We start from the raw sequence: 101,422 nt of genomic DNA on the forward strand, positions 1-101,422 counted from the left end.
GGACTACTTTCTGATTACTTTTAGTTACTTTTACTCTAAATCGACCAGGATTGGAGCTGAACTTTGCAGGCAGGTAGATCTCCAGAAATGGTAGCCCTGATATAGGCTATTTATTTCATGATTCGATTGAATGAATAGTTCAGTGACTCAAGCATAACACACAAAAAGACCAACAGGACGATTTTTTATTTTTTTTAGTGGGCAGATTTAAAAGATTCGAGTCACAGGGATGAATCAAAATCCCCAAGCACTATTGTGAAAAGCCCATACGCGTGTGAACTAGTGCACAGAGTCGCCAATCAGAATCGCTGTGGAGGGACGTAATGTCCCTTTAAGTGCAGACGGCAAGTGGAACATCTGCGTCTCCTCCTCCTCTGTGACATCGCGCAGAGGAGCGTCCTATAGACGGGCTGACTCCGCCCACCAGTCAGGAAGATACAGAGCTCTCTGATCGTAAGTGGCCGTGTAGAGCGAGAGCTGATACAGACGTTTGTGTTATTAGTCCCTGTTCAAGAGAATCAACATGACTGGCGCTTGAACGGAATGTCAGATTAGCTTTCGTTTGGACACAATCCTCATTCCTTGTTGCTTATCGCGCACACAACTGGGCGATAGCACAGTTTCCAGACTTATATTAACCATATTTTAGTAGACTCCCAAATCAGGCTTTTCTTTGTAAGACAGTTTACACATACTGAAACAAAGTGGATTTAACAGTGGCTACGTGGTTTACCCGCACTCCAAGATGCTTCTGGTCTCCCAGCGGCTAGACTCACCTCGCATGGACCCATTAGTGAGTTTATGTGTTTCATATTATTGGATTGCTTTGAATGGTGGTTCGCAATAATGTTACGATCATTTTGGTGTTTACTACTAAACCCCGCTTATGTGTGTCACTTTGTCAGTACGCGCACCTCGTACACATCCACACTGGCTTTTTACGCAGTAGTGCTTTTTAAACTGTAACACTCCTATTGTCATGCTTGAGGTCCACAGTGAAGTTTGACACCTTGAGTGGAGAAATCCCATGGTTTTGTGTGATCGCGATAAGGCAGACAGAGATTAGATGACAAGCTTGAAGACTGCATCAAAGATTAACTGACGCTGTCTCAAACATTTACGCACACACTCCGAACAAGTTCCATTTAGCTATATTGATTTTACGAGTATTTGTTGTTGAAATATAAAGTAGCCATTCTGACTAGTCATGAGAAGTAACATGAAAGCTATTTTAACAAAATATATGGTTACTGGTAGCAATTGAGCTAGATAGGAGACTGTCTTTTAAATGAGTAGGCTAGTAAATATGCAATATACTAATAATAACTACTAGTTTTTAGACGTTGCAGTTTGCCACTGTTAGCAATGGAATGGTTATTTGTCACGACTGGGATAGGCTAGTGACTAGCAGGCAGAGGAAGTAGCTACTGGTGACTAATTGAATAGATTCTAGTCACTATAGGAATAAGAGGGCTACTTAGCTAATTAATAGATCAATTTGATTACTTAAAAAAAAATGCACCCGTAACATAATAGATACAAGTTAGTTGAAATGCTTTCCATAACTGCAACGGAAAAACTGATTCAGAAAATTAGCAGGTTAAGAAATCCTATCAGCGCAGTCATTTAAACGGGTAGCACCATGCTTTATCGATGCATGCAAGGCAATTTGACGATTGATAAAACCTTTGTTTTCACACATACGGCTGAAGGCAATGTAGAGTCAGAGAGGTAAAAGCCCCTCACTGTTTAAGCAGCATGTGGTCTGCTTGTTGGAATGAAATGGCATTTATCAGACACTCAGCGGGGCTGCGCTCGCTAACAAAAGACTGAGAACTGGGGACTTGGACGAGAGCGCGGCTCCGGGGCTGCAGAGTAGACGCTTTGTAAATCATCTCAAAATGAGCGATAATGTGAGTTTTCACTGTCGGAATTGCGGCTGCGTTTAAGCCTAGTGTTTAACAGTTAATGTGGATTCCTGAGAGATAAGAGAGACAGACGGTGGATGAAATGCGGGACAGGACTGCCAGTGTGTCCAGGATTAAGCCGAGCTATAGCAGAATACGTAATGGGATTATAAAGGTGGCGGAGGGCTCGTATAAGAAATAAGAAAGACTATAAGGCAGGCAGAATATAGCCTATCATCGTTTATCATATAAATAACCGCGAAGTGTCTATATGTCTGTCTGTTTTAGAACACGCTTGAGATCCCTCGTAATTCCGTTTCTTGTCGATCAATAAACTATAAAGGAGAACGTTCAATGACGAGTCTGATTTACGCGCTGCTCCCCCTTCGCCCTCGCTTTGTCATGGATTTGCCCAAACACATTTCCGAAAGCTATTATTGTATTTCCACAGATACAGCATGTTTACCCCCGCTGGACAGTCCCAGGTTCTCAGTATCATAAGTTTCCCTTTAGTTCAACGGGGAGTTTCCTCGGTAGTAGGATCGTTTTCTCTAACATTTAACAAGCAGATGTGCCTCAATTGTCATAAAGAATAAAATTGCAAAAGGTTAGGCTATTAATAAAATAATCCAATGCAGTTGGGGGTTAGGATTGGTATAGATCAATCATTTTCGGAGAATGTTTCTTGACATGAGAGTCATTTATAGTCGACATTTTCAGGTCCCGCCCACGTAACCCCGTTGTCCTCTTTATCCCAGGTTATGGATTTCAATCTTTTGAAGTGGGTCATTGATAGTCGCCTGCTCATTAATTATTTGCCTATATAATATTATTAAAAATAAATTATTAAAATAATATAGCCTATAATACTTTAAAATAAATGTATTTTATACAATAGCCTAAATATATTTATATCATATTAAACGTGTGAGTAGGCTATGTATGCATGCTAAAATTCTGCGCTCTCCTGAGTTAAGCTTATTTGTGTCTCTGGAAACAAATATCATAGTTGTAGATTTCCCGCACCGGATCTTTCTGCTCCACTCGATTTGAACTGATCTGTGGCCAAATGAGTCAGTGCGCTTTGAAGCTGCTGTTGACGGATGAATAAAAGAGTCGGAGTGGAATGCGCGCGCTAGTCTTCAGATCTCGTGCACGCACAGAGCGGTTCACTGTAATGCGAGCACCGCTCGTGAATACACTTGGATCTCACCTCAAAGTTAGGCGAAAGTTTAAAACAACACATCCAACTTTTATCTTACCGACGTTCCTAGGATGAGATCACTGAGTCAGGGCTTGTGCGAAGGAATTTAACTCTGAGGTTTTTTTTTTTCTTTGTAGAGAGCTGGTGTTTGTGAGTTCAAAAGCAGATTTCAAAGAGCAAGACTCAGCACACCCTCATACCACAAACAATCGCTCTGTCATTTTCCTGCGCTAACTAAGAATCGTTCTCAGTGCATCACCTTGAGTGACTCGAGTCGTTTTTCCTTCGTGAGGAGACAAGGATGAAATTGTGCTGATTTGCAGAGGGAGCCATATGGTGGCTCGAGGAGACAGATAAGGATGGGAGGGAGAGATTGAGATAGCAGGGTGTTGAAGTGATTCTGATCTAGACAAAGAAGAAGAGAGAAAGGTTGGACTGTCCTATGCCAGGTGTTTTGTAGTGGTTGATGGACATTTCTTCCTCATTGTCATGTTTATGCTCAGGATGGGCATGGGTAGCTACCTGAGTCATTGGAAGTTAAATCAATAATTAATCATAAAAATACTTAAATTGTGTGTGCCCAACTCAATCTCATGAGAAAACAACTATTTTAAGAGGTGGCGATGAATTTGTATGATGTGAATTGTACGAAAACGTGCACCTTTTTAGAAAAAAAAAGTAAGCATGAAGACCGACCCATAAACCTAACTGTCAGTGGTATGTATATGAAAACGTACAACTGAAATTGAATTCTTACAAATTATCCAACAAATTGCCATAAGAGTTCTTTTCTCAGTTTCAAAGCATCTGATTAAAGTCTGGGAGCATCTTCTTCCAGGATGCATTTAGCCACTATAGATGCACACCTAGTTTGTGGTCTATAAACATACACCTTTTCATAAGTAGATGCATATCTAATCAAACAAAGTGTCCACAGACCATGAATAAAAGACAAACATCCTGGATTCATTCATAGTTTCTTTTTCCAGCATCTTTAGTCCTGTTTACCCTTGTATGTACATTCTATGCTTTTCTTAGACATATTTAGAGAAACGCAGTCAGTTCCAGAGCAGTTCGTTGGTATTGACTCCTTGTAAAGAAAAGGAACCGAGAAAACGAGAACTCATGGGCCGTTAGCCTGTGAAGGGAAACCCTCATGTGTCACTGCTATCTCTCTGCCTTCCTGGTTTAATGTCAGTTTGTGAGAAGGATAGAGAGAGAGAGCAAGTTAAAGTGAGGAGAGGAGAGGAAAACTGCGTCACTGTGATCAGGCAAGACCTCACCAGGAAATAACAGTGTTGCCTAGGGATGGAAAACAAACAGGAGCACTTACAGAATATTTGGTTGAGTAATTCCTTTTCCTCTCTACAACACTTTGCACAAAAACAAAAAGCTGTTTTTGCCAGCTTTAAGTGACTCTCTCCGGAAACCCCTGCGTCTCTCTGACACATGGAAGAAAGCTGGCAAGGACCTGATTCTTGTAAGATATGAATGCGAAATCAGTGGCACAGCTGTGAATGAGAAGATGAAGTCTATAATGTGTAAGCCCAAATTATTGAATGAATCAGAGAAGCAGAGCTTAGCAACAAAGAAACATATGCTGCCTCTGGAGAAAATGTCAGAGGACGTGAGGGCTATAAAGATAGAGACTGCTTACTTTATCTCTGACAATCAACTACTGTAAAGCCCCCTGTGAACCCGGCATCTGTTATGGCTCGAGAGCCCAAAGGAACATCATTCATTTGGAGCTTCATTTTAGCTGCATCAGCAGCTAATTTGCTTTAAAAAGTTGCTTACTTTCCACACACTGATTTGGGAATAACCGCCGCCAAGTTTCTGTTTCTGTGCATACTATATGTGGGAAATTTATGACTGATTCCAGACCTCTAAGTAGAGTTGTTCTCCATCTCAAGTTATTGCTTATTCATTGAGCATTGAATTAGGCTAAAGTGTTTTAAATATAAAAAATTAAAAGTTCCCAAATTCAGTTCTTAATGTTGGTTTTACTTGGCACCAGGAAAAGGGGTTATTTGAGCGTGTGCCATCTTTAGAGCAAATCAGTAACTTCTTTTCATGTGTAAGATTGAAGTTAAAGGGTTAGTTCGCCCATTTAAGACATGAAGTTGTATGCAATCCTTACCAGCACTATAGTGCATTCACACTGACCCACTCTGTTGTCATCTCCCTGGTCAGAGTTCTGGCCGCTGGAAGTTTTTCAATAAAGTACTCCCGGTTATTTTCCGGTGCCACAAAACTGTGCGTTTTTACGTGAAAAAATTATTTGCGTTTCAAAGCTTGATTAATTTACCACACAAAAAACACGCCGGTCAAAATTCATACCTCAGTTTTATTCGGCACTATTTTCTATCCATTTCTATCAATCCGCGCTGCTGTCAACGTCAACAGTGCGCACGTTCCGATCAGCTGTTGATAGCGCGACTCGCTGACCATGTCTGACTGCGAAACTTCTGATGATGAAACCAATAGCACAATGCCAGACGGATCAGATGATGAAAGTAATTTTAGCACAACGACAATGTTATTGATTGCAACACAACACCTCAATTGTGTGTGTGTTCAATCAAATAGTTTTCCCAGCAAATTGTACCAATATCCCTATAGCTGTTTTTATATTAGACATCTTTTCACGTGTTTTATAATGGAGTCTAAACGTCAGCTTGTTTACCGTACAGTTTAGACATGGGATCATAAAGTTAGTAAATAGAGCTTACCCGTGGTACTGGTACAGCAAAACTCTTTAATTTTCCTTTTCCTCCTTGATTGGGGATGTAATCGTCTTCGCTGAAGTGAGCACTACACACACGAAAATCCTTTATTTTGGATATTTTAGCTCCCGCAGAGTAGCCGATGGCAACCAGCCAAATCAACAACACGTGCTTGCACCCCCTGCTGGTGAGGTCAACTAACAGCAGACGGAGATTATATTCGAAACAGGAAAACGATGGAATCTGAACTTTGATCCCGGCACATCCTTGTGGTCACAGCCTGGGAATTTACAAGTTCGCACTATTGTTAATTTAATACTTTTTACGTCGTTGTCAATCGATTGTGTAAACACTATGGAACAGCTGATCGGAACGTGCGCACTGTTGACGTTGACAGCAGCGCGGATTGATAGAAATGGATAGAAAATAGTGCCGATTAAAACTAAAGTATGAATTTTGACCGGCGTGTTTTTTGTGTGGTAAATTAATCAAGCTTTGAAACGCAAATAATTTTTTCACGTAAAAACGCACAGTTTTGTGGCACCGGAAAATAACCGGGAGTAGGCTACTTTATTGAAAAACTTCCAGCGGCCAGAACTCTGACCAGGGAGGTGACAACAGAGTGGGTCAGTGTGTATGCACTATAGTGCTGGTAAGGATTGCATACAACTTCATGTCTTAAATGGGCGAACTAACCCTTTAAACTAGCATACCCTTAAAAAAAAAACATCTGAAATCAACCTAAGCTGGTTTGCTGGTGTTGAATCTTAAGTTGGTATAAGTGTTTTGATCTTTTTTCTAAGTGAATGTAATTGAGCTAAAATAATGCTTCACGGAAAATAAAGTGAAGATGAAGAAGAACAAATTAACATACAGTACGCAAGAGTATACAAGCAAGAGTTCGCTGTTAGTCGCCAGCAGCACACCAACATTACAGAAACAGCAAAAAAAAAAATATTTTACTTGATCATACCTGATCATAAACCTTCTTTTTCCATAACCCTTTCTTTTTTGTAATGTCTCTCAGCCATCTCTCTTTCTGCTAGTCTTCAAATTTCCATCTTGCTCACTCTCTCTCTCCTGGATTGGCTACAAGTGTGTTGTGGCCAATCCTACTGCTGATTGGCTACAAGTGTGTTGTGGTGCTTTGTCTGATCCACTTTCAACAGCAGTTTTCAGAAATCGACTACTGCACTTTTAAGTTCAGTAGTGTTTTGTTTGTAGATCATGCAATGCATTCTCCAGAGTGAAAAAGGGAAGGTCACGTGAAAAAGATTGGGGAAAAAGCAAAACAAAACCCACATACCCATTAAATTGCATCATGCCTACAAATTTGCTTGGATACTGTTTGTTCTGATTATTTGTATTGCTCTAGGGGAAAAAGACAGTTGCCGTGGTTAAGCTGTGTTGGTGTGGGTGTTTAGCATTCTGTTTTGTCTCTCTCCCTTTCTTTGTGCGTATCTCTTAGTTTCATAGACCTTACCACATCTGATTTGCATGGCTAATTTAATAGTTAACATAGAAGATCATTCAAGACCACCTGATTCCCTCTTCTCTCCTCTCATAATTAGACTATGTTGCAACACTGTCTATCTATAGTCTCACCACATGGAATACAGGTCTTTGTTCGGCACCAGCAGTGGCCTCCCGCTTGCATCATCATTACACACTCAGACTGTAATGAACCTGTGGCTCCTTTTGGAGAATGTAGGCATGTGCTCGGGGTAGATGAGATACAGTTTGCTTTACCTTCCACTATAAGCCCTATAAGTTGCTAACAGTGATGAAATAAACTGCAACCGTTCTTTGATCAGATAGACAAGCGAGAATATTGAACATTCCAGAAAGCATTCTCAGAATATCATCGCAGAAAGTGTGTGTACTGTTGAAGGGCAATGAGACAGTGATTGAATGATTGACATAAAGAGCAGATCCAAATGTCTGTAATGTGTTTGAGTATGATCACTGCTCAGCACTTGGTTGATTAGCCACGTTTTCAACTGTTTCCATTTCGTGCTGGCCAGATTTTCTAATCTATGTAATCCGACTGTCTATTCTTTATAGGGATTGGTAACACAAAAATGTCCCTTCAAAGCCCGCTATAGTTTTTTTCTTTTTTTTTAATTCTTTGAGATAATCCAATGTCAAGATTGTTCAATGTGATCTCAAAGGGTTAGGCAATGTTTACAGTGCTTCATGCCTGTATGATAAATTGTAGCCAAGACATGCATGATTCAGCATTGACAAAGCCGGTCGAGTAACACTGCGATGCAAGACAGCTCATCGCATCACACACCGGGCGAGTCATTCTCTACTTGCGTTCTCAGGTTCGAGATGGCAGTCCAAACACTACAGTGAATATAATCACCAAACAGGCAAAAGCATAGACATTATTCAAGCACCAAGAAGATAGTAAATGCACAACATGCAATCTTCCAGCCTAGGGTGAATTCATTATGTATATTAACAATAATTTGGGACAAATATTTAGTTGAAAACTCTTAGCAGGACTTTGAACAGCCGGTGTGCATGCGAACACTAATAGAAAACTGTGCAAAATATTAATCAGCCCTATTGGTTCTTCATTGCACATGCGCTGAATGAGGGGAGCTGTAGGAGTGCAACCCAAATTTGTCAGAACTTGTCAGAAAAGACCATTAATTGGCCATTGATGAACATGTCACTCTAGGCGATCAAAGGCTACGTTCAGACTGCAGGTAAATGTGACCCAAATCCGATTTTTTTGCTCATATGTGACTCTGTTTTTGTTATGACAGTGTGAACCCCTCAAACCACATGAAAAATTATCATTTCAATTCCGATTTGGGCCACTTCTATATGTGGTCCTAAATCAGAAACAGGTCAGATGTTTTGCAATGCCACCTCAGTCTGAACAGTCATATCGGAATTCATGCGACTTTTACATCACTCTAGACTAGAGCATCATTCGCCACAATTCTGCGCTCATGGGAGTCTCTTCAAAGATTTTACATACCCAAAGTTATCAAGACCGTTTCGAAAGGTAGTCAGTGGAAGGACAGTGATGTGCCAGAACTTATAGGTATTTTAGTGACAGCTCTAGCAAATCATGAGGGCTCGTATCTTACGTTTTTTTTATTATTATTTTTTTTATTACAGGGACAGTGCATATTAATAAACATTTCTGTAAATATGCCAGAATTAGCCAAAAGGCTATTTTTCATCTGTAGTCCCTAGACAGATGGTAAAAAGTCACCCTAAAATAGAGTAACGCTCTACGTTTTTAAAAACTCTTTTATATTATATTAAAAACTTTTTATATTGCCTGCGCACAAATTTGCTGGCCTCCCCGGCAGATCATGCTATAAATAAGCGCATTATCGATTACTTTAATGTCCTTTGTGTTTACTTCCGTATGACTTTGCTACGTGTCATCTTTTTATCATTCTTTTGTGCATGCGGGTCAGTTCAGGAAGATGATCTGTTCACACTGGAATCTGATAGTGGCCACATTTAAAACAACAATGTGAACAGCTATAATCGGAATTGAGCACTAAGACTCGCAGTGTGGATATAGCCAAGGATACATTTTTGCCCTACGACATTAGAAATTCTTTTCTCCCCTACGTCAAAATCACTGCCGATGTCATACTACAGTGTACATCGGGCCCAAGTCAACATGACGCTACAAATGCAATCCATGTTACTTCACATAATGTGAAATATTTCTGAGTGAAACAGGATATTCAATGAGCTAAAAATGTAAGGTTGGATTTGTGCTTGATGTGATGGATTTAGAATATTTTTTTTTTCTGGAAATGCAGCATATACACTGAGCCCAAGACAAATTTCCCTAAGGGGACAATAAAGTGTAAACTAAACTAAACTAAGAAGAGGGGTATAAAAATATGAGAGTCATCTGAAAAGGAAAGACCAGTAAAAAAAGTTTAAAAAAAATGTACAGTCAATTTTGATTTCATGCTGACTTTTAGAGACATTTTAAACTTTGAAAAACTGATGGTTGTTAAAAGTTTTTCCAAGAGTGCAGCTGAACACAGATTAATCAGTACTGCAACTCACACAAGACTTCAAAGAAACCATGTTGCAACAAAAGGACAAGTAAATGTTTCTCGTTTGAACGTGTCACTACGATACACCGTGATGAATGGTCCTGAAAAACAGTGCTCATGCCCACTAGAACGCATGCGAACGGCTGCGCTTTCATCTGCAGTCCAAAGTAAAAATACCCAGAATTCCTGGCACTTCATAATGGCACTTCACTCATTCCCAGAAGCAGTTGTCGTAGTAACCTTGGCAGTTTTACACAAGTCCGATCTTTTTCCTACGTCTTTCTAAGGGATACAAATGGAATAGGGTGTAAATTATTAATTACTGGAGATGGTAGGGGAAGGATTTTATTTATTCATACACAAAGACATTTTTATCTATGTGTGTTCTCGATGAAAGAAACAAAGTAATATATGTGGAATTAAAATGATCTATGACTGTGCGATTGTGGTAATGATCTATCAGGTAACGACATTCATTTAGTGAGTATTATGGGCTGTCTTCTGCATTGTTTCGTTGTTGTCTTGTCTGCAAGTGGTATTCTAGGTCACTCCCCCCTCCTCCCTCCTCCCTTGTGTCATCCATTAACAGAGCGTGTGTGTGTGTGTGTGCATGTCTACGTTTGATCACAAGTGTGTGCTTGCCACTTTCATGTACTTGCTTTCTGTGAAGATGGATAGACACCTACTTTTTCTAGGTTTTTTTCATTGTTCCTCTAGCCTTCATCAAATACACCCACATATATTTTCTCTTTTTTATTTCCTTCCTTCCTTTTATTATTTCATCCATCATTTTTTGTCTGTATGTGCGTGTAAGTTGTGAGGTCAGTGAGAGTGCCACTATGGCAGTAATGGGCCCATTCTGGAACACAGGTGTCCATTTGCAAGCCCATAGTAACAGATTGTGGTGAAGGGTTCATTGAGTAACTTGATCCGGACATAATGTTTTACCACGGTAGGCTGTGGTTTGCCCAGTGACTCGGGTTACATACACATACAGGTGTCTCCAGCCATTTCATCCACAGAGCATGATCTTCTTGACCCTGGTGACCCCAGCCAGTAGAAGGGTGAAGTCTCCATAATTGATATAAGTGATTAATAATAGCTCTTCATACACTCTGATCAATTTAAACTTAATTGCCTTTTCATTTTAGTTTCAGCTTGAAACCTCTCAGAAGGCTAAACTTATTGATAAAGGCCTGTCCTTTCTGTGTCACACCTTTCCATCGCATCTCAGTGTAATTAAGTAAAGAGGTGTGATGAGAATGCAAATGTTATGGTTTTTGTGCATGTGTTTTGTTTTCTGCCTGTCCATAAGAAGCATATGAGACCATGAGATGAAGGAATTCCAAGGTCACTCCAGATGGAATCTGCTAAAAAAAATTGCCTCTGAATTACCATATACCGTTCAAAAGTTTGGGGTCAGTAAGATTTTTGTTTTGTTTTAAAGAGATGGATACTTTCATTTAGCAAGCATGCATAAAATGTCGGGTTTTGGTAAGGGGAGAGGGTTGAGGACTCAGTGATGCAGAATAGATGGGCTTTTATTTAAATGTAAAAATAAAACAAAAACTACCCCGAGGGGAAAATCAGTGGCTTGGCTTGACTTGACTTGACTTGACTTGACTTTGAAACAAGCAGGGAAGCAAAACATAAGGAAACGACTATCTGGCACAGGACTGCAAACACAAGGAGAATAAGGGGCTGTTTACACGACATTGTTTTCAACTAAAAACCTAAAACTTTTTATGCATTTTGGTGGTTCATTGACACGACGACGGCATTTTGGGTGCCTGAAAACGTAAACTTTTGAAAACGGGTTTCAAAGTGCAAGTTTTTGAAAACGGTCTCTGTGTAAACAACAAAAACGTGAATCTCTGAAAACGATGACGTCATGCACATGCATATTACGCGTTCAATCTATAGTGTTTCATCGCCATCTAATGGCTTGGCAGCAGAATACAGTGTTTTTAGTCGTTTTCGCGGATCCAAGGGAATGGGGATCGTTTTGACAATGGCATCGTCTGTATCGGAAAACTCAAAGGAAAGACTTCTCTGTTTTAAGCATATCGTTGTTGTGTAAACGTACCCTAAATAGGGAGCAAACAAGGCAGGTAACGAGGAAGGACAGGTGGGGCAACTGAGCCAATAATCAGATAACAAGATGGGAGGGGTTAGACAATCAACAGGAGAGCACATGGCACAAGGAAACATACATGACAAGAATGAGCACATGGCCAGCGACCAATCACGAGACATGTGCCCAAACAAAACAAGACACGAAAACGCAGCTAATGAGAACACTTAAGCCGCGTGTTCACACAAAACATGACAACATGAAACCACGCAGCAAGTGAAAAACACCAGCCGTGCTACACAGAACACAACAACACACGTGGACAGAAGAGCGTAGAGCCCGAGCAAACTCGAAACCGCATGCTCACACAAGACAGAACACACGAGAATGAGTGAATACTCATTCCGTGCGTTCACAACAGACGACAAACACATGGAGCATGAATGTCTGAATCCCGACACAGAACAAAAACCAAACTTGGCCGAAGTGCCGGGACCCGAACACCACGCTCCGCACACAACACAAGACAAGAAGATAGCAGTGTCAGAGCTCTGTCCCAAACCCTAGAATAAACAGACCACCAAAAACAAGAAGAGGAAATGACAACACAAGACCGACACAACAATAGAACAACACAAGATGGGAGGAACAAAACAGAGACGAAGAGTCAAGGGAGGGGAGTCAAGCCAGTGCTGACGGAACGGCCCCAGAAATCATTACAAGGGACCAGGGAGGGAGGCTCAAGCGGGTCTGGATTCCTGCCAGAAGGCCAGGGCGGAGCCGGGGCACGGACCAGGAGGGCTCCGGCCAATCAAGAACCCTGGCGGACAACCAGGGCGGAACCGGAGGGACAGACCAGGCGGTCTCCGGTGGATCAGGAGTCTTGGCAGAGGGCAAGGGTAGAGACGGCTTGGCAGGCAGCAAGGGCGGAGTCGTCAGGGCAAAGTGCTTGGGCGGAGCCGGCAGGGCAAGGAGCTTGGGCGGAGCCGACAGGGCCCCCGGGCCGGCAGCGGGTTCTGGGCCGGCCTCCGGGCCTTGTGAGGCGGAGGAAGCCTTTTTCTTCCTCCTCCATTTGTGAGGGTGAGGCGGTGGCATGAAGCTTACTGCCTCTGGGGGCGCTGCAGTGTCGAGAGGTGGCAGATGAGGCGGACCCATTCTTCCTTCTCCTCCGTTTACGGGTCATCGGAGGGCTGGGCAGACTGATCTCATGAAATGGCGTATGTATGACACGCCGATTCGTATTTCCATTTTTGGCGTGCTATCAACACGCATAATCGCTTTTCAGCGTGTTTATCAACGCCTTTGACTTAACGTTACATTACTGTATTATGTATATATAGATATATGACCTAGCCCAACCCCGTCCCTAAACCTACCCGTCACTGGGGTTAATACCATTTATGAGTGTTCTCCTACCATCCTAGGAAAAGAAATATCGCTCCACAGATGTAGATATAGATTTTGCTTCGTTTCGCTCGGACATTTAACGGCGTACACATACACGCGGAATCACTCGAGATTTAATGGCGTAGACATACACGCAAAAGATTTCGGCGTGGACATACACGCGGACAGCTCAAAATGCGTATAGATAACACGCCAATTGACTTGAAAGTGGCGTGTATGTTTACGCAAAGTCATGATGTCATGTTGGGCTGGGGCTTCCACTGACTGGATAGATTTAAACATTACAAACCTGTTATCAGGAATTAGAGAAAAAACATTGGCATAGCCTCAGGAAGTGTGAAAAAAACCAAGTGCGCCATAATTATTATTCACAATAAACGGTCCACATTAATCACAGAAAATAACAAAAAAATGTCAACTCTAATATAGGCCTAAATTATTGAAAAGAACATAAAATGGTTTGGGAGTATGTAGGACGTTGTGAATAATGGCATTCCAGTTCTGTGGAAATCTGCGCTTTCTGCAGAGTTGTGCAGTTTAAAAAAAAATTTGTGCCCGTGTCAAGAAAGACCATTAGTGTTTTGGCCACATTATACTTTGAATTTGCTTAAATTGCTACAAATGTGTCTACACAACAAATGTGCCTATGCAAAGCCACTGGAAATCCTAGATATAGACAATTAATGCAATGGTAGAGAAACTGTTTATTGTTGGAATCATTTATGTTTGAGAAACTCAACACACATCACTATGTCTCTGTGGCTCTTGTGTTTTTTGTTTCCTCCACTGTTTAGTTATTTTTAGAGAACATGGGAATTGAAAGCGTGAGATGCTCATTTTGGTGGAGGGGCAAGCTCATGTTGCACTGTGATTGCATGACAGTCTCTTTATGACAGGAAAGATGGAGTGAGGGAGAGAAAGAAAGAACATGTGTGTGTGTGAGAGAGAGAGAGAGAGAGAGAGAGAGAGGGAGAGAGAGAGAGGGATAATGAATCATTCACTACAAAAACCATTTAAAAATCAGTCATACTTGTCTGACTCTCTTCCCTCTCCTGCATTCTTCAGCCATTACCAGAATATTAAAACATTTGTTTCCAGAAGCAAACTGAGAATTCCTACATACATAGGCTTATAAAAGGACTGTAAATCTGATTGCGTTTGTAGACGTCTGTATAGGCTACTGCAGGTAGTGGTTAGAAGGGTTTTATAAGTATCTTAACCTCTTGTCCCATGAGCCCTACAAACAGATGATGATGTAATTGAGAGCCGGGTCATTAGGTAAAGCTGGGTTTGCCAATGCTCTGAATTTTATGTGCATAACACATGTTTTCTAGTACATGCTTTATTGAATAAGCTAGGAGTTCATCAATGTAGACAATCCAAATAAACGTCTAACAAATCACCTTTTGGTTAAAGGGGTCAGACTGTTGTGAGTAGAGGACAGTAAGTCATTCATGCTCTTTGTCCCTTATTTTCCCTTCCTTTACTTCATCTCATGTAATCATGCACACCCTGAAGTATTTTTGAAGGGGTTGCTCTAATGGCTTCAATCACTGTTTGGCCCAGATTTCCTAAACCCCGGAGAGCTCTGAGATGAATTAAATCGCTAAAGACCCTGCCGAAACCACAAAATAGGGCGAGACATCAAAGTGGATGATTTCTTGTGCGTTTGTTATCGTGCTCACTTCAGAAATGAGTGTAGCCAAAAGTCAGTTGTGGTGTTTTGCACGTTTTTTTTAGGAATGAGGCAGCACTTGGTTTTATCTGCTATCAATTTGACGGGTTGCTCATAAAGAGTTTATCATTTGCGTTACGGTAAACATTACCATAATTTGTGTCAAACCCGAATGCACAAAGAAAAAACGCCCAGGAAGACGACCGCAGGCGACTTTCACTTCAGCTACTTGGCTGTCAAATCAAATGTAAGATCAATATCTGTCTTGATGCAGGTGAAATTTCCTCGTTGGAAACAATAAGCTTATCTCGCTCACGGAGACTTTATTCTCCGTGAGTAATTGGCTTTAAGTCGAGCTGTATCCGTGTTAACAGAAAACACGACGCTCTCTGAAGTGGCATGGCGGCTGTCTCGCGGTGCGTTTCAATGTGCCGCGCGGGGTTGTTTGCTGTTGCGACAGAGCTGTGTGTGGAAAGGACTGGAGGAACATATTTCTACCTCACTCATACGTCCAAAACAAACAGCGCTATGAAAGCTGGAGCTACTCTCCGTTAGGACCAAAATTCCACAGCTACCCCGCAGCCAGGGAATCTTATTGCTCTCTTTCTCTCTCCCACTCTCATTGAGATTTAAATACTTTTTTTCCAATGGGTTTTGAAAGGATTCTGCAGCCAACATTGTTCTGCTGCACTAATAGATCTAGCTTTATCTGTTCAATAGGACAACCACTAACAATCATCGGTCAGTGAAAGGACAGCATAGGGAAAACATTATGGGGAAAGGGGGTAAATGATATTAGCTCTGTAAAGCTCCCACTACATCTGCTTGACAGGGCATCACTAATCCTAACTAAACAGCTGTCTGGACATAGGGATGGGGGGGCTTTATTGACAGCTTTTTTCCAGAGGTTTAGTCAAGTTAGGGAAATATTATGAAAGAAATGGAGGGATAAAAAGTTTTAGGTGAGTTCATGAGGAGAAAGTAAGGCCTGTCTTGTCTACCACAACCTCTCTGAGGATTCCAATTTAAATTGCCATGATAAACAAAAACGTGTGTGTGTGTGTGTGTGTGTATATATATATATATATATATATATATATATATATATATATATATATAAAAGTTAGGGATTTTTTGATTCTTATATGCTCACCAAGGCTGTAAAAAACAGTTTAAAAAAAAGTAATATTGTGAAATTAAATATGTCATCCTGTGATGGCAAAGCTGAAATTTTAGCAGTTATTACTCCAGTCTTCAGTGTCTTGTAATCCTTCAGAAATCATTCTAATCTGCTGATTTGGTGCTGAAGAAATATTTCTTCTTCTTATCTATGTTGAAAACTGTGCTGCTTAATATTTTCATGGATGATCATTCAGTATTCCCATACTAATAGAAAGTTTAAAAAAAACAGCATTTATTTTTTTCTAACAATTTAAAGGTCTTTACTTTCACTTTTGACCCATTTAATGCATCTTCGCTGAATAAAATAAAGTATTAATTCAATGACTGCAAATGAGATGTATATAAACTTGCTGAAATAAAAAGAAATTTCACTCAAATTCACAAAACAAATAAACAGAAAAACCCTTGCTTTCTAGATACTGGCAACTGCACTTATAAACCAAATCAGTTGACCTATTCAAGGTATAGGCTGTATAAGCCTGTATCAGGATTGTTTTACAAGGTAGTTACTCTGCCATTAGCTGGACAAGTCCCCTAATTTACCCCATTTGGTAATTTATGCTGAACGCATTAAGTATTTTCTTCTAATAGTATGTGTTCTAATAGTTTCATTGAGTTTCAATTTGATGTGGGAACACAACTCTAGGACTAGCTGGCTGAGGTTATGTCTCTTCTCCATGTCTCTATAGGTTAGATCTTTCTGGATTTTTCTCACTCACACTGCTTTCTATTATAACAGCTGGGCTGGGCTTCTCTATGCCACATCAGGACCTAATAAATGTGCCATACGCTCATTGATTTCCCTGTGCATGTTTGTGCAGCTGCTGGTAATGACATCACTTTCTGAGTACATGTGGTTGTGTAGGAGTCAATGAGTAAGACAGCTACACGTGTTGCTCTTCAGTAGGAACAAAACGACGCAGGGTAGATGCCATCGTTGCCTCTTCAAGCACCCAGCAAGCAGTAACAGTAGCATCGTCTCTGTTATACAACAAAACTAAATGCCACTCAAGCAATAGAGGCACTTTCTCCCATAATGCTCCCTGTTCTCTGACCTACTGACACAACAAAATATTGGCAGCAGCGCAGTGGTGCAGTCGTTGTGTGTGCGTTTGTGCTGATACAAAGCATTTTTGTTTTTCGCCACCCCCCCTTTAAAGAGTTGCTGGCTGCAGGAATACATTCTTCCTCTTTTTATCTGTCAGAACTCCCCTCCTCCCTCTCTTCTCCTCCTCCTTTTTCCCACTATGGTAAATTGTTGTGACACTGTAGCACTTGAGCGTCTGGTGTTAAAATATTCCTTCTTAATGACAAATGAACATGTGGATAGATTCCTCTCCCTGGCAGGTCATTAACATTTGACACATTGGAAGCGGCACTGATGCCGTGGCGCGGGCACAGTTCTCTCTGCATCGCAATAGGGTGATTGCAACGCTAAGCGCCTGGAGTATTAATGCATTTATTCATTCCATCAAATCCCTCTTCATACAGATTATCAGACCTCTCTTTAACCAAGAAGATGATTTTATTTTATCCCACAAGTTAACAACTGTGTGTGGCTGTCTCTAGTATGTGTGCTCATACTCAAGTGGTTCTTATTTCTCTTGTATTGCCTTATTGCTGTGATTTCGGTGATGGTTCCAGGCTTTCAAACACAAATGTTAAACTATCATTACTGTCAGATAAGTGCATAGCTATCCATAAATATTCCAACATATGGAAATAAGGTCATTATAGTAATGAGCTTTGATAGACAGATATATCAGCTTACGCCGATTAAGGCCAGTATTTTGGCATTTTGAGGGCATTGACTGATAATAGTGTCCACTATACAAATTTGAGCATTTTAATCAGCCTTTCTGCTGTCTAAATACCAATGATTGACTAAAATTTTGGCATGCTTGTATTTTAAAGATCATTGGTATTGGCATTGGCTTTTTAAAGGGATAGAAGCTATTTTGAAGATTATGGGTAACCAAACATTGACTCCCCCCCCCACAAACAGAATAACCATATTTTTTACACGAGTATTTATTTTAACTATGAACAGACTTTTCACTATCTGTAATACTTGATTCTGATTGGTCAGTTGTATTAGGCGGTCAATTTTATTTATAATGTCTGCTAAACTGTATACCCTTTCATTCAAAAGTTTGGGATCACTACTATTTAAAACTATAGTAGTAGTATAGTTTTAAATAACCCCCCCCCCCCCCCCCCCCTAATCTTAAAAATATCTTCTATATTAACTGTTTGATGACATTCAAAATATCTTCTTTTGTAGAATATTTTCTTTTGTTTTCTTCAGAAGAAAGAAATTCATACAGGTTTGGAACAACTTGAGGGTGAGTAAATAATGACAGCATTTTCATTTTTGATTGAACTATCCCTTTAATTGCTATTTTTTGTATTCAGATTTTTCATTTTTGTTAATTGATTTAATATTTTAGCATATGTGTACTGTACATCTAATTATATTAGCCTTTACCAGATAAATTGAGATTATATCCACCATGGGCCACCTGGTTATTGCTATCAGCATTGGCCTTTGAAAAAAATCTATATTCATCATCCCATAATAGGAACCATCTTGATACCTGTTTGTCACTAGAAAATTCAGAATACTGCATGATGAAAGTTCTTCTTTATTGCTGTTTTAATAAGCGTTGGCCCCACACTACATCTGGTGTGAGACATATGTACATCCTGGCTGGCTGCTGTAAAGGAAAAAAGTCTTTGGCAGCTTTTATTAACAAATGTTACTTACTTCCAGTTGACATATGCGGTGCACAGTTCTTTAAGCAATTTTACTTAACCTCCATTATGTTACTTTACATTTGCATTGTATAACAAAATATCAAGTGCAATTTATTTGACGTCAACATGAAATGATTTTGAAAATGCATGTTATAAATTATTTTGAATGGTTCATTCATGCATTTCTTTAGATTTTTGTAAAAGTACTGCAAAAAGTATAACAGTGCTAACATGGTGGATGTAGTATTGGTAAACGTTGCTACGGAAATGGCTATTTGCTTTTATCTTTGTATCTAATGCAGTAATATTTTGAGACATTTTTAAGTGTCAAAATACCAAAAGCAGGTGTGGTGTGCCTTCATGCTATTGTGAAAGTATTGACTCTAAATTACACTCAGAACTTACATAGCTGGTGCTTGTTTTGTGGCATATTAAAGTGCTTTTTTTCATGCAATCTAATGTGACTGTAGAAACAGTCAAGAGTGTGTCATTCATTGTGATGGTGTAGGTGAGCACTAGTCAATAGTCCACTCTATTTGACTTTGTAGAATACTCTTTTGAGGACAAGGCAGAAGCAGTGCTCTACAAGAGAAATCAAAAGCCTATGTGTCGTACAGGGACCTCCAATCAATAACCAGCTCTTCTCTTGCCCCCTCAAGGACGTTATCTCACACACACACACACTCACACACAGGGTCTAGGTCTATATGGCGCCGTTTTATGAGTGCTGTAATTGCTATGACGCGTTTAAGGGAGAGCTACTGAGAGAGAACCATTCATGAGATTTATTAGAAAGGGGGGCCACCAAAAGAGAGAGAGAGATGGAAAGGTGGAGGACAGGAGGCAGAAAGAACAGATGAACACATTCAGTCCAAAAGGAAGAGATAAAGAAAGGAGGAATGGAGCATCAGAGAATGAAATTGATCAGTGGGCTCTGTCTGTTTGGCAGACATTGATCAGAGTGATCTCTGCTCTAGAGCAGACCGACCCAACTAATGCAAGTCCATTATTTAGCCTGCAGAGATAAAGAGACTGGAGGCTTCTTCTGAGATGGGAAGTGAGGAATAGGGATGCACCTTAACCGCAGAGGACAAGTGTATCATGCTCAAGTGCGTGTGTATGGGTTGATTGAGAAAAAAAAAAAAACTAGCTTTGTGCAACTGTCACTCTCTGTCTGGACTGTTATCCATTTAGAGACTGTTTCTGCTTTGGCTCAAAGTCTCTCTCACACACTCACACAAACACAGTGACCCAAGCCTGACCTGAACACACACACACACACACACCAGTGTAGCCTGTTTGGAGTCGGTAAGATTTTTTAATACTTTGATTCAGCAAAGACACGTTCAATTTATCAAAAGAGACATTACATACATTTATAATGTTGCAAAACATTCCTATTTTAAACGAATGCTTTTCTTTTCATCAAAGAATCCTGAAAAGGGTATTATCACAAATTATCACAAAAATATTAAGCAGCACAACTGTTTTGTTTTTTAAGATTAATAATAATAAGAAATATTTCTTGAGCACCAAATCGGCATATTAGAATTATATTGTTAAATATTATTACAGTTTATTTGATCAATGTAATTCCTGCATTGGTGGGAATAAGAGACTTGTGTTTACTACGTCCACCATGTTGTCTCGCCTATGACATCAACCTTGATGACGTCACTCTCTGTAGCCATTTACAAATAAATGCAGCCTTGATGTGAATAAGAGACTTCTTTCAAAAACGTTTAAACATCTTACTGACCCCCAACTTCGCTACATCACTACTTGCTAGAAAAATTTGCTCACTTACTAGATGAATCAAATTGACTTAAACCTTTCTTTTTCTTTAGCCCTGAAACATCCAGAATTCAGAATAGCGTACCTCTCTTAATGTTTGCTCCATATAAAGATATGCTATGCTATTCTGAATCTAGCAAACATGTGTGAATACAGATTCCTCCAGCTATGGAAGATTGATTTCATGTGTTGTTGCTTTCCATGCCAGTGGAACAAGTATGTTTTGCATTCTCAGCGCCTCCCGCATTAGTGTAACTGTCTGCATCTGCGGTCAAGTTTCTCGACTGTCATTGCAAAGAGAATCTGGTTAGGTAAATTAGATCTTATAAAACATATTTAGATCAAGCCACCCCAGATAATAACATAATGGGACCACGTCCCGTGTTTGTTTTTGTTTGTCGCTTTTCACATACAGGTTGTTTCGAATCGCTTAACTACAGAGAAGTGGGTTTTTTTGTTATTTTTTTCTCAATATCAAGTTTAAAAATGTATCACACCCACCTCATCAACCAAAACTGAGAAGGAGAAAGAAACTGAGTGAGAGAGAGAGAGAGAGAGATCAAGGTAATCTGAACAGCCATCTTTATCAAGGCAGATCCATTCTTGTCTGTGAGCGAATCAAACAAGAGATTGGAGACACGCACACACACCAGCTCCAAGTCTGCATAATCAGGAAAGAAGGGGTGAAAGGGGGAGAGGTTAGGAGACGGAAAAAATTTAGGAAAAGTGTGCATTAAGAGAGAGAAAAAGAACGAGAGAGAGAGAGGGGGAGGCCTTGAAGTCATTCTTGTATTGGATAAGGAGAGACCCCATGGATTGGATCAAGGTCGGAGTCTTCATTTAAAACTGCCTCACTGACAGCAGCAGCCCTCGACATGAATATTAATACTGCTTTAACAACTAGCACAGGATGGCTGAGACCAGCAAGACAGCCAGTGTGTGTGTGTGTGTGTGTTCCAGCACTAACTCTGGCAATTTGCACTGCTTTTATTCCCTCCGCTCTCTCGTTGGCTGGACTTGGAATTAGTGAACCTTGGGTGCAAAATTCCTGCTAGTTCTCTTTCTTCTCACTCACACACACACATTCACTTTTCTTTGGTCAATTCATTTGTTTGTTTATATGTGGGCGAGTTTTTTTTCTTTCTACTAAAGTCTTTAGAAAAACCTCTTCCTGGTCTAAAAATGAAACCGATTTGTCTAATAAGATTGTTTGACTGGAGCAGTTTAACAGAATATGTTTTTCTTCTGATCACAATAGAGGGACCCATGACCTGATGATTTTCTTTCTTTCACATGAACACAAGTTAGGATATTTTGCAGAAAGCTCAATTACTATTCCACAGTTAAAGTAAATGGGGACAGAATCACCTACATTGACAGAGGCACTTTTTTTTTTTTTTTTTTGAGGGGTTAGAGTGTGTACTCCCTCCTTAACTTTTATTAAAACACTTTTAAAAATGCACCAAATAAAAAAAATGTACATCATAAGATGATCTGTGTTATTTAAATGTTCTGCTTATGTTTCAGCGTGTTCCTCATACAAAGGAATCACATCATTCAGAAGAATTGGAATATAGTGAACAGGTTTTTTTCAGGTTGCTTTTATGTCATTTTTGGAACTTGACAGCATCTGTATCCATTCACTTATATTGTATGGAAGAGAGCAGAGTGAACATTCTTCAAAACATCTCCTTTTGTGTTCCACTAAAGACAGAAAAGCATACAGGTTTTTGACGAACATGTGGTTTAGTAAATGATAACATTTTGAATTTTAATTATTAGGTGAACTATCTCTTTAAGTGGTTTTGTTTGCTTGGACAAAAAGGGTTTCTTCAAGAAAGGGTTAAATTTGTGTAATGTACTTTGGTTACCAAACCTCACACCCACCTTCTCTTTCTCTCTCTCTTTCTCTCCTTTGTTTGACTCTGAGTGTGTTTGAGTCGTTCCGTTGGGAGTTCCCTTTAGTAATGGTCTAAGGGCAGCCGGTACAACAGACACAAGCACTTCCTCTTTTTCTCTCTATCCTTGACTACTTCCCTTCATTTATCATCTCTCTATATCTGTTCATCTGCTCATCTTTACATTCTGTCCTCACAGTCTAAAGCTCTCTCAGACACTTTTAAAAGACTCTCGCACGCAGAGTGTTTTCATCTTTGGATTATATGTGGTTACTTAGGTTAATGTTTGTAGGAATAAAGATTTATGATGTTTAGCGTGCGTGTGTGTGCTCGCTAATGTGTTTTATGATTGTCTGTATAACCATCCTGTTGATTTATAGGTGTGTGTTTGAGTTATGGGCATAAGCGTGTGTGTGATGGCAGACAGCAGGTTGTGTTGATGTCACAGTGAGGTGAAGCTCATTAGTGTTACTTTCCTCACAATCTGAAGACTAGCCATGCACTGGTAATTAGAGAGCTTGTGTGTTTGTGTACATTTGAATTTTGTGTTTAAACCGTCACAGTGTAACTGAGATCAGAGCTGCTTCTGCGTTCAATAATATAGAACAAAATTATTATAATTAAACAGCCTCAGTATTCATTGTACATTTTTTTTCTCTTTTAATGAAAATATCTTTTAAATTGTCAATATTTTGTCATCATAATTTTGGCGTCATTTGGTCGACAAATGCAATGTCATCTAATTATAGTCAATAAAATGATCATGACAAAATTACACCAAATTTTTATATTTTATATATTCATTTCATTACCCAACTTTATTGGCTATATTATTATTTAAAAAGAAATCTGTGAAAACATTGTAAGTGCTTTGTTGATACCTTTCAGTTAATTTTTTGACAAAAAAAATGGTTTAATATCATCATGATGCACATTTTTGTCTCGTTTTATTGATTAACTAAAAAAAAAGTTTTTGTCAGTAACTTTAATTGGCGAGATTAACACTGAACAGCCTTAATCATGTAAAATCCATTATTTCTTTGTGTGTATATGTTGGATCTGCATTTTCTTTTGAATTATTTTGTGTAGATAGTGGAATATGCCTGTACGTCTTTGTCTTTGCTAGCAGGGAGGTGTGTGTGTGTGTGTGTGTGTGTGTGCGTGCGTGCGTGTGTATGTACATGTACACATGCATCTGTGTGTGTGTTTGAGCCCCAGGGCTCTTCTCTGCTTGAGCTGGGCCTAGTGCCACTAAACCCAGCCTAAGCTGACCTATTTCCAAAGCACCACACACACACACACACACACACACACACACACACACTCGCATACATATGTGCACATGGTTGCTACTTCTCGTCTCTCCTGCCTGTCGGAAACAATCAGACATGCACACACATGCGTTCACACACACACACACACTCACAGTGCTACTGCATGTCGTTGATCAGGACACATGTGCGTTTGTTGTGTTCTCTTTGAATGTGCTCATGTATCTGTTAATGTGTATCCAGGTTCCTGTAAGAGGCATTGAGCGGGCGCTCGTGTGTGTGTGTTTGTGTGTGTGTGTGTTTGATCTGTCTCCCAGTGAAAGTGCCCCCTGAGCTGTGCTTTAACCTTGTGCACCTGCATTCCAACTGTAGGGTGTGTGTGAATGTGTATCTGTGATGAATATACTTGGCAGAATTGATCAGTATCTGCCAATATTGGATATTTATTGGCCCGGTATTGAATTGTTTCTACCTAATTACATTTTTAGACTCCTTTTGCAATCATCTAGCATTAATGTAAAAGAATAGCGATAGACTATGGTAAAGATTTTACCCTTTAAGAACTTGTAGTATACTAACTTTTCCTTTTTTTTATGCGTTTTAATAGTTTTTCTCATTATACAAACATGTATAGCTTTTTAATATTGATTATTGTAGTGATTATACTTAATAACTACAATAATAATGTGATTATAATATTAAAATAATTTTACTATCGATGCATCCCTAATACAGTTATTACAAGAAAGCAAAGTCGCAATTACAAGAAATAAATTGCATTAAATGATCATAATTAGAAGAAGCAAAGTCGCAATTACAAGAAATAAAGGCACACTTGCATGAAATAGTCACAAATACAATAAGCAAAGTCGCAATTATGATATCATAAAGGCACAATTGCATGAATAAAGTCATAATTACAAGAAGCAAAGTCGCAATTACGAGAAATAGTCACAATTGTGACAGTTACAAGTACAGGAAAATTTCATTTGCAATAAAGTAATGTTGTTTCATAGCATTGCAAATTTATTTCTCATAATTACTAGAAATCTTTGATATTGGATATTTATTGGCCGATATTTAATTGTTTCTGCTTAATTTAGAATATTTTTGCCATTAGCATTAATTTAAAGGGAGTGTGATTATGGCAAAGATTTAACCCCTTTAGAGCTCTTTCCCTTTAAGAGTGCTTGTTTCACTTGTAGCATTCGAACGTTTAAAAGTAACGATTCATCCCTACTGCAGTTATACTCATGTAGGTTTATTAGAGTAACTCAGTCCAAACGATTTGAATATAGACATGTCAGTATTTGTCAGTTTTAATACATCAATACTCTCACAAATATAAACTAAGGCTGACTAAGAAGGCTTACGTTGGAGGCTATGAGCTCTGACATCATGAATGACGAGAATCCAGTGAAGGTCGGAACAGACGGGAACATGGTGTGTGTGCGTGTCCATGTGCACTTTTGACAGTCTCTTTAAGTGAGGTCAGGACAGTGTGCCTGCTAGTACTGCAATGTTCATATTCCGCCACGGCCACTTTCTCTCTTTCTCTCTATCTCTCGTTCTCTTTATATACACACAGACATTTGCGGAGAACAGCATAATCCATTGAAAACAGACTCCAGGTCCTTGCACTGAAGTAAAGGAGTCTGCTGATAGTCCTGGCAAACTTGACGTACAAAAGGTCAGCTTGCGTCCGGACCGCAAGTCCTCAGTGTGGTCCTCGGAGACAGTAAACGGATCCAAACTTGTCAAAAAGTAACCACAGGTTACTTCTGTTAAACATTACAAATTCTAATGTAGATGAAAAAAAATAAAACATTGTGTATCGATTTCTTATTCTCTTCAGTTGCTTTTTGGAGAAGTGAATTCAGAAAAATATTCAAGTTACTGGCTTCATTGTGATCTGGGGGGTGTGGCCTAATTCGAGGCTTCTCAAAACTGGCTTTTTGTCCAAAAATATCCTCAACTGTGTGATGTCATTGCGATTATTTTACGGTTCCCGATCTCGTCGGAGCCTGCAAGATCCCAAATCGCAAATATCCAACATGTTTGATATTTACGACTCTTGATCGGGCTGCCTCTGACGTGATACCCACGATAGCCAATTAGAGATGAGCAAGCCTCACCAACCGGATGTTGCGTGTTTCTATACCTGAAACTGTGCAGCCACAAACATTGGAGTATTTAGAAAGAAGATCACCCATATTTTTTTTTTCTCCTTTGTTTTTCTCCCTGTAAAACAAAACTCGCGCCAGGAGAACCAGCTGACGACGTTGATCGTCCTCCATTTTTTTTTCTTCTCAAGTCACGTTTGATCTCACGAGTCTCTGTGAGATCTAGTCTCACTGTGAAAATGTTTCTACAATCGACAAGTGTCTGGTCTTGCGGTCCGGACGAATCTTCTTATGTGTGCATTCGGAGGATTATAATGCTAAAAATCGGTTGATATACTGCCCTTGTGTCTGTGGTCTCCCACTGTTTAAAAATCGGTTAAGGTTTGAAAATCGTCTATTGTGTCCCAGGCCTTGGGTAACAGAAAAGTATGGAAAGTTAAAATTTACAAAAAAATCACAATTGCTGGAAATAAAACCACTAAAAATGCTGTATTATGCTGCCAGGCCAGTAGCTGGCGATGTCACTTTGTAAAAAAAACCCGCATACAAACGTTTTTTTTTTAGTTAAATACGGTGTTGTTTAAACAGCCCCTTAGTTGCAATTAAGAGAAAGAAATGCGAAACTACTTCACATGAGGTTGCGTTTCCACTGTCCCGCATTCGCATGCGTACGAATGGAAGTCAATAGAACGAAAAGTGTAGTGTGACTGCCCCTTTAGGGCTACAATCCCAAAAACTGAAAATAATTAGAATTGGGAATGCAGAGGGGATCAATAAGCAGAGGAAGAGCCTGGGATGATGGACAGAAACAAAGAGAGGAAGAGGGAGAGGAGAGCAGCTGCATCTCTGTGGCCATAGTGCTGCAGGTGGGACCTCATCAGACAAAAGACACTCAGTCTGAGCGTCTCTGTCTTTCTTGCTCACCCCTGCCTTTTCACTTCTTGCCAATATCGCCGTCCGTTTTCCAGCCATGCAACAAATGAGTTTGTGCTCAAGCTTGTCTGAGCGAGAGAAAGAAAATGCTTCTTTTTTTTTTACCCTTATTTCAATGCTGTCTTTTGATCATGGTGTGACACTGACTTCAACTGCACAGGAGATTAAGCCACACGTACACCTGTTCTGGACACACGCACACACTGACACATACAGGCTACTGTAATTGGCTCAGTGCAGGTTAGTTCAGTTTAGTGTGTTTATGCAACAGTATAGAGGAGTGGCTGCATTGTTCCACCTAGATGCTGTTAGCCACTAAACACGGGACACTTTCATAACACCTCTGATACGTCTCTTCGTGTCCCAGATGATTAGCAGCTTGACACCTGAGCACAATATGATCTAAAAGACAGGTGTTTAAAATGAACGATTGAGGTTTTAGCAAAAAATATATATAATAGGTAGGTCACCTGTCTCACTCTTCTTTTATTTGAACTTCTCATTTATCCCCCACCCCCACCCCACATACACACACACCAACCCCCCCTCCCCCCACCCTTAAAAGTCCCTCAAGTGTGAATATGCTGCATCTGTTTTCAGTGTCTGTATGTGTTTACTGTTTGTGCATGTGTTGGTGTGTGCACTTTTGTTGGCTGTGAAGGATATAACACACATGCAACCACCGTGCGCTATAGTGTTTCATGGGCATGAATGAGGTCTTTATGAAAGGGAGTTTCCTCCGGTCAAGCCGATCCGCCCTGCTAATATCCTGACATCTGGAACAAACATATGAGTTTTCTAAACGGACTCTCACTTTTCCCCATTCTTCCCATAAGTGAGTAAATAATGGGAGTTAATAAGAGTGTCTAAGATAAATATAAGGAAAATTGTTTTTTTTAAAAATTAAATATTTAAACAACTGCTTCAACACATATTACTGCTTGCTTAATATTTTCTTTTCAAACTTCCTTTTATAATGAGGCTTTTTTTCTTCAATATGATTTTTTTTTTTACTATGCCCCCAAAATATCAAAATACATTTCAATTAGAAATGAAAATTATGTTAAACACACAAGAGGTGTATTTAAGTTGTTGTACATATGAATTGCGTGTGCGTGTGAATAAATGATTAGATCTGGACCAAAAAATGTGGCTGACCCCATAAGACATTATCTATGTTCCAACGTGTTGACCACTATAGAACAATGGTTTGTTCTATGAGTTTAGAACTGAGTTTACTCAGTCAGTTCAGTTAGCGATTGTGACTTTTATGTTTAGAGATGATAAAGATCCACCAGGTGTTGAAGCAACTGAACTAAATATTTATGAAGCAAATCCCTGTTAGCCTATTGCAAGAATTTGAGCGTCTTCAATCAACAAGCATATCATATTGGGGTTTTTTTTACTTACAGAATGGTAAAGCCACCATGCTTTGTGTATGTATATATACTGTATATATATATCATTCCTGAATAAATACCATATTCATATTCCATGTTGTTTTTAATGGCTCTTCAACTAGCACCAAAACATAGCATTACCTAGCATACATTTTTGATACATTTTAGTGCATTTCTGGTAGCATGCAGGCTGAAAATAATTGAATTTCTAAGGCTGAGAGCTTGTGGACAGTTGGCGGATTATGAAAATGGATCCGGAAGTGCAATATGAACTGATAAATGAGACATAAAAGATATTAACAGGCCTATCCATTTGAATGAGTTTAAAAGAAAAAAAAAAGGCATATGTGTTTGTGTGCTTGTCTGCAGAGGTTTGTAGATATTGGGCAGTCCTGCAGGGATCCTCGAGACTGTCGAGTTCAGCGATGGTCTACTCTCTGTGGGGGAAGGGCCCTTACAAAGCCATTTATTTTATTACTCTTCCATTCAGCCCTCAGAGGCTCTGTAATCTGCCATTAAACCATTACTGCAGGAAGAGAGAGAGCGGGATAGAGATAGAGATTGAGGTAGGAGTGGGTAGTCACACTCAAGGGGCCTTCCCAGAGGGCCGGGCTTACAGTAAAGCAGCTGGGCATAGACACACACTCGCTCGCTAAAATCTCTATGTTGTGCCTGAATACACTGACTACCATTTGTGAATGAGAGCATTTGGTGTAGTAGCTCATTATGGAGTTTAAAAGGTCATGACCTTTGACCTTTTATGTTTGGTTTTGCATGCGGTTCTGTCTTCACATATTTGGTGAATAAGGATAGCAGTATAGCTGAGGGAAAATGTTCATAATGTACAGTGATGGGAATAACGGCGTTATAAATAACGCCGTTACTAACGGCATTACTTTTTCCAGTAACGAGTAATCTAATTGATTACTCTTCTCATCTTAATAACGCCGTTCCCGTTACTGCCAAAAAATGCGGCGCGTTACTATAACTGATGAAGCTGGGTTTTTTTTTCATCAGACCAACTAGATCTCTGAGCGAGAGGCAAATACTTTTTTTACTGTTCTTCCTTGGTTAGTGGGCAGAGCACGAGACAAGCGCATAAATGCTGACGACTGAGGTAGAGTAAAATGTCATTGTAAGCCAATCAGAGGTAGAGTTGGGCGGGTGTTCGAAAGCACGCATAGTAGTGCTTTTCGCATTCGCATTCGGCACTTTTGACTCAGCTCACTGAAAAGAGCCGGCTCTTTTGGCTCACAAACGGCTCTTTAAATGACTTTGACTATAATATTTAAATTTTTATTACATAATTATTTAATTTCTATAGGCTAAATTTGTAAAAATAGAGTCGGCTCTTCAGATATGCGAGCCAGCTCCCGACGTTCACCTAAAAGAGCCGGCTCTTAGAGTCGGCTCATTCGCGAATCGCAAACGACCCAAAAGCTCATTCGCGAACGAGTCGATCCATCATCACTAACGGCTAACGCTCATGAATTGCGAACGACCCATCATAACGCATAGTCGGACAGGACACACAATGAACAACACAAGCAAGCCAGTCAGTCAACGAGAGACAGGTATGGCGACGAGCTTAACAAGCTTAATTTAATTTTGCCCAGTTGTGGCCTGTTGAGGGGCAATAAATATCAAAAGTTCCAAAACATCTATTGTGTTATTTGCATTGATCCACTATATAAACATAATATCTACATGGCATTTGATTGGAGGCTAGTCCCACAGCAACATTTTTTTTTTTTAGATGTGTGTACAATGTTTCATGTTTCTGTTAATAATGTATTGTATTAAGTGTCCATTTCATTATAATATTCAGATTTATCATAAATAATTGAACATGCACATGTATTGTAAGTTCCGTTAAAGAGGGGTAGAGGTGGGGTCACATTTGAGCATTTAAAATTTTATTTTACTTGAAAGTAACGCAATAGTTACTTTCTTAAGTAACTAGTTACTTTTAAAATTTGTAACTGAGTAACTAATTTAGTTACTTTTTGGAAGTAGTAACTAGTAACTGTAACTAATTACTTTTTAAAAGTAACTTGCCCAACACTGATAATGTATTTATTTGCAATGTGATGTGCCATTTATTCAATCCCATTTACACATACATTGTAAAGTTTGTGGTCATTTTGAACACTTTTATTCAGCAAGGAATGGATTAACTAAATTGATCAAAAGTGAAAGACGTTTATGTTACAAAAAGATCTCTATCTAAAATAAATCATGTTCTCTTGAGAACATGTCAGTTTTCAACACAGATAATAATAATAATAAATGTTTCAGAACTGAAGACACTGAAGACTGGTGTAATGGCTGCTGAAATTTCAGCTTTGCCATATCAGATTTTTTTTTTTTTTTTTTTTTATACAGTAAAATTGTGAAATTTAAAATATTTGTATCAAATAAATGCAGCCTTGCTGAGCATTTTAAAGTGATTTCTTCCACAAACATTAAAAACATCTTAATGACTCAACTTTTGAATGGTAGTCTACGGCATTTTACAGTATAATTACTGTGACGAGTGTTCATGTTCATTATGTGACAGCATGTCATCCAAAATTCATACTCTGTGGCAGAAAACATAGTGTATAGTGTAAATGCACAGTTTATAGGATGCAACTTTAGTTATTTTATTGAAACTTCTGCAACTTTCTAATGTCAAACCGATGCATCAGCACGTGACCGCCGACATTTAGACGTCAACAATGTTCATTCTTTTTCAGAAACTTTGCCCACCCAGTCACTGTGAAGTAAAAAGGAAATAAGAAAGGACTAATGTTAAGAGTAATATGTGAGAAAGTGCCCTGATCATTTCAGACATTTCACACAAGCTATAAAGGCGTTTATAAAGTCTTAAAGTCGGCATGAAACAGAAGTTGCGATAGTCTTTTCTTCCCTACTGTGACATTTATCTGAGTGAAACGCTTCTCGAACAAGACGACATGTAGGGCAGGACTTGATTTTGTTCATTGGGAATTGCTTGGATTGTTGGATGGTTGTGGTTTGCTGTTGCTGTGATGTCATGTGAGTGACAGGTTGTCCCGCCCTCGTGCCAGTAAACGCATCATCAGAGAAGAGGAGAGATGATGATGAGAAGAGGGAAGGGAAGTCATTTTGATTAAAGATTATGAGGACAGATGAATTTAAAAATAATAATGATGTGCACAGATAGATCATTTAAATATTGCGATATTCCATTTAAAAAAAAAATGATTTCATCAAACATTAAAGGCACAGCAGCAAAAAACTACAAAAAAAAGGGTCAAAAATGGCCCATTTAATTCTCAGGGTCAAAAAATGTTGCTTTAAAAAACATTGACAAACATTCTGTGGACCTAAAGGGAAAAAATATAATGACAAAAAAGGGAAAATATTAAACTATGGCTTTTGTTACCTGCTGAATATGATTGGTAGGTTGCTTATTATTTTGGAAGAGCGTGTTCTTTTTTTCTCCAGCAGGATCAGCGGTTTCCCCCTCCCTTGCCATCCTCTGTCTCTGTCTCTGTCTCTGTCTCTCTCTCTCTCTCTCTCTCTCTCTCTCTCTCTCTCTCTCTCTCTCTCTCTCTCTCTCTCTCTCTCTCTCTCTCTCCTCTCTCTCTCTCTATCCTCTCTCTCTCTCTCCTCTCTCTCTCTCCTCTCTCTCTCTCTCTCTCTCCTCTCTCTCTCTCTCCTCTCTCTCTCTCTCTCTCTCTCTCTCTTACTCTCTCTCTCTCTCTCTCTCTCTCTCTCTCTTACTGCTTTCAGATTGTCTGTCATTCTTCATTCAGTCTTGTATTCATTTTGATTCTGCTCCCGCAGCTGACAAGTGTGAAATGAATACAGTATCTGTTCACTCCCTCTGTTCCTCCCTCTCTCTTGCTCTCTCCGTCTCTCTCTCTCTCTCTCCTTTGTGTGTTTTGGAGACTAGATTCTGAAGATTTAGTGAGTTGATTCTCTTTAAGCCTTTTCTTATCTGAAGAAGACATACAAAACTGAGTGTCTTCCTTTAAGTCTATTTGCTCTTTCTCTCCTGCTCAGGAGGGGGATAAACTGTGTGTGTGTGTGTGTGTGTGTGTGTGTGTCGTTGCTTTGACGCAGCTGGAGTGTCCAGTGAGACTAGCAGAGCTGCTAAATTAGCCCTACCCTGCAGCTGCTCTTATATATAGCCACACACACACTTTCTCACGCGCACTCTATCTCTCTCCTGTTTTATTAATAAAAGTGCTCGGATGGACGTTAAAACGGGCTGAGGAAGACAACGGGGATCGCTGTACGTTTGGTCAAGATGACTAACAAATGCAGCTCACACAAAAAACACACACACTGAATGAACACTTCCTATCTGCATGAACACAGATGTGCCTACATGCACACATATCCAAACAAAGACGGGCTGTCTTGCATTTCTTTTCTCTCCTGTTTCCTTTTGTCTTTGTCCTACGTTTATCTTTCACTATGAAAAGGCTGTGCATCTGTCTCTCTCCTCTCACTCGCTCGTTCCTCGCAAGTTCATTGACATTCATTGAACACAGCAACGAGCGCTCAGACCTTCCGGCACTCAGAGACTGTTTGTGTGTGTGTGTGTGTGTGTGTTCATCGTTCTAGCTCTGTGATTAGGATTGTTATTCTGTATCAATAAGTAAATTAAATAACAGTCATGCTTTTATTAGAGAAAAATAACAGATGGAACGGCTTGGTTTGGTGTCAATGTGTTTAAACTGCGAAATGTTCATTTTAATGAGTATGTTTGTCTTGTTTTTCAGTGAATAACACAATTTCAGTTTTACACAATAAACAAGATAAATTCACCTAATAAACAAAACTGTGCAAGATATTAAGACTTTTTAGAGACTTTTTAAAAATTTAAACGAGCCTTAATATTTTATGCTGTGTTGCTTATCAGGTAAATTTAACTTTATCTTCTAAAAAAGATGATTAGAAAGAGAAATGCCAGAGAAATTCAAATTTTTTTTTTTTTTTGCTGGAAAACGCCACTGATATTCTTTATTATTAATATATTACAAGGTGTTCTTTATCGGGTGTTTCTTTATCTTGTTTTACGATTTCGATATTTTTACTGGAAAGCAGGACAAAGATTCTCATTACAACAGTGTAGAGAAAGTGAGCGGAAAGAGCGTTTAGGGTATTCCCTCAGTCTGATCTCTCTGTCACTTGTTGCTCGTCATTTACTGAAATCAAAACCGGAAAAACATCCTAAAGGCGCACAAACAAACATTCACACGTACGAGAGTGGTATGAGAGTGATTATCGAGAAAGGAAAGAAAAACAAGCGGTGACTCAGAGTAAAAGTGCCCCAGTTATCTAAATCTCACTCTCTCTCCCTCCTGATGAGAATTCAAGGACTTCCTCTCACACATGAGCTTGAATGTGTCGCCCAACTGCTGCGTGCTCATTTCAAGCCTGTAATATATAGACATCGACTTTTTTCTGAATGGTGGGAGTGAACGAGAAATGAACCCAATGAGCAGAGTGTGATTTGGTCATATGGTCAATATGACCTGTAGGCCGACTAATGTCTTGACTAATCAATATCAAGGAGGTGGGATTGTATTATTTTAAGGTGATATACAAGTGTGAGAGGGGTGAACATGTCTTTCTTTATGCCGATTAGTTCACTTGTTGGACATTTTTTTAGTGTGAATCTGCATGGTCGACAGAACAAAAAATAATTACGTTTGTCTTTCTTTGTTTTAATGGTGATTTCCTCTCTTTCTCGCTCTCTGGGGTGTTGGGGAAGGGCTCACTCCCCGCTCTCCTAATCCCCTTTATCCTGTCTGAAACCTACCCCACCTGTCATTACACATCTGGACACACACACACATTATCTATGACTGTGTTAACATACATTTCGGCTACAGACGTACATACTACACTTGTAGACGATGTATGTACAAACCTTTTTATACAAAACATGGTTTGTTAGGAGTCCAGGCTGTCATATTTATATATATATAGATTCTACACTGTCATATATAGGTACGATTTAGAGATATAATATACATAGTTGTCAAATGGTAGTAGGAATAAATAAAAGCTGATTACAAATAGGCTACAAATACGAAATGCTTGAGACAGTTATGCTAATATGGTGTAATATTCAATCATATGGTAAGACAGTTGCTAAATCAGTCACACTAGTGTTTAGATTAGATTCAAGGTAAATGATTGCACAGAAATCGTAATCAGTTTATCTCCTTATTTAATTATCCACACAATTATCGCTTTCTAATTAAGATTTGAACAGCATTGCAGGTTTCTGTGTGTTATGGGGGTGGTGGTAGCTTAGAGATTGAAGATCAGGGCTAGTAATCCGTCGGTTAGTGGTTCATGAACTGCAGAATTACTGGGATCCCCCATCACCAGTGTGCCCTTGAGCGAGGGCACTTAACCCTGGGCTGCTCTGGAGGGAAGAATCCCTGCAATAAATGTGCTGATAGTCACTTTGGGTAAGAAAATGTCTGCTAAAATGACAGTATTAATAAGAGATTGTTTGGTATTTCTCTTTAGGGATGCAAGATATACCGGCCACCATATTGGTATTGGCCGATATTTGATCATTTTTTTATGTTATCGTTATCGGCCCGATAAGAAAATTTGGCATATATATATTAAAGCCTATGAATAATGGATTATATCCTTCAGCTGAGACACTTCAGATCTGCACTGTAGTTCTCCATGATGTGTTTGAATTGCTTGAAATATGATTCCCTTCAAAAAGAAAATACAGTTAAGGGCAACATGTTCAGCGCAAGTCTGTCATTTAGGCTACATAAAATTATGATGAATACATTATAATTGTGCGCTCGGGACAGGGATTTTAATGGTGAGAGTTTTGTTTTTGTAATCAGGCTCTTAAACATTATATAAAAATTTGGATTTGGATTTAGATTTATCGGCCAATATATCGGTTATCGGCTTTCAAATATATAAAGAGTTATCGGTTATTGGTATCGGCCAAAATGTTCATATCGGTGCATCCTTATCCCTTTAGAAACGTACTTTGGCAATACAGAGTTTATATACATAATTTTTTTAATGTTACACCACAGGTCAATAGCTTAGGGTCAGTAAGATTTTTGGGGGGGAAGAAATTAAATACTTTTATAGACCAATTAAATTAATCAAAAGGTCAGTAAAAACCTTTGTAACGTTACAAATTTATTATTTTTTTCAGCTAAATTCCGTTCTTTTAAACGTTCTATTCATCAAAGAATCCTGCAAATAAAAGTGTCACGGTTCCATTATGATTTTCATATTATGTTTGCTGAGATTTATTATCCACAACGTAGAACAAAATGACATTTTACTCATTTTGCCTCCTTTTTAAAAAGCTTCAACGAAATCAGTGTGATCCTTTTTATGTGAAACCTCTGTTTATTTGCAGAGAGTTGAATGAATTACTAATCAAGCTGCATTATATTTCCAGCTTCATGTGTCAAATATAATAGAGAAACTCTACTTTTCATTACGTCTATTGTAGCTGACTAGTTTTATTGATTGGATAATAGCATTTCAAGTTTATGTAGACTACTTTAACTCAGGCAGTGGCGCTAGCAATGCTAATATCACAAGTTCAGTTTTGATCAAATGTACATCTTGATTGTCGCGTTGGACAATAGCATCTGCTGAATGCATAAATGTAAACGAATGTAACGTTTAACACTTTATTTGGCAAACTATCATTAATATAGTAACAAAAATAGTTAGTTCTTAGTTAACATTTATCTAACTAGACATGTCACATTCTGAACAAATGCTTATTTGCAAGGTCATCTTGTTTGTGCGTGTACAAGATGAGTGTTTATGTTTGTGCTGCAAAAGACAGAGTTAGAGGCTGAAACCATCACCAGAGCCGAGCAGAAGACACTAACACACACATACACACGGCGCACGCTCACACTAGCGCAGTGGCGCATGGCTGGCGGGCTATTCTTTGTTTATTAGCATATCTAGATGACAGTGGCATCGCAGAGGCAGCGGTAATTAAGGGCACAACAATGGAAACAGTAATGATGATTGGCATACCATTACATGCCACAGGGAAGGAGGGAGGGAGAAAGAGAAAAAGAGTGCAGTGGGAAAAGAGATAAATGAAGAAAGCTTGCTCTTTTAATCTCAGCAGGGCTACTACCTCTGTGTGCATGCGGGTCTGTGCGTAGGTGTGCACGTGTAAGTTTGCTCTCTTGTTCGCCTGTGTGTAAATATGCACAAATTCGTTTACTTGCGCTGGGAAGTCGCTTGTTTTCCTTTCCCCTCCCTGTCACACAAGCACACTGATTTCTTTGAGATGGCTTATTCAGAAAGGAAGGGTTTTCTTTCACCCTGTTTCACCTCTCTTCCAATTAAAACGCTTATTAAATTGCATGCTAAAAGTCTGCTTTTGCTCCCTGAGTATTTGTGACTTTTCCTTTAAGCGCAAAACAGTGCAAGCATTAAATGTCAAAGTTCCAAATGAAAATCCTCTCATTTGTTACTGAAATGTTATTGACATAGAGGTGCAGTAAGCGATTTCTGAGAAACACTGTTGATATTTGAAGTCAGCCCAAACAAACACACCCCTCCCTTCGTTGCTCCGCCCCTTAAAATGCACAAACACTGAACGCAAGAGTGGATGTCTCTTTATCATAGCCGAAGCAAAGCAAAAGAATGCTTCGCTGAAAAAAGCGAAGATGACAAACGAATCAAAATGAACATACAGTACACAAGAGTATACAAGCAAGAGTTGGTTGTTATGGTGCGTTCACGTGCTATGGTAATTATGGTAAATACCAAAAGCCGACGTGGAAAATGCACATGAACACCCCCTCATGTGGTATTCTCCACTGGGCAGCTCGTAGAATATTTTGATGCACGAGTTGCCGAGATGAGATAACCTTTGACCTTTTCAAAATGGCGGAGAGCAACGCGAGAGTCGTGAATGGTAAAAATATGTACTATTCATGATCTAGAAAATATACAGCATATTATTTTCCGTTTGAGTTTTGATAAATCATTTTCTTGCTGTAGCAGATCATGACTTAAGCAAATTAAAATAGTTTTAGCTAAATAACAGCTGGATCTCCATCTTTGTACCACATTACGACAACAAAAGCACGTGAACGCAACACATGGTAAATGTTCACAAGTGGAAAATATCATATTTTCCATAGCACGTGAACGCACCATTAGTCTCCAGCAGCAACTTTTATTCAAGGACATATTAAAAACATAAAGATTGTTACAAAATATAAATAAATGCTGTTCTTTATTACTTTCTATTCTTTATGCTACATAAAATAATGAAAAAGAAATGTATTTCGGCGTATAATACGTTTTTCAACATTGATAATATTAAGAAATATTTCTTGAGCACCAAATCAACATATTAAAATGATTTCTGAAGGATCATGCGACACTGAAGACTGGAGTAATGATGTTGAAAATTCAGCTTTGCCATCACAGGAATCAATTTTACATTTATTTTAAATGTTTTAAAATGTATTATTTAATAAATGTATTTATTAAATAAAACATTTTTAAATATATTAACTATATTTTACATTGTAATAATATTTCACAATGTTACTGTTTTTACTGTGTTTTTGATCAAATAAATGGAACCCTTGTGAGCATAATAAACTTCTTTTTTTTTTACCAACCGCAAATTTTTGAACGATAATGTAAATAACAGAAATGAATGAGAACTGGGGCTTTTAAGCTACAAAATGACCCAAAAACAAAAAAAAGAACATCAACGTTTGCTTTGATCCATATTGTACATGGCCTATATTTCAAGTCATGTGATATGAGTTTGGTGAGGAACATACTGAGATTTAAGTCGTTTTTTAGGATATTCACAGATAATCGTCCTCTCCATTGAGCTGTTAACCACTATGGCCGTGAATGTGATGTGATGTGAACTGTATCTAACGATTCATTGAAAATATCGGACTCAGAAGAACAATTTGGTCACAAATCTGATATCACTGCTTCTCTCATGAAATCTCAATGAAGTGCCAAGATAACAAACAAGTGAAGATAACACGATTTTCAGTGAAAAACAACTTTTATGGGGCTTGTTTTTTTTTAATCATTTTTGAGCCTTCAGCCCCAATCCACGTACACTTTTGTTATATTGAAATGAATGGTCAGAATATTCATCAAAAAGTCATCTTTTGTGTTCCACAGAAGAAATAAAGTTGACTAAACAATGACATTTGTGGGTTTAATTTCCCCACAGGGATCTGTACCTCTGCCTATCTCAGCACCTCTTCAAGGGTGTTTGTCTTGGTGAGCGTATGAGAGGTTGACTAAGTTTTCCGGCGCACACACACATACACACACATTAGGCGTGTTTATGTTGGTCTATGAGACGAAACTCTGTTCATGTGCAAAAAGTGTCTCCAGACCCCTCCCATTTTGTTTCTCTTGGCACAAACCCTCTCCCTTCCCTACTCTGTATCTCTATCTTTCTCTCTCACACACACACTCATCCTGTTTCTGTGTTCTCTAACAAGAGGGACTGTCCTTAATTACCCTTGTTGTACAGTGAAACGTACACTGTAAAAAAAATCTGTAGAAATTACAGTATTACTGGCAGCTGCTTGCCAGTAACTTACTGTAGTTTTAAATTGATGTTATTTACTGGCAACAGTTTGTTCAAAGTTAAATGAACATTAAACATTAACCAGTCTTAATCTTTACAGAATAAAACTAAAATAACAGCCTCATGCAAAGCATTCTGGGAACCAAAATCTGAAGGAAAAAAAAACAGAAAATTGTGTTTTCTGGTTGATGAAGATTTCTGGTTCCCAGAATGGTTTGCATTAGATTGTTATTTTATAATTTTATTCTGTAAAGACAAAGACTTGTTAATGTTTAATGTTCATTTAACTTTGAACAAACTGTTGCCAGTAAATATACATCAATATAAATCTACAGTAAGTTACTGGCAAACAGCTGCATAACTACAGCAATTTTTTTACAATGTACGGATAGCAGTAGCTTTTCTCAAAATCTTCCTCTTAATCATTGCTCAGATAACCTTCTGCTCCCTCAAACTAAAAGTGGATATTTTTGGAGCCAGCAATGTTCAATGAGTCGAATTTATTTTTTCTAATTAGTCACTGCATGTTCAGTAATGATGAATGTTATAAAATAACATAAAATAAATTTAGAATTTCGGTCTGTGAAATCTGGTTAGTTGATTAATGGTCGTGGTTGAAGCTGTTGGTTAAACTAACTTTTTATAAATCAATCATTTTGTCTCTATGAATTACTGAGTGAATCATTTAAAATAATAACGTGTCAAAGATTCCATAACTTTGTCTTGGCATCTGTGAAGAGGCCAAAAGCTTCTGAATCATTGATTCGTTTCAGATGACTGCACAGACAGGGACACCATGGTTGAATAATCAGCAGTTGCAGAGGTTGATCGATAGCAGCCGTCATGGAAAGCTGTGTGTGTGTGTGTGTGTGTGTGTGTGTGTGTGTGTGTGTGTGTGTGTGTGTGTGTGTGTGTGTGTGTGTGTGTGTGTGTGTGTGTGTGTGTGTGTGTGTGTGTGTGTGTGGACATGACAGCCAGGTCTAGACACAAGAGGAATGAACGGTGAAGAGACAGATATCATAGTACAGCATCGAAGGACATGCAGAACTGGGTATACTGAGTAGTTGGAGTATAAGAAGATCATTAAGTAGTAGTGCCAATAATAATTTTACATAGACTTTTTAATTAGAAGCAGCATATACAACATATTGTGTGTATGTATGAAATTTCATTCTGTCGTTAAGTTTGTCAAGAGAATGAAAGAGCCGTTTTTGAAGTGTGTGCATGTGCGTAAGTGCTCAAGGACCCCGGGAGAATATTAGAAAGGATCTGCAATTATATAAAAATCTGATAATAAAGCAAAACAATGAAGAACAAAATAGTGATTCTATATTGTTGAATGACGGATGTGTGACAGTTACTACAGTTGTGGGAAATAGTTGTGACTAGTTAATTTTTCCAAAAATGCATCGTACTGTGGTAGTTAAGCAATGAGTTATGTTGTTTGGTTGTGCTGTATCCTGTATGTGTTGGATTTGCTAAAAAGAACCAACTGCTTAGCCATTTGTTTGGGAATCAGACTAAACTGGTTGAGCTGCGTGTTATTGATTCACTACAGAACAAATGACTCTACTGAACTGATTCTTTTTGGTGAATCAAAATGAATCAATTCTTTTAAATCGAACTAAACTGGTCTTGCTAGGTTCTGTTGCGGTGTTGCCGTGCTTCTGAATAAGTAAATCAGGGAACTCTGTTAGAATTTGTACAGTATGCATTGATGGAAGAATGCACATGCGATAATTGCTAACGGAACCAAATGTCATTCATATCTCCTGATGTCAATCATGGTTTTGACGTGGTATCATGTCCAATAAACATACCAGTGTGCGTTTTTGTATTTTTTGTTGGTGTTTATTGGTTACGTAGTAGTAGTGGTGGCCAGGTCCGTTGTGTCGTGTAATCCTAAAATGTCAATTCTCTTAGTTTTGGTGGTGGTAGCGGTAGTATTTGTTCTGGGCATTGTACTAATTGACACTTTGGTTTCAGGTACTATTTGATGACTTTTATTTTAATCTCAATACCCAACAAATCCATCATCCCAATTATTGACATCTACCATTACACACACTCTCACACTGCACTAATTTATTAATCCCCTCTCATCACTGTACCATTCTGTTTGTTTAGCGTCCTGTGTGAATGTATGTGTGATTGTGTGTTCAGTGTGTGTTGTGTATGCAGTGTAGCTTTAATGAGAATCAGAACAATGCAATCAGATGTATGCCTTACCAGCCATAATTATGAGGAATATGCACAGCAGTGTGGATGATAGGTCTGCTCCCTCTCTCTCTCTTTTGCCAGCTTTCTCTGTGCTGACAGATGGTTGTGTCAGTCATAATGGGACAAATCCGATCGCTACCGAATGAAAGGCGTCCCTCCAGCAGAGAGAGAGAGGGAGAGAGACAGTCGATGTGTCTGTATTGATGTGTTTACTCAGGATGAAATTGGCATCCATTAGAGAGAGGATTGTGTGTGCGTGTGTGTCAGTGAGAATACAGGCTCTAAAATGAAGGCTGCATTAATTCATATTCTGTTACACATGCACAGACACTCTTCCTTTACGTCACGTGTTCACACTGTCTCTTTTTCAAACACAGACACACATACGCACGGCAGGGTGGACTGCGCAGACAGCTTGGCGATGCCGGGGAAGGTGTGTCTCCAGAGTTCCATTGTTCTAGACGGAGAGGAATCTATGTGGGAAAACCTCCTAGATAAAAAGGGGGTGGGGAATGGGGGGATGAAGGAAGAGAAAGGAGGAAAGAGTGCTTTTGTAGGAAGTGGACTAGCAGTGTCCACAAGCCAGCTTCTTGGGAAGGGCGTGAGGTGTAGTGTATATTTATTCCTGTATCGTATCGAAGCGGATACAATGTAGGGAGCTGTCAAGAATGCTATTTCTATATGATATGTACAAGGCAATATTCTGTAATGGTTTCCCAATGGCTTTTACAAGTCTTAGAAAGAGCTTTAAAACGGATAATGGTGTCAAAATCCACATAAAATAGAGAGAATGCAGAAGAAGAAACAAAAATGGAAAAAATACTGCACGTTCTTCTGCAGCTGGAATGTTACAGTTAATTATTCATCCCATCAAGAATCTGTTTCTTAGGAGATCTCTCTTCATTCGTCTCTCTCTCTCTTTCTCAATCTTCTATAAGGTTAAAAGTGGCATGGAACACACAGGATTTCTAGCTGCACTGGGACTAAAATCCACTACACTCATTCCAGCAACCTCCCCCCCAAGAGTCTACTAGTCTCTTTAACAATAAAGTGGTTTTCATAAAAAAAATTTAAAAAATGTGTTGCTCTCCTGAACTGAAACAGCTATTACCTGCGTTTTCTGGTTTATTTTGTAAGACCAGAATGAACTCTCTTTGTTTGAGCTTACCAGCATTCTATTTTTAATTTTATTCAATGCTTTGATACTAGGAATTCCTTGGAGGCCACACACCTAAAAAAATATTCTGACTCTGACTTTCATATTATGTGATTTGCGAGTTTGCAAACATCTTCATTCTGAATGTGACTGAGGTGCTTTTGATTGGCGGCTCTTTAGTCTTAATCTGCTAAGAGGGCTCTCCAGAGGGCATTGGAATTGGGAGGATGGGGTAAGAGAGATGGCGTTCAGGGTTTTGACCCACACACTAATGGAAACGGTCTGCTGAATGATCCCACTTCTGGCACCATTGGACAACAGCTGGGCCCTTGGAAGGCTCAGACCCAAAAAGCCAATTTTGGAAACAGGCATTCATACTGGTTATGTTTGAAAGATAGAGCCCTGAGATCCCCACAGACCATTTGTGGGCAGTAACAGACCAGTTGGCTCATAGTAACACAATTAAGTTGTTGCCATAAACCTAAATATATACTTGAGAAATGTGAGCGAATGTCCAGATTTAGACTGTTAGTAAATGTTGTCACATACCATCAGCTGATGTTACACAATTCTGGTTGATTGGCAATCCTTTGTTGAGGTTTTTTATTGTGACGTTCATAATTCTGTTCTCCTTGAAGCAACTTCCAGTGATAACAAGCCTGTGTCTTTCTGTTTCTCCACAGCTGCCTGGATCCCTGAAGAGGAAATTGACTGGGGCCGTCGAGAATTCTGCAACGCTAAACGGGGTCTCTGACACGTCTATGACCCAGGGAGGTGGCAAACGACTATGTCTGGAGGATGTCACCCTGGCAATGGGCCCCAGCTACCCTCAGCCCCCGTTCCCCTCTGGGATGGGCAACCAGGGGGGTGTTCTGGAAGCTAACCGACTGAACAGTAACAACAACAATTTGGGCTCTCCGTATTCTGTACCCCCGAACACTAGTCCTGGATCAACTCCAGGGACTGGGGGAGCCTCAGGGGGCTTCAACCCAAATGGGAGTTCTGCCACACCTTCAGTGGAACAGGAACTGCAGGAGATTTTAGATGAACTTACAAAGAATCCTGATCCCACTTTACCAGAGCTTGACATTGACAAGATCTTAGGAAAAGAAAGTGATGACCAGGCAAGTAGTGCTGGAGGTTTTGTCCACCCTGAAGGTAATGGCACCCCTAAACGATCCCCACAGAGACAGTCGCACCTAGAGGCCCACCTCACTCAATCCCCTGGTTTCTCTCAAGCTGGTTCCCCTCAAGTGGGTCCAAGTCCTGCTGGGGCACCATATACACTACCACACCCTTCCAAACCAGTTCCGTCTCCACTCTCAGCATCACCCCTATCGTCGTCCTCCTCACAAGGGCAAAATCAAGCACGATCACCCATGCTTTCTGCCGCCCTATCAAGCCGTGCTGGGTCCAACTGGCATGAGGTGTCTCGGGCCCAACAGCTTCAGCAAATGGCTTCGAATAGTAAGCACCATTCTAACAACAGTGCTGGTCCCCCACCTACACAGTCGGGGTTGTCTGGATTGGGCCAGCAGAGTACTTCCTGGGCTGGTCCCTCTCCACCCTACCGACCAGGGGATAAACTGCCTAACTCATCACCTCATCAGCAGCCCTTCAGCCCAGCAGGTAATATTCAGAGCCCCCAGAGCTCTCTAATCTCTAGCATGGCTCCAGCCCCATCCACCGGACCTTCACCACCCTACAGGCCAGAAAAGCTTGCCAGCCCAGCAATTGCTCAGCCCCCTTTTAGCCCCCAGAACAGCCTTCTGTCTGGAAATGCCCCACCAGGAGTTTCAGGCACTGCAATCCAAGGTTCTCAGGCAAGTTATCTTCCTGGCGTGGCCCCAACATCAAACAACACTCGACCATCACCTCCTTACAGACCAGATAAACATCCGAGCCCAGCTGGGCAATGTCAACCAGGAACACAACCTCCCACACAAGGACATCTTTTCAACTCACAAAATAATCAAGCACCTGCAATGTCTAGTCAGCTGTTCAAGGCCATCACATCCAACCAGCCACCACCCAGTAGCCTCAAGCTCCTCATGCAGGCGCAGGGAAAACCCTCACAGCTGCAACTAAACAAGACCTCCACAGCTGGTATGGGTACAGAACCGTACTCCTTCAATAACACCAAGCCATTACGACATTTTGACCCCGATCCCTCTGTGGCCAAACTGGGTCCTCTAGCTGTGGGAGGATACCGCAATGCTAGCATGCAGCCCACAACACCCACATCGGCCACAGGACATGGACATCTTCTGCCACAGCGCATGCAAAGGGGGATGCCGACTGGTGGTATCGTGCCTCACTGCAGAGATGTGAGTACCATCACTTCCTTGTTAAACTGTTGTGTGGAATGTCATATATTTCAAAACATATTTCACAAATAATATCAGACAGGTTGTATTAAAGTCAACTTTTAGTATGAGCTTTAGGGATTTTGTAACCTTGAGGATTAGTGGTTTCCCAATGTGTGACTTGAGGTGTTTTTAAAAAATTGGGGGAAAAACATTGAATAAAGATTTAACAGATAACATTTTTCACTGTTAAAATATTTTCTCTTTCTATCCCAGGTTAATGTACAGAAACAAATGAAATTAAGCTGTTCTTGAGTTGACTTTCCAAACTGTAAACTTTGTAGCTCTTAGATGATTTCAAAACATTACTCTTTTTGTACGAGTTATCCACCATGTCATTGTATGGCTGTTGTGTGAGTTTAGGGCAAAACTACAGGAGCAGGGTGGAAGGAGACTATTTTTGTGCCTTCTTACAGTGTAGAACTGACACACTTTACCTTTAAGTGCAGGCAATAGATGACTTCTGTAGTTGTTATTTTCACAGACTGCAATGTGTCTAAAATTTTCGACAGATGATTTAGTGCATTGGAAAAGAGACAAAAGATGTTTTAGTCAGGGCTTCTAGAATTACATTATTAAAAATCCCAAGATATAACATGGGGGAAGTACAGTCCTGTGTTTTTCCATTAGCTTGTGGAGCTTTGGGTATGCTCACTTTATAGACTGTTTCTAAAAGGTGGAGTGGGCACCCTGTGGTGTGTGCCATGGGAAGAGAGGGGAGTGGGTGTTCCAACTCTGATGTGTGTATAAGGGGGGCAGTTAGGAAGCTCCAAAGGTTAATTGAATGGACAGCTGAACATAGAGTGAAGGAATGTGAGTCTTTGTATACGAGTAGCAGCCCAGCATGCTCAGCCCATCTCTGTTAATTAGGATAGGGCTGAAATTACTGTTTTTATACTTGTCTTGTTAGTGTTTGATGTCTGATGATTTAATTTTTTGTATTTTGATGGAAAGAAAGAGAAGAAAAAGAGGCACAATTTAAGTTTTGTTTTGTGCTAACTGAGAGAAAACTATTTGTTTGCTCTGAAGTGAGAGAGTTTGTGTGAGTTTGTTTACGCAGTGAAGAGAAAAGAGTGTGTGTGTGTGTGTGTGTGTGTGTGTGTGTGTGTGTGTGTGTGTGTGTGTGTGTGTGTGTGTGTGTGTGTGTGTGTGTGTGTGTGTGTGTGTGTGTGTGTGTGTCCACGCTAAAGAGAGAAAGACAGTGTGTGTAAATGTGTGTGCCTATAGAGTTTCAAAGTACCGCTGTGCATTCTGTCTCCCTGCGTGGCGGTCTGTTTGAAGACAGAGTCCCCCTCTTTGAGCCTAGTAGTCCTCTTTCATCACACCAATAAAAGATAATGAATTTTAGAGGAGAGGGAGATTTGAGGAAGAAAGAGAAAAGGGGGCCAGTTTCTTTAGTGTCTTGGCATGCATGGTTGCAAACTAAAGAGGGACTCAAACCTTGTATCCCCTAAACTGACTGGCTCTTTCTCTTTCTCTCTCTCTCTCTCTCTCTCTCTCTCTCTCTCTCTCTCTCTCTCTCTCTCTCTCTCTCTCTCTCTCACACACACATACACACACACAGGTTGGGTTTTTATGTTTTATGGGGACATTCTATAGAAATTATGATTTTTAAACTGTTCAAACTACATTATATCCCCTAAACCTTCCTTTCACAGAAAACTTTCAGCAAAAAACATCACTTTGTATAATTTATAAGCTGTTTTCCTCTTGGGGACATTTTGTCCCCATAGCGTAGGGTTTACCAGGACCACACACACACACACTCTCACACAGTTTTATTCAATTTAACTACTCAGCTCGCAGTAATTTTTGTTTAATAGATCAGATGTGTGTACATATCTTAGTCATTTTTAATAGTGGGAATTCTGAATAAAATGTTATTGGTTGATTCAAGTTAAATAGTTTGCTTTTAAAATTAATTTAATGTCATTTATTTATATAACAAGTATTCAATTATTTGTGTATTTAGCTTATTTTGTGTGGATGTATATATTGCTATAATGTAATAAAACAAATATATATATATATATATATATATATATATATATATATATATATATATATATATAAACAAGAAATGCTTAATAGGAAAGTGTTTGGTATTGGTTCGGTTTGGTAAAACTTTGTGACGCTTCTTATTATGAACTGAACACGTACCTCTATTTCCTTTAGGAGCACAAACAAGTAGAAAACAAAAGTTTGATTATTATCAAGACTCATGATTCACAAGAACCCAACAGCAACACAGGTATTTTCCCAGCAGGAGTAGCTTTCTCATATAGTCGTTGACTCAAGTGGGGATTCCCTCCTCCTACGGAACATATCTCTCTCTCTCTTCTCTCTCTGTCATGCTTACAGTTTGTGGAGGAAGTCTGTTTGCCTGTGTGTTCAAAAGCAGAAGTGAGATTGTCTTTTTTATCTTTGTAACCTCGCTGACACTCCTCAATTAGAGAAAGTAAGAAAGAAACTTCAGAGCGATTAGTTTATTGTAAAAAGCCCAGAAATAATAATTGTAAACCAGGAAGAAGCCATAGAGAGAGTGGAGAGTGGCAGGGGCGGTTAAATATTGAGAAATAAGAAATTAATCACATATCTGTGAGAAATTACATATCTGTGTGAGATTATAGAACAAACACATTTTCTCCTCATCTTAATGTCTGTTTGTGGTCAGTTCCAGTTATCTAGATGTGGAAAAAACCTTTTATCCCTTTCTCTACTTGCCTTTTTGACATCAGTGACAAATTCTTTGTTTCAGTCTATCTCTTTGTGCTTCTTTTCTCCCCCCTTTTTGCTCTCCTCTGTGACTTGGTGTGACAGATTGGATAACCCTAGAGGTGTGTGTGCGTGTGCGCGTGTGTGTGTGTGTTCGTGTGCGCATGCATATGATTTATGAGGACACAAATTTGTATAATGACATGGGTATTACTCTGGTGTTACAACATAAACATGGTTTATGAGGACATTTCCTGAGTCCTTGTAATGAAAAAGGCTTTAAAGCATGCTAAACATTAAAAAAAAAGTTTTCTGTGATTAGCCTAGGGTTAGTGTAGGGGGATAGAATATACAGTTTTTTGTACAGTATAAAAACCATTATGCCTAGAATCCTCTTAATGATAGGTGTGTGTGTGTGCGCCCGCGTTTAAGTGCTTTCTGGAGAAGCCCAGGTGTAGCTTTGAGCTGAATGGTTCATATGACTAGAGACGTTTTGATCCCGTTTCCCTAGTGCCAGATTGATGTTGAAGTGACTCAGTAAATCTGAGGTCAGAAGGAGGCGCAGTGGAGACGTGGTTTTCTGAACAGTTGAATTGATAAGGGTTCAGTTACAGTAGGAACTGTGTGCTGTCTACACTGTTACTGTATCAACTTTGGTGTATCCTAAAAAAAAAAAAAATAGAAACAAATGAGGTAGTTGCAGACTTTGGTATCTGACCACAAATAAGTACGTTTACATGTGCATAATGGCACTACAGCATGGGTTTTGCATACTTAAGCTAAAGCGTTTAGTGCAAGTACATAGCGCAATGCATAATTAAAGTTTATAGGAATAAATATCTTTCAGAGCAAGCACACAGCACTGAAGTCAGTTGTGGTCGGTTGACATGTAAACATGCTGCAAAGGAGTGGTACAATTGTGTTATCTAGGTCTGTTAGTTCGACTAGTCTTTTTAGTTCGTAAAAACCAGGCTGGTATGATTTTAGTCGGACTAGAGTGTTTGTGACAAATTGCTATTTAAGTCTGACCAAAACTTTTAAAGTGCGTTTAAATGCACGTATTGTTGATATGAAATGCCTTGCAAAAACAAGCATTTGCTCTCCATTTCATCTCATTGTTATGTGAGAAACAATTGAGAAGATGAGTGTATGGGGCGGTTTTTAAGGGTTATGTTAGGACTGGGTATTGATTGTACCCTCTTTATAGCATGTATTCATGAACATTGACAGCTTCTCTTCCACCATTACAACAGTCAATTATTCAATGAATGAATTTATTTTATCTCAACTTTATTTCAATTAGCGAAAATGAATTTTAATAGTTTTAGTTTCAGTAAACAATAACAACACTGATCCCCACTCAGCCCTGTTGGTATGTATGAATCGCTGTCTTCTCTCTTGTTTGTCTGTGTGTTCATGTCCTTCCTTCAAGGCTGAAGTGGCGGGGGGGGTTGGCTACGTACACGGGAGAGAATATTTCATGCCAGTACCACACACACACACACACACATCCACAGCGATCTTCCCAGCAGGGTGTGGAGAGTCTAACCTTGTTTTGCGCCTCTCTTCTGCTTGGGCACGTTCACTGATTTTAACCATTTTTAAAAGCTCTAAGTGGGTCAGCTGTACATAAATGTGTCTGAGAGAAATACGAGACAGATAGACAAAGGGAGAACAGGTCACTGCTGCCACAAGAACACATTTGTCCACATTTTAGCAATAGGAGTTTTTGCCATGCTTGTGTTTGTTCATAGGTAGTTTACATTTAAATACTTTTAGAAAGTTGATGTGTCATTCGGTGTGATGTAATAGTCCATGTAAAACTACGATTCGTGAACTAATGACTCCTCTGATCCAATTCTTTTAAATGAGTTGGTCAAAAAGATTAATGAAAATTCTCACTCTCCCTCACTAAACCTGAGTATTTTTGTTTTGTTTTTATCTCTGATTCGAAATGAACCAGGAAACATTTCTGTGACTGGTAGTTTCATACACTTTAGAGTTTGGGTGTATAAATGAATTATTGTATTTTATTATAAACAATAGTGTTGTAAAGGAAAAGTGAAATTATTTACTGAAACATTAGGCCTGTTGGTTATTGTTTAACAATAAGGTGGTAATAAGCTATAATCAACTTTTTTGAGTTATATTTAAAAAGTACAAAAACACAATCTGGATGACTGTGACAACGTCAAATTGGAGCTAATTTATACTAAATACAACTAGAAAACCACCCTATAGTTAATATAACTTAAATCATTGTAGTATATATACCAGTTTCACCTCATTGCCATAGCACTCAGCAGTGACTGTTGTTAAAAGCTAAAGTAAGAAAATGTGAGCTGACTGAAGCAAGTCATTTGGCTCTTAAAAGTTTCATTTTTGGATCCAGTGGCTCACATTTTATTTTAATTTATATTTTATTTTAGTCTAGTCTCCTGATGCATCAACTACCGTTATGCCTTACAGCCCAGCGCTTACTGAAGAGTTCATATTAAGGACACAAATGATATCTTGATTTATTGTAATGAAACTGACAAGGAGGTCTTAGACTAAATGCCTCCTTTAATTTTATTCAGTGTGTGCAAGAAAGAAGCCTTGTTGTGTCAGCTTCTGTGCTTTGTGCCCAGAGGAGACAGAAAAGAGAGACAGAGATAGAGAGGACATTGAGCAATCCAACCCCTCATCAGTATTTTATTAAGAGAACGAAAGGCTTTTGCAGCCGAGACCTGCTTTCCACACATACAAATGCATATTCCTGCTCTTCATACTCGCATTTCCAGCTGACAGAATCTACAGACGTACTCTCAGTCAATGTCAAACACATTTACCTATCCTCTCTGATTCTGTTTTGTGTGGTGTGTGTGTGTGTGTGTGTGTGTGTGTGTGTGTGTGTGTGTGTGTGTGTGTGGGTGTTCGTGTTATGTTGCTGTTTTAGCAAGAACAGCAACGATTAAATCCATCTGCACCAAATGCTCACTCTCTGTCTGTTCAAAGGCAGCTCATGTTTAATTCTCTCATTTTTTCATATTACTGTGGAGGGAGAGGGAGGGGGGGGGTGTGCTAGAGAGAGAGAGAGAGAGAGAGAGAGAGAGAGGAGATTGTCAGCATAGAGACACTGAGAGAGTCTGACTCCAGACAGGAGAATGAGGCAGACATACAGAAAAAGCATAGTGTGTGAGCGTCGCTGGGAAAGACAGAGTATGCGAGTTTAGTGGTGAGGGAAGAACAGAGAGAGAGAGAAAGAAGGAGGGAGAGAGAAAGTGGAGGCGGAAAGGGAGAGACAGACAGGAGGCAGACAGAGTGAGACAGACTTGGCGACTGAGTTCTGGGAGCTGCTCTGCACACACACACACACACACACAAACACACACACGCTCTAAAAGTATCTAAATAATATACACACTCTCTAAATAAATCCACCTACACAAGAACTCTGATTGTTTAATATCAATGGACTAGCTCAGATTTATTCAGGACTGAGGCAAAAAACAGCTTCTCGGTTCTTGTTAGTCATTTTCTTCCGTTTAGGATGTGCTCAGTTACAGTATGAAGGCTTGTCAAAGCAAATTACGTTTATCTTAAAGAAAGCCAGCATGAGCACACTTTTCAAGCATTTAGTAAATTAAGTCTTAAATGTAAAGACAATAGACACATACTGTATACTATCTAGTGGTCAGTCTGTGCTAGGATTAAAAGCCAAAATGAGTGCATAGCCTGTTTCTACCACATATGATCATCAATTATGACATAAAAAGATGAAATTATGAGATACTAAGACATAATTCTGAGATAAAACGTAATAATTATGACAAACATAATTGACATAATTGTCGAAATTGAGAAAAATCATAATTTACAAGCCGCAATTGACCGGAAAATTACTTAATTTCGAATTTTTTGTCATACTTTTAACTTTTTATTCCTTAATTGGTTGAGTATGATATAATTTCAACTTGTCATAATTATGACTTTTTTGTGTTATAGTTGACTTTTCATGTCATATGATTTACCAAAGCATTTTCATTTCTTACAGTATATGTGGTGGAAATGGGGCTTCCATAGTAATGCAATGCCATTCATCAAAAAGATTAGTTTAGGTGCCCTTTTCTTGTTGTGCCAGTAGGTGGCGACGACAAGTGTCTGTTTGAGTGCTTTTTAACCAGTGAAACATTTTCTCATTGATATACAAGTCAATCTTCATTTTACGTTGCAAACCTACTAGGAGTCATCTCCTCGTTCATGAATGAGATGCTTCATTCAGCCCTAATTCGAGTCTGTAAATTCACATTTTAAAAAATGACTCGTTCAGTGAAGGGTGTGTTCATTGAGTAGTTCCAACCAATGAAAAGCTTGTTCAAATCCCATTCTCAAATGCTATTGACTTGTTTTCTAGTCAGTCTTTGAGCACAGGAAAAGCCAAGCAGTCAAGTGCTTCAAACGGGAAAGACCGTTTCACTCTGTATCGTCATTCTGTTTAGTCTAATTCCGGGCTGAAGTTGCTACACTGCTTTCTTTGTATATTTAGCATCAGTTTATACAAACTAGGCTACACGACCAGCCGCGTGTGTGATGACTTTTGGATTTGGTTAGACACTGTGTTTGTGTTAAAGCGGGTTATATAAATGTCAGATTGAGTCTAACGCGGCCTGGTGTTGACAATGATGAAGCCATGTGTTGACAGTGATGACTGGCTGTTTGACAGCTCTAGTGGATCTGCTTGCCAGATATGGTACATTTACGTATATAGATGGTGCTTTTTGTTTGTTCACGTGTTTGTTCATATCTCCGTTATGTCAAACCTATGAAACTTTAATAGTGACCATGCTAGCTCTGTTTTCATGTCAGTGCCTCTGTATGTGAACAAGGTACAAATGGGGGTATTTGTATCTTGAAAGACAAAACAGCATTCAAAATTTAACTTAACTCAGGATAATGTGATATATCTAATTGGAACAGGATGGAACTTGATTTGACCCATTGGGATTTGCTTGGATCATTAAAAGTTAAGCTTTGGTATTGTAAACTACCAGCTGGTGGCAACGTTTGCAGAAAAGAAACATAGTTTTAGAGGCATTGAACGTACATTTTGAGTAGCAAAACCTTTAGTTTATGTCTGTTCTTTTCCATGTTCAAATATTTTTTTTTTATTATAGTTGATGTTGAAGGATCACGAGTCCATATTTAAATAGACTGACATCCTCATCCTCAGAAATCATAAACAAAACCACACACAAGCTAAACGAAAATATGACCCAGACAACGTTAAATCCTGGAGGGGTTCACTTTCAGTGAGGACGTGCTTTGTTTAGTGAATTATTGTCTGCTGAGAGCATGAAAGTCAAAAGTATAGAGTGCTATCAAAGTTCAAGAGACATTTAGAAACCAAACACTCAAAACTATAAAGACAAGCCTGTTGTGAGTCTAATCTGATAAAGTACGACAAATTATCCATTTGTAGTTGAGATTAATACCATTTAATGTTGGATTTCAGGACATTTTTGTTTACTTATGCGCAATTTTGGGTCTGTGTTGGGTCACCACTTCTGTGTTCTAATATAAAATCTGAGCCTGAAGCCAAAGCAGTTGAGAAGCAGTGATCTAGAACAGCAGCTCTTGCTGTGGTGGATGCTGATTCAGTCTTTTCTCTTCTCAGCGCCTTCCTGCTCCTGTTTGGGTGTTTCTCTCTCTCTCTCTCTCTCTCTCTCTCTCTCTCTCTCTCTCTCTCTCTCTCTCTCTCTCTCTCTCTCATCTCTCTCTTCTCTCTCTCTCTCTCTCTCTCTCTCTCTCCTCTCTCTCTCTCTCTCTCTCTCTCTCTCTCTTCTACCATTCATTCTGTCTGACATGCAGTCGTTTGTTGTTGTCTTTTCCTCGCCCTCTTCCAGACACCCTGTGGAGAGAGTGATGAAGGAGAATACAGGAGAATACAGAAGAGGGAGAAAATGACGAGGAGGGAGAGGAAAAAAAGAGAGTGATGGCGTAAAACTAGCGTTGAGCGTTTGAGCCTTTGTTCTACTTTTATGTTAAGCAGGAATGAAAAATGCTGCGGTTGCGGTTAGAGAATTACCAGATCTGAGTCTGATTTGTGCATTTAAATGTGTGCTGTAGCTTTAATAAGGACATGTTGTCTTGAGCAGGTTAAAGATATCAGTACTAGTTGAAGTGTGTCACTGTTTCCACATAATTGATTCTCTCTCTCTCTCTCTCTCTCTCTCTCTCTCTCATCTCTCTCTCTCCTTCTCATCTCCTCTCTCTCTCTCTCTCTCTCTCTCTCTCTCTCTCTCTCTTTTTTTCTCTCTCAATCTTCTTCTCTCAGCCTTCCCCATCCATCTCATCTGCCCCAGTAATGCACTCCCAGCTATAAATTATTATCACTAAGCGTGTAGAATACAATAATCACAAAGCATCTATAAAATTGTGAACATTTACTGGTGGTTAGTACGAAACAAATGTTTGAGTGGCTAATATCAGAGCATCATATATCATGGTGGAGCATTTTGTATGTCAACGTATATCCTTCTTTTAGATCGAAAAAGCAATTTCAGGCTATTTTGGAAGTAGCTGTGAATTTAAAATAGTTTTTTCAACCATGCAAAGAGTAAAAAGTAATGGAATGTCATGGAAATATCTGTAGTGAAGATGCATTTTGTTGCGCTCTGCTCTAAATATTTAATCAGCTAGATATTGCTCTTCTGTAGAGTAAAACATGTTCAGCATAGTGATGTCTGAACATTACAAACCATTGCTTAAGTAATTCTTTTGATTGAATCAGTCAAAGTGGTTCACAATTTGATTATGATGATTCATTAACAAATTGATCTAAATTAAAAAGATTTTTTTTTTTAAATTTCATATCTTCTAACCACAGATAACTAATTACTGGTCATTAACATGAGCAGACTGTCACCGTCTGAAAGATTTGCATAGCTGATTTATTGCATCTTTTCAAACAAACAAACCTATCAACACCCACATTATATACAAACATCCTCACAACTAGAATTTATTCTAACAGGCATATTGTAGAGCACAAAGATTGTGCAATGCTTAAGGTTCAGTCATAACACTGGTTTATTTTGTGAAATCTTCTCGATTCATGCCACAAGCACCCAATCCTTTACTCCCATTGGCTGAGGAGCACACTGAGGGGCGTGGCAATGGTCAACTAAGCTAACAAGTCGACCACTTGTAGACATTACGCCCACATATGTGTTTGTTCATGTGTGTGTGTGTGGTGTGTGTCTGTGTGTGTGTGAGAGAGTCGTCAGTGGTAAGACTGACGTTACTTAAAAACCTCTCTCAGCTTGACCTGTGTAAAAGAAATATTCATTATACAGTATGTGGGTAAAAAAAAAAAAAAAAGCTGTGTAATTGTAGATACTTAGACTTTCTTAAAGATACACCAACCAGCAATAGATTATTTTAAATAGTTTTTGACTCTTTAAAAAGTTTGGACTCTGTAATAATGTTTTTGAAAGAACTTTCTAGGCTCTATTTATTTGATCAAAATACAGTAATAACAGCAATATTGTGAAATACTATTACAATTTAAAATAACTTTTTCAATTTTAATTGAATGAGCCATCATCACTCCAGTCTTCAGTGTCACATGATCCTTCAGAAATCATTCTAATATGCGGATTTGCTGCTCAAAAAACATTTCTGATTGAAAACAGTTGTTCAGTTGTTTTTGTGGAAACTATGATACTTTTACTTTCAGTATTCTTTGATATATAGAAAGTTAAAACAACAGCATGTCTATGAAATAATGTTTTGTAACATTACGAAAGTCATTTTGATCTATTTAATTCATCCTTGCTAAATTAATCACTAGTTAATAAATTAATTACTGACTCCAAACTTTTGAATGGTAGTTTTTGTCTATTTTTTTTTATGATAATGGTGGATGAATAGGCCTACATCTCAAATATTGCAGTGTAACACTAACATTTTGCAATAACATACTTTACAGAATCATTTAGACTCGATTAAAACCCGGATTAAAGTTGGCAGTCCAGCAAATTTTCCGAAAGTGAATCCATCTCCTACATTCTATCCCTTTTTATTCCCTCCCCAACAGGGGATCATCACACACGTTCTTCATTCCTGCCTCCTCTGTCGCACTCTTGCAGAGGAACATATGGGCGAGAATGTGGCATGCATAATTAAACAGATCCACCAATAAAACGTTAACTGTTTAAAAAAATTCTAATTCTGACTCATTTATTTTTTCCAGCATGATTTGTTCTCATAACTTTAAGAATTGCTCATCGAGAGTTTCCCTTGAATCATTAAATTGTTGTACAAGAGTCAAGTACTCTGTATAATGCCTTTTAAATTGCACATGAGATACTTGGCTGTGTTTCGGCTCTTAATACAAGTAGCTAATGACGGAGTAAGAGGTTGAATAAAGAAGCTTCGTTCAAGTTTCCTTCTTTAAATAGCAATAAATAAACGTAATGCTATGCCACTGTGGCCCCTTAGCGTGTGATTGGTGTTTGCATGTTTGACATCTGTCAGTTTTAATAGTGGCGGCTCCTCCACTCATCCCATGGGGCTTTATCTTCCACTCAGCACACAAATCTCCCAATCAATTTACCAAATGAAACCGGGTGTGCAGTGCTTAAAAGAACAGTCCATGCTTACTGAGCATGAGAGTGAGATGGAAAGAGAGAGCGAGAGGGAATATTGTTTATGTGACCTGTTCCCCGGCATTAACCCAATTCATTCATCCAGGATTAGGATGCTTTATTAAAGAAACAACGGAGGGTAAAAGAGAGTGAAAACACAGAGAAGAGGCTCAAGAAGCTAAGACAGAATAAGAGATTGAGAATGAGTTGAAGAGAGGTGGGCTGATCGATCTTGAAATATCTGTATATCCGAGGTTGATTCTGCATTAAAAATGTGTTTTAACACTAACCTACTGTTTATTAAGTAAGAACCTTAATGTATATTATAAGCTTTAAAGTGAAAAAATTAACTTGGCAAGAAATGCTTCATTTTTATTTCATATACATCAATAAAAACCAAGCTAAATATGACATTTTTCTTAGGTTATTAGGTTTTTACAATAGCAACTCTACACTATAGAATTTGTTAAAAGATTGATATTTAATGTTAAAGTTTGTGTGTGTATTATATACAGTATATATATATATACACTCACCGGCCACTTTATTAGGTACACCTGTCCAACTGCTCGTTAACACTTAATTTCTAAGCAGCCAATCACATGGCGGCAACTCAGTGCATTTAGGCATGTAGACATGGTCAAGACAATCTCCTGCAGTTCAAACCGAGCATCAGTATGGGGAAGAAAGGTGATTTGAGTGACTTTGAACGTGGCATGATTGTTGGTGCCAGAAGGGCTGGTCTGAGTATTTCAGAAACTGCTAATCTACTGGGATTTTCACGCACAACCATCTCTAGGGTTTACAGAGAATGGTCCGAAAAAGAAAAAACATCCAGTGAGCGGCAGTTCTGTGGGCGGAAATGCCTTGTTGATGCCAGAGGTCAGAGGAGAATGGCCAGACTGGTTCGAGCTGATAGAAGGGCAACAGTGACTGAAATAACCACTCGTTACAACCGAGGTATGCAGCAAAGCATTTGTGAAGCCACAACACGCACAACCTTGAGGCGGATGGGCTACAACAGCAGAAGACTCCACCGGGTACCACTCATCTCCACTACAAATAGGAAAAAGAGGCTACAATTTGCAAGAGCTCACCAAAATTGAACAGTTGAAGACTGGAAAAATGTTGCCTGGTCTGATGAGTCTCGATTTCTGTTGAGACATTCAGATGTTAGAGTCAGAATTTGGCGTAAACAGAATGAGAACATGGAACCATCATGCCTTGTTACCACTGTGCAGGCTGGTGGTGGTGGTGTAATGGTGTGGGGGATGTTTTCCTGGCACACTTTAGGCCCCTTAGTGCCAATTGGGCATCGTTTTAAATGCCACGGCCTACCTGAGCATTGTTTCTGACCATGTCCATCCCTTTATGGCCACCATGTACCCATCCTCTGATGGCTACTTCCACCATGTCACAAAGCTCTAATCATTTCAAATTGGTTTCTTGAACATGACAATGAGTTCACTGTACTAAAATGGCCTCCACAGTCACCAGATCTCAACCCAATAGAGCATCTTTGGGATGTGGTGGAACGGGAGATTCGCATCATGGATGTGCAGCCGACAAATCTGCAGCAACTGTGTGATGCCATCATGTCAATATGGACCAAACTCCCTGAGGAATGCTTCCAGCACCTTGTTGAATCTATGCCACGAAGAATTGAGGCAGTTCTGAAGGCAAAAGGGGGTCCAACCCGTTACTAGCATGGGGTACCTAATAAAGTGGCCGGTGAGTGTATATATATATATATGTATATATATATATATATATAAGATCCTCTCACATTTCTCCATTATGACAACAGAGATGGGAGTGAAACTGAAATAATGGATAAATAGAAGGAGAAAGTGCTCAAGGGACATGTTGTGTTGTGTTGTGTTGTGTTGTGTTGTGTTGTGTGTGTGTGTGTGTGTGTGTGTGTGTGTGTGTGTGTGTGTGTGTGTGTGTGTGTGTGTGTGTGTGTGTGTGTGTGTGTGTGTGTCTTTTTTTGCACATGTTATCAGTGGATTTAAATTGCTAAGCTTGCACAAGGAAAGCCAAGAATCGGTGGATCCCAAGGTCTCTCTCCAATAAGGATGACAGAATACCTTGAACTGGCTGCAGGCGTCATGAAACACACACACCTCACATATTATTATTATGATTACACATCTCTTGAAATACTTGATTCTGATTATCAATCTTAGCATGCTGGTGTCTGTTTCCATGTATTGATAAACTGGAATTGTATATTTGACATGTTCTTCAAATCATGTGTGTATTATTGTCATACAGTACCATTCAAAAGTTTCGGGTCAGTAAGATTTTTTTTAAGGTTGTTATAAAGAAATGAATACTTTTATAGGATTCATTATGATTCATTAAATTGACATTCAAAAGTGACAGTAAAGACATATAATGTGACAAAATGTTTATTTTTATCCTGAATTCTGAATAAAAATAAAAGTATCATGATTTCCACAAACAGAACATTGCAGAACATTTTCAACATTGATAATAATAATAAATGTTATTTAAGCACCAAATCAGAATATTAGAAGGATCTGAAGGATCATGTGACGCTGAAGACTGGAGTAATGATGTTGAAAATTCAACTTTACCATTACAGGAATAAAATACACTTTCAAATATAATTCAAAGTGAAAATATACCTTTTTCTTTAAGATAAATTCAGCCTTGGTGAATTTCGTTATCTTTTTTATTCATGAAAAGATAAAGTAAACAGTCCTGACCACCCTGTCAGGGTTTGGTTTCATGAGGTTTTAGCCAATATACAGGGTTTATGGTAGCCTGGATGGCAGCCCGAACCCCGCCCACAACATTTTTTGATCGGGAAGTTCGGTCTGGACTCGATCCAATGAGGAGTAATTATGATCGGTTCAGAAATCGTCGGGCCAATCAAATTGCCAGGGCGGGCTTTATACGATGATGGACAGATGATCTGCAGGGACGTAATCCTCACGTTATCAAAGAGCGCTTGGGTTGAACTGGTTTCCCTCACAGATGACTGCAGCTGGAGAACTGAGATGTAGAGATTCCGCTATCGCGTCCGTTGTAAAAGAAATCGACAGCGCATTCATTTTAAAAGACGAACATAGAACTGCAATCAAGGCAGTTGTCGATCGGAAAGATGTGTTTGCCGTCCTTCCTACGGGATTCGGCAAAAGTTTAATTTATCAGCTGGCTCCGATGGTAACTAAGAAGATGGGACGCAATGAAAACCCTGTGGTCGTTGTGGTTTCTCCTTTGGTCGCACTCATAGAGGGCCAAGTAAAAGAAGCAACACTCGTTATTTTACTTCTTCCAGCGTGCGTGCATTTGAGTTCTGTAGTTGACAACTGTGTTATGCAAAGTAGTTGACTTACTGCGTTGCTCTCATTGGTTGTAGGTCTATCCAATTGAGTGCAGAGTTTCTTTTTCCTGGTTCGGTTAAGACACGCCTCATAATCAAAGCCCTATGAAGCAGTATCAGACTCACATTCTGACTAGAATATGAGTATGACGAAGTCAGGCTAGGTTTATGGTTCAGCTTCATGCTAAATCAACTCAAAGATTTAAATTGTTACTTTCTATTACAGAATTTCTTGCCTGTGTGTTTCACCATTCTGTTCTGAAATGGAAACCAAAACTTAAGTACATTACAAAAACATTTGTGTGCTTAGAGGAAGATAAAGCCCTACAGAATGAGTGTTATTTTAGGGCGACAACCTGTCATGGTAGCTTTGTGGAGTGTCTTAGAGGCTAATAAGCTACGATTACAGGTTTAGAAAGAGTGTCTGAGGTGTTTATAAAGTGTTTGTAAGGGATTGCCTGTTTTATGTAGCTTATACCACTCTGATTTAGACAAGGGTGAGTGGTCTAAGCAGCTGATCTATCCTGACAGCAGTAATCCCCCCACGATCCCTCTCAGACTGTGTGTGTGTGTGTGTGTGTGTGTGTGTGTGTGTGTGTCTGTCTTAGCATAACAGCGGAATGGAGCAGATTGAATAGGGATGGAGTGAGAGAGAGTTAAATTATAAAAGAGTCTCATAATGACCAGGGTATGAAGGAAGTGTGTGTGTCTGTGTCTACGTGAATAACCTCTAGGGAAGGTGTTATTCTGGTGCTCAGACAGAAGTAGCACTGCCTGATATTCATCCCTCTTTGCACACACACACACACACTTGCGGTCTACAGGAAGGAAGTTCTGGTGTGCTGTTGACTGTTCTTGCAAAGTGAAAGCCAGAGGAGAAGCAGCATGTTCGCTGAGATCTCTCAGACCACTGTGGTATTGCAAACAACTCTCTTTCTGCCTCTAAACTGGAGATGAATTATTAAAAACTCAGCTAAGTTCACTAATAACTGCACAACAAGTGCTTGTTTAAAACCATGTTTTTCAAGTGCTTTTAAAACTAAAATGTGGATATTTAGCTTTAGCATGCGTATCCCAGAGGATACGGATTGAACCTGCTGGAAGGTTGCTTAATATTGTGTATTTTTTGATGTGGGGAAGGCTCACAGGGAGATTGCATCCTCACATATCTGTTTTATAGAGCGAATTAACAACTGTTTCCAATTATTTTCTTGTATGAAAGATTTGACTTGCTTTTTGCAGACTAGCCAGCAGTTCAAATGAGTTAACAGCTAAAGAAATATACTAAATAAAGCGTTAAAGGGTTAGCTCACCCAAAAATCTGTCATCATTTATGCACCATCATATCGTTCCTGCGAAGCACAAGAGAAGATATTTTGAACAATGCTGGTAGCAGTTTTGGTTACCATTGAGTTTCATTGTAGATTCTCAGAAAAGATGGGCAAAATGTGTACCTTTAGTGGGATAAGCTGTTGTACCCCATAACATTTTTACACGCTTTTTTCCTGAGAGTGTATGGACAAAAAATATATTTCACAAAATATCTTCTTTTATGTTCCAAAGAAGAAAGAAAGGCATTCAGGTTTAGAACGACGTGAGGGTGTGTAAATGACAGAATATACATTTTTTTTTATTTTGGGTAACATTTTACAAACAAGGTTTCATTTGTCAACATTAGTTACAAACAACCTTCTAAAGCATGTATTAATCTTAGTTAATGTTAATTTCAACGTTTATTAATACATTATTAAAATCAAAAGTTGTGCCTGTCAATAGTATTTAATGGAGATAAAATGAACTAACAATGAACAACAAAATAATAATAAAGAATAACAATTACTGTAGCAAATGTATTGCTCACTGTTACTTAATAATAGTTGATGCATCAGATAATGTTCACTTATGGGACCTTATTGTAAAGCGATACTGATCATTAAAGAAAATCTAAAAATCAGAAAGGTTTTTGTGAGTTAGGGCATAGAAATATAATTAGCTCAGTATAAAACAATAGAAGTCAATGAAAATTCTAAACTATGATATAAAAACTAACGTGTGTGCGTTTTAATTGAAGAAAATGTCTTCAAATAGGTGAGGGATAATGGTACATTGTAGAAACACACACTGCTCTTGATTTCTTTGTTTCCGATAACCTCTCCCTCATTATTAGATATGAGCCGGCAGACCTGTGTGTGCTTGGTATTCTGCACCGCACTCATACATATACACCTGCAAGGTATCAGGATCTCAGGAGAACTACATGGGAATCAAACTTTCTCTCCCCCTGTAAACAAAGCCCTCCTGTCTGTGTAGTCAAACAGACACTGTGTTTGCCCAGTAGATGAGAAACGCAAAGGCAGAACATGTGAGCAGATCAAAAAAGAAGAAATGCCAAAGGTCTGTCCCCCATCAGGGACTGTAAGACATCAGGGCAGCGAGCAGACATTACAGGAGCCTGTGTTTTTCATGGAGCAGAGAAAGTGGAAGACACTTTGTAAATGCATCATGTGAACAAGTAGTCAACCACTGTTACATTTTCAACTCACTTACCGATAACTAGAGAGGTGGGTGACCTGCTTTCTGGTGTAATGCAGATATATGCTTTTTGATTTCTTTGTTTTGCTATTTATTCTCTTTATATATATATTATATATACATACATTTTTCATTCAATTGTACTAACCTCTAGTCTATTATCTTTTATATTTGTTAATTAATTTACTTATAATTCTTTTTCAATATTTTTTAAATGCAATAATTATTAAACATATATTTAAATTAAAGTAATAAATTATTAAATTTAGATATTTAAATAGAATTTCATATAAAATATATGATTGGTTATAGTATAATAATATGCAAATATATATATATATACTACACTAAGTTTGTTCATTTAATTAAATAAGTAAAATAAATTGCTTATTTAACTACTTATATATATATATATATATATATATATATATATATATATATATATATATATATAAATAAGTAGTTAAATAAGCAATTTATTTTACTTTTCTGTATTTGTGTAATGTTGAATTAAATTGTACTAACCTCTATCATCTGTCTATTATTTAAATATTTGTAATTAAATGAACGAACGTAGTGTAGTATTTAAAAATGTTTAAATTGAATCTCAAATAAATGAATTAATATAGATAAAACATTTGAAAATACGCATTTTCCATTGAGCAAATACATAAGTTGGCCAACCAATATAACAGTCTAAAAAATGTTTGATTATGATTCATCCTCCCGGTTGATATATTGGTCTATAACTCATGCATTGAGAATTTTGACTGATTACGTTTCTATAGAGCTGCAATAATTAGAATAATTGTCTATTCAGTTAAAGGGTCACTCCACCCATTTCAACATTAATCTTTATTGAAAGTGGGTTATATATGTAGTCGAAATGTAAAAGAAATTTTAAATTTGGTGCCCTCTTGACCGAGAAAAGACAGAAAATAACTTTGGGGCGCATTTGTATGTAAGACAACAACTCCCACAATGCACCATGTTGCACAGCTCCGCAAGCCACTCCCACTAATCCAGAACAGCGCAAACATCAGAGAAATCGCTCTTCCGTCTACAAGAAGGCTAGCTGCCAAATGAGTTTAAAATTCATTTCACAAAAAATGTCTAGTTAGTTGTGGCGAGCAGGACGAGGGCGAGGGACGTGAGAGGACGACGCGAGTGATAATGAATGGCACCTGTGCAGCGGTCTCATATCTCTCACGGAGGAGCGGAAGCACAAAAGGAACAGGCCTGATTTTATGTTTTGTTTCTGTTGTGTGTGGCCAGCTGGCTTATACTTTTGTTTTGTATTTGTTTATTTTACTATTAAAACGTTTAAATGTTCGCCGGTTCCAGCCTCCTTCTTCCCACAACAACGAACCCCGTTACATTGGCAAACTCATTAGTGAATTACTCGTTTGTATTTCTTTCTATATGGTGAATTATTGCATGATACCTGCATGTTCAGTCAGGCGAAACTAGGATGGTTCACATCACAACACAAACGTCCGTGTGGTCGTCTGATTCAGAGATTTCGTCCAGGAGAAACTGCCTTGTTGAAATTCTCTGCAGCAGACGGACTCTATCTGTGTCCGTAGCGCACAGCGAGAGCACAGGCACCAGCAGTCCGCCCAGCTCAAGCCAGCCCGGGCTCCTCGTCCGCGACAGGCAGCCGCCTCCTGTTCCACCATCAGCCTCAGCTGCTCTTCACTATATTGGGGCTCGTAAAGATAGCCACGAACAGCGGATTCGAGCAGCAGAATTTCAAAATCCTCTTCTTCCATATCATGTTTAGTTTCTTCCGTCATTGTCGTAACTTCCTATATCCACAGCGCTTGTTAGCTTAGCTTATAAACAAGATGGCTGATATTGCTTTCAGTATCTGCAAGTGAAGTCCCACCCACTGATCTGTGATAGCTCTGTTAGCGCATTAGGTCCAACCCCCTATGGGCGGGTTTGAAAGGGTGGGAATTTGTGCTTGTAGTCTATACAGAAATCCCCCCTTTTTACACTTCCTCCTACAATGACGTCAAATGACGATTTTTGCGTCATTGTAGGAGGAAGTGAAAAAGGTAAATAGTAGATTTCTCTCGTCTCAGGGGAAAATGAAAGAATGTTGCACGACCATTCAATAGTATGACTGGTTGTCTAACAATGGACCTCTTAATGCAAATGGGTGGAGTGACCCTTTAACATTATTATTCAGCGTTCAGTAAGAGATTTAAACAGTGTGGAGGTATTCATGCTAACAGTGTAAAACACAATAACAGTAAAATGGCTTAATAAAACAGTCAGATGCAGTTGAAGGCCGACCGTGTTGTCTTTGTGTTGTAGTGTATCGGCTAAGCAGAGCCCGTCCCGAGTGACCTTGCCCTGAGGTGGAGTGGAGGGAGGAGGGTGGACAGAAGTGGGGTTGGGTGGGGGTGTACACAGATGGTGGAGAATATGGTTCCAGGGTATTTCGGAGGGGCCTAGCTTGGACAAACGCAAATAAATAAGCCTCTTCACCCAGCACAGAGAAAGAGAGCCGCATTGTTCTAGAACTGCTGAGATGGATCTTTGAAGACAGCCAAGGTAAAGTAAAGCAATTCAAGAATTTACTAAGTAATAATTAGAAGGGTCCGCCAGGGCCGAAGGTGTGGAGAGCTGTGCAGACGATATCGGATAGGAAGGTTTTGACGTAGCCCCATGCGGTTCTGTGGTTCTGCGTTCTGCAAGGTTGAGGACACAGAGCCCAGCTGCGGCAAGAATGAATGCTGAATAAATTAAGCATTCTGCCAAGTTAACACTTGCCTGGCAGAGGCTCTTTCCCTCCAAACCCAGGTGTGTGTGAATGTGTGCACTGTACGTGTGAGAACATTTTTTATTGTGTAAATATGTTTTGTGCGAATGCAGTATGTGTGCATGCTTTATCACACAAGTGTGTGTGTGTGTGTGTGTGTGTGTGTGTGCACATCTTACTCTTTCCAGTGTCTGGCACTGGTAGGGGGATGGGTGTGTGTGTGTGTGTGCAGAAATGCGTGCCAGGAACAGTTCGGGAATTTGAGGCGGTGTTTCAAAGGGTCCCAGGATAGTTAGCAGGCTTCAAAGCAGCAAGACTGGAGCTTGTTCTCTCCTTCACATCCATCCACCCACACACCTACAATCTTTATTCGCTTTCCCCCCTCAATAACAGGATTTTTTTTTTGTTTATTTTTTTATTTTATTTTACCTAAAATCTATTTTTACATGTCTGAACAAAACATGTGGATATCCTCAGCGCCCCAAGGATTTTTTGTGATGGGGTGTATATGGTAGGCATGGCACAATGTGGTTAACCAGGCTGGCATGAAGGCTGGCTCTTGTCTCCAAGCCACACAAATAGAGAGGGAGAGACAGAAAGAGAGAGCTGATATGTGTTGTTGTGGAAGTAGGTCAGGCGTCACATTCATTAACATCCTCCTCTCATGCCCAATGATGTGAGCCGCTCCCACTATCACACACACATGTACATGTACATCTCTCTGTGTGTGCACACGCATAAATCAGGGCACGCATAACTTGCATATTAAATATTATCAGAGCTTATCACTTCAAGGCAGCCGCTTACATTCAGCATGAATTTGTTTCATAAAAAAAATAAAAATAATTGTTGGTACATTATGTTGGTCATCATTTCATAGCGCTTTAACCCCACCATCAAGGCAATAGACGTAAACAAACTTGGTTACCGTGGAGATAAAAGCAGTACTTAGTGTCTGCCTGCTCTCTGGACGACTGGACTTCTGCCAGAACGGCACAGCAGAGCGCTCTACACAACTCTGTCCCACTTTCTTTCGCACGCTTTCCTCGCATGCACCCTCTCTCTCTATCTCGCTCCCTCTTCCATTATCCACTCCACTTTCTAATTCTACCTGCTTTGCAAAAGTTGTGTGCCTGAGTCAGTCCCTTTCTCTCCTCTTATGTCGTCACCTTCCTTGCTTTCTGCCCGCTCCATTCATCCTTGTCTCATTCTTTCCTAACTCTTGCAGTCATAAGCTTTCCCTCTTTCTCTGTCCCTCCCCCTCTCTACTCTTAGCAAGGTCACTTGGAGTTGCATGACAAAGCGACTTCACTGACATTCAGCAACAACCCCTCTCTCTCTCTCTCTCTCTCTCTCTCTCTCTCTCTCTCTCTCTCTCTCTCTCTCTCTCTCTCTCTCTCTCTCTCTCTCTCTCTCTCTCTCCTTCCCTTCCTGTAGTCCTGCACTGCTGCTTCTCAGTCATTTTCCCATGACAATTAGCTAAAGCCTGGAAAATGGACCTAAATTTAGATATATTTGACTTTTTTGGCAAATAAAACCTTACTTGGTCTACCCGTTTAATCCCACCGGTCACAATTGTGACCGCAGCTTTTTCTTATTTCTGGAAGCTCTAAAAATGTTTTTTATTGACTTTGGGCAAGAAATTCAACTTTTAAATGACAAAATAGATTGTCTTGATTAAAATCAATTAATGTCATGTGACTAGTGTGAAAGGTCACATGACCAGATCAGTTCACTTCCTGCTTGCACATCTAGAAGAAGATGTCTTCCTCAGACTACTACAAAAAGTAGTATATAAAACATCTTAATTTACATATAGAACTATCATATTTTGTACATATATTCTTTAAAGGGTCTACTACTGATATATTTTGAGAATTATACTCCTGCATATATATTTTGCTCGTAAGACTTGTAAATTTGTTTACGGTCACAATTGTGACCGGTAGTATAACACAGTGCTTCAATTGAAAACAGAGGTATTGGCTGGTATTGGCAATCCTACACTGAACGTATGCCACACCTGGGAGGGGGATGGATGATCTTGGCAAAAGAGAAGTGCTCACTAACACAGATTTAGACAGATTTGTGAAGAATATTTGAGTGAAATAGGCCTTTTGTGTACATAGAAAAGGTCTTAGATCTTTGAGTTCAGCTCATGAAAAATGGGGGCAAAAACAAAAGTATTGCGTTTATAATTTTGTTCAGTGTAGTGATGAGTGTCCCAGAAACGGTCAATGTGCTGGACCTTCTAGACATACCTGACCCCCTGAGATAAGAACTGAGAACTGCCCTGAGAACTGCCCGGTCATGTAGATTTGCCTGTTTATACAACATTAGGAGGATCAGGCCCTTCCTATTGGAGCATGCTATACACTACTCCTTGCCCAAGCTGTTTTTCTATCCAGACTGGACTATTGTAATGCTCTCTTGGCAAGTCTTCCAACATCAACTGTCAAACCTCTGCAACTGATCCAGAATACGGCAGCAATAGTGGTCTTTAATGAGCCAAAGAGAGCGCATGTCATACCTCTCATAAAATTGCACTGGTTGCCCATTGCCACTCGCATCAAATTCAAGGCACTTATATTTGCCTACAGAACAACCACTGGCTCTGCACCCCTGTACCTAAACTCACTACTTCAGACTTATGTGACCTCCAGAACCTTGTGTTCTGCAAGTGAACGGCGCCTTTGTTGTGCCATCCCACAAAATCACTTTCACAAGCTTTTACCTTGTACTGTTCCATGCTAGTGGAACGACCTGCTTATCTCAACCCGAGCTGTTGAGTCTTTAGCCATTTTCAAGAAACGGCTGAAGACGCATCTTTATCGTCAACACTTGACCCACTAACACTTACTATTCTATATATCTAGCCTATTAAAAAAAAAAAAAACTGTCCTAGACTAACTGGGACTAGTGACAGCACTTATATTGTTGCCCTATTGTTGGTTTGATTGATTGGCTTTCCTATTTGAAGGTCACTTTGGATAAAAGTCTGCTAATGATTAAATGTAAAATGGTAAAACAACCAACCATAGTTCACTTTCTGTATGTGAGGTTTTGGAGCAGGAATGAATTTGGAACACCTATATATTATATTTATTATATATTTAAAAGTAGTTCAGTTTGAACTATAATAACCCTTGTTTAGATGACAAAAGCAAGGTCAAACATGCATGCTCTGGGTTAAGTGATAGAACATCCTTTCATGCTCTGCCGCACGCAAATGCATAATTGGTTTTTATTTCTCTTGTTAGTTTGATATGGGTAATTATGTCTCTTTTTTGTGGTTTAGGGCATATTTAGTGCTGTTTTTCATTGGTATCCTTTAAAATACCTTGTAATTAATGCCTTCATCTTTTTGCCTAGATTTGCACGGTCTAAATTATATTTTACATTTCTAATTATATTCTGTTTTATTTCATACTTTTGCTTAATTTTATTTATTAATACTATTACTTAACTCTAATGGTATTGTACTTATTTTGCCATGCAAATAGGCTACAATACTGCAAAACAGAGAGAGAGAGAGAGAGAGAGAGAGAGAGAGAGAGAGAGAGAGAGAGAGAGAGAGAATCCAAATTTACATCTTCCTTTCCACCCCGATGGATTTGACAGGGTTAAACATATCTCTCTTTCTTTGTTACCGTCTTGTACGCACAGGAACGGTTGTATTCTGTTCGACAACAAAGGCAGCGGATTGCTTTGATAACCTCTGCTGCTGTGATATCTAATCTATTAAATGCACGCTGAAATGCGAGTTGCATGAAAAGCTGAGTGAGCGCGCGGAACTGAAAGGGGAAGCGGCTTGACGGACTGCTTTACTTGAAACGTGTGTGTGTGTGTGTGTGTGTGTGTGTCTGGCTGGATGCTCTGGAAAGCTTGTGAGGTGTTGGGGTGTAGCTCAGGACAGAAGAAAAAAAGAAAGAAAGACTTATCGTGGGCACCATCGGAAACGCTGTTTAACTTGGCGAGCTCTGCCGGATAGAGCGCAAGCTGCGTCCTGACAGACTAAAACGTGTCGTCACTAGTACTTCTAATGAGCAGCACACTAATAATTTATATTTATCAATACACTAGGCTGATTGGATAGAGAGCAGACTGGTTTGTTTTTTCAATAAGGGGATCGATAAAGACAGGCGACAGAGGAGCTCAGCGTAAACTCTTGAGGAGGATCAAGCGGTTAAACGCACCGAGCTGTTTTTGTTTAGGAGTGTGCGCATGCGCCATCTAGCGTTCGCTTAGTGAAAAATCTTCTTTTTTTTTTACTCGTATCTCTTTCGGATTTGTGAAAGAGTCGTTGATTATCATAGTAATTAACTTACTGTTTTCTTGCCTCGTTTTTTGCAGGTATTTGAGCGGTTGATGAAACATAAATTGTTTAAATAATGTTTAACCATTAACGTTACTCATAAGATTTTAAGGAACAGCTCGCCCAGAAAGAAGGTTCTGGCATCATTTACTCACCCTTTATTGTTCCAAACCCATGAACTGAAGTGAATGGTGAACAAACCTGAGTAAATGATAAGATTGATAAATGATGTTCATTTTTGGGTGAACTGTCACTTTAAGAAGTAACAGATGCGAGTGTTCTTAATAATCATTAGACGTTTTAGCTCTTAATGGCAAACAGAATCATGCATGGACAATTCAGAGGCACAGCCCTAACACAGCACAACCAACAAAAGCATCTAAACCAGCTTTTCATTCCTGCTGCACATACCCAAGTGCTGGATCAATATCCATTACCAGCACTAGTGCTGCAGACAAGCCATTCATTTCCACTGCAAAGCACCACGATATTCCCCTTGGGAAGCCGTTTCATCACTCTGCCTGCTACAAGCAAAGATGATTACACCAGATTCATGCTAGGCGTGTCTGTTAGTGCCTCAGATTACCTCTGCTTGTTCTCCAGCTTGATATTAGCTATGTGTGATGCTAAGCATATGTAGTTTAAGATTTAATTTAATTCACACAACATAATAAACCCAGTAATTTCATTTTGTGTTTATGTTTGTGTCTTTATGACGTGAAGCAGATCATTTTGTTCTGCCATTGACGATTTGTAGTTATCTCTCAACGTCTTCATAATAGTCTATGATTAATGTTCTACTCCGGTTACGCATGAGTGCGAGGTGTTTTCAGGATTCGGATGGGAGTAGAGGGAGGGAAGAGGGTGGGGAGCATTTCTTCTGTGGGAATAGGAATATGGAATGCCTAGCTGAACTGTTCGGGCGGAGGGGTGCATTTAGACAAAGCCAACAAAAACAAACGTCCATGGCTCTGGGAAGGCAGGGTCTGGTCTGAATCCTCTGTGGTTATTTACAGATGTTTACGACTTTGCTAAGGAAAGAAGCCCTGTTAGAACATGTGGGCTTGGTTGAGATGACCTTTTTAGCGGTGATCACGGTGAGATTATTTGTAGTTAGTTACAGTTGTTTGTGTGGGTCAAGTGAAGGTCAGGTGAGATCATGTCTGTGTGGATATGATGGCCATTGTTTCGTTTTCATTTGAAAAGTTTGAAACTGAACGCAGGTTTAATAGTGATCTTTCTTTATCTGTCTGTCTTAGGATCAAGGTGCAGGAATGGTGCCTCATCTTCAGGACGCCCCGTCAGCAGTGCCACGGCAGCCCCAGAGCAGCAGTTACAATATGATGCTTAAGAATCAGATAATAAACAAACATCTTCAACAAGTCAGTGTTCAAACTCTTTTTTAAATGTATCATTCTCAGAGTGCAATTTGGGTTCTGAATACCTTTTCATTTGCACTACTTTAGAGGTAGAATTGATTTGCTTTTTAAATGTTCATAAATTATTGTCTATTTATTCAAGGAAAAGCAAAGGCAAATGGAGCAAATGAATGGAGGGCATATCACAGACTGCCATCAGGTGGCACCATTTCAAGGTACAGTAACATCACCACACCACCTACAAGTCATTTTCCATAAATATTGGTAAACATTGGGTCTCATTCAGTTTTGAATGCATACATTTATTTTTATTGGGAAATCATAATTTATCAGTAAGTTTGCACAAAAACTCTAAATTTATGATAGAATTTACAACCAATTGAAACCACTCATTCAAAAATCCACATACTCCCAATAAAAACAAGTCATTTATTTATTAGACAGTTTATTGAATATATATTATTAGAAATGAACTAATTGACTCTAGAAATAAATAACATATGTATATATATATATATATATATATATATATATATATATATATATGTGTGTAAATACAGAAGCCCTTATGTGGATTAAGTTTGGGCATCTTTTATACAAATTACTAGCTGTGTTCCCACTTATTAGTGGAAATTGTGGTAAATGTGTATGTGCACTGCACACATACGGGATTTATACAAAAGGCCCATTGTTTACTCAATGCCAAATTTTTGCTATATCCAGTATATTGGTGTTAGCAAGATTTTCTTTTTGTTTGAAAGAAAATTATATTTTTATTGAGTAAGGATGCATTCAAATTATTAAAAGTGACCGTAATGATTTTTACATTGTTACAAAATATTCCTATGAACTTTCGATTTATTAAAAATCCTGAAAATAACGTATCATGCTTTCCACCAAAATTTTAAGCAGCACAACTGTTTTTTTAGCAATGATATAAGAATGAATAAGAAATGTTTTTTGAGCAGCTGATCAGCATATTAGAATGATTTCTGAAGGATCGTGTGACACTGTAAGTGAGTAATGGCTGCTGAAAATTCAGTTTTACCATCACAAGAATAAATTATATTTTTATGATTATGATTATGATTTCTGTCTTGTAGGTCCAGGTCGACCTCTCCCTCCGGAGTGTGGTGGTTATCCTATGGGGGCTTCTCAACAGTCGAATTCCACAATGCTCTCCCACAGCGGCCCTTTACCCACAAACCGAATGGGTCTTTCCTCCAGCTCGGTCTCCCAGATGGGCCCGTCGGTTGGAGGATACATGTGCAGCAAAGGTTCTAAACAAACACTCTGCCACCCATCTCAAGACTTCGGAATGGCGATGCAGCCGGGCCAGAGCATGATGGGAATGGGCGGCCCTCCACGTCAACCGCTACACCCGGCTCACGGTGTGACGCGACCAGGAATGCCGTGTCCCAACCTAACCGGTGTTCCCGTGCCGACCCACCACCTGCGGCAAGCGCTGCACCAAGCCGGAGCTCTTCCGTCACGTATGATGTTCCCTTCCCAGCAGCAGCCCACGTCACAGTCCCAGCTCTGGCAGCACCAGCAAGGGGTGCAACCGCATATGGACCCTGCGAACCACCAACATCCCTTCCCCGCCGGAGGAGCCCCACCTGGATGCGGGGGTCCTCAGTTTCCACAGCGAATGACCGGTATGCCAGCCAACTTCGCTGGTTCCCGTCTACCTCCTAATCAAATACCCCCTGGTTTGGTTGGCAGACCGGACCAGAAGATTCCCACCGCCCAGCCTCTCTCCTCCATGCCCCAACAGAGCCTCAGAATGCGAGGTCCACTTTCCGCTCTAGCTGTTATGAAACCAGGAGGTCCATCCATGATGCACCCAGCTCATGGCATGGCTCCTCCTAGCTACCAGACTGCTTCCGCAGGGAAACACTGTTCACCACAGGGCTACAACCCCGGACATAAGCTGCCCTCCTATGACTACACATCACAGCATCAGAGCAATGGGGCAATAACTGGAGGGCTGCAAGGACCCGGGGGAGGTGGCGGTGCGGAGGTGGACTTCATTGACACTCTGGTGGGAAACAACGAAGACTGGCTGAACAATCTCACCATGATTGATGAATACCTTGAGCAAAACTCATAGGGACTGATTGAAAGCTTCCTAGGTTTGAAAATCACTACACACAGCACCAGAACGAGGTCGTGGGTCCATCATTCTGGAAAGGCGCGTTCACACCAAAAACGATAACTGTAACGACAAATATATTGTCCACACCAATGGAAGATTACATTCTGTTTTTATAAGTGCGCACGCAGGAAATAAACGCTCCAAGAGTGATTCCTACGATATTGCTCTTCTGTGTCTTTATCGTTATAGTTGTGGTGTGGACTTCCCTATGCTCATATAATTCGAACAATTATTAAAACTTTATACTTTATCGTCTTTGGTGTGAACAGGCCTTAAGGTCATAAAGCATTTTTTCATGGCTAGCATAAGTGAGAATGTATCGCACTGCTGAGCCCCCTGAAATGGCTTTTGGCGGCCAATAAAACGTGCTTATAAGATGCCCCATCCTTTTCTCAAAGGTTGCTCTTCCGGTGCTTTTTGCACTGTAGTTTAATATGGAGTGAAACACTGTTTTATGAAAACATGGGCTTTCCCCAGCAGTGTCAAGAAAGTTCTCATTCAGTTAAAGGGATAGTTCACCCAAAAATGAAAATTCTTTCATTGTTTACTCACCCTCAAGTCGTTCCAAATCTTCTGTGAAACACAAAAGATATTTTGAAGACCCTGCAATGAAATGTAATGGGGTCTAAAACAACACAGACATTCATTGTATTGAATACTTTACATGGGGGTTGAATAAAATGATGAGAGAATTGTATTTTTTTGTTGAACAACCCCTTTAAATGCAGCGTGATAACAGTATTGTTGGCAGTCTCATGCCAGACCAAACTAATGTGCACAGCTTTTCATTCTTGCTATTTGAAAAGTGTATGAAATCATTTCTGTGATGAATATTTGAGGGTATTTCAAAAGGGGCTTGTCCTGTACATAAAGTATTTTGTAAAATATGGTTTCTTAAACTGTAACATACAAAAGAGAAGTACACATATTTATGCTTCTTTTCTGCTGATGAATTCTTCAGAATTTCTTTGTAAATAATTATCAAAAGAATAAATAAAACAAACATGCAATGATGTAAAGAAATGAGTGTCACATTAAAATTGCAAATGAAATATTTTACACTAGGAAACTCTATTGTAATTTGTATTATGCAAGACAGTATGGTTAGTTTTTGGAGTAATACTATGTATTACAATGGTGAAAAATTTGTTATGTTTTTGACATAACTGGACTTCTGGTACTCCAGTCTGGCTTAAGAGGGATATTTGTTTTGTGTTTTTAAATTGTGAGGTTTGGAGTATAATGTTTCTCACAGCATTTCATTCTGACATCAATTGCACAGTCTAGAGGTTCTCTAAATTGTGTCATATTGCCATAGCATAATACATTTTACACTAGACACTAGTGTCTTTGTAATGATCTGTTCCAGCTAACAAAATGAGGATCTTGACGTTTTCTGGACCAAGGACACTTTCCAGCATTTCTAGGAATGTCTCTTTGTAAGTGCACACCAGCTTCACTGAAACAGCAGCCTCAGAGTAGCAGAGGGACAACAATATATGATCACACCACCTATTATCTAATACAACAGCAACACCTGTCTGTCACAGTAAGTGCATAAAACCCACAGTCCTTTGTGCCAGAGTCTTGGGTTTCCAGTAGTTCATGACCATGTAGTTAATGCCATGAACTTTAAGACATTCTGATTTGTGATTAATTGTGATTTATTATATTTTGTCTTCATATTTTTAGATTGGAAAATAAACTGTATAAAATCAAACACGTCTCCTTTTTCTTATACCTGTTCTTCTTACTTCCATTCCCACTGGTGGTGTGACTCAAATTTATGACTACAGAAAAAATATTAGCACCACACCTCATTTAGTGTCCAGATACTTACTGTTGACTGATCTATAGGTACACTGGAACAACTGGGCCAGTATATCGCTTTGTGGCTCCTTATAAAGACGAGGCAGGCATAAAGTGGAAATATTTGGGACATTGATTCAAGAGAGGAAATATGCTCTTAAACTATTCTTCTCACTTTCATTTCTGTTCTAGTCTGTTTTGAACAATCATAAAACATTTCTTTATTGGGGCTGAAGTTATTACTATTTATTTATGTTTTGATTATTATGGTAAAGAGGTTCATTTACATCTTTGGCTTAAGCTATAGAGGAAAATGGAGTTTGCACAGAAGTATTTCACTTTCCTGTCGTGATTTTATGATTCCTCACATGGTGTTGTTTTCCAAGACACAGCTGAACTTATTTGTGTATAATTTTCTTCAGTGTTAGTCTTTAGTTTGGGAAATTAAATCACTATTTTCTTATCTAGTAATATGAGAATGTTCATATAAAAAATAAAAATAAAGTTGCTCCAACATTTTGGAAAGCATAATATTCTTACAGTTATCGTCTTATTAAAATAGATGTATAAAATAGATATATTTACCATGCAGTGAGAAGACAGTGGAGTCATCCGGGACTCAAGGAACCACACATTAATGTTCTCTATATAAAACACTTGTTTCAAATATTTGATTTCTAGTAGGTTAAAGATACACATACAGTTTCTGTTCTTTTGAATTCCTTACAAATAGGTAAATTGGCTTTTTTTTTTGGTACAGTTCCTCTTAATGGTCTTTTGTGGTTGTGCCTGTTTCATTTTTAGATCAGCAGTTTTGCTTCTGCATATAAAAAGTGGATGTTTTTGCACCAGCAGCTGGTGGTTTAACAAATTTACCTCCACTACTGCAGGTTCATATATCATGCAGTTATGGATCAAAGCTATTGCTACACAACAAAAATCAAACTTGATAATCCACACTCCAAAAGTCACAACTTAAGTAATGCAAAAAAAAAAAAAAAAAACTTGTGTGTAACTGTGTGTTCCATCCCAGAGCCATTAATTCCCACAAAATGCTGGGTGGACACAGGCACTAATGAAGAACTGTTAACTGCCATCTGTAAGAACTGGTGGAATGATTGGTATGACTATGACACTGCAGGAAGCAGATTGCACGACATTCAGCCATAGCCCTCTCTGAGCAAGACTCTTTAGTTTGCATTTTTATAGGCACTAACAGTTTAGTGCCGTTAATGAATACAGAGTACATTAATTGTGTGTCAAATATTAATGACTAGTAAAATCTAATTTGTGAAAGGAGTAAAAGAGATGCGGGTGATCTGGCATTATTTAGGAAAATAAAATCTGTAGGCCTGCACTTTTCTGGCTGTTTTTTTTTTTTTTTTTTAAGAGATAAACTAGGGTGATGGTGTGGGGCAGCACTGCAGCTTTGACAGAAATGGGCAACAAGATTGAACACACTAAAAACAGTTGTTTGTTCATCAGGCAGCAATGGAAATGCTGTTTGTCCAAATACCCTATTTCTGACCCTAGTTCTTTCTAAGTAATGTTGACTGACAACATAGAGGAGGATGTTGAACTGGCTTGAGCTGAATAATGACACTAATGTATTTTTAGAGATGCTTTACAGCAGAATTGGAATTGGTCTCATATTTGATGAAGATAGATAGATAGATAGATAGATAGATAGATAGATAGATAGATAGATAGATAGATAGATAGATAGATAGATAGATAGATAGATAGATAGATAGATAGATAGATAGATAGATAGATAGATAGATAGATAGATAGATAGATAGATGATAGATAGATAGATAGATAGATAGATAGATAGATAGATAGATAGATAGATTGATTGATAGATAGATAGATAGATAGATAGATAGATAGATAGATAGATAGATAGATAGATAGATAGATAGATAGATAGATAGATAGATAGATAGATAGATAGATAGATAGATAGATAGATAGATAGATAGATAGATAGATCAGGCAAATTCAAACAGTAATAAAAAATATTCAAAAGTAATATTTAATAGGCCTATTAGCCTATTAACCAAAATGTAATATAAAAATATTTTAATGTAATATTAAAAAAAATTGTGTAATGAAATAATCAAGAAAGATGCTTCGTTTCTTCAATATTTAAAATCAATATTTTAAATATTTTAAAATTTTATGGCAAGGAATATGTTTGAGGGCATGTTTTCAGAATGGCCCTCTTATTTTTCCTCTCTTATCAAAAATACAACTCCCTAAATTCCTTGCAGTAGCTACAAGATTTGACAAGTAGCCAATGAGCGCCGTGACCGCTGTCACGTGACTCGGGCTGAGCGCTTCCTGCGGTGGTGCAAAACAGACTGGCGATCTGAGGAACGGAGAATTGCTAGTTTCTGGGTAAGTAAACACATTTGCAAACCCAATATTGCTCGGGTTGCACGTTATGACTTTTCGGCGAGGGTCTGGTCTGTATTTAGGGCTGCTTGAAGCGGACTCCGGGGTAAATGTAGCACTTGAGAGCTGCCGTAGAGATAGGCCCGAGCTATTTCCTGGTCACAGTCCTGTGCTGGAATACATTCACAGAGTAAGTCCTCACTCGAAAGCGCTAGAAGTTATGAAAGTGGAGTTTTTAGACACTTGCGAACTTTATTTCGATGTGTATGTCCTTATCTGTCACTGTTTTGACACTATGAATGGAAGTGGATATGTATATGGGCGAGATTAATACGGATCATGATTTTCCATCACATCATCACACAAGTTAGTGAAAGTGTGTAGCTAGCTGCTACTTGTTTCATGTTTGATCCGGGCATGAAACGCTGGAGGCTGAGAGTTTATGTAGGTGTAAGTGTAACTGCCTTGGACAGATTGTTTTCATTTTCTCTTATCTCTAAGTTAAAATATATAGGCTAATCAACTTTTGTATACGACTTTAAGGCTATGGGATTTTGTGTTATGTGTGCTGAATATTGAAGTGCATGATGAATGAAGGGTGTAAATGTGCCCCGTCATGTCAGAGCCACATCAGTCCTTCCTGTCATCGTTATAAATACCTCTCTCTCTCTCTCTCTCTCTCTCTCTCTCTCTCTCTCTCTCTCTCTCTCTCTCTCTCTCTCTCTCTCTCCCTCTCTCCCTCTCTCCCTCTCTCCCCCCAGACTGGTGCTATAATCATTTACATCTCTATCTCTGACCGCTAACCTCATGTGTCATGCCCTCAGGTGTTCATTTGAACCTCTGAGCTTCATTTTTTGCCCCACAAATGACTCTAAGATCTGGTTTGTTCTGTTTTCTACATCACTGTTCATTTCAAATGTGTAAATTTAGCCCAAATAGGCTAGTGACTTCATTCTCTGAGGTCCAGATGTGGTCAGATATTGTTGAAGGGTTTTTGGTGTTAACACTAAAAAGCTTGCGGCATGATTGTGTTTTTGGGTTGCTTTTATAACACAAAAATGTTTTGTATTTGTATTTCAAAAAGTTTATTAAACAAATAATAATTCACATTATTTCATTTATATCAATATAACTTACATTTCAGACAAAAAAGGCCAATTGAAAGAATTTATGCCCAAAGGATCGGGGTTCAAAATGTTCAGAAATCAATTTAATCAAGTAAACTCTTGTCAACATATCTCCTCAATGCATCACTTGACAGGATGTTCTTCTCTCTGAGTGAATTAATCGCTAATTTTAATGCTGTCGATCGAATGTATGTTTTATGTTTTCTCTCACTTCCACTTACTGACACATCTGTGGTAGTTTCTGCTAAAAATATATGAAGATGACTGTAGAAACAGCAACTGTGCTTCTTGAGAACATCCGGGTTAATAGAAAATACAAGGTTTTAATGACTTGTCAGTCGGTGCTTTAGTTTGCGTGTGACCTTCAAAAATCTTTCTAATATGTTGATTTGATGCTCAAGAAATATTTCTTATTATTATCACTGTTGAAAACAGTTGTGCTGCTTAATATTTTTGTGGAAAACTTGATGTTTCTTCAGATTCTTTGATGAATATTTTAACATTATAAATGTCTTTTACTGTCACTTTAGAACAATTTCAAAGCCAATTTACCATGGCAACAATTAAATTAGCATAATTCACAACACCAATGTTCAATACATCACAGTAGGCCTGTGCTTGTCAACTTGACTACTGCCCCACTGGCAGTGGCACGCCAAAACACGTTGTTTTTTTTGTATGTGAATGCTGTTATACGTGAATTTTACGACACAAGGGAAGAACAAAGTTTTGTTTACATTCAAAATAAATAATAGGTTAGCAATAAAATGTTACATCACATTGATTGCAACTATGCAACTATGAAAACATTTGGATTCATGTCAAATGTGAGGTAATTTTAAGCCATTTGTCATTTTTGTTTTCGGTTTTGCAATCTGGTCACCCGATTTTCCACGAATTTAACAATATTATTCCATGTATTCCACTGGACACTGGGTTGCTTTTCCCAAATCCTCACTCACGTCTCACCCATTTTCACAGGGGATTATAAACTTGTCTTCCTTTTTGTTCACTTTTAATTACTATATTCGCATCCTTTACTGTGGTAAAGTAGAAACACGCTGTACGTCAGATACCTTTTTACTTGCACATCAAATTCTATTTAACACTGTTTGTGCCTGTTAGACTTGGTAAGGCATGTCAAGTTTATTTGTATAGCGCATTTCATACACGCCACGCCAGTAATACAGTTTAGCTTTCTCTGGCAGCGAATATAACCTAAATGCTCTTGCACAGTCTGTGGAAGATTAAATTTGCTCTTCAGATCAGACCTTTTACAACAAGTGTCAGATGCTTTGGAACATCAGGAGAAGACATGAAGATTTCAGTCAAGAGCAGCTTTGTCCTGCTCGTGTCCCACATCCCTCTCAAAGCGCAGAGCGCTATGTGTAGAAATAATATAATTAGGGGTTCAAGCACAAAGTGCTGAAACCCTATTGTAATTGTAAGGATTTGTAAAACTGATCATGCAGACCAAACCGTAAGTGCTGGAGACTTGAAACCTGGGCAGATGGTAGGCCTCAATTTGGGGAGAACCTATCAGAGTATGACCCCGATTGGCCCATAGGTGGCGCTACAGCAACCAAAAGTACTAAATTGCACATAACTCCTAGGCCGTTTGACTTAGAATCAAGGTTTTTACACCCCTGTGATCCTTGGCCCAAGACGGATAAAATGTAAATCAATTTCTGAAGAAGCATGCAACATTTTATGGAGATCGGACCTTAGGTGGCACTATAACTATCAAAAAGCTTTGAAAACCATATATTGCCTATGGTAAATTGCCTGTATTGGCTGTAAATGGTCTTTTATGATGTCATCTATGATGTCAGTGGTTAAATGCTTGCTAAATAAAACTTAATGTCTTTAATGCTTATGTGCTTAAAGGCCTTAAAGGGATAGTTCGGCCAAACATGATATTTAACACATGCATTACTCACCCTCAAGCCGTTCGAGATGCATATGTCAATCTTGTTTCAGACGAACACATTTTCAGTTATTTTAGAAAATGTCTTAGACCCTTCAGTGGATATAATGTGAAGCAATGGGGTCCACCTCCTTCAAGTCCCAAAATGTGCATACATCCTTCACAAAAGTAATCCATCCGGCTCCAGGGGGATAAACGAAGGCCTTCTGAGGGTAATCCGTGCGGTTTTGTCGTAAAAATATACATATTTAAAACTTTATAAATGAAAATATCTGACTTCCGGCAACGATCGACGCGCGTTCACGGGTGATGGAAGTCGGCGTACGAGGTAGGACGTAGCGTAGGAACCGTCGTGACGTAGAACGAACGCGCCTGCGCAGCCAGAGAGCAGAGCAAAACAACGTCTACGTCACGACGGTTCCTACGCTACGTCCTACCTCGTACGCCATAGTTACGTGATTCAGTGATCATGTGACACTGAAGACTTGAGTAATGATGATGATGAATTCTGATTTGCCATCACAGGGATAAATTACATTTTAAAATATATTAATATAGGGAAATTATTTTATATTGTAAAATTATTTCACAATGTTGCTATTGTATATCTGATCAAATAAATGCAGTCTTGATGAGCATGAGAGACTTCTTAGAGAAGAAATCGAAATTGTGAGAATGATTTGTGATAGCCTAGTCTTTGAAGCACTGACTGTATACCATTATTGTCCAGCAATCTGTTGCTGTCGTGGAGTTTAATTATAGCTGTGTAATTTCAAGTCATATTTAAAAACCTAATACAAGATGTTTAACCTATATTTTCTTTTTAAGAAAATTTGAAAATGAATTTAAAATATATGTATTTTTATTTACATCTAAACTTTGGAAAACGTTTAGGCTAAATATTCTTTTTTAGGGTGAGTCTAGTGTAGATGTAGATACAATAAGTGTCTACACATCTGAACTACCCGCCAGCAGAAAAAAGTCCTGATTGTTGAACTGAAAAGAAAAATGACATTTCTCTTGTGTCTTGCAGTAGCGGTGGAAGAAGCAAACCCAGTGATGGCCTCAGCTCCTATAGCACCTTACAACTCCAGTCCTCTGGGGAACAGCTCCAGCCAAAACGTGAGTGAAGCCTGTGTGCAGATGTGCTATAAGTGTACCGTCCTCATGTCCTACGACTCATTTTCCCCTCTTTGCCTTTCAAACTACATTATCCTATAGGCCTAACTGTTGTAGGAGGTTTAGACTTTCGGCCTCTGCATGAATAAATAATATACTTCACTGGTGTCAATAGAGCTGCCCTTTGCTCTGCTTTCCTATAGAATTAAGCAACCATATAGATGCTATAGAACATAGAGACATTGATAGCATTCTTATGCTTTATCAATACCTTTATCTTTGTAAAGCGATCTTGGGTGTTGGAAAGGCGCTATATAAGTAAGCAATAAGGTACGAGAGGCTGTGCTGTATCGTGAATAAGTAACGGCTGAAGCGCAAAGCGCTTACATATACATATACATACGATACAGCACTTGCCTCGAGTACCTTATTGCTTTTATAAAACGGTTACCAGACAATAAAAATATTAAAGTAAAAAAAATATGTATTAGTGCAACTTTCATGAAGTAAAATCACTAAAAGCCTTCCTTCCGCTAGAAAAAAATAGTCCCTGACCGTGAAGAGCAACAACGTTCCAATGTGTAATATGCATGAAAGCTCAAATAAAAACAACATAGGAACCGCAGTGTTGCCCAGTGATGAATAGAACTGTTGGGTGAAGCGGTCATAGCCGTGTTTTATCATGAATAAAGCACAGCTATTGACCAATCAGAATCAAGGATTGGAACTAACTATTTTATAAATAAAAATGAGTATTATTATTAAATGCTGCCTTGTTATTGTTTTATTTACACCACTCATTTTACATTTAAACTCTTTTAAACTGCATTTATATAATTGCACTAATAAGGTGAATAATGTCACACACAAGACTATTTAAGTGAACTGCAAAAAAGAAATAAAAATATATATATTTATATATATATGTGTGTGTGGTGTGTGTGTGTGTATATATATATATATATATTAGGGCTGTCAGTTAAACACGTTATTAACGGCGTTAACGCAAACCCATTTTAACGGCGTCAATTTTTTTGTTGTGTGATTAACAAGCTTTTTGGCCTAGCAAACTTCGTAGTTTTTTTTTCACATGCTTTTGCAACAGGACGTGGCATGCACGGCGCTGCGATATGAAACCCAGTCATTTCAATGGCTTGTGCCGCGCGAGGACGTTTTGTTGCTTCGTCGACCAAAGCGCAAGCGGATCTAGCTAGACCGGAAACAAAACAACAGGCACGCCGCACACACTTGTTTGGGCTTGCGAGCCGGCCAAATAGTAGGTTAACGTTAAGTTTTGAGTGGATGACGAGCGCGAGACGCCGAAATGGATGCCAATAAGATTCTGAATGGAAAGTTTACTTTTAAAAAGTTGCCAAATGGTTCCATTGACAAGACCAAAGTGATCTGTGTGTTTTGTCGTTGTGAACGGAGCTATCAACATCGCAGCACATCCAGTCTGAAATACCACTTGATGATGGCCAAGCACACACACACACACACAGCTGATGCGAATTCTCCGCCCCCTCGTCAATATCAGGACCTCGTCAGTATTTCTTTCACCCTTTTATTGATGGACAGTGTTACATTGTGTGAGAGATTATTTGCTCCAAGTGAGAATGTTAGTGTGAAATTTAACACAGTATATGCCAATGTAGTTTTCAATAAAACACATTTGGACAAAGCAAGCCGATCCACTTTTCCATGTTAATAAGAGCATTAAAACGAGAAAAAATAATGGGACAAAAAGAAATCAAGAGACATTTAGAATAGATAAAAATGTGCGATTAATCGCGAGTTAACTATGACATTAATGTGATTAATCGTGATTAAATATTTTAATCGTTTGACAGCACTAATATATATATATATATATATATATATATATATATATCTTCTTTTTTTTTTTTACATAGGGTCATGATGTTAAAAAAGAAAGTTGATGTCCACGTTATTTGTCAGCTATCCAACTGAACTAGGCTATTTTAAGACCAGAAAGTGCATTCAGTCCAGCATAGCTATTCAGTACATTTATAGAGTGATAATAATAATACGCATATTGCATAGGGCTGTAAAAGAGGCAGTTGTTTATTTATTTTTTAACCGTGGTGGACCAACTACCAGCGTTGGTACGTCTGTTTTATCAGACCATAAAACTGTCTATCTAACTGTTAAATATAATTTGATAAGTGAAGTATAAGTGTATCTGTCCTGCAGCGTTTTTCTTTTTTACCACAGTAAAGGATCCGAATATAGAAGAAGAAGAAGTTTTATTTATATAGCGCCTTTCCAGAAGCTCAAGGTCGCTTTACATTGTACATACAATACATTTAGACACCCATATATTACAGTCACATAGGATACATATAATCACATTATCCAAAATGCATGTTAAAAAGATATGTTTTTAACTGGGTCTTGAAAGTAGCCACAGAAGAGGTATTGCGTAGTGTAAGAGGTAGCGAATTCCATAATTGAGGAGCATTAGTATTGAAAGACCTTCCTCCTACAGTAGACAACCGGAAATGAGGGACGGACAGTAAACCAAGTTCAGCTGACCTGAGAGACCGTGTAGGACGGTAAGGGTGGAGTAGGTCAGACAAATATTGTGGAGCAAGACCATTTAATGCTTTGAACGTTAGAAGCAGTACCTTAAAGTGGATACGTGATGCCACAGGTAGCCAGTGAAGTTCATAAAGCAGAGGAGTAATGTGTGCAGAACGCCTAGTAGAGGTGAGGACTCTCGCTGCAGAGTTTTGAACGTACTGTAATCTTGCAATACGTTTTTTGGGAAGACCAAGAAATAAGGCATTGCAATAGTCGAGGCGTGATGTGATTAGTGCATGAATTAAGGTTTCAGCATCAGCTAAGGTGAGAGAAGATCGTAAACGAGCAATACTGCGAAGATGGAAAAAAGAGTTTTTCACAAGAGAAGAAATATGAGAGCCAAAGGATAGAGTTTGATCAAATAAGACACCAAGGTTACGAATCGATGACAATGGCTTAATGTGAGTTCCATCAATATCAAAGGACTGGTCCATCCTTTTGACTGAGGCAACAGAGCCAATCACTAATATCTCGGTTTTCTTATCATTTAGTTTGAGGAAATTCAGTGACATCCAATGCTTGATGTCCCTGATACATGCAGTGACTGAGTCAGGCAGAGATAGCCTATCAGAGCTGGTGGTGAGATATATTTGAATATCATCAGCATAGCAGTGGAATTTAAGTCCATGCCTGCGTATGATGTCACCGAGTGGATAGATGTATATAATGAACAATAGTGGGCCAAGAACCGAACTTTGAGGAACACCCTGTGTAAGTGAGGCAGTGGCAGATCTAAACCCTTGTATAGTGATATAATACTTTCTGTCACTGATGTATGAAATGAGCCAGGAAAGAGCAGAGCCAGTGATGCCAATATCAGAAAGCCTAGAGATCAATATTTCATGGCGAACTGTATCAAAAGCAGCGCTTAAATCAAGGAGCATCAAAATGTTTATCAGCCTTGAATCCATGTACAAAAGAATATCGTTGACCACCCGAAGAAGGGCAGTTTCAGTGCTATGTGATGGGCGAAATCCAGATTGAAAAGGTTCAAAAAGACCATTAGCATCCAAATGTGTTCGTAAATGTGAAGCAACAACCCTTTCAAGGACTTTGCTCATGAATGTTAAATTGGATATAGGTCGGTAGTTATCCATATTTAGGTGGTCAAGGCCTGGTTTTTTAAGAATCGGGGTCACCGCAGCCATTTTTAATTCGGCTGGAACATAGGAATATAGGAATTAAAAGCAAATTAAAGGAAAAAACATTTATAATACCCTGTGAAAATGGCTGAGAAAAGAGTGAAGGTATGAGAAAAGAAACGACATTTCATGTCCAGTGGAATAACACATGTAGCCTAATATTGTTAAATTCGTGGAAAATCTGGTGACCTGATCGCCAACTGGAATTCAAAGACGACAAATGGCTTAAATTTATGTAACACTCTCATTCGACACGAATCCAAATGTTTCCCTTTTTGCGATATAACATTTAATTGCTAACCTATTATTTATTTTGTAAACAAACCTTTGTGCTTCATCGTGTCGTAATATTCACGTACAACAGCATTCACAAGCAAAAAAAAAATGTGTTTTGGTGTACAACCACGGTGGGGTTCGCAAGCACAGCTCAAATATTGCATGTTGCTAAATGTGTAAAAACTGTGTAATTCAAATGGGAACTTGTAATAGTGGTTTAAACTAAATAGATTGTTTCCTTTTAAAAGGAGAGCGCCCCTCCCTACGTGAACACATGCATATGCAGTGTCTGGTTTGGCACATGTAACCTCTCTGGGCAGAGGGGATTCCAGGCAGACAGGGAGTTGGCACTTCGCTGGGGCTTAAGCCAGGAGACTGCTGCTCCATACATATGTTAGTGGAGCTGTAACACCTGGCAGGTGATAGGCAGCAGAACACGACTCTTCGGTTTTTGTAGGGTCCCTGAGGACAGCTAGAGAGATTTTGTACAAAGGACAGTCCATCTGTCTCTGTGATTGCCTCTGTTTGTCTCTTTTATCTTAGTCTTTCCTTCCTTCCTTCCTTCCTTCCTTCCTTCCTTCCTTCCTTCCTTCCTTCCTTCCTTCCTTCCTTCCTTCCTTCCTTCCTTCCTTCCTTCCTTCCTTCCTTCCTTCCTTCCTTCCTTCCTTCCCTCCCTCCCTCCCTCACTCCCTCCCTCCCTCACTCACTCACTCACTCACTCACTCACTCACTCACTCACTCACTCACTCACTCACTCACTCACTCACTCACTCACTCACTCACTCACTCACTCACTCACTCCCAGCAAACAACTATAACTAATCAATTTGGGCTTGATTTCCCAGAAGACTGTGAACAATTGCTGATGCATGTTGCAGAAAATACACACTGTACCTTTAAGATGTATTTAACAGTGTTTCTTTTAATCCTCTTACTAGTTGGCTGTTTTTGTCTCTCCCCCTTGTCTTTCATCTCTGTTTACTCAACTGCCTCTTATTTGTGTAAACCAGGTTAGTTTCCCAGTTAGGATCACTGTATGTGTGTGTTTTGGCTGCTCCATTTGTCATCTCGAGAACACGGACTAGACCATTACCCAGAAGCCCTTGCTTCAAGTTGCCCATAGGGTTGCGACGTGCAAAACACTGAACAGCAGCAAAAGGCCGGCAGAATAAACGACTACACGCAGCGAATGGCACTCTTAGCTCGCATTCCAGTTCACTAACCTTCAACTGGCAGCAGGAAAATAGCCCAGGGAAAGACAATCTGGATCCCTGATCTCTCTCACACACACACACACACACATAAAGCATCAGTCTGGTGTTCACAGGCAGAGGCTGAAAGAGGACAGTGACTCTTTATTTTCCTCTTCACTACTTCCTCTTCCATTACTTCCTGTCACTTTCAGATTTTTCTCTGCAGTTATTTTTTCCTCCTATCAGATGCCACTGAGTACAGTTCTGTCTGCTCAGACATGTAGTGTATTAATGTTGAAGCAGTTGTGATCATCCTTATATGAGAGAGTGTGTGTATGTGTGAGGGATGCACCCGTGTCAACTCAATGTTCCTGCATGTGTTGACAGGCGTCCAGAGAGAGCCTAAAGATGGAGCCGCTGGCAGATGTTGCAGTGCTGCCGGGAGAAGAGCGAGTGATCGGTGAGTGAGAGCGTGTGATTGTGTGTGTGTGTGTGTGTGTGATCGTGTGTGTTTGTGGGCTCTCATTGACTAAAAATTAATATGATTGATATCTTTCTTATATTGTGTTTTAAAATGCACTATTTTAATATTTGCACTTGAAAATGTAATGTTGCCAGAACTCGATTCAGTGTGGCTGTTAAAGTAGTATATATTTTTTTATATAGTAAAGTTGTTACATTGCAGATTTGTTTCTTATTGGTTTGTTGTTAATTTGGGACACATCCATTGCTTCACACTCCAGACCAGTTAGTGGTGGAAATGTGGCCAACATATTGGCAATAATGCCACATCACACAGTTGTATTTAATAATAATAGATAATAGGGAGCTATAAAATTAAAGTACTATGCTGGTCATGTGATCTCAAAATGACAGCCCCCAGATGTCTGCATCTCATGTGAGTTTACAACATTTTGTCTTTCCCTCTCTATTTTACTCTTCAGATAAAGAGATCATCTATATCTGCCCCTTTAATTCTGCAGTCAAAGGAAAGGTGTCCATCACCAACTACAGACTCTACTTCAAGAACACTGACTCAGTAAGAGAAACGTTCATTTTTGATTTTTCAAAATCAAAGCATTAGTTCTCTAAGTGTTCAGGCACAGTAATTCTGAGACCATGCCAGGTGCTCCTCTGTTTAAAACCATCTTATTAATTTCCTTCTTTCTTTCAGTTTTCCTCCATTTTTGTCCTTTTAAAGGCTTGTTTCTGCATTCTTTATTTGAATACAATTTTAGTGTCTACCTTAGTTATAGCACACATCTATTAGTCTGTGTTAACAGAGAAAAGAGTGGGATATGAGAGGACAGGAAGGAGGGATTTTGTATCACATCATATCAGAGAAAGGCTTTCATCTTGTTTCTGGCTCTGTCCTTGTTTGGCACATGGTAGCGGGCACCTGCAGCCTTGTTTTGTGGACGTTTTGACCGTTGCTGGGGTCCGTTGCCATGAACTGTCAGCTTGGCAAAGTGAGGGCAAGGAAGAAAGTTGGTGGTACACAAAAGTTATGAATTTCATACAAGTGTTGATATAATTAGCATATTCATGGATCCGCATATACTAAATGAAGAAAGGGTTTAGTTACATTCAAGCTATTTTAAGGCATGAATTTAAAAAATCACAGTAATTTTTTTTTTTAAATATGTCATTTTGGTGATCAAAGTTAGGATAAAATGATTGATTACAAGGGCTAATCATTCAGCAAGTACCTTGCTATTCTTGTTATGGTGGAGCCGTTGCTTACACATTACATCAGCACTTTACTAGAGCACCCTCATCAATTTCAGAAGCACCCTCAGTGATTTGATTCTGGAACCGGGCCTGGTGTGATATGCATCAGGTCTTTTACTATAATTGTGTGGAATGGAAAGTGTTATTTCTGAGGTGTTTATAGTACATACTTGCGTGTAAGATTGTTGATATTTTGTCTTTGTCACTTCCTATCTTAAGGAGACTCCAGTTACCCTGAACGTGCCTTTAGGTGTCATAAGCCGCGTAGAGAAGATGGGCGGAGCCTCCAGTCGAGGAGAGAACTCCTACGGGTTAGAAATCACCTGCAAGGTAACGCTCACACAAGGCCTAAGAAATCCACATTTGATAACAGCTAATGTTAAAGAAAGCATTTAAAAGGTTTTAGGTTTATTACCACACTACTGCTTAAGATTGGGGTCAGTAAGATTGGTTTTTAAAGAAATAAGTTTTATTCAGCAAGGATGCATTAAATTGATCAAAAGTTAAAAAGACATTTCGGTAACACTTTACAATGAGGTTCATTAATTAACATTAGTTAACTACATTACTTTATTAAAATCTTGTTAACATTAATGCACTGTGAACTAACATGAACAAACAATGAACAGCTTTATTTTTATTAGGGCTGTACTCAACCAAAGAAAATCTTGGTCGACTGAAGTCCTGAAACTTTCGACTAAAAATGACGTTACGAAAAAAACGTTCAAAAACGTACCAAGTACAAGCAGTACTTGGTAGCCTTGTTTTCCACCTAAATGAATTATAAATCAATATAAAAAAATTAGTAGGCTATTTGCAGTATATTAAATCGTTTTTGACCTAATTATTTTCACTGAAATGAGTCTGATACACGAGTCTGTCGGCTCTGACAGCGTTGCATCACGTGCACCTGCGCAATATCATAGCCTATGATTTCCGAAAATAGTACTATGTTGTCAACTAGTGATATCATCACAAGGACTGTTGAGGAATATGCAACATAATTTAGACAATTCTTTTTGTCATATGTTATAATAATAAGTTATAACTGTCAGACACTATCATTTCAGCCGCTCTGTGCATGTCCTCGCACAGAGCGAGGCTGAACAGCTCATCTTCGCGGCTGAGACACGAATAGACTATTAACTTAAAGCTTTTACTCTTAATAAACACAAAAGGCACGTCCACTTTAATAAAAAAAGAATATTTATTAAACAAACCAGATCAAGAGCAGAAACGAAATAAAGTGCATAACTGATTTGCCAATTCTGATATGTTCATATAGCCTAACGTTAGTCAAAACAGACAGGGCAACCTAACGCAAACAAGTTAGCTTACCGCTTTTAGATTATATGTCATTTTTGTCGTTGAGCTGCGGAAGGCAACAAAATGCTGCCACACTGTCGATATCTTTGTTGACTATTAAACGCTCTCACAATTAAGTAAATAACGTTCTGTCTCTCTTCTCCAGTGGGTTGGGCTAATCCAAAAAAAGGGAAAACAAGAGGGGTGTTCTGAAGACAGACTGTTACCTGTGAAACACGGGTACTCTGAAAACACCCCCATTAGCTAGTGCTTTCCACCTGATGAAATGAGCGCGGCAAAACTGATGAAATGAACGTGGCAAAAAAATCGACCAATCAGAATTTTGGTCGAACCAGAACGTATCGACCAATTAATCGACTAATCGACTGGGACAGTACAGCCCTAATTTTTATTAACTAGCATTAACAAAGATTAACGAATACAGTAACAAATGTATTGCTCATGGTTAGTTCATGTTAGTTAATACATTAACTAATGTTAACTAATGAACCTTATTGTAAAGTGTTACCGACATTTATAATGAAATAGATTTATATAGTTAAAAGTAAATGCTGTTCTTTTGAACTTTTCTATTTATTAAAGAATCCTGAAAAAAACATGTATCAGGGTTTCCACAAAAATATTAAAATGAATATGAAATGTGACCGGTTTGCCTAGAGCAGGACAAGCAATCCCCTTCTTTGAAAGTATGACATTTGACATTCTCAAATCATTTTGTGTGTGTGTGTTTATCAGGACATGAGGAACCTGCGATTTGCACTGAAGCAAGAAGGCCACAGCCGAAGAGACATATTTGAGATTCTTTTCAAATATGCTTTCCCACTGTCTCATGGAATGGTCAGTGTTCAGTGTTTTGCTTGATTCTCAAATGCTACATTTCACAGTCATTAAAAATGATTTGAAACAACATTAATCCTTGCATTTTATACAGTGCGATTAAGTGTTGTCAATGTTTCAGCATTTCACAACCAGCTTTCATCAGTAGCTGAATGTATGAAATACTGGTATAACTGACTCTTTCACTTTTTTTCTGTTTCTTTGACTCTCACAGCAACTCTTTGCCTTTCTGAGTCAGGAAAAGTATGAGGAGAATGGCTGGAACGTTTATGAGCCTTTGGAAGAGTACAGGAGGCAGGTGAGGACCAGATGCAAGGACTTGTGCTTGTTTAGAAAGGGTCGTGCTGCCCTTGTGCATCCCGCTCACACTCACCATTCACTTACAATTGCGATTGATATGATATGATATATGTTGCTAATGTAATTGCGTAAGACAATACATAGTGCACAATATACTTGCATTAAAGAATATGTGTTGTTGCTGTTCTGTTTGTCAGGGTCTACCCAATAGTGAGTGGAGGGTCACTTTCATCAATAAGAACTACGAGCTGTGTGACACTTATCCCACAATTCTTGTTGTTCCATACAAGGCCACAGACGAAGATCTTAGAAGAGTCGCTACCTTCCGTTCCCGCTGCCGCATTCCGGTGAGCTCTTTTACAGATGAGCAGTATGAAAGGTCAGAATAATGGTGGGATTCTTGTTGGAAGGTCAAATTCAAGCTTCTGTTGCATAAGGAAAAGGCTGTGTAGTGGAGAATGTCAGCCTTTTCATGTAAAAAAGAAAGCAGGGCTTTTCAGATTTATAAATTAGAAGGCAAATACATTTACCTTCATGTACAGTATGTGGTTGGATATTTATAGATATCTCTATGATGAACATCATAGATGCACTAATATTACACGTCTGGCTGATACAATAAGCCAATAATTATTTTCACGTTATGAATGATAACCAATAAATGGCCGACATTAAAATTCTATAATATTTTGTCTAAATAAATCAAATAATAAAACACTAAAAGCTGCAGTCAGTAATTTTATACATTATAACATGTACATGAAAAATATTAAAGATAAATTAAATGTTAAAATTAGGAAGTAAGCATATTAAATTAAATATGGACAATATACAATATCAACAGATACCAATAAGTAAAATGTTTTATATTGGCAAATAAACCGATATGGTACAGATGCATATTGTGCATCCCTAGAGGTTGTTAACGTTCTTTAATTTTTCTTGTCTTCTACCTTTTTAGAGATTCTTACAAAAAAAATTGTTGTATGTTCGGTGATTACCTAACCATCTGTGATGATGATGATGATGGGTTTCCTTCCACTCTCAGGTGTTGTCGTGGTTCCATAAAGAGAACCATGCTGTGATCACGCGGTGTAGCCAGCCTTTGGTGGGCATGAGCGGCAAGCGCAACAAAGATGATGAAAGATATTTGGACATCATCCGTGAGACCAACAGCACTATCAAACTCACCATCTATGACGCCAGGCCTAACGTCAACGCTGTGGCAAACAAGGTTAGGTTCCAGTAGGTCACTAATAAATGGGGATCATTGGAAGACCTAAGATATTCAAATTCATCTCCAAGAAGTTCTTGAGAGTTTTTGAATATGAAAAAACACTTTTTTGTTTACCTCATTTCTAACATATGGCATTATCCACTGAAGGTATGGACTGGTTACTGTTTCCCAGTCAGACTTGGACTCTTGGTTTGTATAAAATAAACAAAACGGTGTGCTTGCATGAGTATGTTTTCAGGTTTTGTGTGTTGCCAGACTAATTAAAATCAAAAAGTGGACCACCACAGAGGTGCTTTGCCAAGCTGAACACCGCTGACAGAGCATTTTGAAATGGCATTTTTGATCCAATAATTTCTCTTGCACAATGTGTTTTGGTACATGAAGTGTGAATGCAAGTGTGCAGAATTTCTCGTTTACGTGATCACATATCATAACCGGTAGACCTCTCTACCTTTACCCTCCAGGCCACGGGTGGGGGTTACGAGGGCGACGATGCCTATCAGAACGCTGAGCTGGTCTTTCTAGACATCCATAATATCCATGTCATGAGAGAGTCACTGAAGAAGCTAAAGGACATTGTCTACCCCAATGTGGAGGAGTCTCATTGGCTCTCCAGCCTGGAGTCCACCCACTGGCTAGAGCATATTAAGGTTGGTTTTTTCATGCATACCAATATATATTATAAAACTTAATATCATCTAATGTAGCTATCTACCTTCCTGCTCTAGTTGGTGCTATCAGGGGCCATCCAGGTGGCTGATAAGGTGTCTTCTGGGAGCTCTGTGGTGGTGCACTGCAGTGATGGCTGGGACCGCACAGCTCAGCTCACCTCTTTGTCCATGCTGATGCTGGACTCCTACTACAGGACTCTCGGTGGCTTCCAGGTGCTGCTGGAGAAGGAGTGGATCGGCTTCGGACACAAGTTCGCCTCAGTGAGTTTTAACTGAGTTTACAAAGTATTGCATCTGCAAAACAACACAATTTAGTGATGGAGTTTGAGTTCTATCAACCATGATATCAGGGTGATTGCTTTGATAGACTTGATAGAGTATAATTAAGGGTGAACTACAACCTCCGTGTTAGATTTTGTATTGTGTAAAAAAAAAAGAGAAATAATCGTTATCAGTTGGTATTTATGTCATACTTTGTGTGTGTGTGTGTAGAGAATCGGCCATGGAGACAAAAACCATGCAGATCAGGACCGGTCACCTATCTTTTTGCAATTTATTGACTGCGTGTGGCAAATGACTAAACAGGTATGGATATAATTGTCTAACCATGTCATGTCATATCATGCTTCTGCAAACCTTTTTTTTTTCTTTTTCTGTGGAACACAAAAGGAGGTATTTTTTATAATGTCTGAATTGCTGTTTTCCATCTAACCAATGTGGATACTGATGCTGAGACCCAGATACACGCACAGCAAAGGTTTTTTTTTTTGTTCTTCACACAAATGTTCTTCAAACATATGTGCCTAATAAAATGACTAGATTTCATCCCTGCAAAAATCCTTGAAAACAATGGTAAATGTGACCGCACCTTAACACACGAGAACCTGCGGCAGTCAGCATCATTGACATCAAGCCTGGTGCAATCCATTTTTATGTGGCAGTTTAATATATGTAACATTGAATGAGATTGAACTGAATAATTACTTAAATTTCTCACAGAGCTATTATATGTCGCCAGCAGTAGTATTACGTACTTGTATGGTACTCTTTGCGGTTTTTGGAGCTAGTTATATTCATGGAAAACAGCATCTTAAGTGGCAGCTATTTTATTCTAAATATCTCTTTTTGTGTACAGCAAAAGAAACCAAATCATACAGATTTGGAATACATTTTCTATGTGTTTTGTTCTTCAGAGTTTACAGGTATTTAGAGTTTAATGTGAGTAAATCTGTTTAACTTTTATCCCTCTCCCACATCTGCAGTTCCCAACAGCGTTTGAGTTTAATGAACGTCTCCTGGTAGTAATCTTGGATCACCTGTACAGCTGCCGCTTTGGCACGTTCCTCTACAACTGTGAGAGCGCTCGTGAAAGCAATGTAAGAAGTAACAAACACACATCATTGATACACATTGATATACAAGCCCTGAACTTCCCTTATCTTTAATACAAACTGGACCACAATGTGTAGAGCTGCACGATTAATCGTTAAAAGATCGCAATCTCATTCAAACACCCATCTGATCTCATTCCTAAATGACAATGAACGCCTGTCTTTTAAACCTTTGACAAAATCACATCAGAACATTCATATCTGTGTTGGCGCTGCCTCTGACCCAGACAAAGCATTTATCATGTGTAGGTATGAAACTATGGAAAGCTATGGGTCTATGGAAGCTATAAAAATAGAGCAAATAAAAAATGTATTTGTCATTGAATCATTCATTCAAGAGATTCGTTCAAAAATGCTAATTCATCCAGCAATGAAACAAGGGAATTATTTATCGTCGTTGAATCAATCATTCAAACCGAGTTTTTGAAATAATTCAGATTAATTAAATATTTTAAAGTCCCTGTAAAGTAAAAACTAAGTATGTGTTCTGAGTTTGTCACACCACAGAAAAATGTGTTATTAGCCACCCAGACAAATTTGAATGATAAAAGAAAGCCGGCAAGTACATAAAATAAGCTATCGAAATCTTGAAAAAATGAGCAGTAGTCTCTGCTCTCAAACGCTGGGGGCGTGTCCGCTGGCTGCGCTGAAACCACGCCCACTCGCGGGAAAGCAGCCGACGGTGATATTTGTGATACTGCTTTCGGGACGGGGAGATGAAGGCCGAGGCGGGAGATAGTCGGTTCGGCCCCATTCACCAGTAACAGCGGATTATCAGTGAATCCCAGTTGTCTCCGACGAAAGTTTATAAAACTATCCCGTGTAAAATGATCGCTACAGAGGCGGGTGTTGGCGGTGATCCTCAGCTCTCCATCAAGGTTGGCTCTTCACAAAATTAATCCACCTCTTCTTGATGAGATCGTTTTTAGGAAATTTAAATAAAGACACCGATCTGTTTTGTACATGATCGCATCCAGGTAGCAGCCTACGCATTTCCGTGTCGAAGGCATAGCTAGCTAGCAAACTGTAGGCTGTAGCAACTAATAGTACTGACATTGAGTGGCCTCAGTGCGTCATCAAGTAGGGGCGTGTCCAGGAGCTCAGGGGCTCCAGTGCGTCATCGAGCCCCGTTTTAGCCCCGCCCAAAAAATCCGGAAAATAGCAATGGTGAAAAACTGTTTAACGGTCTAACTCCACAATTCAGTAATTCACAGTTCACAGTCTTTGTAATATGTTTTAGCAATACATTTCTAACATTTATAATGGGTTTAGATTTTTTTTTTAGAATTGCCTTTACAGGGACTTTAAAGTGCCCCTTTTATGGATTTTTGAAAATGACCTTTCATTTAGTGTGTAACATAGCTCTAAAAGAATGAAAACATTCTGCAAAGTTTTAAATCTGAAAGTGCACCGTATATAAAGCTATTGTCTTTCAAAAGTAAGAGTCGACTCTGAGTCAATGAAATGAATCACTGCCCAAGGACGAGCATGTGAAGAATCAGTGGTTAAAATTCATCTTTACCATGATACCACAGCAGTATAATCCTAAACTTTTGCTGTGTTCCCTTTATTTTACTGACGACTGCTTCTCAAATCTCGGAGTTCAATGCAGGATTCGCAAACCGCTTGCTCTTGAAAGATGGTGCTCAAAATACTTAGCTTTGAGTTTTATATTGTGTAGGTCTCCTGCTAACTGGCTAACTCATGTTATTACTATCTTACTGAAATACTTCTGCTGATCAGTTGTGGGCCACTATTACCTAAAACGGTGTCTATTAATGCAGATTAGCTGTCGTTCTCACTTCCACTTTGAGTAACATGGAGCAAGATTTGTTTTACGAACGTTTGTTACATCAGTCATTCATGCTAGAGCTTGGCTTATGTATGCACTGTTATTGATACAGTTTCCACATGTTCACCGCAATAAATTAGAAAAATACTAGGTAAATAAATAAGTACAAGTAAAATAATCGGTTTGTTTGATGGACATGCACTTGTTAATGCTGATGGTGAGGAATTACAGTTGCAACATCTCATAACGTACCTCAAACTGAGTAGCGTATCACTGAGAAACGTTCTGCTCGAGTCGTCCTTGCGATGGAGGTTCGGGTTGAATAACTAGTTCTTCCAATGTTTCATCATCGGACTCGCGCTAGGATGGATATGGTAAAATCAACGTCATTGTTCGTTACTGTGTTTAGTTTACGGTGTAGGAAGCCTCAATGTTGTTATGGCAATGGGCGGTTTTGTTTTCGACACACGCGCTGCACGTGGTAGACTAATCACAACAGACTGAGCTGTATGGCCAATCAGAGCAGAGCAGCTCGCGGAAAGAAGGGATTTAGAGAGATTGATTAATCTGACGAGTCGTTTGAGACTCATTGAAAATGTGGTGATGTGCAAATGTATATTATGAGAAAATGAAACAGTTTTTTGATCATTGATGCATGTAAACCTGTTGCAGGAGACTACAAAACAACATTAGGGAACTTTAAAATAGCATAATAGGGGCACTTTAAATACTGCAGCAATTAACATTTTGTCAAAACCTTTAGTTGTCTATTCAGAATTGTGGGAGAATCTTGATCTCTGTTTGAAAACAAAAAAAAATTGTGATTCTCAATTTATCCAGAGTCATGCAGCTCTAATCTGTCTTAGACAAAAAATGTTTTTATTATATATAGTGTCCAATGAATGATGTATCAGACGATGTAAACAAAATACTGATTAATCGGCCATGAAGATGCAGTAGCGTCTAAAGATGTAAGATCATTTGTGAAAATGCTTCCATTTTTGCTTTTTTTATATTTATAAAAAAGTGAGTGAAAAGTTAGATTTAAAAACTTAATACATTTGACTATTTAATATCATGATATAGAAAAAAAAAACTATTTTTCTGGTTTAAATTAGATTTTGAACCTCAGATTTTCAATGTGCTCTCACTTTTGAACCTCACTCTATATTGATCTATCACTGATACATGCATTGTGGAAGTATAGCCTAGATCTATTAAATTGTGCTCCACTGTACTATTCTTTCTTTAACTTAATCACACCTTTGTCTCTTAATCTCTAAAATCTTATCTTCTTCACTGCCTATTTGAGGCGACTTGTCATCAGTAGGATAGTATATTGGCCTTTGCTTTCTTTCTCCCGCATGCACACATTGCCTTTTATTTCTCTCTGCGCTCATTGTGTGAAGTAGAGCATGAGTAAAAGGGATGCTTGACTGACTCTCAGTCGGAGTAGGACGCACTTTGGGGAGATGAAACATTCATTCTGGTGGCCCTATAGAGCCGTCCACTGCAACAACGTTAGGGTGCACAGTCCCACTTTATCTACTGCTAACCAAAGGATTTGACACCTTACCATTTGTATTACTAATATATTCAACAGCTTAACAGCTGATTTTTAAATCACCTGTACTTTAATGTGGGTATGTGTATATATTATATATAGTACTTAAGATTCACTTTAAATAACAGATTAGTGTTTATTCAAAATACCACCTTTCTGATTTTTCTTTTGTCCATATTGTTTCACTAGAATGTTCGGGTGAAGACGGTGTCTCTGTGGTCTTTGATCAACAGTGACACATCCTTGTATATAAACCCCTTCTACACACCAGAGTCAAGTCGCGTGCTTTACCCTGTAGCCAGCATGCGCCACCTAGAGCTGTGGGTGACCTATTACATCCGGTGGAACCCTCGCATACAGCACCAGGTATGGACATACATTTCACAATCAAGGCCTGTACACACCGGGACGAATATCGGCTCGCGTTATTCGTCAGCGTTTTTCAACGCGTTTTTTGTGTTCACACCCAAGCGATTTTCGCTGACGATGAGCCGAGTGAACACGCAAATTCATTCCCTGACATTAGATGGCGCTTAATGTAAAACAGAAATACCCCGGTCCACAAAGTGGCGCTGCGCAACTACGCTTCTGACACTCGCTTGTCACTCAGAAGAAGAGAGCAAGTTTGTCGCGTTTGTTATATGGTTCTTTATTGTCGTTGGTGTCTCTTTATAAAGACACCAACAAGACCAGCAGCTCTACTCATCTAGCCTTACATCTTCCTCGTCTTATTTCTTCCCGGCAGAGTGTAGACGCTGTATATCTTCTTCGCCATTACGTATGTGTGCTCGGCAAGACCGTTTTGTGTTTGAGCGCCCCCAAGTTATGTTTTACTGTAACTTCAGAAGCTCCAGACACGTGAGCAAAAGCGCCAATCTCATTGGTCGGATAGTTTTTGACGCGGCGCGTCAAACCAAAAAAACGAACCCGAGGCGTTTTTAAAAAAATGACGCTTTTACGCGTGGCGTTTTACGCGTTGGTGTGAACACTCACATTGGCGCCCTTTGTTTAGTCACGAGGCGTTAAACGTCGGCGAATAACGCGCGCGAAATTCGTCCCGGTGTGAACAGGCCTTCAGGTTGTAGTTTCTTTAGCTTTTGTATGATGGTAAGCATTATTTAAGCTGACATATTTGGAGTATACATTTATACAAACCGATCTTGGAAAGGGGGAAAAAGCATGTGCATCTTTTTATAGTGGGTGTTTTTGCCTCTGGGTGGGATTGAGTGTTTATCTGTGTGTGTGCGTACCCGATTCAGCGGTGCAGAAAATCCTCTCTCTCCAGTTTAATTATGTTCTGGCACTGCAGTGAACTGTCACTCAAACTGTCCTTATCACCCGACACACACACATTCTATCACAGTGGTTTTGCAGAAGCCACTCCAGTATTGGCATGCATAAGAATTTTGCCACATTAGTCATAACAATGATTAATGCTGTTTACCAGTATACAAATTAAATGCGACAAAAACAATAGACCAATGAAAACAAACAAATGTAATGTGTACAGACCAAAGTGCCTTTTTTGAGGATTATATTGCATATTTTTATCATAATTATCCAGCAAATTATAGAATAATGCAAAAATGCTTGTCTTAGAACTAGTATTCCAACATCTTGTTTGCATCAAAAATGTTTTGTGATGCAGATGTGATTCGTTTTCCTTATTTGAAGTCAAAGAGTGTTTTTGCTGCCCTCTGGTGGATTTTTGACATGGATGTCACTTCACATGTATGAATGTTTGTGTATATTTGTGCCTATCAGCAACAGAGTCCCGTGGAGCAGCGCTATAAGGAGCTACTGGCGTTGAGGGATCAGTACCTGAAGAAACTGGAGGAGCTACAGCTCTCAGACTCCGCCCCTTCCTCCACCCACTTGACAAACAGCTCCACCCCCAATGCTGCCACGCCCAATCAGCACATCACACACTTACAAACACCGTTTTGATCACACTCGCAACCTGTTACAGACATTGGACATTTGTACATAGCAATAGTGATAATTATGGTAACACGATTAGTAGTGATGTCGACGATAAGAGTAACAAACCAATTATGCAATAAACCACAGTACGGCCTTCATTGCGCAAAAAAACAAACAAGTTAAACGAAAAGAGAAGCCTTAAAGTGACAGTGCTGTTTTTTCGTGCCGTATACCATGGACGAAAGTAAGTCAAATAGTGTGTGTGTGTGTGTGTGTGTGTGCCAGAAACCACTTGGATACTGTTTGGAATGGTCAAATGACGAATGAAAGCGATCAAGTCAGACGGACGTATGTGATATGTGTTGCATTATGTGTGTTATCAGGGTTCTAAAGTGTCTAGATCTGAGTGCAGAACATTTCTGAATGTTGAGCAGTGGTAAGATTGTTTAAAAGGTGTTCAAAGAGTGCTGGTCTTGTTTACGGAGTTGTAAACTTTAGTCTACATTGTGTCCAGTCAATCTAGTGTCAAGCAGGGTCTTCAACCTTTGGTAGAGCAATCATTTCATTGGTCACTATGCGAGGTTTAACTGCTTGACTCAAATAAGGTAAAGGAAGCAAATATGTTGTCTAAATGTCTTATTTTTTCTCTCCGTAAAGGTCATTTGCTGCTCATGTGAGTGTACTATATGGAATGAAAATGTTCTGAAGTGATTAACATTAGTTTAACATTAATAACAGAACCAGGGTTTTTTTAAGCGAGCGATACAGATACCTTTTCGGTGCCTTTACTCATATTTGAGGTTTTCAGGTGTATATTTTATAGAGAAACATTGTTTTTTTTTGTTTTTTCCTTTATGGCAGCATCATCCACTGTGCGTTTGAGCGACCGGTTGTTTCCTCCCCTGCTGAGGTTTGGGAGTTGAACAATTTTAGGCCCTACATGTTAGTGGCTTTGGGTTATACCCCTTAAAACGGCATGCAGTTGCCACGGAAAGCAAATATTTTGTTTCTGATGGAGCTGACAGTATTGCTCCCAACGAGACGCAGCATAGTCTGCAAAGTCTTTTGGGAAAGATGGAGTGGCTGTGATATAAATTAGTATGTTTGTGCTGTTCCAAATTCAGTCTTTTCTTGAGGAAGAGAGTTGTGACTGACACGGGGGGAATAGAGGAGAGTCATTGATTATGCTGCCTCGGAAAACTGAACTTCTAAAGACTTTGACCTCAATGAGGATATGAAGTTCAAACCATAGTGTGCAAAGAAGACAAAAGTTCAATAAACAAACAAACCATTTGCGGTTGGTTGTTTTTAGGGGGGGAATAAGACAGAAATCTATTTTTTATTTTGTACAAGTACCAGAACTATGTAATTACCTCAAACAAAAACCTATTTTACTGTTGAAAGTTCTATTGTTGTAAAATATAATTATTTTATTCAGTGTAAAATTTGACAGTTTTATAAAAAGGAAAGTAATTAGAAAAAAAAATGTTTTGGTTGGATTTGGTAATTGTAGGTAATTTGTTGATATATATATATCATTTTCTTTTTTTAATGGGCATTTCATTTTGCTTTGTAACATTTTAAAGATCTGAAAACGATCTGATTCTGTAGTAGGGAAATCTTTTTCTCAATCAAATTGCTTGGTGCATGAGATTGGTTGAAGGAAAGCTGCACTCTGATTTTTTTTTTTTTTTGTCCTGACATTATCTTAATTTAGACATAATAGTTTAAAGGGATCTATTTGTGTTTTGTATTCCCACATGTATCCTTTATTTGTTGGCCAGCTATTGTTCTGTACATAATGCTGATTAAATTAATTTAAAGAGTTCACATGGAAAAGACTATGCTGATTATTGTACGCCCAGGCATTCTGATTCTGACATAGCGGCCTGTTTGAAGGTTGCTTACAGTGCTATAAAACGCCATTGTATAAACCACCCTTTGCTATTTATTTATTTTTCCTAGTGTGAATCTGATAACATTTAAAAAGGTTATTCAAGACCTGCTAGCCTAGCATGTAATGAGTGCAATGAAAATGCATACTCTAATCACCAAATTAATCATCATATCTACTATGGCAGTGATCTGAATACAGTATAGTTATAAAGACAAGCCTGAGCTAAAAAGTAAACAGATGTTTACTGGGTTATATTAATGACGTGCATGCCACAAATCATCTATTGCAATGTTCTTTTTTTATTTAAAATCACAGAAATGTACGAAAAGTGAGGTGTCTGTGTTTTTAACCGACGATGCAATACCATATCAGCAAGGAAATATTCTACAGCAGTTTTTGTGTTTCAAACTCTCACCAGTTTAATAGCTAATATTGGTTTTCGTAAAAGAAAGTTCAGGCCTTTCCTCAAGACCTCAACTCATATCAGTCCAGAATATCTTTGTAGGCATGTCACTGCAGATAGATAGGTAGATATTGATATTGTTTATCCATGAATTCTG

At 39.0% G+C, this 101,422-nt stretch overlaps 2 protein-coding genes across 3 annotated transcripts; both read left to right on the plus strand.

Annotated features, from left to right (window-relative positions):
• Positions 1-449: 449 nt before the first annotated feature.
• On the plus strand, positions 450-74,316 carry si:ch73-211e3.1 (mastermind-like protein 2). Its single transcript, XM_056268525.1, has 5 exons — positions 450-793; positions 43,060-44,703; positions 70,319-70,441; positions 70,581-70,653; positions 71,542-74,316. The coding sequence occupies exons 1-5, from the start codon at positions 746-748 to the stop codon at positions 72,549-72,551; spliced, it is 2,898 nt and encodes a 965-aa protein (XP_056124500.1). The 5' UTR covers positions 450-745; the 3' UTR covers positions 72,552-74,316.
• Positions 74,317-76,727: 2,411 nt separating this feature from the next.
• On the plus strand, positions 76,728-99,562 carry mtm1 (myotubularin 1). 2 transcript variants are annotated; one of them, XM_056268605.1, is made up of 15 exons: positions 76,728-76,808; positions 80,896-80,981; positions 86,581-86,653; positions 87,138-87,232; positions 88,144-88,254; positions 89,986-90,087; positions 90,302-90,385; positions 90,585-90,734; positions 91,436-91,621; positions 92,089-92,274; positions 92,353-92,556; positions 92,788-92,880; positions 93,558-93,671; positions 97,232-97,408; positions 98,807-99,562. In XM_056268605.1, the coding sequence occupies exons 2-15, from the start codon at positions 80,919-80,921 to the stop codon at positions 98,987-98,989; spliced, it is 1,821 nt and encodes a 606-aa protein (XP_056124580.1). In that variant the 5' UTR covers positions 76,728-76,808; positions 80,896-80,918; the 3' UTR covers positions 98,990-99,562. The 2 variants fall into 2 exon arrangements, with proteins under 2 accessions (XP_056124580.1, XP_056124579.1); XM_056268604.1 differs by having other exon boundaries at positions 76,730-76,808; positions 80,893-80,981.
• The last annotated feature ends 1,860 nt before the right edge of the window (positions 99,563-101,422 follow it).

The sequence above is a fragment of the Rhinichthys klamathensis genome, unplaced genomic scaffold (assembly GCF_029890125.1).
Source record: "Rhinichthys klamathensis goyatoka isolate OS25496 unplaced genomic scaffold, OSU_Roscu_1.1 h1tg000275l_1, whole genome shotgun sequence".
In the NCBI taxonomy this organism is placed as follows: domain Eukaryota; kingdom Metazoa; phylum Chordata; class Actinopteri; order Cypriniformes; family Leuciscidae; genus Rhinichthys; species Rhinichthys klamathensis.

Excerpts from the sequence above, each read along its gene's own strand:
- si:ch73-211e3.1 (XM_056268525.1), top strand. The coding sequence starts at position 746 with ATGCTTCTGGTCTCCCAGCGGCTAGACTCACCTCGCATGGACCCATTA. Across the intron at positions 794-43,059 it reads CACCTCGCATGGACCCATTA|CTGCCTGGATCCCTGAAGAG; the intron begins GTGAGTTTATGT and ends GTTTCTCCACAG. Across the intron at positions 70,442-70,580 it reads TAAACAAACATCTTCAACAA|GAAAAGCAAAGGCAAATGGA; the intron begins GTCAGTGTTCAA and ends TATTTATTCAAG.
- mtm1 (XM_056268605.1), top strand. The coding sequence starts at position 80,919 with ATGGCCTCAGCTCCTATAGCACCTTACAACTCCAGTCCTCTGGGGAAC. Across the intron at positions 92,557-92,787 it reads TCGGACACAAGTTCGCCTCA|AGAATCGGCCATGGAGACAA; the intron begins GTGAGTTTTAAC and ends GTGTGTGTGTAG. Across the intron at positions 92,881-93,557 it reads TGTGGCAAATGACTAAACAG|TTCCCAACAGCGTTTGAGTT; the intron begins GTATGGATATAA and ends CCACATCTGCAG.